General features: G+C 37.1%; 1 protein-coding gene and 1 pseudogene across 1 annotated transcript; both read left to right on the top strand.

Annotated features, from left to right (window-relative positions):
• The first annotated feature begins 23,737 nt into the window (after positions 1–23,737).
• On the top strand, positions 23,738–55,790 carry LOC137235825 (uncharacterized; annotated as a pseudogene).
• Positions 55,791–71,766: 15,976 nt separating this feature from the next.
• LOC137235830 (circadian clock-controlled protein daywake-like) lies at positions 71,767–78,322 on the top strand. Its single transcript, XM_067758650.1, has 4 exons — positions 71,767–71,974; positions 74,948–75,182; positions 77,758–78,006; positions 78,083–78,322. The coding sequence occupies exons 1-4, from the start codon at positions 71,872–71,874 to the stop codon at positions 78,282–78,284; spliced, it is 789 nt and encodes a 262-aa protein (XP_067614751.1). The 5' UTR covers positions 71,767–71,871; the 3' UTR covers positions 78,285–78,322.
• The last annotated feature ends 65,857 nt before the right edge of the window (positions 78,323–144,179 follow it).

Consider the following 144,179-nt stretch of genomic DNA (forward strand, 5'->3'; position numbering starts at 1 on the left):
TATTAACTTTGATTGGATAACGGTTGGTTGTACAGGTATAAAGGAATGGAGATAGATATAGACTTCCATATATCAAAATCATTAGTGTCGGAAAAATATTTTATTGACCCATGTCCGTCCGTCCGTCTGTCCGTTAACACGATAACTTGAGTAAATTTTGAGGTATCTTGATGAAATTTGGTACGTAGGTTCCGGAGCACTCCTCTCAGATCGCTATTTAAAATGACCGATAGCGGACTATAACCACGCCCACTTTTTCGATATCGAAAATTTCGAAAAACAGAAAAAGTGCGATAATTCATTACCAAAGACGGATAAAGCGATACAACTTGGTAGGTTGGTTGACTTTATGACGAAGAACAGAAAATTAGTAAAATTTTGGACAATGGCCGTGGCACCGCCCACTTTTAAAACAAGGTAATTTAAAGTTTTGCAAACTGTAATTTGGCAGCCGTTGAAGATATCATGTTGAAATTTGGTAGGAACGTTTCTCCTACTACTGTATGTGAGCTAAATAAAAATTAGCAAAATCGGATGAAGAACACGCCCACTTTAGAAACAAATTTAAAGTAAAGTTTTAACAATAAATTAAATATCTTTACAGTATATAAGTAGATTATGTCAAAATTCAACTCCAGTAATGATATGGTGCAACAAAATACAAAAATTAAAGAAAATTGCAAAATGGGCGTGGCTCCGCCCTTTTTCATTTAATTTGTCTAGAATACTTTTAATGCCATAAGTCGAACAAAAATTTACCAATCCTTGTGAAAATTGGTAAGGGCATAGCTTTTATGACGGTAACTGTTTTCTGTGAAAATGGGCGAAATCGGTTGAAGCCGCGCCCAGTTTTTATACACAGTCGACCGTCTGTCCTTCCGCTCGGCCGTTAACACGATAACTTGGGCAAAAATGGATATGTCTTTTTATATGAGTTAACCGGGGATTGCCCGTTTCGCTTTAAATGTATGAAAACATTTATTTCAAGCAATTTTTAATTTTATAATTTATTTAATAATTTGGGAAAAATTTGAAAACCGCCTTACAAACAGGCATAACTTCAACACATAACTACATACGAATTATGTGATGTGTGGAAGATAATATATGCGAAAAGAAGGCAATTGGGAAAAACTTTACAACAACTAAGGCATGACGTAGCTGAGTGCGTTTATAACCATTTCAACTATCGTAGGAGTGCGGGTTCGACTCCCACTCCCGGGAGAAAAGGCTTTGAAGAGATTTACAAGGTATAATTGAAACAGCTGTCGCCTTGTCCGTCCTGATATATCTTTATTGAACTTAGTTCACGTTCTTATCTGCACTCACTTTATCTTGGTATTAAAAATGGGCGAAGTCCGACTATGATCACGCCAAATTTCGAAAAATGAAAAAAATGCCAAAATTCTATACCAAATACGAAAAAAGGGATGAATCATGGTGATTGGATTGGGCTTTTGACGCGAAATCAAAAGCCCTTAGAATCTTGGCAGGAATACTGTTCGTGGTATGACATATATAAATAAATTAGCGGTACCCGACAGATGACGTTCTGGGTCACCCTGGTCCACATTTTGGTCGATATATCGAAAACGCCTTCACATATAAAACTAAGGGCCACTCCCTTTTAAAATACTCATCAGCACCTTTCATTTGATATCCATATCGTACAAACCCATTCTAGAGTCACCCCTGGTCCACCTTTATGGCGATATCTCGAGAAGGCGTTCACCTATAGAACTAAGGCCCACTGACCTTTAAAATACCCATTAACACCTTTCGGTTGATACACATATCGTACAAACCCATTCTAGAGTCACCCCTGGTCCACCTTTATGGCAATATCTCGAAAAGGCGTACACCTATAGAACTAAGGCCCACTGCAATTTAAAATACCCATTAACACCTTTCATTTGATACACATATCGTACAAACCCATTCTAGAGTCACCCCTGATCCACCTTTATGGCGATATCTCGAGAAGGCGTCCACCTATAGAACTAAGGCCCACTGACCTTTAAAATACCCATTAACACCTTTCATTTGATACACATATCGTACAAACCCATTCTAGAGTCACCCCTGGTCCACCTTTATGGCGATATATCGAAAAGGCGTCCACCTATAGCACTAAGGCCCATTCCCTTTTAAATAATCATTAACACCTTTCATTTGATATCCATATCGTACAAACACATTCTAGAGTCACCCCTGGTCTACCTTTGTGGCGATATCCCGAAATGGCGTCCACCTATAGAACTATGGCTACTCCATTTTAAAATGCTCTTTAATACCTTTCATTTCATACCCTTGTTATTCAAACACATTCCAGGGTTACCCTAGGTTCATTTTCCTACATGGTGATTTTCCCTTATTTTGTCTCCAAAGCTCCCAGCTTAGTATGTAATGTTCGGTTACACCCGAACTTAGCCTTCCTTACTTGTTACTGCTAGCTTTGGCAAGTTGTAAAGCGAATGTAAGCTGGACGACCTGTATGCCGACACACAATAACTTGCAGTGGGTTGCATGGCTTTCAACTTGCGTGTGTATTGTGCAGCGTGTGTATATGCGTGTTTCAAACCCTTCAAAAAATTATATTAGTAGTTTAAGATGAATCCTCGATGAGTCGCAAAGGAATATGCGACTATATTCAGTTGTGTTCTCTTTATATGGGTTAAAGTGATCCCTTTTTTTGAGCATGTCCTATGGGGAAACCAATTGTATCTGTTTATGCCTTAACGAGTCGGACTGTTTATCTTTACACATCTAGGGGTACAGTTAATTTTTCTACTCTCCTTATGCCCTTATTGGTACAGTTCGAGATGCACATTTTGTACCCCTACGGGTAGTATCGGATAGATCCTCTTTGTATCGCTACTGTACTGTCAGACTCGTTCACTTTGTTTGCCTTCGTGACTGTCGGATACGTCCTCTTTCTACCCGTGCGAGAATTCCTTCCCACTTTATAATTTTCTTTAAACTCTAAGGCTCACTTTCAGGACGGCAAGTTTTTTTTTTTATCTCAAATCTTTAATTTCAAAAATTTCTATGAGTTTAACCCTTCATGTCATGCTTGAATCAAAATTTTATTGTTTCTTAAAATCGGGTTAAAACATTCTCGAATTGACTAGTACCAACTGTATCTAACCAAAAGGGACTTGAGGAGATCAATTATAACCACTGTAGACAAAAGTGATCAATCGCAGACCACCCTTTTAGGATTTAGTTGCACATTTTTTTGCAGGGGTGTAGTTTACCGCATTGTAAACTCATCTATTTTGAGAATTGCAATTCTCATTGCCGCAAGTCATTAAAAACTCGTTGGTTGTAAAGTTTCGACAACCGTATACCATTGACTCATTACTCACACTTTTTGCTGAGGTGACAGTGATGTGTGGATATATGTCCTTGATGACGCATTCCTTTTGCAAGTCACACACACATGTGAAACCGAAATTATTTTGTTTAGAATTTTATGTTCCCAACTGAAAAAATTGACAAACAAGCGATGAAGGGGACACGTTTAAAGGTTTTGACACGGTTTGTGTTATATGGACTTGTGTGTGTCGCGGTACGAGTAAAGTCGATACTTTTAAGTGAATATTATTATAAGCATCCGTTTTATAAAACAGATAGCGGATTTTTGGTACAGTGTGCTCGTTCACCTCTGCTAAACTATCCCGCCTCTCTTTGCACTGGACATTCATTGCCTCAACTGCTTCGTTACTTATAGGTTCCCTGGTGTGTGCCTTTGTGAGTCTGTAAAAAGGTCTATGGACCAAAGACCCTTTGGTACCGCTGGTTTGAAGTTTAGCTCGAAAATACTTTAAGTCTTATTGCAGCAAGTGTTGCCTATTTTTTTATTACAATGTATTCCCATTAAGGAACTAATTGCGTCAGCAAAGGGGTGCTCCTTTTCGAAACCTTTACAATTTTGTTTTCTTTTTGTTCATTATTTCATTTTTCTGACTGACAGAATTGATTTGTACATAGAGCGAGTTCATTTAAGTTGACCTCCCTAATGTGCTGAATCAAAGCCAATTCCATACCCGTTTCGAATAGCACTACAAATTACGTATTTTATTGAGTTGTCCCTGCTGGATCCACCGTATTCGATAAAGGAAGTATGTGACACCTTATGCAAGGTGGGTCTTGTTCTCACATATGGTTGATCTTGGGCTACAGAGTATAGCCCCTGCAACATGAGAAACTTTGCCTTGAATGAAGGAAAGGGGTACCGACTGGAGAAGAAGGAAAATCATGTTAAAGGTAGGGGGACGTTTTGGGATGACGCCGGTGTGTGCAAGGCGTTGCAACCCCATTAAAGGCATTTCCCTAGCATGGATAAAATATAGTTCTGTTCTTCTTTCGAAATTTCCGAATCCTGCGCTTTCACCGTTCTGCAAAATGAACATCGAATTTGTAGAAGCCATGCTAAAAGCCTGATATTTCAATTAGTCTTAAATATCAATCAAAGCAGAATTTTTACTCGCCGGCTGAGGAAAACAAAAACGGAAAAAATTATGCAATTTTCATGTCGCCACCAATAAGCTAATAACTCTATCTACATAGCTTGTCAATAAGTCACGCAAAGAAGAGATAACAAGCGCAGGAAGCAAATACACCAAACACAATGAGGAGGCTATCAAACGCCCAGCTTGTAAGCTACAACGAAGCCCCTAAGCAACTATTACAATAAAAGCGAAGAGAGCAATTGAACGACTGGACGGCTGCTATTGGGTCGGCAAGTCGGTGTGGTCGGTGTTATGTTAACATGACTTTCGGATGCAAATTATGTGGTCAATATTGAAACTAATTGCACTGCATAGAGCTATAACGTCGCGTGATGGTTAAATAGCGTTGAAGCGACATCAGCAACAACATTTGTGGTGTGGTAATTTGCGCAACAGCTGTTAGTTATTGGTTGACTTGTCATCAACAGAGACTGTAGTTTTTGTAACAAAAGCAATACAAATTGCAGTAATTTGCGCTTGAATGACATTCCCTTTATCTGTATGTCTGTTGGCCGCATTTAATTGCAAAACGACGCAGCGAATAGCTGGAAGAACAGAGGAGGACGATGCTTATGAAACGGATTTATAGCGGAGAATGTGTCTTGGCGGTAAATTAGAGCTCATTGGTTTACCTTTGCATACAAATTCAGATATATGTATAGGTTTTGCCATAAGTGATAGGAAAATCAAATGGATATATAGCCCAAGCTATGTTCTGCCATCTCATCTTTTTCAAGTTATGTAGGTCAGACGAAAAGCTCAAATTATAGAGAATCTCATGCCTCGCCTAATTAACGAACACTTGGTTAGAGCCTCAAGGATAGGCGAAATCGAGAGTAAAGGCCAGATATGACTTCTGGCTGGTGCTCAGTCATAACAGAGGAATATAGTATAACAGCTATTCTGGGTGTGTCTTCGAAAAAGAGGAATATATTTGTAGTTGTATTTCGGAAGGAAAATGTCTAACGTACCATAATTCGTTATTCCTGCGTTATTCCGCTTTTGTGGACTGAGTGTGGTTTCTTTGAAGTTGCTGATTTGTCACCGTTTTTCTGGGCCGGTCAACATTTTTGGTACTTCATTTTCGACAGTGATTTCAAGGATTCTTTCTTAGAGCATGTGTTTGAAGAAAGTGCGCTCAGCATCGTTCTCGTCTGCATCGCCGTTAACGCAATTGAGGTCTTCAGTGTTTTTCATTCTCTGCAGGTGTTTTAATAGTATCGGTATCCAGAGAGAATTTGAGTAAAATAGTTTTTTGCCTCATTAAAGCTTCTGATGTTCTGGTTGTAGCATGAACATGTGTTATTAATTTCGTTGTCCATCTGCCTTTTTGCTCATTCTCTCATCGTCCTTGCCCCATCCCAACAGTTTCCTCCTTGTTCTCTATACGAACGATTTTCATGCGCTCTTGAACCGTCCGCTTTATTCTTTCCAGGACTTACAGGTCGTAGGGTATTGTTCCGGTAATAACTTGTACGGATGGCTCTTCGCAAGTATCTTCAACACAATCTCTCATTTGGCAATAACTCAGCGACCAAATCCATAAGCCTCCCATAGCGTAGAGTAAATTTTTAAGCCAACGGTAGAGATTTTGAAATGTGGAAAACCTGAGTTAAGTGTTGAGATTTCAGGAGTATCGAAACTCAGGGAACCCAAAGAAGAAGCTAATGTAGCCTCCTTTGTTTTATCGAAGTAACAACACTCAGGTAAAGGAGGATCCCAAAGTGGCAATCCTATTCAGATTAGTTGATAATATTCTGCAAAGTGCTGCAAGAACAGCGTGAGATGAGTAACATCAAAGGCATTTTTGATTTTAGTCCTTCCTCTTATTAAATGAATATGTTTCTAGTTGCGCCGAGGCTTCGCTGGGTTTTGATAAATTCTTCTACTTTGTTAAAGTCAAACTTACTTTCTTATTTTATTGGCACCTAATCGTCAGTCGGCCAGTTGCTGAGCTAACTGGTGCTAATTGGGACTGCAATTGTAGAGAATTTGAATCTTTTTTTAACTCATCCTTTTAGCGGATTGGCAGCTTTGGTCCCTTCCCTTCCATAGGCACCTCCCGTTAAGTATACCTTCCGGTTCGTATCATTTTACTTGATTCACATAAAATGGTCCAACAGCTGCTTTTTCATTCGCAGCACCATGTTGTTGTTTGTATAAATCTCATACAGTTTGTGATATAGTTGTCATCGGTACTTGCTAACCCGAAACGCAAAGGAGTCGCAAACCTTTCGAAAACTTTTATTTCGAATACATCGAGAACCGCCTCTCTCTCTTCTTGTAGAGATAAAGATGCTCACCAAAGGTTTTGGAGAGTGTTATCGATGTTGATGGTCTTTTTCCAGAAATAACATATAATATATTTGGTACGTTTGGCTTAGACGTACTATTACGGTTCTATGTGCTCGCGCCCTATTCTCTGAGAGACACTCGGGGTCGCCAGAACCTCTCCTGCTAATAATGTGCATCATATATGTATTCATGTGTGTAATAGGATTCGCCTCGAGTAGCTAAGGTTGATAATTGGGTTGGGGAACTCATAAAACTTTACACTACGCTGAGTTACTCCTTGAATCCATTCAAAAACCGTATCAAATGATGTTGTTTTTACCGTAGATAGCATATATGGAGGGTACAGTAAGTGCTTTGTGGAGTTTGAGCCAATGGAGGGGCAGTTCTATACCGGATTTCATGATTTCCTGGTTCCTTAAGAATCGAAGTCCCTTATTCCCTATCTTGAGATTATGTATCTCATACCAATGCGAGTTTCAGTGGATAACATGCCCGAGTATCAAGGAAAGAAATTTACAAACCACCTTTTGAGGAAATATACACTTTATGACTTCATAGGATGCAATATTTTTGAAAAGGAGCTCTGAGTTAATAGAGAATAACTTATTTGACATTTGAAGTTCCTTCTTCCATACTTATGGTCGACTCTGTTTCGAATAGCATGTGTTCACATAAAGAGGTGGCCAACTGTTTGACGATAAGTCAATTAATCAAGACACAATAGCCAAGAGTAGACGAGTGCTAGGTAATGCTACCCTATTGTTATAGATTTTGAAGAATCTTATCTTTTTTGCTGCAGACATAAATTAATGTAATTTACCTGTTTGGTTAGCGGTCTAATGGCACAGTGTATCGCATATTAATATTAAGTTAAAAAAAACCCAGCAGATAAGGAAGCTTAGAACCAACCCGCGGCAGTATGCCTGTAGTGAGACGCAACGGGTTGCCATGCTATGGCGACTGGAAGTTTCACATGGAAACAGTGGATGGATAGCCTAGAGTGTTCAATGTGGTCATATTGAATCGCTCTCGACATGATCGGGCTGGAATCTTGATGTTGCTTCTTACCGAAACATACCGAAGCTATGTATATCCGGCAAAGGACCACGAACCAGAGGGTTTCGGGGATTGTCATTATCGCAGAAACAATAACAGCTGTTTAAAAATATATAACTAAGAAGAACACTGAAGTAGATAAGACTCAAATTGAACAAATAAATAAATTTAAGACGCGACAATATCCGAAGATATTTAAGGCGGAGCTTGTCTTCCAATTTGCGTCGTGTTCCTTTTTAATTTTTCCCATAAATTGGCGTGAGGGAACCTACTTGTTTTTTGCCGACCCCGAACGGTATCTGCAAGGCAGATGAGTTTCACTTTGCACTTTTCATGGCAGAAATACACTCGGATTGCTTTCCAAACAATGCCGAGGGGCAACCCCGCTTAGAAGAATTTTCCTCTAATTGAAAAACCGTATTTCTAAAATTTTGATGTTGCCTTGCCCTGGGCGTGTACCCAGGATTTTCGGTGTGAATAGCGGAGCACGCTACCATCACACCACGCCGGCTTTCTGGTTACAATTGGCTTAGCTTTATATGTTTGACTCCTCTGTAAGTGCTTCAATATCTTGCAAAGACCACTTGCCATAACTATGATTATGCGCATTTTGTCCCCCCATCGGGTTAGGGGTTAGAATATACCCACGGTGGATATGCTTATCGTACGAGGAGACTAAAATACCAAAACAATTCAAGGGGATGTGTAGCGCAACCCTTTCAGGTTGCCAGCGCAATATATAAATTAACGTTTTATAGTACGTTTTATATTTTTTAAAAAGGTAGCGGACTTGCGTCCGCTTTCATATTTATTGGTTGTGATTCAACTTAAGAATAATTACAATGAATGTCTTAACTTAAAATTTCACCTATCATTGGCCATACATCACGTTGCATTTGCATGTGTGCCCTATTTCTTGTTATTGCCCAAAATCGAACTATTGCTGATTGTTGTTTACTGCGATTGTTGCTGACTGTTGTTTGTTACAATTAAACCGATGATGAAGCATTTAATGAAGTTGCGCGTGCAGGCCGTTGGTAAGGGTCAACTTGGTAAGCGTTTGCCTTAACTCTTTCCCCTTTAAGTGTGAGCGTCCTCGATCATTAGTAGAATGGCAAATTGTTAAAACTCACATATGTTGGAATAAGATTTTCTTGACTTGACTGGCTAACTTCTTGATTCGTAATGGATTGTACTGGCTTTGCTATTTCTTCTTCTACATATCGTATTTCCACGGATCGTTTCCTTAGGAAGAAAATAAGTATTATGATTATTAGGAATGCTGCCGTTGTGTAACTTCCGACAGAGAGTGTCGCTTTTTTAATAGAATTGATTTGATGCGTGTTTTTGATGTGCAGGTCTTTTAAAGCTTCTAGGGAGAGTAATTTAATGTGGTCTTTTTCTAATGGAGTTGGCTGTAGTATTGCGGGAATGGTTTCAATTGGTCTTGCTTCAACATTTTCGAATGTTTGGCCGTTTATTTTTATTGTTGCATTGTTAAATATTATCACATGCGTTCCATTGATTGGTTGAGATACTTTATCAGTTTGCACTTCGCCTTCGAACCGGTTTAGCAATATTATTCCGGGTTTGATTTCTTCTAAGGTAGGGACGTGATGGCCGTTTGTTGTCGAGCAAGTCGAATTTAAACTATTTATTATTCTAGCTACACATAAGTCTTTACTTAAATCTATAACATTTGTTTCTTTACAGATCGTTAGATCATTATAACTTTCACAATCATTTTTTATTGCGTACAGTGAATATTTTCCTTTTAGTATTTCATTATACTCAGTTTTTATTATAGTATTTTTTCCCCTTTTTACAGGTCGTATGATAATTCTTCTAAATATTTCTTTCAGTGTCAGCGGTATTTTAACCATGTATAAAATTTTCATTCCTTTACTTAGTACATTTATTTGTGATATTTCTAGTGCTTCTTCGGCACTTTTAAATGGTATTTTTTCCTTTTTCATCTTGTTGATTGACAATTCTATTTCTTCTTTGCTTAGTATTACAGAGTTCAATATATTTTCTTTTGCCCATTGGATGGCATATTTTATATTTATTAATTCTTCCTTAATTAACCTAATTCTATTTTGCAAATTTATTATGATTTCCGTTACAACATTTTCCTCTTTTCTAATAGTGTTTATCATTCTATTAACTATATTAGTTATGTTATTTATTCTTTTTTCAAATAGGTTATTAATTACTACTTGCTCATTATTATTTTCGTTTAGATTATTTAAATTATTGGTTATTATGTTTAAATCTTCGTGGTCGGGAGATCCAGCTATGTATTTCCATGCCGTTCCCAATACATCAATGGATCTTCTAGTTTTATAATTGATGTTAGAGGGTTTAAGTGTATTTAGGATTTCAAGGGTTTGAATGGTTTCATGTTTGAGGAGGGGATATAGGAAGTGATCGTTAGGGATTTGGTTATTTATCTCTTCATATGTCTCTGTCAAAAATTGTTCGTATTTTTCTAAGTCGATGAGGTGAATAAGTCTAAATGTTCCGTCTTGTATTTTCGCTTGTCCATTGTCTATTGTTACTAGTTGGGATTTGCTGTAGTCTAGAATTCGAACGTCTGAGGAAGAGGTAGTAGTAGTAGTGAGGAGAATAAGAAGTTTGTAGAGGTCCATTTTGCCTGGAAATTTAATTAGGTTTTTATTAGAGATTTGTGAATTGTTCGTCCTGATACTGTTTTAACTGTTGTCCTGTGATTTTCCAAGACTTCCTCCTTTTTATACTTTGGAGTTAGCTTGGAACCTAGTCTCTTATTAATTTTAACATAGATTATTTCTCCTATGGGGAAATCTTTATTTTCAGGTCTGTTTTTGTTGTGATACGAGAGATCCTGTTCTTGTTTTTTCTTGAGTAAGGCAATGTTTTCTTGCCTTTTCTGTTCTAATTGTTGTGGGTCATTGTAAAGTCTATTTTCGAAAAATATCTCTATGGGTTTGTTCTTTGTGGTTGAGTGAATCAACGAATTGTATTCCTGTACCGATTTAAATAGAAGTTCTTCGAATGTTATTGTAGGCTGATTTCTTTTGAGACATCTCATTATTTCTGAAAGTGTGCTGTGGAATCTTTCTACCTGACCGTTACTTGTGCTACTGTACGGTGGTGTGGTGTGGACGTTAATGGACATTTCATCCTTAAGTAAGGATGAGATTGGGGCAGAGTTAAGAGATTTTTCGTTATCAATTACTACGAGTCTTGGTATTCCAAATGCGATCATTAGTTCTCGAATCGGATCTTTAATATGCTCTATTGCTCTAGAAGGTATCATTTTAACCTGGGCGTATTTAGATAATTTATCATTTGCGGTAAGTATTAATTTTTTCTCAGTGGAATATATGTCAACGTGAACTATTTCACCTGAAGACTGAGGAATGGGGGTCGGCTGAATTTGCGGTGGATGCCTATCGTATTTTTGGACGCGACAAGTTGAACATTTTTTTACAAATTGTTCGATTTTCGCATACATTCTTGGAAAGTGGAATTTACGTAAAATTTGGGTTTTATTTTCGCGGCTGTTTCTGTGAGCTCGTTGATGTTCTTCGATTATAATTTGCTTCTGTTCTGTTTCTGATGTGACGTCCTGAAGTAGAGTTTGTGTGTAACGGATTTTAACATTACTAAAGTGGAGAGGAAATATTTCCTGAATTTTACCCATCAACCCTTCTATAGTGTACAGACCGTTGACGAGGGCTAGATCTAAATATCTTTTAAATATATCAATGATGTCCTGTGTAGAAAAGTTTGGCTTTGTAATTGTATGTCTGTGGAAAGTAGGGAATGGTAACTGGAACGAGTAGCTATCCTCGTTGCCAAACATTAGAAACAACTGATTCTTAAAAGCATTTATGGGGGCTTCAGTGGCAGGAATGAGAGGGTGTGAGGAGCTTTCGTTCTTATGTTCTGTAGTTGTGAGGGTGTTAATGTCAGTTTGTGGCGGTCTTGATAGTGCATCTGCAACAACGTTTGTTTTTCCGGGCTTGTACTTCATCTCATAGTTGTATTCTTCCAGGATACACTTCCATCTTTTAATTTTTCCATTGTGGTTTTTATTGCTCAATGCAAAAGTGAGTGGCTGGTGATCAGTGAAAATTACAACCTTTGCAGATCCATATAAGTAGTTACGTAAGGAAGTGAGGGCCCAAATTATTGCCAGCATTTCTTTTTCATTTGCGGTGTAATTCACCTCAGTTTTATTTAGTGATCGAGATATGAAAGTTATCGGTTTCCCCGATTGTTCAAGGACGGCACCTAAAGCGTAGTTTGAAGCGTCTGTGGTGAGGTGGAATTCTTCTTTGAAATTAGGGTACGATAGTATGACTTCTTGCGATGTTAATGCTGATTTTATTTTATTGAAAGCATCAATAGCGTCGTTATCGAACACAACCGGATTTTTGTTGGAAGAATTTTTGGACGCATGTCCATCTTTCCCTCTTAAAAGCGAGGTCAGAGGTTTTGCTAGCTTAGCGTAATCTCTGATGAAGCGTCGATAATAGCCCGAGAGGCCAAGAAAAGATCTTAGGTCTTTCAATGTTCGTGGACATGGGAATTCTTGAATGGCTTTTACTTTAGCGGGATTGGTCTTTATACCTGTGGGGGATATAATAAATCCTAAAAATTCCACCTCTTGACGAAAAAATTCGCACTTGTCGAGCTGGACTTTCATGTTCGCTTTTTCTAGCGTATGAAAAATTCTTTCGACGTTTTGAAGATGGCTTTGTTCGTCTTTGCCAAACACTATTATATCGTCTATGTAGACATAACATATTTTTCCTATGTGCTCATTCAATATATCGTCGAGTGCGTGCTGGAAAATAGAGGGTGCGTTCTTTAGTCCGAACGGAAGTCTTGTGAATTCGTACTTCCCGTTGTTAATCGAAAATGCTGTATTTTCAATGTCTGATTCTTTTAATGGAATCTGATGGAAGCCACTTTTAAGGTCGAGAACGGAAAAATATTTGTTGTTTCCCAGCTGTGAGATAACCTCATTGATTTCTGGGATTGGGTATCTGTCAGCTATTGTTTGAGTGTTAAGTTTTCTGTAATCTATTACTAGTCTATATTTTCTTTGTCCTGATGCATCAATTTTTTTTGGCACAACCCACACGGGTGAGTTATATGGTGAACGGGATGGTCTGATGATTCCATCTTTTAGTAGATTTCCTATTTCTTTTGTTACGAAGTCTCTCATAGCAAGGGGGTATGGGTAGTATCTTGTATAGACTGGGGTATCAGAGGAGGCCCTGATTTCTCCTACTACTGTAGTGGTGTATGTTAATTTTTCATCGGGCTCTGAAAAAAGATGTGGATAACGTCTAGTCAAATGGTGTATGTGTTGTTTTTGTGTAGCTGTCATATGGTCAGTTCTAATGGCAATTTTATTAACGGTTGGAGAAAGTTTTTGTTTAATTTTTATTCTTAGGCCATTACCTAATGTCAGGGTATCGTCGCGTATATTTATTGTTGAACAAAGGTCCTTAAGACTGTCATTTCCTATTATTCCGTCAAAGGATTTTAATGTGGGAAGTAAGAAGAATTTCAAAGGTGTGTCATTCTTGCCGAATATATAAAAGATGGTATGGTGGGTAATTGCAACCTGTCCGGCAATAGAGTTCGCGATGAAGGGTTCGTCGTTGGGTATTTTCTTTGGGACATGACAGGGTTGGATATAGTTTTTGCTCGATCCTGTATCGATCAACATTTTAAGAATTTTCCCGTTCTACGTTCTACATTCGACGTAGGGTAACGAAGAACTTTTCATTCTAAAAAATGGATATCAATATGGTCCTGCTTTTCAGGATATGAGCATCCCTCAGCGTATTCCTGAACTGATTGTCCATTTTCTTCTGCTGTTAATGCTGTCTCGTACTCCTGTGCAGTAGGAGTCCAGTTTGGTTGATAGTATTGGTCAGTGTTGTATTGTGGATCTTGTTGGTAGTTTTGTTGGTGGTCTTGCTGGTAATCTTGCTCACTTGCCTCTACGTGGAAATTCCTCTGCTGTTTTAGGGGTACTTGTTGTGAGGAGTTTGATTGTCTCTTCACACCATTATTGGCTTGTGGTCTATTCATATAGTTTACCACTCTTGAATGTAGGGATTTGTCGACGTCCATTGGTTCTGGGCGTGGAAGTTGAGGCTTGAAAGGGGTTTGTTGACCAAATGGTCTATTTGGTTGATTATTTTGGAAATTGTTAAAGGTAGGTTGAGGGCGATAGTGATACGCAAGATTCTGGGCTTGCATCTGAGGTCTTGGCATGTATGCCAACTGGGGGTAAAATTCATTGACTGGTTTTTTTGGTGGTAGAGGTGGTCGGAAGTCATGAGGCTTCCTATTTGCGCTATTGCTATTCATTGCGTAATGGGAACGAAAGCTTTGGTTCTCCAATTTTAGGCACAAGTGAAGAGCCTGGGGAAGATCTACTGGCTCTCTCATTCCAAGCAATCTTGGTAGATCACCTTTCAGTCCTCGTACGAAAGTGTCGAGGGCTTTATCACGGTATGTGCGGGTAAGTAAATGCATAGATTCTGCACCGACTTCCATGCATCCGAGCTTATTGAGGATAAGGGAGAGGTGGGAATAGACGCGTTGGTAGAATTCTTGAATAGTGAGGTTGCCCTGCACTAGAGAGGTCATTTGGTACTCGAGAGTACCTAAATCTCGCTTATCGGCGTAATGGAGAGTAAGGCATCTTGAAATAGCCTTCCAATCCAACGGTGTATTGTAAGATTCGATTGCAATATCGGCGTTGCCCACAACTTTGTGCCTTATAACATTAAGGATGCCGTAGTATTTTGGCGTTCCTTTTAGGGGCTCGTAGATCTGAAGGATACGATCTACGCTTTTTTTCCAAGAGTTAAACTCTCCTGGATTACCAGAAAATTCGCGGAGGCATCGAACAACGTCCGGTATTTTGTCGAGTTCCGTTATGTTGTTCAAGTGGTTTTCGTCTATGGTTACGTCAGATATGTTGGAAAAGCAAGCGTTTGGGTTAAGGGCTGCCTGTACTAAATTTCGTCCTTCCTGCTTAAGCATATTGGTGACAAGTCCTGTCACTATGGTTGTTAATTGATCCATATTAAATTGACCTGAAGGAGCGGTAGTTGGTTGAGAACGTGGGTTAGGCGCATTTGCATTTAACACAGGGGGTCGGATTATGCCATTAGGGTTTGACATTGTTTGAAAAATTTATATTATTTCAGTTTGCTATTATTAATACTATTAATATATTTTTTTTTCGTGTTATTATTCTCTGGAGGGTCCCTTTGGTGGTGAATCGCAGAGAATATTCGCTGTTATAAGCTGGAGGCTCCCCACGAACGTGGTGAATCGCAGCTTTGAATTATATTATTTTATGGCTGAACAAGCCAGATATTATTACAAATTGGTATATGAGATTGTAAACTAGTCTAAGCAATATTTAGTTTCCTAAAAAAAATTTGTGGTAAATCCTTATGATTCTTATTCTTTCTTTTGGATTTTGTTTTTTTTTTTTTTAAGATTTCTTATGTCTGTCCTAATTTCTTTTCTCTCAATAATTGATAATAAATATTTTATTATTATTTTTTTTTTTCTCTAAAATATTCTGATATAATTTCGATATAATTTATTTTGCCTCAATAATTGATAATTTTTTCACTTTAATATTTTGGTATAATTTCGATATATGTAATTTCTTTCCTTTATTTTTTTCAATCACTTCGATATAATTTCAATTTAAAAAAAAAAAAATTTTATATTACCTAAACTAATCTTACGGTAAGCGCCTCCTGGCGGTGGGATATTGCTCCTTTTTGCTGCCGCTACTCTGGTATCGCCAAATCGCACTTTGGAGACGTGCGTTCTTCCTACAGGAATCCAACGCTGGGTTCTTTGGGGCTGGCTTTTGCCTCGATATTCACGAAACTCGTTTTTTCGCGTTGGCACTTTTTGCCAAATACTATTCGACCGAATACTTATTTTATCGAACACAATAACACCGGCCCCTTCGTTGGGCGCCAATTAACGTTTTATAGTACGTTTTATATTTTTAAAAAGGTAGCGGACTTGTGTCCGCTTTCATATTTATTGGTTGTGATTCAAGTTAAGAATAATTACAATGAATGTCTTAACTTAAAATTTCACCTATCATTGGCCATACATCACGTTGCATTTGCATGTGTGCCCTATTTCTTGTTATTGCCCAACATCGAACTATTGCTGATTGTTGTTTACTGCGATCGTTGCTGACTGTTGTTTACTGTGCTTATTGCTGACTGTTGTTTGTTACAATTAAACCGATGATGAAGCATTTAATGAAGTTGCGCCTGCAGGCCGTTGGTAAGGGTCAACTTGGTAAGCGGTTGCCTTAACTTATAGCTTCTCCGAACCCAATTGTCAACCTCACCTTTCCGTGGCGAATCCTGTTTCGTTAACAGCCGAGGCTCTGGCGCCCCCGAACTCCTTGTGGATCTAGTGGGTGGGAGGGCAGGATGGCCTAGAAAGTCGTATGTGGTCATAGCAAATCGTTCCCGAGATGGTCGGGCTTGGTACCGGAACGTACCGGATCTGCATCCGGCAAATGACCATCAATATCGATGACACTCCCCGAGGCCTTCAGGGAGAGTCCTTATCGCTACAACAACAACAACAACATGCGGATTTTGTTGAAGGCTAAATTGAGACGCACGCTGATTCACCTGCGAGCACTGGAATATCAAGAGCAAGTTCGTTCTTTATACTCAGAGTGCTTTGCACACAGAGTATAATAACTTTGTTTGGGTAACGGTTGGTTGTACAGGTATAAAGGAATCGAGATGGATATAGACTTCCGTATATCAAAATCATCAGTAAAGAAAAAAAATTTGATTAAGCCATGTCCGTCCGCCCGTCCGTCTGACCTTTAACACGATAACTTGAGTAAATATTGAGATATCTTCACCAAATTTGGTACACGTACTTATCTGGACCCAGAATAGATTGGTGTTGAAAATGAGCAAAATCGGATGATAACCACGCCCACTTTTTATATATATAACATTTTGGAAAACACAAAACCTGCTTATTTAGTAAATAATACACCTAGAATGTTGAAATTTGACGTGTGGACTGATATTGAGACTCTTGATAAAAAATTTAAAACATTTTTTAAAATGGGCGTGGCACCGCCCACTTGTGATAAAATCAATTTTACAAATATTATTAATCATAAATCAAAAATCGTTAAACCTATCGTAACAAAATTCGGCAGAGAGGTTGCCTTTCTATAAGGAATGATTTGAAAAAAAAAAATTTACGAAATCGGTTAAGGACCACTTTTATATAAAAGATTTTTAAAAGGGTCGCCGACGAATTAAATAAGCTTTTTTTTTATTTATTTATTTATTTATTTAGAATGTATGGGTGTACATTAAGGTTGAGTGAAATTTTTTTTTTGGTATTTTCGTTTTGGAATACCTGTAAAAAGTTGCCGTTATTGCTCACAAATATACATGCAAAATTTTATTTGGCACATGATACATTTAGAGGTGCCCCCAACATTATAAACTTAGAGAAATTCAAAATTTCTTATCGAAAAACACTAAAGTATAATATTGACAAATTAACGCAAAATCATATTCTGTGTCTTCCCGTTTGCAACAATTTGACCTTGAATAGTGCGCGGATAGGTGAGGGAGGAGAGGTGATTTCTCTGCACTTGTCAATCATTGCTCGAACGCCATTAAGTGAGCGCGTCGCGCGTGTTATTGTTATTCTACTTGTGAGGAAGATTGATTTTAAACACTGTCGTTAAGGAAATAACACTCATGTAAGTAAAATTTTCAAATTGCTGTTTACAGATAAATACAACTCAGATCGTAATTAAATATTTTCGATGTGAGTTACACCCATTATTTCTCTTTGTTACAGTAAAATGTTGCAAGTCAAAACACGACAAACAACATGTTGTCCTGTGTTTGATTTGGCAGAGAAGTTACCAGTGTGTTACGTCCTATAAAGGAATAAATGCACGCGCTTGATTTTAGGTTATACTATATAATAAAAACTTCAATTTATTTGTATGAGGAATTTTACATCATAGCTATAGCAGTAGTAATTATATCACTATATGAAAAAGGAAAAAGAGTATATATATATATATATAATAATGACAGTAGGAAAAAGAGGGCTGCCAACTGTTGGTAAATACATAACAGTCTCCCACGCTTAATAGAGAACATGGTCATCTAAGCGTGCACTTGAACTCTATCGCCTACACTTAGATGACGCACTTTTGGATTATGTGTTGCTGATTTCAATTGTTTGACTGGTTGCATAGTATCCAATTTAATTCTTAATTCACGTCCTAAATACATTTGGGCTGGGGTTTGACTATTTGCCAAAGGCGTTGCCCTGAATCGAAACAGGATTTCTCGTAGTTTGATATTCAATGGTAATCTTTCATCATCCATCGCTGTTAGCTTCCTTTTCAGAATTTGGACGTATCTTTCAGCCAATCCGTTTGTTGCTGGGTGTCCAGGGGCTATAAACTTCTGAATAATTCCATTTTCGCAACAAAATTCTCTAAACATTGCACTTTGGAATATCGTTGCATTGTCTGATACAATGGCTTGTTGTAATCCGTGTGTCGCACAAATATCTTGTATTAAATCTATAGTCTTTTCAGAGCTTGGGGCATCCCTTATTATTCGAATTTCCGGCCATTTCGATTTCGCATCTACTGGTATTAAAAAATAGTGATTTCGAAATGGTCCTGCGTAATCAATGTGCACTCTTTGAAAATTTTCGGTTGGTTGTTCCCAATGGTGCGTTACAACTTTTGGGGGGCTTTTTTTTCACATCCGCACAACTAGGCACGATTTTACCAGTCGCTCTATATCCGCGGCGATGCCCTTCCAAAAACAGTACTTCCTAGCGAGCTGTTTCATTTTTACTATGCCCACGTGTATGTAATGTAGCTCTTTTAAAATTTCTGCACGTAATCTTGCTGGTATAACAGCACGGTCACCTTTAAATATGACACCATCTTGCAAAGAATAATTGGGATCACAATTCTTGCCATCCAGTAAGTCCTTCTTTAATTTTGCTAGTTCCACATCACGCTCTGTTTCGTTTGAAATAGTAGTGGCGTTGATTGAAAATGTCGATATTTGATTGATCGTCCCGTCCTGAATATTGCGTACTTCTTCATCCAAAAAATGTTTTAACGTCGATATTTCGTTGTTCGGTGCTCTCGATAAACAATCTGCGTTCACATTATCTTCAGCTTTACGATGTTGTATTTTTTAGTTGAATCCCTGCAAGAATGAAGCATAACGAAGTAGTCTTGCTGAGGTCATGGCTGGTGTTTTAGCACTCTGATGAAATATTCTTGTTAGAGGACGATTGTCTGTCAGTAATGTAAATTCTCTTCCGTATATATACATAAAAAACTTATCAACGGCAAAAATAATTGCTAACGCTTCTCTGTCAAGCTGGCTGTAATTTTGTTCTGCTTTTGTTAATGCTCTTGAAATAAATGCGACGGGGCGTTCCTCTCCTTCAACAATATGAGATAGTACTGCAGCTATGCCCGTTGGGCTTGCGTCGCACGCTAATGTTATCGGCAAAGCTTCGTTGAATGGTACTATAACCCTGTCTTTAAGAATTTCCTGTTTAAGCTTTTTAAATGATTCTTCGCATTGTGTTGTCCAATTAAAATTTTTATTTTTTTCTAAAAGCTTGCGTAAAGGGAATGTAATTGTCGAAATATCCGGTAGAAACTTTGAATAATATGTAATCATTCCAAGGAATCTTCTTAATTGCTCTACATTTTGAGGTTTTGGCATGTCTATAATCGCCTTTACTTTATCTGGACATTTTGCTATTTTGTTATGACTTACTATATATCCAAGGTATTTAATTTTTTCTTTAAAATATTCACATTTTCTTTTGTTGACGTGCAGTTGATATTTATTCAATCTTTCAAAGCATTTGATCAGATGGTCTTCACATTCTTTCAACGTTGCACCATGTATAATTATATCGTCAAAATAAGAGACTCTACCTTCGAGGCCTTGTAATATTTGATCTAAAATACGGTTAAACTCACTCGGAGCAGTTTTAATTCCAAAAGATATTCGATTCATTTGGTACGTACCTCGGTGCGTTGAAATAGTTTGCACTTCTTTGCTGTCATCATCAACTCGTACATACAGATATGCTTTGTATAAGTCTAATTTGCAAAAATATTTAGAATTCTTTAAACATTTAAAAATTGCATCGACTCTTTTGATTGGATAATGAGGGTTAACAGCTACTTTATAGTCGACGCATAGTCGTACATTACCATCAGGTTTTGGAATTACCACCAAAGGTGAACCCCAATTACTAGTATTAATTTTTGGAATTATGCCGTCTCGTTCTAAATTATCCAGTTCACGTGCTACTTTTTCGCGTATGGCAAAAGGCACTGGCCTTTCTTTTAAGAACACTGGCTTTGCACCCTGGCGTAGTTTTAAACTACAAACCAAATCTGGAATGCATCCAACAGGTTCTTCGAAAATTTCTGAAAATTGCTGTTCGATTTCTGATATAGAATTTATGTTGTTGTGGCTAGTGTCGTTTTTAGAACTGTCTTCGTCAATTTCATGTAGATTAATTTTCAAATGGCGTATCCATACACGTCCCAGTAATGCGGTACGTTACGAAGATACAATGTACAAATCTTCTTTTGATTTCCTATTTTTGTACTTTACGTCCACAGTAACGACTCCTATTGGCACAAAAACATCATCTGTATAAACGCGGAAGGCAACATTTGTTTTCCTTAGCGGTGTTTTGATATTTAATTTCATAAATTGATTTTCCGGCAGTAACGTGTAACCGGCACCTGAGTCGACTTCGAAGTTTTGTTTTCTTACATTAATTAACACATCTGTATAAAATTTTTTTGTGTCCATACGTGATATTTTTGCAGTGCTATGTTCATAAATGTCGTTAACTTGATTCACACCATAATATTCCTCTTCTGTTGTGAACGATTCAATAGCATTTGATGTGGTGGAGTTATTGGTTGCAATTTTCGATTTCTTTTGCTTTATTCTATCTTGAATGCAGACCTTTTTGACATGACCAGTTTTGTCACATGAATTACATTTTAACTTGCCTCTCTCTACATTGCATTCTTTTGATAAATGATTATTACGGCCGCATCTTAGACACAATCCTTCTATGCCTAATTCTCTGTAATTAACTTGTCGATGACTTTGAATTTCTATTTCTAGAGAAACTTCCATTACGATTTCTACTACGACGATAGTTATGATTACTAACTTGTTGACGGATTTGCTGAACATCGCTTGTTGAACCGGTTGCCTTGTTTGCGATCACGTTATTATTTATTTTAGCAGCTTCCAAAGTTGTTGCTTTTTCAACTATTTGCTTGAATGTTGCTTTCGGATTCTGTAGCAGCTGTTCTCGAATATGCCCATCGCGTATACCGCTGATTAGTTGGGCTCTTAGAAAAATATCTGAGATAGACTTCCCACATTCACATATAAATCCACACTCCATTGCTCTTTTCTGTAGGGCAATTAAAAATTCTGCCAACGACTGTTCGCTATTTTGGATTTCACAAAGAAATTTGTGTTCCTCTACTAAAATGTTCTTTTCGGGACAAAAGTGTTTTTCCAGTAATGCCACTATTTCATCATATTTCAGTAAATTTATATTTTTGGGTGAAGCCAACGTTGCTAAACGGGAATACGCCGCTGGTCCGATGTATTGTAATAATAGTTTTGCACACATCTATTTTCCCTCAACAACTTTTTTAATATGGAAATGATTATCCAGACGCTCTTTATATGTTTTAAATGATTCTATTTCTGGATCGAATGCTTCGAAACTTGACATGATGTTTACGTTGGTACTGCTCGTTTGATGATTTGCCGCAATTTGCTGTTGCTGCTGCTGCATCGTTGTCGTCATGGCGGTTATTGCCTGTAGCAATTTTGAATTTGAGCCTCCATTTTATTTTGAGGTTATGTTCGTGCACGTTTAGTAAAATTTTTGGACCGTCTATCTAAATAATTATTTTCCGATTTTACTACTCGTCGCCATTTCTATTGTTATGTCCTATAAAGGAATAAATGCACGCGCTTGATTTTAGGTTATACTATATAATAAAAACTTCAATTTATTTGTATGAGGAATTTTACATCATAGCTATAGCAGTAGTAGTTATATCACTATATGAAAAAGGGAAAAGAGTATATATATATATATAATAATGACAGTAGGAAAAAGAGGGCTGCCAACTGTTGGTAAATACATAACACAGTGTCTCTATTACCAACTTATAATGATGTTATGAAGTATTACTTATTTATTAGATACGAATTAAAACCTGACAAAACAACAAAAGAGCCGACAGTTCATGATATATCCGAAAGATTGGTTACGGAAGTATTAGATATCTGGCGAAAGGCGTCGCTTCCCACTGTCAGCTTTAAGAGAGTACTACAACTTATTCGATCTTACCATGACAAATATAGACGCTTACTAAAACTTTATCAGGGCCGTCAAACGAACAAGAAATATCAAGAAAAGATAGCTGAATTTGTTACTGAGTCCCAAAGGTTATTTGATATTTGCAGTTGCAAATGCAAACTTATTAACTCAAAATGTACTTGCTCAAAAGACAGCCGTGTTCCCAAGGAAGAAGTATCTTTCTTAATTGATCAAAGAACTACGAGAAAAATGATGATAGGCGGGGTAGATTTGGTTGCGACAGTAAAAAAAATGAAAAAAATAAAAAGACAAGAAAAAGAATTACTACCTAACAAAGAGATAATGGATCCTAACCAGCCGTCTTGTTCTCGTTCTTTGCCTGATGACTTAACGATCGAAAGTACCAGTTCAAGCAATAATAGCGTAGCTTCTAGCCATCATCAATCGCCAAAACAAATAGCTGCTCCGCCATCAAAGAAAAAGGGATTAAATTTACCATCATTAGCTCTCGCCTGTGATCGTATTGGAGTCTCTGACAGAACAGCTTCTATTATAGCTTCTTCTGTGTTAAAAGATGTAGGAATTATTACATCAAAGGATCCTAGTGCTGTCATTGATCGTTCAAAATTGCGCCGTGAAAGAACGAAAGTCAGATCAGAATTACAAGATGCAGATTGCAATAAAAGTATACGCGGTATTTATTTTGATGGCAGAAAAGACAAAACTTTGGTAAGCATTCATCATAAAAGCAAATTTTATAGAAAAAGAACTACAGAAGACCATTATGTGATTTTATCAGAACCAGGAAGTGATTATTTCGGGCATGTTACGTGTGAGTTGGGAACTGCTAAAGGTATTGAAAGTACCATAATAAATTATTTGAGAAAAAAATCGGTGAAATTGGATGAATTAGTTGTTGTTGGTTGCGGTGGTACAGTCGTGAATACAGGTTTCAAAGGAGGTGTTGTTCGGTTAATGGAAAAAGAGCTTAATAAACCATTACAATGGTTTGTCTGCCAGTTACATTCGAATGAGTTACCATTGCGACATCTTTTATTGCATTTGGATGGAAAAACTACAGGGCCTAAATGCTTTTCAGGTCCTATTGGATCTGAATTACAAAAATGTGAATTAATGCCAATTGGCCAATTTACCACCATTCCCTCCTTATTACCTGAAGTCACTAAAAATGAGTTGAGTACCGACCAAGAATATATTTACGATGTGATCACAGCTATCATCACTGGCATTTTTTCTCCCGATTTAGCTAATATTACACCTGGACCTCTTAACCATTCTAGATGGCTTACAACAGCAAATAGAATTTTAAGATTATATGCTACTAAAACAGACCCCGAAGAAAATTTACGTTCGTAATGAGAGTTTATGGTCGATATTTGAACGAGCATTTAAAGAAAATCATTGATAAGGTGATCCAAGGAAATGGATATTTCGGTCATCCAGAAAGTATTCTTATTGCTATGCTTGCAGACGACAGAGAAATTATACGTAAGCTGGCTTATCAGCGAATTTTGAAAGCAAGAGCAGATAATACCTAAGACCTTCGTGCATTTAAAGTGCCTGCTTTAAATTTCGATGCCAAAGGTTATACCGACTTAATTACGTGGCAAGGCTGTAAGACAACTGAGCCACCTCTTACTTCTAATTTATCTGACGAAACCTTGAAAGAGATTGTCAAAAGTGGTTTGACTACGTGCCAGAATATCAAAGATTTTCCATGCCATACCCAAGCCGTAGAGCGCGTTATCAAATTGGTGACAGAAGCTTCAAGTGCAGTTTGTGGAGAAAATAAACGAGATGGTTTTATAAGGGCAAGACTATTATCACGACAGCAAATGCCTAATTTTGAAACAAAAAAACAATTTAGTACTAAATAATCTACTTATTTCTGCGTTTTTTCATTCTTTATAAAATAATTTTTGTAATTTTTCTTAATAAAAAACATTAAAACAACTCATCAGGCTTTTATTTAACCCATCACAAAGTAGTTTGTTTTATAATAGACTGGAAAGTCATAAAAATACTTTCGTTAAAAAATAAATCAAAGTTTGTAAAAAAAATTTGTTTCTAATTTTCAATTGGGTTGGGGCACCTCAAAACATCAAGACAAGTAAAAAATCTTTTGAATACTGAATTCACTCATTGAACGACAACTTTGTATCGCTATTCCATTAAAAAAAAACGAAAAAAATTTTTTTTCATACAACAACACTCCACCCTAGTGTACATATAAGACTGAGTCTTTTAAAGTACAATACAAAAGTTGAAATTCAAAAAATTTTAAAACTTAGATCTAATACAATTCGCAAGTAACTTACAACATAAACGTAGTATTATAAATTCAAAACTGATTTAATATTAATATTATATTTGTAATTTTAAAGTTAGAATTTGAAAAATTTAGTAAAAGGAAAAAGAAAGGAATGTAATATGTATAGAGCAAGTCAGATCGCAATCACTTTCACACTGTAGAAATAAAATAATTGTGAATTTCCCTCTGTAGTTACATCTACCCATAACGGCTTTGACATCTTCTGGAATTGAATTCCAGAGCCTAGCAGCATTAAAGAAGAAAAGCCGTGAAGAGGACAGGAATTGATATTTAGAGATTATCAGTTTGATGCCTTCTGGATCTTGTTAGTATTAATTTAACGTAAAGGTATTCCGGAGTTTTATATTCTAAAAGCTTATACATGAACGAACAATTTCTAGCAGCAAGATAGTCGGAAATAGTATACACCAGAATTTTGGTCTTCCATGCAGTGATGTGATCATATCTCTTGAGTCCGTAGACGTAACGCGTAACATTGTTAAACGCAACATGAATTTTGTGCGACGAAGCAGAATCTAGCTTGCTATATACAAACTCAGAATAGGAGATGTGGGGTAGAATTAGTTGAAGTGCTAGTTTCTTTCTCGTCTCAAGAGGCGTAAATAAATCTGTCATTCGTAATCTACGTACAACAATATACACTTTGCTTACAACTTTGTTTATATGGTCTGAGCAAGTCATCGTAGAGTTTACAACAAATCCCCAATGTTTAACCTTTTCAGTAAATACTAAGTCAGCGTTACCAATATACAACTTTGGAATATCTTCTACATGCACTATACTGCTACTTATAGGCAACATATATGACTTAACAGCATTCAAACAAAGACAATTAACAGTAGCCCATTGTGAAATAGATGACGGATCACAATTAATTTTATAGCACAAATCTTTGCAAAAAAGAACTTTATATCAATGGTATTTCATTTCCAAAGTGTATTTATAACAGTAAATGGGAAAAACTTCAAATTTAAAAAAATGGCCGTGGCACCGCCCCTTTTATGACTAAGCAAATTTCTATGTTTCGGGAGCCATAACTCGAAGAAAAACTAACGGATCGTAATAAAAATTGGTACACAAATTTTCCCTATAGCAGGAAATATTTCTAGAAAAAATGGACGAGATCGGTTAAAGACCACGGCAACTTAGATACAAAACAAATTTAAAAGGGTCGTAGACTAGAATAATAAACTATAACTTAGCAAAAAATAGTTTTGAATCAATGACATTTCACTTATCAAGTTTTATTATAAGAGCAAATGGGGAGAAATTTTTTTTTTAAACGGGCGGGGCCACGTGTTTTGTAGAAAAGTAATTTATCTTAAATGAAATGTACAGTTGAAGCTCACGTTGAGTATATAATTTTCGGTTTGGCGTGCTGCTTTATTAGAATATAGTTTTAGGCGCAGGTTAAGTTAAGTCCACGTTATGCAGGCAATAAATTTTCAAAATTGTCCCACTGTCCGCCTTCCACCTGCAGCATCAATTGCTTTATTTGCATTTCATTTAATTGGGTTAATTTAACAGTAAACACGCTTAAAAAGCACAGTTCACCTGCTGGCAATTGGACGACTGCTGCTGCAGCAATGGCAAATAGGTGACAAAAGCGAATAATAACAACAAATTCCAATTTCCACCACCTCGTAAACACAGTCGCCCACGTTTTGTGGAAGTGTGTATATATGTGTGTGTTTAATGCTCTAATGGCTGCTTAAGTGTTAAATAGGCGATGTACCTGACTTTAACAAAAACAACTAATAATATGAATGCATTTGTCGACACCTTTTGTGAAATCCGTGCTATGCAATTTGTTGTTGGCACTGTGTTGATACTGACTTAATGAACGGTGTATTTGTGTTGGAAATTTGTGTGTAAGTGAGTATGTCTGCATTCAGTGAGCTTACGTATTACAAAATCTGCTAAGACAAACTGTTTACGCATAAGAGCGTGTGGGTGACAGATAAGAGGTATGATAAATGACCAGCTGGATTTAAATTAATAAGTTAAATGAAATTATGCTTAAGAGCCGCAAGTTCAATTAGTTCTCATCAACAAAAATACTAACAGCGATCTAGGAACTTACGTCGAAATGGATTAAGCTGTCAATTGTAGTAAATCTACAAGACTGTGTCTGACGCAACTTTAGGAAACTAACATATTGCGCTAAAATAAAACACCTGAGGAAAATGTTTTCTTACAAAATTTTTCTTTAATTGAGAAACATTTAAATTGAAGAGTATGACTTTTTTATTTTTGTATAGAACTTTTCATTAATTTAAATGATTTTTTTAAATTATTTTAATCGAGAATACACGATTGAATATTCCCCCAATATTTACATGTACGGATTAGCTCAGTGAAAAAGCGAACTCGATTGTACAATTAAGTAAAATCAAATATAATAACAAAATAAAAAATAAAATAGAGTAGAAAAAAAAATATAATAAAAAATTATAAAATAAAATGAAATTACATAAAATAAAAAAAAATTTACTGAAATAAAACGAAATAAAAAATTTAATAAATTAAAAAAAATATATAATAAAAAATTATAAAATAAAATGAAATAAAACTTAATAAAAAAAATTTATAAAAATAAAAAAATATAATAAAAAATTATTAAATAAAATGTAGTAACCTAAAATAAAAAAATGAACTGAAGTAAAACTTAATAAAAATATTTATAAAATAGAAAAAACTATAATAAAAAAAATTATTAAATAAAATTAAATTACATAAAATAAAAAAATAAACTAAAATAACACTGCATAAAAACAAATTTAATAAAATTAAAAAAATATATATAATAAAAAAATCTATATATATATAAATGGATGTCCGTTTGCGTGAGGCTTATATAATCAAACACTATCCGGTCGATTTTGTTCAAACTTGTTCAACTTTGTTGCGATCGACGTACAGGGTCTCGAGATATAGGCCAAAACGTGGACCCGGGTACCCCTAGAATGTGTTTATAGAATATGGATATAAAATGAAAGCTCTTGATTAGTGCTTTAGTAGAGGGTAATTTTCATACCCCAGGGTGACTAGGGTCTCGAGATATAGGCCAAAACGTGGGCCCGTGAACGCCTAGACAGTGTTTTTAGATTATGGGTATCAAATTGAAGCTGTTGATTTGATTTAGTACAGAGTAAGTTTTATGCCGCTGGGTGACTAGGGTCTCGAGATATAGGCCAAAAAGTGGACCCGGATACACCTAGAATGTATTTGTATTGTGGGTATTAAATGAAAGCTGTTGCTGAGAGCTTGAAAGTAATTTTCATTGTGATATTCGATTTAGTCGCATCAACCTAGCAAAACTGATAAATATGCATGCGAAGCCGAAATTAAGACTTGAATTAATAATGCCCACATACCTATTTACATACGTCCTATTCGATTTGTCTGAAATTTGGTATATAAATTCGCCTATATTAGTATTTACGATGCTTTTTTTCGGGAAGTACACCAGGGACGAAATGGGACTGGACCAAAATATATACCACCCTCTGGGACTGGCAATAAGAGATGAAGAAGAATGAGAAAAACTTGAGAGAAGAGAAAAGAGAGAAAGAGAAGGAGACTGAGAAAGAGGCAGAATGAGACGAAGATGGAGATAGACCAAATTTAGGGCAGAACAACGTCTGCCGGGTCTGCTAGTTATAAAATAAAATGAAATAAAACTTAATAAAAAAAATTTTATAAAATAAAAAAAATATAATAAAATTAAATTATAAAATGTAGTAACATAAAATAAAAAAATAAACTAAAATAAATTTAATGAAAAAAAATCAAATAAAAACAAAAAAAAAAAAACATAAAATTAAATTCAATAAATGAAAATAAAATAAGATAAGATAAAGCTAAGAAAAAAACAAGTAAGGAAATCTAGGTGTGGGTGAAACCGAACACTACATACCCAACTGTACACTTGAAATGCTGTTGTTGTTTGTTTTGTGTGCTTAATAGTGTTACAAGGCTGCGCAATAATACATATACATATGGTTCTATTCTGAACTAACTTTTCTTCGGGTTATGGCTCCCTAAAAATATAAAATTGGTTAGTCATACAAGGGGCGTTGCCACGCTCATTTTTTAAAATTTGAAGTTTTTCTTATTTATTGTTATAAATCCACTTAAGAAATAATATACCATTGATATAAAGCTCTTTTTGCAAAGATATAGCTTATTTTATTTGTCCACGACCATTTTCAAAATCTTTTCGTTTATTTTATTCAAAGCATTCCATATAGTAAAGGCAACCTCTCGGCCGAATTTTGTTACGATAGGTTCAACGGTTTTGGTTTTAAGGTTTTTGATTTATGATTAATAATATTTGCAAAATTGATGGTATCACAAGTAGGCGATGCCACGCCAATTTTAAAAAAATTTTCAAATTTTTATCAAGAGTGTCAGTATCAGTCCACGCGTAAAATTTCAACATTCTAGGTGTATTATTTACTAAACAATCAGGTTTGTTGTGTTCTCCAAAATGTTATATATATAAAAAGTGGGTGCTGTTATCATCCGATTTCGCTCATTTTCAATACCAATCTGTTCTGGGCCCAGATAAGCTCGTACCATATTTGGTGAAGATATCTCAATATTTACTCAAGTTATCGTGTTAACGGGCAGACGGACGGACAGGAATGGCTCAATCAAATTTTTTTCGATATCGATGATTTTGATATATAGAAGTCTATATCTATCTCGATTCCTTTATACCTGTACAACCAACCTTTATTCAATCAAAGTTATAATACCCTGTGTACAAGCACAGCTGGGTAAAATTAAATTGAAATAAATAAACCAAACAATAAAATAAAATATAATAAATAAAGTAAACTTAAATAGCTGTATTTATTTAGCGAGTCATGCTCATATTTCTTTATAAAATTGTTTTTGTTTGCAAACGGCAATGGTTAATAGGACATATTTCTGAATTCCCCTTTTCATCAGCCAGCTTCTCTGGTGCTGAGAATTGAACTCGAAATCTCCAACAGTCATAGTTTATACTATTGTAAAGGCAGGTGCCTTTGTCCACTCAGCTATATGACTGCCCCGCTTATCGCTTCGGAATTGGTCACTACATATTGCCTTTTTGTTGCTATTCATACATAAACCATTAGGTACATACTAATACTATATGTTCTTATTCCTTACTGTGTGGAATTTTTATAGATGCGATCTTAGTAACATTGGACTTTTAGCAGTGCTTTATTATATTGATATAAAATGAAAAGCGGAAGGACTACCAATAAAAGCCCTACAAAGTCCAGTGTTACTAGGCTCTTGAGAACGCGCCTGTAAGCATTTCACACAATTAGGATTAAAAACATATAGATTTAGTATGAAGAAATAAAATATAATAAATAAAATAAAATACATTGAAATAAAGGAAAATAAAAAAAATTTTATTAAACATAATAAAATGATATAAAAAAAAAACTAAAAAAAATAAAATAAGATGAAATAAAATGAAGTGAAACTATTGTTTATTATCGAAAAGTTTTCGAATGGTCATAAACAATTTATCGATTTCTTGTCAAAAGTTACTTACCGAAAAGTTATCGATATGTTATCATAATGATATCATTTCGGAAACTTATAGATTTGTTTTCGAAAATTTATCGATTTCTTATTGGAGTTACCATTTTTGTGTTGGCATGTTACCGATTTTTTAAAAATTACTTTGCGCTTTTTTGTGAAACACATATTTTCGATAGCAAACTGATATCAAATCGAAAACAATTCCCGATGATAAAACTTGTATTTGGTGCCCACACTTTTTTTTTCTTTTTTTAAGTTCCATTTAATGAGTAAGAATTTTTATTTTTATAATGAACATTTTATTAATTTGAGGGAAACTTTTCTTAAATTTTTTCAAACATTGGTTTATTAAAATTTTCTACATTTTTAATATTTTTTCTTTGTTTTTAGTGCACTCAATATTATAATAATATTCTAAACTACTATCGCTTTGTTATTATTAAAGAATTTGAAGCTCTTGTATTTGACCATAGTCATAACAAGACGTATGGAAATTGTATTTTAATCACTCATGTCTCTCCGAGGACAGCTTGAGCTTGAAGCAGTTAAGAAAGTGCTGAGTCAGCATAAATATGTTTGCGGTGGCATAAAAAACACCTCCTGATTCTAAGAGCTTTCAAAAGCTTATTTGGCCTCTTTTTCTACTTTTTCAACAAAAAATCGTCCAGTTGAACTCAACCAGTTGAACTCAATTAAGCGAGCCTCAACATGATTGTGTGTCCTTTGTCTAGTAGCTTCCTGGCTAGCTACCAAATACGCAATACATATCGGTCATTGAACTTAGTTATGTACAGTTCGGCGCCATTGTGCTAGGTATTTGCTAACCCAAAAAGCCATATAAGTACGTGAATAATAAATTTGGTTATTTGAAGCCTTTGAATAATAATAAATCAATAATTTACCTAAACACTTAGTGTTTGTTGTACGTACAAATGTGTGTATGTATCAGTGATATGAATATAGGGGTATTTGCATAGATATCGCCTATGGAGAGCTTAGTAATTATGGTAATATCTAATATCAAAAAATAATAAACGAACATCCAACTAAATGTATATTCGTATAAAAGCCAACAATCACAAGAGAATATTGCGAACCGTGGGTACACAGGAGACTGGTTGTTAATGATGTGTGATTCCGCATATTTAAAGAATCGATTCTACCCGCCAGGTACGCGACTAAAATACCCAACCAGCGCAATTCATAGCTTCTCTAAGGCAATTGCCAACGTCACCTACTCGTGGCAAATTCTGTGTTTTTAGTAGCCGAGGTTTGCCAAATAACTGCCGTGGGGCAACTCCAGTTAGAAAAACTTTCTTCTAATTGAAAAAACTTGTTTGTAAAGTTTGATTTTGCTTTGCCCAGGATATTCGGTGTGGTAGGCGGAGTACGCTACCACCCCACCATTGCGGCTGCTTTCTTATGATATTAAATAACTCACTCGATTATTGATTGTGTCTTTCGGAAGTAACTGGGGAACAATAAGAAAACGCCATCCATTAGCGTCAATTGTTGTGGATAATCTAGCCATATATTTGTCTCAGTGTAGATATAGAGAAGCATTTATCGATTATCTAATACTGTTTTGTGCTAAAAGATGTTTTTCTGGAATTCATTTTACACTGTGATAATTTAAAAAGATCTAGACAGTAATGCGTAAAATTACTAGGCTACGACACTTCGTCATACCCATGTCATTGCTTTAGTAACGGTTATCTAGTATATTAAACGGTAATGCAAAGATGAAATATTCCTGCTGTACAGATCCTTCATTTTTACGCCAATCATCATCTATCAGAAAAATTTCGCCGTCTTAAAAAACGTTGCTGTCAGATCAGCGTTAGCTTTAGTTTGGCTCAGGCGCAGACTTCTATTGGTCAAGGGAATTCCACGTTCCGGTCCTCAAATTGTAATTTTTACTAAGATGTGTTTCTTTCTGGTTCCTTTAATTCACCAGCATCGAGAGCGTGGACGAAAATTCGGAGACCATAATCTGGCTGCAAAATTGTTAAAGTATTGCTATAATTATAACTGGGTTATCAAAGTACGCATCGAACCTTCTTTTCCTGGGCGCATTGAATAAAAACGAACGAAAAAAAATTCCCGAGAGATTTTCGTGGCCTACACAGTGAAACAACAATAAAACGAATATTAGTCTGGCTTTTAGTAAAATAGTCCCATAATTATACTCAGCTGAGCGTAACGGCGCAAACTAAATATATATAGAATTCTATATATAAACTTTTATATATCCAAAAGATCTGGGCGAAAAAAGAAATTTATTTAGATATGTCCGTCCGTCCGTCTGCCCGTAAACACGATAACTTGAGTACATTTGTAGGTATCTTAATGTAATTTTGTATGTAAGTTTCTGGGCACTCATCTCAGACCGCTATTTAAAATGAACGAAATCTGACTATAACCACGCCCACTTTTTCGATATCGAAAATTTGGAAAAACCGAAAAAGTGCGATAATTCATTACCAAAGACGGATAAAGCGATGAAACTTGGTAGGTGGGTTAACCTTATGACGCAGAATAGAAAATTTCTAAAATTTTGGACAATGAGCGTGGCATCGCCCACTTTTAAAAGAAGGTAATTTAAAAGTTTTACAACCTGTAATTTAGCAGCTGAGTATGTAGAGTTCGGTTATACTCGAACTTAGCCTTCTTTACTTGTTTTTATTTTCTTTGATTTGACCAAAATATACTATTGTTTTTTGTAACCTTGCTTTTTTTAATTTTATTCTCCAAAGAACTTCCCGAACTTATCAGAATAGCATCTTTTGAAGAAAAATCGGATACCTATACCTCGACGTAGACGATTATTCTCGGATGAATACTTTTCTTTGTCAACCTTTAGTGAACCGACCTCCGCTTAAAAGGTGTCACAGTCAAGCTCATTTTTGCCGCTTCCATCCGGTTATCAACTTAATGACTCACGAATACTTTAATGCATCTGTTGTTCACGCGCAAACGTATTTATTAATAAACTGCATCAGATGAGCACCTCACACCACTGCCTTTTCAGGAAATGATCACGATGACGGCTTGATTCTATTTAACGATCTCCGTCTGTCTGTTTGAACGCAAAATAGTCCTTCGCTTTTTGATATATCTTGTTTAAATTTGTAGAGCTGGTATATTTTGGTGTTGCAATAGACGTTTGATGGAATCGACCGGATCGGACCACAGTAGCATTCATATGAAACTGATACAACCATTAGTGCAACCGGTTGTGATGATACGGTTCCTCGTTTCTAAGCATCATCAGTGCTGTAAGATCGTTGAAATTTAAGAAAAACATATATATGTACAGTAAAGTAGGAAAGTATTAGATAAAAAAAGATGCTTATGTTGAAATAACCTCAGAATTATATTTTTCCAGTTTGAAAATGGTCAAGCGAAAGGAAATATCCATCGAAATACAAGCCAAAATCATTATTTTGCAAAAAACAGCGAAAAACTATCGAGAAATGGCTAAACATTGGAAAATATCTCTGTGTTCTGTTCATGCGGCCATTAGAAGATATCGGGAAACTGGACAAAATACTAACAGAAAACGGTATGGTGGACGAAGAAAGATAAATCAAAGAATCGGCAACAAAATATACGCAATAAGGATAATCGACCGATATCTGCATAAATTCGTGCTGAAATCAATGAAAACTTGGATTCACTACACTCAGAGAAAAACGCCGTTCTAAAATCCAGCACCACCGGACTTAATTCAAGCTCTTCATGTTCTTACTTTTTTGTTCTTGAAAAACGAACGACCTGTTCTCAAAACAATAACCTTGTTCTTGAACTGACACCATTTTCTTGAAAAGAGAACGGCTGGTCTTAAATTATGAACTAATGTTCTATTAATGAGAACGAATGTTCTTAAATTAAGTACAATGTGCTTAAATTAAGTTCAAGAAAAATGAAACGGTACAATTCGTATGCACTACAATGTTAAATACAACATTTGGCACGAGCTATCAAGCAGTTGTAGTGGCCCAGCGGTTATGATGTCATGGTTGCGATCGTGTGGCGCGAGTTTGATCACCGTCAAACTCTGAATTTTTTTAAAACAATTTTTTTATGTTCTATTTTTTACTCTTAATTTTCGTTCAGTTCAATTCACATATGCAGATGTAATTCTCAAACTTGTTATGAAATGTGTTAAGTATATATGCAGATTACGTCTTCAAATAAGAATAACTTCTCAATAGGAGAAATGAATGAAAAAATTCATATTATGCATTTTTTCTTAAATTTTTGAATTTTAATAAAAATTTGTTTGTTATAAATATTTTTCATTTATGACAAAAAAATTATTATTAATAAAAAATAAATAGGTATCTATTCAAAAAAAAAAAATACTTTCCTCTCCCACCAAAGATCAATTGAATTGAGACCGAAAATGTTAAATCAACCCCAAATCGTTCTCGAGGCGTGAGAGCGAAAAATCTTACATCAAGCCCACGTAGTGCTTAAAATGAGCACAGAAGGTTCACACATCAATACCAAACTGGTCATAAAATACGAACGGTGTGCTTGGAAAAACTGTTCTTAAAACAAACCCATCGGTCACGAGTTAAGAAAAAACGTACTTAACAGACTTTTGTCAACGAATGTTCTTAATTTTGAATTTGTTTCGTTCGTTTTAGAACGATTTTTTCTTTGAGTGTAATATTGCTCACGTCAGTCCAAGGCCGGTTTAAAGAAAAAGATATAATTGGACACATTGCTGTCAGAAAGCCCCTTCTACGGCCAGTAAATAAACAGAAAAGACTGAAGTTCGCTCAAGAACATATTGACTGGACGATGGTCAGACGAATCAAAATTTGAACTTTTCGGTAGCCATAGGCGTCAATATCTCAATATCTGCGTTCGCCGTACTTCCGCTCATACCATATCTCTATATACTGAACTAATGTGAAGGTCCAGCGTCCCTTCCTCGCTTCTTTACACCATTTTTGTTACCTAACTTTTGTTCGTAACCTTGCGTTTCTTTTGGCATATTCAGATCGTCGCCCAATTCCAATGTTTAACAGGCGGGTCATTTCACTCGACAGCAGATCAATTGCTGCTCTCATATTAGGATTTCTGCAGCTTTATCTTAAATAATACACAAATATAAAATAGGGGTTGGACTTCCATTAACATTGTTTGATATACCTTGGCATGTTTGTCCCTTCATTTTCCCAGTTTTACTTGTTTTCTTATCTTTTATGAAGTTATTGAAGTTATTGTAGGCTTGGTAAGTTTAAAAAGGTTTTTCAACCTTCCAGGTGAACAGGACGAGCACCGTTTTTTTCGGTTTGCCCCAGCTGTTTGTGTGTATTGTTGCTGCTGCAGCAGTACTTCACTCCATCCAAATTGTGCGATCACTCACAAATTGTCGCCAATATCTTTTGACGGGAGACCGAAGTAATTTCAACAGGGTTGGATATGGGTGCATGAGGTGTTGCTTCCACATCTCAATTGAAAAACTGGTTGTTGTCATATATGGTCACGTTGCAAGCGGGCTATGTATGCGGTATGTCGGGGTTGATTCTGGATAAGTAAGAGTTCCAGCTATTACAGTATCGAGTTCGAAGTTGTGCCAGAATGACGCGCATTTCGATGGATGAGCAGATGGACTCCTGCAGCTGAAAGTTCAACTACAGTAGTTCCTCGAGGAACATTTTCATGTTCAAATAAATTGGCCTACTAATAGGGAGAAGTCTTTATATCACTTGTGAAATAGTTTATAGTTTACTGATTTGACTAAAATTTGTTCATATTATAACAATGAAAATCATTCAAATTTCCGCACTCATTTTATTTTGAGAATGTCCAAACCTTCCTTTGGGGATTTTGTTCAAATCTTAGAACGGCCGATTTTGGAGGCAGACAAAAGCAATGTTAACATCAGCACTGCGAGAGAAGTATTCTTAGCTCAATCCTCAGTCTTAGACTTGTCTTGTTTTCCTGGACGAATTGAAGAAAACGATAAAATGTGTGGAAATACCTTGGAATATTAAAAGGAGATGAACTCCTACAAGCCTTATTACTTAAATGATTTTGAGTTGATTGAGCGGATTTTGATCAAATATATTAGGTGAGCCCACTGTTAAAACTTAAGCGAACTGGAATAAGATAAAGAGCATTTTTTTGTTCATTAAAAGGGCGCTGCCTTAGTTACTGAAGAACACTATGGAAACATTCAGTCTATGTGAGGTCTTATTGACCGGCCAGTTGAAGCTAGTTGCTCACGGTATGAATGCAATGCCTTTCCGACTTTTGCCTGACTAAACATTTTATTTGACAGTGCTACTTTAGTTAATATTTCCACATAGTGAGAAGGTTTTGATTTCCGTTCTTACTCTTATGCGCAGACAAGGCTTTAGCTTCTTCGGATGTGATAATTTTCTCAACAACTACGAAGTGTGAAAGATAAGCTTATATGCATTGATGAAGTGCATAAGTGATAATTGGGATAAGAAATGAAGTTACAAAACGGGAAGACGGTGATGAGCTTATTAAAATGAGGGTAGGAGATGACCTAACAAAGTGCGCTGTCTAGCTAGTTTTTATACTCTGATTCGCACTTTTCGTGCTTTTTTAAACACAATTTCTCAGATCACGGGTGCTAGCACTTCTTGTAAATAAATGCAATCTCTCAACTACTCACTATACTCTCTACACTCTACATATCCAACAATAAAGCGAAAATTCAGCTGAGCGCAAGAGAAGCAAACCTACTTAAGGCGGTGACACAATGACATTTTTCATATAGATGCGTTTAACACAAGCTTATGCATTCTAATAACATCGCCACAATCAACCAAGATGTTGCGTTTGTAAATATGAAGGAACTTCAGACTTAGCAATTGAAGTTTATTACGCCTTGCCCATTTGCATACAAAATTTCGCGAAGCACTGTTGTAAACATTCTCCCTATACAACAAAAATACCTGCTAACATATTTTGTGTCGTATTTGATAGTTATATTGCAGTTTTAATTGTGAAAAATGTTAGAAAATTTACCAACCAGTGGGAAAAATAATTTCACTTGCAGTGTGCCAACACCCTTGGCCAAAGCAAATGTCAAATTCTTCTTCTTATGATTTGCTTGGAACAAAATTGGGGATTTGGCTACTTTTCAATATCAGATGGCGCTAGTGTCGCTCATTCTACCATTCTCCATAAAAATACATGCAATCTTCTCATAATGCATAAGCATGTGCTAAACTCATCTATATGAAAATCCGCTTATGTGTCGAAGCTTCTAGTATTGCATGAGATACTTCATCATTTATCAGTGCAAGTTTACTAGGAAGCAATCAAGTTGTGTACGCTGAAAAGCGCAAGTTACTTTATTGTTCGGCTCTTTAAAAAAAAGTTTATATGAAAATGTCTGTAAATATGTAGTTTAACTAGATATGATATTTTAACGGATAATCGTAGATTGATACTAGAAGTTAAGTACACGTCGTTAATAAATGCAATAATCGCAATTAAACCGGTATTTTCAGCAAAAAGAAAAAAAAAAAAACAAATCACACCACTTCATATAAGCAATAAATTATTTTTTTTTTTGTCTTGTATGACTGTTGCTACTTGCAAGTAATATGTAATTTTAATAATAAATTATTGTTTTTTTTTTTTAATTTAACGGCGGCCACCGTGGTGTGATGGTAGCGTGCTCCGCCTACCACACCGAATGCCATGGGTTAACACCATGGCCAAAGAAACATCAAAATTTTAGAAATAAGGTTTTTCAATTAGAAGAAAATTTTACTAAGAGAGGTCGCCCCTCGGCAGTGTTTTTCAAGCACTCCGAGTGTACTTCTGTCATGAAAAGCTCTCAGTGAAAACTCATCTGCCTCGCAGATGCCATTCGGAGTCGGCATAAAACAAGTAAGTCCCGTCTCGCCAATTTGTAGGAAAAAATTTAAAATCTCTTCGGAGGTAATCGCGTCTTACATTTATTTTTTTTTGATTATAAATATATAGTAAGCCTATAATTTAAAGATTAATTTGGAATACAAATTTATGTATGTACGTGTATAAATACTAGACATAGAGCATAGTACCCCAAACATAATCTGCATAATGCCACGCTATTTTTATACTCAGTTGAGCAGAGCTCACAGAGTATATTAAGTTTGATTGGATAACGGTTGGTTGTACATATATAAAGGAATCGAGGTAGATATAGACTTCCATATATCAAAATAATCAGGATCGAAAAAAAATTTGATTGAGCCATGTCCGTCCGTCCGTCCGTCCGTCCGTCCGTTAACACGATAACTTGAGTAAATTTTGAGGTATCTTGATGAAATTTGGTATGTAGGTTCCTGAGCACTCATCTCAGATCGCTATTTAAAATGAACGATATCGAACTATAACCACGCCCACTTTTTCGATATCGAAAATTTCGAAAAACCGAAAAAGTGCGATAATTCATTACAAAAGACCGATAAAGCGACGAAACTTGGTAGATGAGTTGAACTTATGACGCAAAATAGAAAATTAGTAAAATCTTGGACAATGGGCGTGGCACCGCCCACTTTTAAAATAAGGTAATTTAAAAGTTTTGCAAGCCGTAATTTGGCAGTCGTTGAAGATATCATGATGAAATTTGGCAGGAACGTTACTCTTATTACTATATGTACGCTTAATAAAAATTAGCAAAATCGGAGAAGGACCACGCCCACTTTTAAAAAATTTTTTTTTTAAAGTAAAATTTTAACAAAAAATTTAATATCTTTACAGTATATAAGTAAATTATGTCAAGATTAAACTCCAGTAATGATATGGTGCAACAAAATACAAAAATAAAAGAAAATTTAAAAATGGGCGTGGCTCCGCCCTTTTTCATTTAATTTGTCTAGGATACTTTTAACGCCATAAGTCGAACAAAAATTAACCAATCCTTTTGAAATTTGGTAGGGGCATAGATTTTATGGCGTTAACTGTTTTCTGTGAAAATCGGCGAAATCGGTTGATATTACGCCCAGTTTTTATACACAGTCGTCCGTCTGTCCTTCCGCATGGCCGTTAACACGATAACTTGAGCAAAAATCGATATATCTTTACTAAGCTCAGTTCACGTACTTATCTGAACTCACTTTATCTTGGCATGAAAAATGAACGAAATCCGACTATGACCACGCCCACTTTTTCGATATCGAAAATTACGAAAAATGAAAAAAATGCCATAATTCTATACCAAATACGAAAAAAGGGATGAAATATGGTAAGGTAATTGGATTGCTTTATTGACGCGAAATATAACTTTAGAAAAAACTTTATAAAATGGTTGTGACACCTACCATATTAAGTAGAAGAAAATGAAAAAGTTCTGCAGGGCGAAATTAAAAACCCTTAAAATCTTGGCAGGTATTACATATATAAATAAATTAGCGGTATCCAACAGGTGATGTTCTGGGTCACCCTGGTCCACATTTTGGTCGATATCTGGAAAACGCCTTCACATATACAACTACCACCACTCCCTTTTAAAACTCTCATTAATACCTTTAATTTGATACCCTTATCGTACAAACTCATTCTAGAGTCACCCCTGGTCCACCTTTATGGCGATATTTCGAAAAGGCGAACACCTATAGAACAAAGGCCCACTCTCTTTTAAAAATACTCATTAACACCTTTCATTTGATACCCATATCGTACAAACAAAGTCTAGAGTCACCCCTGGTCCAGAAAGGCCCACTCCCACTTAAAATACTCATTAGCTCCTTTCGTTTGATACCCATATTGCACAAACGAATTCTAGAGTCACCCCTGGCCCACCTTTATGGCGATATCTCGAAGCGGCGTCCACCTATGGAACTAAGGATTACTCCCTTTTAAAATACTCATTAACACCTTTCATTTGATACCCATATCGTACAAACGCATTCTAGAGTCACACCTGGTCCATCTTTATGGCGATATCTCGAAAAGGCGTCCACCTATAGAACTAAGGCCCACTCCCTCTTAAAATACTCATTAACTCCTTCCGTTTGATACCCATATTGCACAAACGAATTCTAGATTCACCCCTGGTCCACCTTTATGGCGATATCTCGAAAAGGGGTCCACCTATAGAACTAAGCCCCACGCCCTTTTAAAATAATCATTAACACCTTTCATTTGATACCCATATCATACAAACAAATTCTAAAGTCACCCCTGGTCCAACTTTATGGCGATATCTCGAAAAGGCGAACACCTATAAAACGAAGGCCCACTCCCTTTTAAAAATACTCATTAACACCTTTCATTTGATACCCATATCGTACAAACAAAGTCTAGAGTCACCCCTGGTCCACCTTTATTGCGATACCTCGAAAATGCGTCCACCTATAGAACTAAGGCCCACTCCCTCTTAAAATACTCATTAACTCCTTTCGTTTGATACCCATATTGCACAAACGAATTCTAGAGCCACCCCTGGTCCACCTTTATAGCGATATCTCGAAAAGGGGTCCACCTATAGAACTAAGCCCCACGCCCTTTTAAAATAATCATTAACACCTTTCATTTGATACCCATATCGCACAAACAAAGTCTAAGTTGCGATACCTCGAAAAGGCGTCCACCTATAGAGCTAAGGCCCACTCCCTTTTAAAATGCCCATTAACACCTTTCGTTTGATACCCATATTGTACAAACGCATTCTAGAGTCACCCCTGGTCCACCTTTATGGCGATATCTCTGAAAAGGCGACCACCTATACAACTATCACCACTCCCTTTTAAAACCCTCATTAATACCTTTAATTTGATACCCATATCGTACAAACAAATTCTAGGGTCACCCGTGGTCCACCTCTATGGCGATATTTCGAAACGGCGTCCACCTATGGAACTAAGGATTACTCCCTTTTAAAATACACATTAACACCTTTCATTTGATACCCATATCGTTCAAACGAATTCTAGAGTCAACCCTGATCCACCTTTATGGCGATATCCCTAAATGGCGTCCACCTATAGAACTATCGCCCACTCCCTCTTAAAATACTCTTTAATACCTTCCATTTGATACACATGTCATACAAACACATTCCAGGGTTTCCCTCGGTTCATTTTCCTACATGGTTATTTCCCTTATGTTGTCACCATAGCTCTCAATTGAGTATGTAATGTTCGGTTACAAACCGAACTTAACCTTCCTTACTTGTTTTTATAATACATTTTTATAATACAATATATCTTATTGTTTTTTAGTTTTATTTTTTTTTTGTTTTTTTGTTCATTTTGTTTTAGTTTTTAATTGTGTATGTATTTTTTTCATATCATTAGTTTAATATTTTTTAAATAAAAGTTATTTTGCAGTTTTAGTCACTAATAAACATTTCATATTATCGCTTACCTAAATTATTTATGTTTATAAAATAAATTTTTATTTTAATAAAAAGTTTTTTGAATTAAAATTTTTTAATATAATTTTGGTTTTTTTAATTTTTTCTAGTTTTTACTTAGGTATTTTTATATTTGCTTGAAATATAAATTGGAGGTTTAACTAATTTAGGACTTAAAGAATAAAAATTCTCTTTTGCAAAATTTTTAATATACGAAATTCTTGTTTTCCAATTTTTTTTTGTTTTTTTTTTATACCTTTCATGAAAATGAAATGGTATATTAATTTCGTCACGAAACCGAAAATTGTAAGTCCTTAAACGAAAATAGATAGACCCACCATTAAGTATACCGAAATAATCAGGTTGAAGAGCTGAGTTGATTTAGCCATGTCCGTCTGTCCGTCTGTCCGTCTGTCTGTTTGTATGCAAACTAGTCCCTCAATTTTTGAGATATCTTGATAAAATTTGGTGAGCGGGTGTATTTGGGTGTCCGATTAGACATTTGTCGGAACCGACCGGATCGGACCACTATAGCATATATCCTCCATACAACAGATTTTTCAGACAAAGAGGATTTTTGTAATATCTTACCCAATTTAACAGATTGAAGCTTCAAACTTCACCATATACTTTCGTATATTGCACATATTGTTGCCTGAAAAAATTGATGAGATCGGTCGTATATATAGTATATATCCCCCACAACCAATTGTTCAGATAAGGAACTTTTCGTAATTACTGCCCCATTTTAAGAGCTAGAGGCTTCAAATTTCAACGAATGCTTAGGTATATAGCATATATTGTTGTCTGAAAAAATCATAAAGATCGGTGGTATATATAGGATATATATGGTGGTATATATAGTATATATATATAGTATATATATATATATATATTTTCGCAAATTTTAGCCCCATTTTAACAGCTAGAAGCTTCAAATTTCACCGAATACTTACGTATATAGCATATATTGTTGTCTGAAAAAATCATAGAGATCGGTTGTATATATAGTATATATCTCATACAACCGATTGTTCAGATAAGAAACTTTTCGCAATTTCTACCCCATTTTAACAGCTATAAGCTTCAAATTTCACCGATTGCTTACGTATATAGCATATATTGTTGTCTGAAAAAATCATAGAGATCGGTTATATATATAGTATATATCTCATACAACCGATTGTTCAGATAAGAAACTTTTCGCAATTTCTACCCCATTTTAACAGCTATAAGCTTCAAATTTTACCGATTGCTTACGTATATAGCATATATTGTTGTCTGAAAAAATCATAGAGATCGGTTGTATATATAGTATATATCTCACACAACCGATTGTTCAGATAAGAAACTTTTCGCAATTTCTACCCCATTTTAACAGCTAGAAGCTTCAAATTTCACCAAATGCTTAAGTATATAGCATATATTGTTGTCTGAAAAAATCATAGAGATCGGTTGTATATATAGTATATATCTCATACAACAGATTGTTCAGATAAGAAACTTTGCGCAATTTCTGCCCCGTTTTAACAGCTAGAAGCTTCAAATTTCACAAAATGCTTACGTATATAGCATATATTGTTGTCTGAAAAAATCAAAGAGATCGGTGGTATATATATTATATACTTCATATAAACTCGCATTTTGGCCCCTTTTTTACGGCTAGAAGCTTCAAAATTCATCAAATTTCATCAAATAGTTACGTTTACGTCATATATTTTTGAAATACGTGATTCGTAGTCATAGTTTTTACATGCAGACCACAAAAAACGCGAAGCTTTGCATCCTCACACAGATTATCTACCTATTTTTTATTTTATATTTATCTTAAAAATCGTTAAGGTGTGCAGATCTGTTCACTATATATTTCTTATCTTATACATCCGATTATTCGGAGATTACGAACGGGATAAGATTATTGTTCAGCCCCATTCATGAAAGGTATGAAGTCTTCGGCACAGCCGAAGACAGTCCCGTTCTTACTTGTTTTTATTTATTAATATCTCTAATTCTTGTTTTTATTTTCAATATTTTTTATACTCAGTTGAGCAGAGCTCACAGAGTATATTAAGTTTGATTGGATAACGGTTGGTTGTACATATATAAAGGAATCGAGATAGATATAGACTTCCATATATCAAAATAATCAGGATCGAAAAAAAATTTGATTGAGCCATGTCCGTCCGTCCGTCCGTCCGTCCGTTAACACGATAACTTGAGTAAATCTTGAGGTATCTTGATGAAATTTGGTATGTAGGTTCCTGAGCACTCATCTCAGATCGCTATTTAAAATGAACGATATCGGACTATAACCACGCCTACTTTTTCGATATCGAAAATTTCGAAAAACCGAAAAAGTGCGATAATTCATTACAAAAGACCGATAAAGCGACGAAACTTGGTAGATGAGTTGAAATTATGACGCAAAATAGAAAATTAGTAAAATCTTGGACAATGGGCGTGGCACCGCCCACTTTTAAAATAAGGTAATTTAAAAGTTTTGCAAGCCGTAATTTGGCAGTCGTTGAAGATATCATGATGAAATTTGGCAGGAACGTTACCCTTATTACTATATGTACGTTTAATAAAAATTAGCAAAATCGGAGAAGGACCACGCCCACTTTTAAAAAAAAAATTTTTTTAAAGTAAAATTTTAACAAAAAATTTAATATCTTTACAGTATATAAGTAAATTATGTCAAGATTGAACTCCAGTAATGATATGGTGCAACAAAATACAAAAATAAAAGAAAATTTAAAAATGGGCGTGGCTCCGCCTTTTTTCATTTAATTTGTCTAGGATACTTTTAACGCCATAAGTCAAACAAAAATTAACCACTCCTTTTGAAATTTGGTAAGGGCATAGATTTTATGGCGCTAACTGTTTTCTGTGAAAATGGGCGAAATCGGTTGATGCCACGCCCAGTTTTTATACACAGTCGTCCGTCTGTCCTTCCGCATGGCCGTTAACACGATAACTTGAGCAAAAATCGATATATCTTTACTAAACTCAGTTCACGTACTTATCTGAACTCACTTTATCTTGGTATGAAAAATGAACGAAATCCGACTATGACCACGCCCACTTTTTCCATATCGAAAATTACGAAAAATGAAAAAATGCCATAATTCTATACCAAATACGAAAAAAGGGATGAAATATGGTAAGGTAATTGGATTGTTTTATTGAAAGAAAATGAAAAAGTTATGCAGGGCGAAATAAAAAACCTTTAAAATCTTGGCAGGTATTACATATATAAATAAATTAGCGGTATCCAACAGATGATGTTCTGGGTCACCCTGGTCCACACTTTGGTCGATATCTGGAAAACGCCTTCACATATACAACTACCACCACTCCCTTTTAAAACTCTCATTAATACCTTTAAATTGATACCCATATCGTACAAACTCATTCTAGAGTCACCCCTGGTCCACCTTTATGGCGATATCTCGAAAAGGCGTCCACCTATAGAACTAAGGCCCACTCCCTCTTAAAATACTCATTAACTCCTTTCGTTTGATACCCATATTGTACAAACAAATTCTAGGGTCACCCCTGGTCCACCTCTATGGCGATATCTCGAAATGGCGTCCACCTATACAACAACCACCACTCCCTTTTAAAACTCTCATTAACACCTTTCGTTTGATGCCCATATTGTACAAACAAATTCTAGGGTCACCCCTGGCCCACCTTTATGGCGATATCTCGAAACGGCGTCCACCTATAGAACTAAGGCCCACTCCCTTTTAAAATACTCATTAACACCTTTCGTTTGATGCCCATATTGTGCAAACAAATTCTAGGGTCACCCCTGGTCCACCTTTATGGCGATATCTCGAAACGGCGTCCACCTATGGAACTAAGGATTACTCCCTTTTAAAATGCTCATTAACACCTTTCATTTCATACCAATATCGTACAAACATATTTTAAAGTCACCCCTAGTCCACCTTTATGGCAATATCTCGAAAAGGCGTCCACCTATAGAACTAAGGCCCACTCCCTCTTTAAATACTCATTAACTCCTTTCGTTTGATACCCATATTGTACAAACAAATTCTAGGGTCACCCCTGGTCCACCTCTATGGCGATATCTCGAAATGGCGTCCACCTATACAACAACCACCACTCCCTTTCAAAACCCTCATTAATACCTTTAATTTGATACCCATATCGGACAAACACATTCTAGAGTCACCACTGGTCCACCTTTATGGCGATATTTCGAAACGGCGTCCACCTATAGAACTAAGGCCCACTCCCTTTTAAAATACTCACTAACACCTTTCGTTTGATACCCATATTGTACAAACAAATTCTAGGGTCACCCCTGGTCCACCTTTATGGCGATATCTCGAAAATACGACCACCTATACAACAACCACCACTCCCTTTTAAAACTCTCATTAACACCTTTCGTTTGATGCCTATATTGTACAAACAAATTCTAGGGTCACCCCTGGCCCACCTTTATGGCGATATCTCGAAACGGCGTCCACCTATGGAACTAAGGATTACTGTCTTTTAAAATACTCATTAACACCTTTCATTTGATACCCATATCGTACAAACGCATTCTAGAGTCACCCCTGGTCCATCTTTACGGCGATATCTCGAAAAGGCGTCCATCTATAGTACTTAGGTCCACGCCCTTTTAAAATACTCATTAATACCTTTCATTTGATACCCATATCGTACAAACACATTCTAGAGTCACCACTGGTCCACCTTTATGGCGATATTTCGAAACGGCGTCCACCTATAGAACTAAGGCCCACTCCCTTTTAAAATACTCACTAACACCTTTCGTTTGATACCCATATTGTACAAACAAATTCTAGGGTCACCCCTGGTCCACCTTTATGGCGATATCTCGAAAATACGACCACCTATACAACAACCGCCACTCCCTTTTAAAACTCTCATTAACACCTTTCGTTTGATGCCTATATTGTACAAACAAATTCTAGGGTCACCCCTGATCCACCTTTATGGCTATATCCCTAAATGGCGTCCACCTATAGAACTATGGCCCACTCCCTCATAAAATACTCTTTAATGCCTTTCATTTGATACACATGTCATACAAACACATTCCAGGGTTTCCCTCGGTTCATTTTCCTACATGGTTATTTTCCCTTATGTTGTCACCATAGCTCTCAACTGAGTATGTAATGTTCGGTTACACCCGAACTTAACCTTCCTTACTTGTTGTTTATTTTTTTATTAAAATAGTTTTGTTTAACAAAATTACCGGCATTATTGTTGTGCGAATATTTGTACAGTAATCGTTTCATACAGTAATGGATGCTTTAGAAAATTATAAGTAGTAAGAAATGTACGGTCACGATGAAGAGGCGGATGATGCTTAAGGTTTTTTTGGTATACAGAAGGCTCAAAATGCTGCTGACATATTCCCAAGTTAAATTTAATTTTTATTAAAAAAGTAATGTTGAATTTGTCTGTATATAAAGTGCTTTTTGTTTCGGTAGTAAAACTTAGCACTTGAAATTATTCGCGTACTTCTCCTACACCGTTTTAAAATCAAACCGATTTACATCACTTGCACTGCGCCGCTTTTATGCTCTCACTTGCCGCGTTCGCCTTTTTCTCGCAGGGAGTAGACTTTTCGTGAATATCCCACTCGACTAGTTGCCTATTTACATTTATGCGCTGTTTGTTTCTATGCACATGTGTGTGTATCCTCTACCTATCTCTTAGCTGCAGTTTACATTTGTACGTATCTGTTTGCTGGCTCATCTGCTTACATTCTGTTGTGGTTGTGCAGCGATTATTTTCCAGCTGCATAGTGACGTGTCGAGCAGCTAATATTCGCTTGGTTGTGGGGAGCTAATAAGATGCAGCTCTTATTAATTGGCTGGTTATCTTTAGTTTTTACAATGCAAGAGCAATGAAAAGAATCTTTTGATGCGTTTTTCTGCTTGTGGATGATAACTGACTGAAAAATCAGTGTTGATAGTTCTTCCCATTCCCACACTCTTCCAAACCCCCCAAAGAAAATTTAATCTCCATATGGACTGCTGGTCAAATTCAACTTATTTTAAGAAAGTCATTTTTTTTGGAAAATTTTAGGTTATTATTTTTAAAATTTTATGTTTAAACGTCATTTTGGGCATATACTATAAATTAACTTATTACTGGGGTCATATTTGAACCGTGGAACTTCAATGATATGTCAGTTAACTAACTATGAAAAGCTTATGAAGTTTAATATTGAGCTCACTAAAAATATGTGAAAGCTAAATAAAATAAACAGCATTCCCAAGCTTTGAATGGGACGGATACCATGACACAGTGGAATGTCTTCCTCTATCATTTAAAACACAGTTTTCTACTTTCAGCATCCAAAAAATTTCTATTGCCTCCAACAACACTCTACCTTAGGGATTGCATCAGCTTACGTGACATAAAATATCGTTTCACAATATGTACGCTAAAAAAGCTGAACCTAGCTGATTGTCCAATCAATTATGATGAACATTTGACAAAATATGATTTTCCAGTATTGGAAAGTTTAGCACTCAGCTGACAACCAAATATTCAATGGCGCAAATTATTTGGTAAATTAAAAGCGCTAAAAACCTCTACACTTGAAGGAATAGATAAAGTCAACGCGAGTTCGGGGAGCGCATATCGAGCTGGACATGACCTTCAAGAGTATCTGGCTACACTCGCGCAAGTACAGAATATAAAAGAAATTAATTTTGGTGGAATACCCAATGAATTTGATATAAGTATCTTGAAGAATATGAAGAACAGAAAGCTGAGTTTTCCATTCGCATAGATGTTGCTACTATCATCTACATTAGGGCGTGTCGATTTAAAAATCGCTCATTGCTCTGTGAAAATCGTATTCTAGGGATCAAAGTAAGAAACTTTGCCGAAGGAACCATACCTCTAAAACGAATTCTGATGTCCCCCCTTTGGGTCGAACTTTTGGGTAGGGGCAATTTCAACTCTACCTGCTGTGTCTTGTGGTGGCTTAAAAAAAACAACAGAAGCAATTTTACGATCTGCAATTGTGTCACAGTGATACCTTCATTTTTTAAAACATTTGAATAAAAAATCCACACAACTATGTTTACGACATGCAAATGCATCACAGTGATGCCTTGGTTTTAAAAGGTGGTTGTAAAAACGCTAATTTCTAATATTTTTTTTTAATTTCTTTTCTATTACTAAGTTAAATTCTTTTTTCCATTTACATATGTTCTGACTAAATAAATTTCTAAAGAGAAAAATAAACTCCAAAAAGAAAAAACATAGGCATTTCAAAGTGGAATTTTTCAAAATTTGCCCCAACGACCCAAAGGGGGGGACATCAGAATTCATTTTAGAGGTATGGTTCCTTCGGCAAAGTTTCTTATTTTGATCCCTAGAATATGATTTTCACAGAGCAATGGGCGATTTTTTTGCCTTCCCAGAAATCGACCCGGCCTAATCTACATAGATCATTTAATCTACACAATTTATACGTAGTACGCTTGGAGCATTCAGATCTCGTCACAAATACAGATATACTACAACTCATAATGAGCTGTTCAGCTTTATCGAAGATAACGTTGGATTATTGTCATGGTATAACAAAGGAATTCATATTCGAAGCTGCTGAGTTCTTACGAGAACGCGACAAAAAGCAACATCTAAAAGCACGGCTCAACCTAGAAATGTGTGGTTGTGCTGGTATCAACGAAGACATACACGAGGTATTTCGAAGACAGCCGAATAATATATTTATTGGAAGTTATAATGATGTTTAAAAATCCCAATTTTCTAAGGATCCCTTGTATGTAAAAGCTGATTCTGCCATGAGCTTAATTTTACTCTTCAAATGGAAACATCCGACGTCTAGTTATCGAAATGAGTAAGTATAAAGACGCACTGAAACAAACGTTTTTAAAAACGATCTGAATTGAGGATATAGGTGAAAACACGGAGGAGACCGAACCCGGAACCGAATCCGGAACTGACCTCGAAACCGAACCAAAAGCGGACCAGAACCGAATCCGCAGCCGAACCGGAAGCGAAAAAGAATCGAACCCGAAACCGGACCGGAGCCGAACCTGGACCCGAACCGCAACCAACACCGAACGGTGATCGAATCCGGAACCGAACCCGAAACAGGATGGAAGCCCGTAAGCGAAGCCAGAATCGGAACTGGACCGATTTGTTAAGGGCATGCTTATTGATGAGTTACTGACACGTTATCGATTTGTTATTGGAGTGTTATAAATAATTTATCGATAATAAAATCTTTCAATGATTTACTGGTTTTTAACAAAAATGTGATTGTTAACAAAAATGTGTCGATTTATTGAAAAACTAACCATATATATATATTACAAAAACTTGTCGACAAATTAGAGAAACGTTATCGGTTAGTTATCAAGACGGTATAGCTTTGTAAACAAGAGGTTGTCAGTTTGTTACAGAAGTTTTAGCAATTTCTTATCCGTGTTTTATTGATTTGTTATTTAAAACGTGTCGATTTGTTATCGAAGAGTTATAAATATGGTATCGTAAAGTTATAGATTTCTTATCAAAAGGTAATCGCTTTAATAATGGAAAGTTATCGATATTTTATCAGAGTGTTAGCAATTTCTGATAGGTGTTTTATTTATTTGTTTTTGAAAGTGTGTCGATTTGTCATCGAAGAGTTATCGATCTGGAATCGAAAAGTTATAGATTTCTTATAAAAAGGTAATTGATTTAATAATAAACAGTTATCGATATTTTATCAGAGTGTTAGCAGTTGCTTATCGACGTGTTAGCGACGACTCATTGGTTTGTTATGAAACAGATATCGATAAAGCTTCACTATAAATTCGATCACGTATCTGTCACCCAGATACAAAAGGCCAAGAAGAAATCAATAAGAAAACTAGAAGGAACTTTTTAGACAAAGACGCTTTTTATGAGGCGGACTATCAATCAACATAGCCATGAGGAAAATCTTAGTTGAAACAAGAAGAGCTCGATATTCGGGGAATTCCTCCGCTATGTCAATAAAGCAGTGTTGTACAATATGCAAATAAAGCTTTGATGGGTTCCACCAAATGGGTCCTTTATATGAACGAAAAAACTTGCGGTTCAGGGACCAGATAAGAGAGATGAGACGAACCAAAAGTTTTTAATGCCAATCACCCCATCCGTGCACCAGAGAGGCTACACGCTCTCAAACTGCTCTCGGGAGGTTAGAAGAGCAAGAATTTTTTTCAAATAGAAGTTTTAATGGCTAAGTATTATTTATCGAAGTAATCACACCTCCATAAATAAAATCAATCTTTGAATACTTATGGCCTTAGCTTACTTTTTCCTTCCCTTTCAGTCTCATCATCGCTTATCCACCACCGAAATCTATCGAAAACTCATTCACGGACCTGCCGCTCAGCGATTCGCCTATGTTTGCGAGGATTTCGAAAATGTCGCCATCGAAGAGAGTGTTACGTGTGGGAGTGCCTGCGCTCGCGATGTAAAGACTCTAGCTATTAGAGGCGGCAAACAAATTATAGTAACACTATGGACACATTCGGCCTACACTGAAAGAAATGGTGCTAGTAAAATCAACAAATCGGTTCTGTTGTTCCTGACTTAACGGAGATTCGGTGAAATTGATCGAATTATGGTTAATTCGACTGAGTTCTTTGTCAAGCGAACAAATTAGTTTGGTCATTTCATCAGAAGAGAAATTGTCTCTCTTGAGTTAACAAAATTTTGAAAATTGACAGATTCCTAATCAATTTAACTGATTTTTCTGTTAACACAACTGATCTTACCGGTCATTTCAACGACGATCAACTGTCAATACATGAGCAAATTTCCAAGAGAATTTTACGCTCTTTGCGCTCTTTACTTTTTACTTATGACGATGGTGCCACTTGTTAAAAAAAACACCAAAATAAGAAAACCATCAAATCGAAAAAAACACACAAAATGGGAAAACAATAAAAAACTAGTTTTTCAGTTATCAATACAAAACAAAGAAACCCTTTTTTGAATTTACTGTGCAAAAAATTATGAGATACCGGGACACCTATTTATCGGGTACAATTTTGCAACTTCTCGTCCAAGCGAAATGCAAAATTGCGCCCTCTTGTTTCAAAGCTTTGCTTGAACGAACAGGATTTTTCCAAAGTTTTTTTTTTTTTATTTAATTTTATTTTTTATCAGTCTACAAATTAAATAATCATACAGACCAAATATACAGACACTTAATTTAAAGAAATAATGTACGATATATGTAAATAAGATATGCAATATTTCAAAATAAACAGTATTTAATTAAACGCTTGACAATTTCAAATTAAAAACCCGAAAGTAAGCAGAAGTTAAACATAGTAAATGAACTCTTGTAAGCATCTCAAAAAGACCTCAAGCAGAGCACTCATGATGGAGCTGTTTTCCCAGAAGGGGTACACGGGAATTCACGAATTTGACGACGACGAGTTTTGTTCAAGTTTTTATGAATTTTCACTAACGCGAACGAATTTAATAAGATAATAAAAAAACATCCCCTTTTAATGTTGATGTTTCCGAAAAAATAAAAGTTTGAGTTGTTTTGGAATCCTTTCAACTTAAAGTGTTACGAAAATTAAACTTGCCGAATTACATGTAAAGCTACTCCACTGGTGAATTACCTTCCTGCGATTTCATTATTTACTTTTCTATAACTTATAAGTTCTCTTTTCAGAATGTTACGTCAACCATTTGTACTACATGTTTTGTTCGAAACAATCAAGTGTGGCAACTACATGCGAGAGAAGAAATTGAGAATGAGCTGAGCTGCAACTGAAAGAATTGAGAATCAGTTTTGTGACTACTATTTTCATTTCTATATTCATATGTATGTATATGTAGCAAGCATGCGTATTTATGTATTCACATATTTACGTATTTATATGGCGGCCGCCGTGGTGTGATGGTAGCATGCTCCGCCTACCACACCGAAGACCCTGGGTTCACACCCCGGAAAAGCAACATCAAAATTTTAGAAACAAGCTTTTTCAATTAGAAGAAAAATTTTCTAAGCGGGGTCGCCCCTCGGCAGTGTTCGGCAAGCACTCCGAGTGTATTTCTGTCATGAAATGCTCTCCGTGAAAACTCTTATGCCTTGCATATGCCGTTCGGAGTCGGCATAAAACAAATAGGTCGCGTCCCGCCAATTTTTAAGAAAGATTAAAAAGGAGCAGGAGCACGAATCTTATCACGCCTTACATTTATTTATTTATATGGCAACATAGGTACTTTCATACAAAGCTGTCGCAACAACTTTTTTTGTTCATTTGACTACTAAAACGGTCAGTTACGAATCAACGATTTGTGCGCAGTTGATTCAACACCTTGTTGCGTTGGATAAAAATTGACAAAAATTTCGGTTGAATTGACCCGTATTTCGGTTGATTTTAGAAGTCTTTTTCTTTCAGTGTATGTAAGGTCTTTACATACAGGCCAGTGCAACTTAGCTTTACCTCTAGGTTCATGGTTTTTGGATCTATAACTAGACACGATTTCGTTTGAAGAAGAACTGTGTTCCAGATGTGGGGTAGTTAGGTTTTAGTCTTTTTTATTTGCTAAGATTAGAGGGAATTGCCATGGTCGCCTAGCTCTTGTGGCGGTTTTCGTACTCTAGTCATGTTTTGGGGTTTATGGGTTTCGGTCCTTGAAACACATTTGGTTTTTATTAATGAATCTTAGCTCATATTCTTCGAATCTATATTTTAGTTAAAAACCTTATGTAGCCGAAATCGAAACTTGGTTTTACGTTCAGTTTGGTTTCTTTTTTGTTTTCCAACCTTTGGGGTTGATTTTTGGTATACTATTTTTTGTTTTTATTATTTCTGTGTTGTGATCTGTAGGTTTGCCGTATCTTAAATTGGTTCTTTCGAGTTGGCAGTTTGGCAGGTTTTCAGCTCAAAAAAAAAAAATCTCTTTGAAAAAGTTCGTCTGTTCAACCCATTTTTTAGATAAAACTGAACTCGACCTCGCAGAGTTTCGAACTCAAACGCAACTTTTTTGTTGTAGTTAGTGTGTGTTAATATGGAGAATGTTTGAGCATCGATATCCGGCATGATATATGTATTTACTGCTCAAAAACTAGCTAAAAGTGATAACTCCCAACATCGGCGGCCCAGGCGAAGACACTCGTCAAGTAATATCAAACGTAACCAGCTCGATAATATTATACGCAGCACCAGTATGGCACGGATATAAAATGGTCCACCAAAAAAATATAAAGCAGCCTACTGTATTACTGCTATACGAATAGCATGTGCTTATGGGGCGGTGTCCGACGATGCGATCCATGTTTTATCCAGGAAAATTCCAGTAGATCTACCCTCAGATGAAATGGCCGATCTGTATAGTAATGGAATCAGCCGACTATCTGAAGGTGCTAAGAAAAGCGCAAGATCACGAACAACAGTTAGGTGTCAAGAACGGTGGGAAGAATTGAGAAAATGGCGCTGGACCTTAATGCTAGTTCGGAATATACCGCAATGGTACGATAGAAAACACGGTGAACTAAATTACCCCCTCACACGGATACTGAGTGGGGATGGCCGCTTCAAAAAATATCTACATAAGCGTGGAATAGAGGGGGATCCTTTCTGTCCACACTGTCCCTCCGAATTGGAAAGCGCAGAATATGTAATATGAACATAAAAAACCAAGGACCTGTTCTTAAACCAACAACCTTGTACTTAAGCGGACACCATTTTCTCGAAAAGACAGCGGCTGGTCTTAAAATTTGAAAAAAATGTTCTATTAATGAGAACGATGTTCTTAAGTTAATTTCAAGAAACGGTACAATTCGTATGCACTACAATGTTAAATATAACATTGGGCACAAGCAATTGTAGTGGCCCAGCGGCTATGGTGTTGCGGTGGCACTCATTCAATTCCATTCACATATGCACAGGTAATTCTCAAGCTTGTTATGAAATGTTTTAAGTATATATTCATATTGCATCTTAGCCGATAACTTAACTTACCCATTATTAGTTTTACACGTCTAAGTGGCTTCATTTTTTTCTTTGTGTTTTATAACCTTCGGTGTTTGGCCTTTAGTCTATTGTTTCTTGTCAATGGTATATATATTATTATAAACCTTTGATTTTCAAAATTTTCTTAAGTTGATTATGCTATTTAATGCCGAGTCTCGGTTTTGTCAACCTTAAAACCCCTTTCAGTTATTTAACCAATCAATCAAACAATTTTCTCTACAGGCAAATATCTCGCAGAACTCATAAGCGTCGAGGAACTTCAACTCAAATGTTGTGAACATTTAAAACAATTTCATCTCGCCGACCTACTGAGTGTGCTACCACTAACGTCGCTCGATATACGCGGTACTTCAAATGCATTCGCATGCACACATCTCACCAATGAAATGTGGCTACATTGCGAAACGCTTAAGTCGCTCAAAATGGACTGGCATAATGAGCAAACAATAACAACATTACAAATCCTACAGACATTAGAAGATATTGAAGTGCGAAAGTCTCAACTCTCGTTTACATGCGCAACTTGCCAACGATTCGATGTGGCTGCGATTGAGAACGCGAGTCATATTTCGCAATTAGAACGCTGCATATGCTTGGAGCAAGCGCGTTTACAGAAACAATTTTTTCGCACTCTCATTGCACACACGCATATCACATGTTTAACAATTGAAGCGCAATTGCTGAGTAGAAATCTCAATTTCTTGCAACTCTTGCATCGCGTCATACATCTCAGTGTGATTGCTAAAAAAACAGAGTTGAACCTTTTTGCACAGCTCACCACTTTGAAATATTTGTTTTTATCGCATTTTCTTACTGTTTTGATGGCGTTATTCACATTGTAGGCAGATGTGTAAGATTAAACGAGATTCGACTGAAGGAATGTGTGGGTTTCTCCGATGTCGTCGCTTATAATCTCTTTGAAGTTCTGCAGCGCAGGCGTACACCAGATCAGCTGCCATTGAGTTTATACATGCTTAATACGAGCAATAACTCTAGTGATACGCTCAGTGAGGTGAGTAGAAAATAATTTATGCTTTGAGTTGAAATTTTTTTAATCTAAATTCATATTGCAGGAGAGTTCCAAAAATCTGGAAGATGAGGTAAACATTTTCTTTGATTTAATTCCTGTTTATTCATGTGACATTAATTAAGAATTTTTTCTCTTATCATCAAAATAATAGGTCAACCGCTTCGAGGATATTCAGGATTATATAAGAGTATTTTTTTTTTACGAAAATTAAAATTAACAGCGAACTCCTAAATAGAAACAATTTTAGAGTCATTATTGAAGAGGGCATAGATTTTTGGTTGGAAACAGGTCGGAGAGCAGACAATCATTAGATAAGAAATTCGAAAATGTACTGCCTTTTTAAAGTCTCATAGAAGTATTTAAATGGAGACCATCTGCCAAAATGATACGGGACATTTTAAACTGTTGTGAAGCTAACAGTAGCCAATGCTTCCTCAGTTGGGTGGCCGAAGAAAATGCAAAGAGCTTCAAAAATAAAACTAAGCAAGCTGCATCGCCTAGTTTTTATTGGCATAACAGGTGCGATGAGAACGTCTTGCCTTAGTGGGGAGGTATTACTTATTCTAATAGAGAAGACTTCCAAAAAAGTATCTCTTAGCTAAACACCGGAAACATATTAAGGCATATGAAAGTAATAATAAAAATCAAAGGACATCCTGAATTTGTACTACGTTATGCAATGGCACGCACGAAGAGAATCTCACGGAATTTTGAGGTGTTCATTGTGAACAGAACTCTTTCGGAAACAGGAAATTCATATGGTTACCCTGAATCGGACGTCTGGGTCATGGATGGGTTAAAATTGGATGGCGGAAAACGGAAGCTGGCTTCTATGAGCCGCACTTCAAGATATCGATACCAATGGGGTGCTAACTCACTATCTTTCAGGTAGAAATCCATACAATAAAAGCTTGCGGTAGATAATATTTTCGAAAAGGAGTATCGTTATTATGTCGGGCAGCCTTAAATCCCTTGCAGTCTTACTCAATATCCCTAAGCTAGTGGATGAATGCATTGGAATCTTGAATCATCTGGAAGTCAAACACAAGGTCCTGAGCATCAGGGCCAACCAGGGTGCCATATCAGTTTTCCATGGTCCAGAGCCTTTCTGTGGACTAACAAAAACATACACTAGGGAAGCCATAAGTGACTGGGTAATAACGCAATTCGAAGAAATAGAATGCCAGGGCCAAATACTCATACTCCCAGCTATAAGAATATCAGCCAAACTCATAAATCTAAGTAGCATGAACTCTCACTGGTTAGTAGAATAGGCCACTGCAGTCTAAGATATCACCGAATAAAGTTGAAAGGCAGCCGCCGTGGTGAGATGGTAGCGTGCTCTGTCTACAACACTGAAGATTCTGGGTTCAATTTCCGGGTGAAGCAACATGAAATGTTTAGAAAAAAGTTTTTTCAATAAGAAAAAAAGATTTTCTAAGCAGCGTCGCCCCTCGACAGTGATTTGATATACTTCTGCCATAAAAAGCTTCTCAGCAAAAACTCATCCACCTTGCAAATGTCGTTTTTAATCGACGTTAAACATAAAGGCCTCGTCCCACCAATTCGTAGGAAAAATGTAAAGGAGCATGACGCAAATTGGAAGGAAAGTTCGGCCTAAAATCTCTTCGGTGGTTATTGCGCCTTCCTTTTATTTATATAATGGAAAAAGCTGTGATCTGGAGTATAAAACGCTGGTTCACATTTTTTTTGCGAGTATTCCTCGTCCCTTCCTTCTAAAAAGGTGTATCTCTTCCTTCTTCTCGTCACGATAACGCTCCAATATCCCATGCCCGTACGCAGCGGGCCCTATAGGCAGCTCTTTTTTCCCGAGGCAGCGCGACATTCCTTTTTGTACTAGCTGCTTTCGCGTCCCCGCTGTAAACCTATGATCTCAGCAGCGGCCGCACAATAAGTTAGAAATATGCTCCCACTACTTGGCCACATCGTAAGGTCGAAGATTACACTAAGCAAATTAAAATTTAATAGAGGCGCACGCTCGCATTTCATAACTCAATGGCTTGACCACTTTATAACATTGGCATGAAATATAATAAATCGTTAGATATGTATTGACGAACAAGCAATAGGAGTAAAAATAGTAGAAGTTAACCAATGCAAATGTGTGAGCTACGAAGAAATAAAATAATTAAAAAAAAATTTTTAAGTTAAACGGTTTTATTGAAAACAATACTTATATAAAATAATAAAAATACGAAAAGCAAGAAAATAATTAGGTAGGTCCTAGGTACTAGTCATCACACTCTTTATCAATCTAGGGCGTTGATAAGAAAATTAAATAAAAGCGTTGGGTGCGTGAAATTTCTAAAAATGTGAGGCGTAGCATAACCTGATTAAGGTTCAGTTGGTTTTACTTATGACTATCAATAGAAATATGACGCGTCCAACGCTTTTATTTATTTATAAAACCGTTTAACTTAAAACATTTTTTTTAATTATTTTATTTTCAAGTTTTTAGTCTTTATTTAATTGCCTGTTATTTCTCATTCTATTTAGTTCATTTAGTGACTCATTATTACAAGGACTCTTTCCTGACAATTTGTAACAACCTAAGTCCTCAATACATAATCCTTCCAAAGACTTTACTCAACTCTGCGCCACGTATGCTTGTCCCTCCTCCAACTCCAAAATATTTTGATGTCACTTCTATTGGACGGTATGCAATATTTGTTCCAAATATGAGCCAAATCGGGCATCATAGGTCGCTTTCTATTCATGTATGTATTATGTGTTCCAAATATGGACCAAATCAAATCGGACCACAAATACGATTTTTGTGAATATCTCGATCCTTGCGCCAACTAGCGGCGATTTTTTTTGATAGGTCGCTTTCTATTCTTGTATGTATTATGTGTTCGAAGCATGAGCCCAGTCGGACCACAAATACGACTTTTGTGAATATCTCGATCCTTGCGCCACCTAGCGCGATTTTTTTCTTATTATTGCATTGTCATCGGGTTCTGAACTATATTCCAAGTTTCAAGCTTGTAGCTTATCGGGAAGTTACTTAAATTTCAATTACAAGATTCGTTCACAACGGCCGTGCATGCGGCTGTGCAGCCTGTCAACTCAAGCTAAATAAAACCGTTTAAAAAAGGTGAAAAGTGTGGTAGTATCTACATATGTGGTACGTGCTCATTTGAATGTTTCGAAACTTTATGTAAAAATATGTACGTACTACGATTTTGTGTCATATCTCCAGTAATTTTTCTTCTTTTTCTATTCTACCCATTGTTATAACAAAGCATTTCTATTGGTATGTCCTTTGACGATACCCATGCTGAAAATAAATATACAAAGCAATCAGTTAGGAAAATATGTGTGGCAAACACACAAAATACATACAATAATAGATTGAATGAGTGAGAGCACAATGCCACATATACATACGTAAATACCCATACACCTTTACACGGTCGAATGCACAGACATTTGTCTGATTGGATTGTGTTATCCTTTGTGCTTCTATTATGCAGCCAAACAAATATACGGGCATACAAATATAAAGGTGACACACTAGTATTTGGCCATAAATAATAAGCAGTGAACGCAGCATAAATACCATCGTAATAGACTCACACAATGCCAAATTGCTTACAAATGCTAACATTGTTAAGTCCTTGAAAAGGTCCTTAAATGCTCAGTTGGTTTTATGTCGAAATACGTTAAGGTAAACAAAACGGTAACTCAATGAGAAGTTATTAGCATTGATATCCTGCTCAAAAGGGTTGCGTATAGAATAAGATATGCTGATACAAAATAAAAGAAGAAACGTTTGGATAATGGGATCAGATTGATTAATAAAAATAAATGTAAGGCGAGATAACCTTCGAAGAGATTTTAGACCGAGCTTCTCTCCCAATTTGCGTCGTGCTCCTTTTTAATTTTTCCTTCAAATTGGCGTGACGGGACCTACTTGTTTTATGCCAACTCCGAACGGCATCTGCGAGGCAGATGGGATTTCACTGAGAGCTTTTCATAGCAGAAATACACTCGGAATTCTTGCCAAACTTTGCCGAGGGGCAACCACGCTTAGAAAAATGTTCTTCTAATTGAAAAACCTTATTTCTAAAATTTTGATTTTGCTTTGCCCGGGGTTTGAACCCAGGGCATTCGGTGTGGTAGGCGGAGCATGCTACCATCACACCACGGTGGCCAGATTGATTAACGATTTTATGAAATATTTGCTACTCAAGAATTTAATTTTGTCTTTTACATTGATTTATTTTTATTTAACGACAAATGAAGAACTTAGTTACAAACGATATTGAGATATAAGCACAAATCAAATTGATTTATTGAGTGTTTTTCGACGCGAGTGCTAAGAAATTGGTAAAGACAAAAACTAAAAATATAGAAATAATACACTAAAAAGATAAGACTGCCGCCTTTTTATTTAAGTTCTGAAATTAATTACCCAAAATTAAGTTACATGTTAAAGCTGAAGATTGAAATCTTAAAATTAGGATAAAGAATAACGGCAAATCAGGAGAAAACAAATTAATACAGAAGACCAATGACTTAAAATTAATTAAAATAGAAATGTAAATAATAATTATTTATTACTTATCATTACAAAACCAAAAATAAATTCTATAGACTATAGGCGTACGACTAAAAATCGATGAAAATAGACCAGTTGCTGAATACAAATAAATAAATATTGAGGGTATGGTACATAGATTAAATGCCAAGGACAGGCAACTACGACTGACTAAGAAGTTACTTCAGACTCCAAATTGATGAATAAATGCACAAGACTAAAGACTGAAAAGTTAACATTTACGACTGTACGAGCGTAAAGTTTAAAGACTAAAGCAAAGGCTAAACACTAAAGATTAAGACTTAAGCCAAAAAATTATTAACCTAATACTAAATACTAAACACTAAGGACTGAAGACTTAAAAATGGAGACTACAGAATAAATAATAAAGACAAACTGAGGACCAAAGGTCAAAGACTAAAGGCTAAAGAGTAAAGAATAAAAACTAAAGACTGAAGACTAACAAGTAAGGAAGGCTAAGTTCGGGTGTAACCGAACATTACATACTCAGTTGAGAGCTATGGAGACAAAATAAGGAAAATCACCATGTAGGAAAATGAACCTAGGGTAACCCTGGAATGTGGTTGTATGACATGTGTATCAAATGTAAGGTATTAAAGAGTATTTTAAGAGAGAGTAGGCCATAGTTCTATGGATGGACGCCATTTAGGGATATCGCCATAAAGGTGGACCAGGGCTGACTCTAGAATGTGTTTGTACGATATGGGTATCAAATGAAAGGTGATAATGAGTATTTTAAAAGGGAATGGGCTTTAGTTCTATAGGTGAACGCCTTTTCGAGAAATCGCCATAAAGGTGGACCAGGGGTGACTCTAGAAAATGTTTGTACGATATGGGTATCAAATGAAAGCTGTTAATGAATATTTTGAAAAGCAGTGATCCTTAGTTCCATAGGTGGACGCTGTTTCGAGATATCGCCATAAAGGTGGACCAGGGGTGTCTCTAGTTGTACGATATGGGAATCAAATGAAAGGTGTTACTTTTAAGAGGGAGTGGGCATTAGGTCTATAGGTGCACGCCTTTTCGAAATGTCGCCATAAAGGTGGACCAATGGTGACTCTAGAATGTTTGTACGATATGGGTATCAAACGAAAGGTGCTACTGAGCATTTTAAGAGGAAGTGGGCATGAGGTCTATAGGTGGACGCCTTTTCGAGGTATCGTCATTAGGGTGGGCCAGGGGTGACTCTAGAATGTGTTTGTACGATATGGGTAAAGGTGTTACTGATCATTTTAAGATGGAGTGGGCATTAGGTCTATAGGTGGACGCCTTTTCGAGATATCGCCATTAGGGTGAGCCAGGGGTGACTCTAGAATGTGTTTGTATGATATGGGTATCAAATGAAAGATGGTAATGAGTATTTTAAAAGGGAGTAATCCTTAGTTCTATAGGTGGACGCCTTTTCGAGATATCGCCATAAAGGTGGACCAATGGTGACTCTAGAATGTTTGTACGATATGGGTATCAAACGAAAGGTGCTACTGAGCATTTTAAGAGGAAGTGGGCATGAGGTCTATAGGTGGACGCCTTTTCGAGGTATCGTCATTAGGGTGGGCCAGGGGTGACTCTAGAATGTGTTTGTACGATATGGGTAAAGGTGTTACTGATCATTTTAAGATGGAGTGGGCATTAGGTCTATAGGTGGACGCCTTTTCGAGATATCGCCATTAGGGTGAGCCAGGGGTGACTCTAGAATGTTTGTACGATATGGGTATCAAACGAAAGGTGTTACTGAGCATTTTAAGAGGGAGTGGGCATTAGGTCTATAGGTGGACGCCTTTTCGAGATATCGCCATTAGGGTGGGAAAGGGGTGACTCTAGAATGTTTTTGTACGATATGGGTATCAAATGAAAGGTGGTAATGAGTATTTTAAAAGGGAGTAATCCTTAGTTCTATAGGTGGACGCCTTTTCGAGATATCGCCATAAACGTGGACCAAGGGTGACTCTAGAATGTTTGTACGATATGGATATCAAACGAAAGGTGTTACTGAGCATTTTAAGAGGGAGTGGGCATTAGGTCTATAGGTGGACGCCTTTTCGAGATATCGCCATTAGGGTGGGCCAGGGGTGACTCTAGAATGTTTGTACGATATGGGTATCAAACGAAAGGTGTTACTGAGCATTTTAAGAGGGAGTGGGCATTAGGTCTATAGGTGGACGCCTTTTCGAGATATCGCCATTAGGGTGGGCCAGGGTGACTCTAGAATGTGTTTGTACGATATGGGTTTCAAATGAAAGGTGGTAATGAGTATTTTAAAAGGGAGTAATCCTTAGTTCTATAGGTGGACGCCTTTTCGAGATATCGCCATAAAGGTGGACCAAGGGTGACTCTACAATGTTTGTACGATATGGATATCAAACGAAAGGTGTTACTGAGCATTTTAAGAGGGAGTGGGCATTAGGTCTATATGTGGACGCCTTTTCGAGATATCGCCATTAGGGTGGGCCAGGGGTGACTCTAGAATATTTGTACGATATGGGTATCAAACGAAAGGTGTTACTGAGCATTTTAAGAGGGAGTGGGCATTAGGTCTATAGGAGGACGCCTTTTCGAGATATCGCCATTAGGGTGGGCCAGGGGTGACTCTAGAATGTTTGTACGATATGGGTATCAAACGAAAGATGTTACTGAGCATTTTAAGAGGGAGGGGACATTAGGTATATAGGTGGTCGCCTTTTCGAGATATCGCCATTAGGGTGGGCCAGGGGTGACTCTAGAATGTTTGTACGATATGGGTATCAAACGAAAGGTGTTACTGAGCATTTTAAGAGGGAGTGGGCATTAGGTCTATAGGTGGACGCCTTTTCGAGATATCGCCATTAGGGTGGGCCAGGGGTGACTCTAGAATATTTGTACGATATGGGTATCAAACGAAAGGTGTTACTGAGCATTTTAAGAGGGAGTGGGCATTAGGTCTATAGGTGGACGCCTTTTCGAGATATCGCCATTAGGGTGGGCCAGGGGTGACTCTAGAATGTGTTTGTACGATATGGGTATCAAATGAAAGGTGGTAATGAGTATTTTAAAAGGGAGTAATCCTTAGTTCTATAGGTGGACGCCTTTTCGAGATGTCGCCATAAAGGTCGACCAAGGGTGAATCTAGAATGTTTGTACGTTATGGGTATCAAATGAAAGGTGGTAATGAGTATTTTAAAAGGGAGTAATCCTTAGTTCTATAGGTGGACGCCTTTTCGAGATGTCGCCATAAAGGCGGACCAAGGGTGACTCTAGAATGTTTGTACGATATGGATATCAAATGAATGGTGTTACTGAGCATTTTAAGAGGGAGTGGGCATTAAGTCTATAGGTGGACGCCTTTTCGTGATATCGCCATTAGGGTGGGCCAGGGGTGACTCTAGAAAGTATTTGTACGATATGGGTATCAAACGAAAGGTGTTACTGAGAATTTTAAGAGGGAGTGGGCATTAGGTCTATAGGTGGACGCCTTTTCGAGATATCGCCATTAGGGCGGGCCAGGGGTGACCTTAGAAGGTTTGTACGATATGGGTATCAAACGAAAGGTGTTACTAAGCATTTTAAAAGGGAGTGGGCATTAGGTCTATAGGTGGACGCCTTTTCGAGATATCGCAATTAGGGTGGGCCAAGGGTGACTCTAGAATGTGTTTGTACGATATGGGTATCAAATGAAAGGTGGTAATGAGTATTTTAAAAGGAAGTAATCCTTAGTTCTATAGGTAGACGCCTTTTCGAGATATCGCCATAAAGGTGGACCAAGGGTGACTCTAGAATGTTTGTACGATATGGGTATCAAACGAAAGGTGTTACTGAGCATTTTAAGAGGGAGTGGGCATTAGGTCTATAGGTGGACGCCTTTTCGAGATATCGCCATTAGGGTGGGCCAGGGTGACTCTAGAATGTGTTTGTACGATATGGGTATCAAATGAAAGGTGGTAGTGAGTATTTTAAAAGGGAGTAATCCTTAGTTCTATAGGTGGACGCCTTTTCGAGATATCGTCATTAGGGTGGGCCAGGGGTGACTCTAGAATGTGTTTGTACGATATGGGTATCAAACGAAAGGTGTTACTGAGCATTTTAAGAGGGAGTGGGCATTAGGTCTATAGGTGGACGCCTTTTCGAGATATCGCCATTAGGGCGGGCCAGGGGTGACCTTAGAAGGTTTGTACGATATGGGTATCAAACGAAAGGTGTTACTAAGCATTTTAAAAGGGAGTGGGCATTAGGTCTATAGGTGGACGCCTTTTCGAGATATCGCAATTAGGGTGGGCCAAGGGTGACTCTAGAATGTGTTTGTACGATATGGGTATCAAATGAAAGGTGGTAATGAGTATTTTAAAAGGAAGTAATCCTTAGTTCTATAGGTAGACGCCTTTTCGAGATATCGCCATAAAGGTGGACCAAGGGTGACTCTAGAATGTTTGTACGATATGGGTATCAAACGAAAGGTGTTACTGAGCATTTTAAGAGGGAGTGGGCATTAGGTCTATAGGTGGACGCCTTTTCGAGATATCGCCATTAGGGTGGGCCAGGGTGACTCTAGAATGTGTTTGTACGATATGGGTATCAAATGAAAGGTGGTAGTGAGTATTTTAAAAGGGAGTAATCCTTAGTTCTATAGGTGGACGCCTTTTAGAGATATCGCCATAAAGGTGGACCAAGGGTGACTCTAGAATGTTTGTACGATATGGGTATCAAACGAAAGGTGTTACTGAGCGTTTTAAGAGGGAGTGGGCATTAGGTCTATAGGTGGACGCCTTTTCGAGATATCGCCATTAGGGTGGGCCAGGGGTGACTCTAGAATGTTTGTACGATATGGGTATCAAACGAAAGGTGTTACTGAGCATTTTAAGAGGGAGTGGACATTAGGTCTATAGGTGGACGCCTTTTAGAGATATCGCCATTAGGGTGGGCCAGGGGTGACTCTAGAATGTTTGTACGATATGGGTATCAAACGAAAGGTGTTACTGAGCATTTTAAGAGGGAGTGGGCATTAGGTCTATAGGTGGACGCCTTTTCGAGATATCGCCATTAGGGTGGGCCAGGGGTGACTCTAGAATGTTTGTACGGTATGGGTATCAAATGAAAGGTGTTAATGAGTATTTTAAAAGGGCGTGGAGCTTAGTTCCATAGGTGGACGCTTTTTCGAGATATCGCCATAAAGGTGGACCAGGGGTGACTATATAGTGTGTTTGTACGATATGGGTATCAAATTAAAGGTATTAATGAGAGTTTTAAAAGGGAGTGGTGGTAGTTGTATATGTGAAGGCGTTTTCCAGATATCGACCAAAATGTGGACCAGGGTGACCCAGAATATCATCTGTTGGATACCGCTAATTTATTTATATATGTAATACCTGCCAAGATTTTAAGTGTTTTTTATTTCGCCCTGTAGAAGTTTTTCATTTTCTTCTACTTAATATGGTAGGTGTCACAACCATTTTATAAAGTTTTTTCTAAAGTTATATTTCGCGTCAATAAAACAATCCAATTACCTTACCATGTTTCATCCCTTTTTTCGTATTTGGTATAGGATTATGGCATTTCTTTAATTTTTCGTAATTTTCGATATCGAAAAAGTGGGTGTGGTCATAGTAGGATTTCGTTCATTTTTCATACCAAGACAAAGTGAGTTCAAGTAAGCACGTGAACTAAGTTCATTAAAGATATGTCGATTTTTGCTCAAGTTATCGTGTTAACGGCCATGCGGAAGGACAGACGGTGGACTGTGTATAAAAACTGGGCGTGGCTTCCACCGATTTCGCCCATTTTCACAGAGAACAGTTACCGTCATAGAGTCTATGCCCCTACCAAATTTGAGAAGGATTGGTAAATTTTTGTTCGACTTATGGCATTAAAAGTATTCTAGAAAAATTAAATGAAAATGGGCGGAGCCACGCCCATTTTAAAATTTTCTTTTATTTTTGTATTTTGTTGCATCATATCATTACTGGAGTTGAATTTTGACTTAATTTACTTATATACAGTAAAGATATTAAATTTTTTGTTAAAATTTGAATTTAAAAAAAATTTTTTTTAAAAAGTGGGCGTGTTCTTTATTCAATTTTGCTAATTTTTATTTAGCACATATATAGTAATAGTAGTAACGAACCTGCCTAATTTCATCATGATATCTTCAACGACTGCCAAATTACAGCTAGCAAAACTTTTAAATTACCTTCTTGTAAAAGTGGGCGGTGCCACGCCCATTGTCCAAAATTTTACTAATTCTCTATTCTGCGTCATAACGTCAACTCATCTACCAAGTTTCGTCGCTTTATCTGTCTTTTGTAATGAATTATCGCACTTTCTCGGTTTTTCGAAATTTTCGATATCGAAAAAGTGGGCGTGGTTATAGTCCGATATCGTTCATTTTAAATAGCGATCTGAGATGAGTGCTCAGGAACCTACATACCAAATTTCATCAAGATACCTCAAAATTTACTCAAGTTATCGTGTTAACGGACGGACGGACGGACGGACATGGCTCAATCAAATTTTTTTTCGATCCTGATTATTTTTTCTATATCTATCTCGATTCCTTTATATATGTACAACCAACCGTTATCCAATCAAACTTAATATACTCTGTGAGCTCTGCTCAACTGAGTATAAAAAAATAATTTGAAATACAAAACGATAATGCAAAAATGAAAAATTTCAATTATAAAATTAAACTAAAACATCAAAAGTTCAAAATTAAAAAATAAGTATCAAAGTTTTAAAACCTAAAACTAAAAACTAAATAAAATTAAATAAAATTTAATAAAGTTTTAAAAAATATCAAAAGTTCAAAAATAAAAATTAAAAATTAATCACAAGAAAAAAAAATTAAAAAATTAAAACTAAAAAAAGGGTAGTCAATAGTTCAAAATTAAAAATTGGAAAATAAAAATTAAAATTCTAAGAAATAAAAAAACGTTAAATATTGAAAATGATAAAAAAAAAACTAAGCCCAAGCATATTTGTGGGAACTCGCTGGGAAGCAGTTGTACAAAAATCTTACAAAAATGTTTTTAAGATTCAGATTCCAGGTAAACAATTTTGTAAATAGTTTTGTGACATTTCCTGGAGAATTGCTAGTTAGAATCATAAAAAAAATTGGAAATCTGGCTGAAATGTTCCAAGCACTCTGAACGCATTATAATCAATAACTGGAAAACTTAAGATTGGATAATGTGAATAAAGGATCGCAAAGGCAGAATGTGTCCATAGTGTTTCAAGAATTTGTATGATGACCAAACGGAAACAACCCAAATAGGTGCGATAGAATAACTCCGTCCTCTTGGCAAATACCAGAGTTTTCTAGGACCTAGCCTAATTTCTTCCTCGAGATCTGGCACCTCTGTCGCCTCTAGTAGATGGCGCCTTGACCTCGCCAGCGCAGGAAATTAACACAGAACACACTGACGAGGCTGAAGTTAAAAGCATGTGACGCTAGAAGGCAGTGTCCAGTTAAAATGCCCACCGTGAGCCTAAGGTCTTCACTCATTAGAGATATGAGCTAGTGCTTTTTTCCAATCCCTTGATGGAGCAAATGCAACTCCTGTCTCTTTTTGATTTCTGTATTGAGACGTCCACTGTCGATTCATCGAGTGCTGTTGGAAAACTTAAATAAAAAGTTTCCAAAAACTACCTGATGAAGTATGCTAGCAAACTATAAATCTTTGTGATGGTTTTATACTTAATAAACACGCACCAACATACATTACTTAGATACACACATACCAAACCACGAAAGCAAATACGCACATATACATTTACAAGGTATTTATAACCACAATCACATATAGCCCTCGGCGTCGTCACTAGAATGTTAAGCATTTCACGGCTCATTAAAACTTTCACGGAATATTTTAATGATTGGTGTCAACTTAGTTGGAGATATATACATCCACACATTTACGTAGGAATATTTTAATACCACGTTAGACTTACATGCACAGATTTCACACATGCATAGCTTCAAAAAAACCTATACATACGTATACCTAATTCAAAGCCAGTGAAAAAATATATTTCTGAGTGTCGCACAACAAATTCTTAGAAGGTCTAGGCATATGCCGCCATCATTCGTCTTGTGATACAAAGCAGCTGTGGGCACAAACTTTTAAATATATGCATAATAAAATATTTTATATTAATATATATTGTATATATGTGTACGTATGAATTAAACAAGCTACTTTGCATAAAGCTCATTTACTGGTATTTATATAAAATGTTGGTAATTAAAATTGTGTAAATAACTATGCAGTGTAAATAATTTATAAGATTTATGACATTTGATATGTTTGAACAGTGATAAGACATCTTTAAATTAATATATGTATATGCCCACTTATTCAAATATGTATGCCTTTACTTCAATGATATTTGCTTTTGGGAGGGTTTTATGTGAAAACTGGGAAATTTTCAAATGTTATTAGTAAGAATGGCGTATGTATTTTTAAATACAGTTAAAAATGTGCTATTTGTGTTTTTTACAAAAACATAACTACATACTGATGGAAAAAAAGGACGGCCAAAATAAAAACCGAATGCCTTCAGAAAGAGATTTAAGACTAAAATTGAGAGTCTTAAATTAGAAAACTAAATTAAAAATAGCAATATGAGACTGTTTCGCTATTGAATGACAAATAAATAGTATTGATATAATCGTGATGGCGGTAGCGTTGCTTATAATGCTTCAAGTTCCATTTCAAGAGCTTAAAAATATTTCCCACTATTTGGATTAACAAAATATACATATATATATTTAAAATGCAGAAAAAAATAAAAAATTAAAACTAAAAATATTAAAATATATAGATGAAAATACAAAAGTTAAAATTAAGAAATAAAATAAATAAATGTAAGGCGCGATAATCTCCGAAGAGATTTTAGGCCGAGCCAAGGCCTAAAAGGCCAGTTTAAAAAATAAAAAACAAAAATTAAAAATTTAAAATGGAAATTTTAAATTTGAAAAAAAAAAGCAGAATTAAACTATAAAAGCGAAAAACTATAAACTTGAAACAAAAAAAAAACCTAAAAATAGAAAGTATTAAAAAAAAATTAAAAACTGCAAGCTTAAAGATTTAAATTAATAACCAAAAACTAGGAGCTAAAAACAAAATATAAAAATCTAAAAATCGAAAGTCAACAATCAGATATCACAAACATAAAATAATTAACAAAATTAAATATTAAATACTAAAAAAAATGTATATATAAAAAATTTAAACCTAAAAATCTAAGCTTAAATTTATATAAAAATAAAACTAAAAATAATTAATTTAAACATTAAAATTAATATAAATATTAAAATTTAAATTAAATGTAATATCAAAATTAAAATTAAACTAAAACAAAATTGGAAATAAAATTATATTTAAAATAGAAATAACAATAAAAATAAAATAATAATAATAAAATTAAAATCAAGATTCAAATTTAAATTAAAAATGTAATTAAAATTTAAACTAAAAAATAAAATTAAAATTAAAACAAAAACTTAAATTAAAATGAAAGTAAAACAAAAAGTTAAATTAAAATTAAAAAAACTTAAACTAAAATACAAATAAAATAAAAACTTAAATTAAAACGAAACTAAAATTGAAATTATAATTAAAATTAAGACTAAAATCTAAAATAAAATAAAAATTTAATTTGACATTAAAGTAAAAGTTAAAACTAAAATTTTAGATTAAATTAAAATTAAGAATAAATATAAAATTCAAATTTAAATTAAATTTCAAATTAAAATTGAAATTAATAGTAAAATCAAAATTAAAATTAAATTTTAACTAAGTTAAATTAAATTAGAATCAAAATTTAAATTTAAAAATAATTGTTTAAATTAAAAATTCCAATAAAATTTAAATTATTATTCAACTTATAAATAAAATCAAAATTAAAAATTAAGTTAATATTTAAATTAAAAATAAAAAAATAGTTTATTTAAATTAACAATAAAATTTAAATTATAATTCAACTTATAAATAAAATCAAAATGAAAAATTAAATTAAAATTTACATTAAAATTAAAAAAAAAATTATTTTTATTTAAATTAGCAACAAAATTGGTATTATAATTCAAATTAAAAATAAAATTAAAGTTAAATTTAGTTTTAAAATCAAAATTAAAATTATAATTCAAATCAGAATTAACATTAAAATTTAAATTTTAATTAGAAATAAAAATAAAAATTACTCTAAAATTTAAATTTAATTAAAAAATAGTTGTTATCATTCTAACTAAAGTCGACCGCCTTTTAGTTACTGTGTATTACTCCACTACTTATTGCATTCCATTACCAGCTTCACTTTACTTTCATTGCTACGAGGTTAGTAGGTGAAACATTTCATGTAAAAAAACTGGTTTTGCGCAAGCAACATTGATGAGTCAACCAGAAAAGTACTTACAAGTCATATATTACTCACTTGCGAATGAAGGTACAAATTAAATACTCGTATTTGTAAAGCTAATTAAAACGAAAATAAAATACAATTGAAGTTACTGAGCAAGCCGCCAAATTAAAATTGTAAAAATATAACAAAATCTCAAGTTAAGATGCCTGTGGCCGGAAACGAGCTTTGATTGAAAGCAGTGATTTAATTGCATACCCATATCGTACAAACACATTATAGAGTCACCCCTGGTCCACCTTTATGGCGATATCCCGAAAACGCGTCCACCTGTAGAACTAAGGCACACTCCCTTTTAAAATAATATTTAATACCTTTCATTTGATACCATTGCCATAAAAACACATCCCAGGGTTACCCTAGGTTAATTTTTCTACATGTTGATTTTCCCTTATTTGACAAAGGATGAAGGAAAATCGTTCGAAAAAACGTCACCCTTGGTCTATAATTTGGTCGATGTATCCCAAACGTATGTCATATGGAATTAAAAACCACTTATAGACCACATACAAAACCCTACGAAACCAACGCAGCTAAGCTTTGAGCTGAGTATGTAATGTTCGGTTACACCCGAACTTAGCCTTCCTTACTTGTTTTTTATAAAGCTTGGTACAACAGAAGATAAATGTTTTCATACAACAATTTATTAACTCCATATTTATTACTATTGCAATAGAAACAAATTAAATAAAAACAATCAATTTCTGAGAGAAAAAATTATCACAAATCGAATTTGTGAGTGCACCTCATAGTCCCGACAATTTTCAGAAATCTGGACAACACAATACCGCGTGGATATGATGTCGGATTTGGTCGTGTCGGGATTATGAATTGTCGCGATCTACTCGTTTTGGGATTATGAATTGTGCGCGATCTAGTTGTGTCGGGACTATGTGTTTCGTGATTTTGTATTTCGGGATTTTGTAATTCGGGATTATGTTATACACTCCAAACTTATTTGCTAAGTTCAATATTGTTTTTGCCTCTAATTTGATTGGAATGCAATTTCAGCGTTTCGTTTGTATAAGTTTTTTTATTAAAATATATTTATTATTATTTTATGCACTTGCAAAGTATTTACTTATGAGAATTCAAAGTTCACTTAACTAATTTATAAATGCAGGTTTTGCCATAAATACTTTGCCAGTTGATTTTGTAGCGCTCGTGTGCTAACAAGTACAGTTAAGCGGTGTTTTAGTGATTTAGTTTGTATTAAATCGAAAGTGAAGAAATGAGCTCAAATTTCTTTGTTCGCCATTCATTTCAATGCTCGCTTTTTATAGCGTTTATTGTTCTTTTTTCATTGCAATGGTGTGCGTTTGCCACAGATTTTCGTAAGTAACGATTTCTGTTTATCGGGATGTTTTTTAAACTAGTTTTGTGAAACTTTTCCATAAGTTATCATTCAATTGGCACAAAATTTGATTGATTTGGTTAGAACTCGTATTATACCAAAAAAGGACGCTTGGATTAAGATGGTGCGTCAAAGTGTTAATAAAATGTTTCTTCTGCACCCAAGCTATTTTGTTGTGGCATCCACATACGTAAAGAAATCGATTGAGCTTCCGAGCTTATTCACAAAACATTAGGTATAATGTGAGTATGTGTAAATGATAGCAAATATTGCAATGAACGGTTAAACAGAAACATCAGATATCCAGCCATCAGCGAAGAAATCTGTAAACATCTCCGAGAGTAAGTGTTCGAAATTCCCACATATGCCCCTTGACCTAGCCTTACCTAATGATGGGTACATCGAGAAAGCGAGTGTCCTCCAAAAACGTTAGGATTACTCACTGTATATCTACCTAGGTTATAAAATAGCTACCATTTAACTATTTCAATGACTTCAAGAGGGAAAGACGAGCCATAACTGATTTTTCCTGGATTACGCCGGCACATTGAAGCCTGGTACCTTAATGGAAGCACCAATTTCCAGAACGTACGAGATCTATATCCGGCAGAGGACCATCAACATCGATAACACTCAAAACCTTCGCTAAAATAACAAAACAACATCAACCGATATTTAAGAAGCTAAAAGGGGTTTCTCAGTGGGATATGTTTATTTTTGAATTTTTTCGGCCTTTCACAGTGATACATTTTTATTTTCAAAAGATTTCTTATTGTCACTGAGACTTTTTAGTGTGATTTGTAGGCTTCATTTTTTTCAAAACTGTTACTTTGCAATCTTATTAGGTTTCGGTAATAGTAAATCTACATTTGCGGGTTATTCACGGATTATTTCCAGGACCATTTCAAAATCATTGCTGTATTGTTCGCGAATAATTTTGGAATAACGGCGGTACTTTTTTGCAGTGATGTCTGGATGATTCTAGGACTATTTCGAGATCATTAGGGATGGTGTTAGAGAAAATTTTGAGACTGTTTGGACGACTACTGCGTGATATATTGGTAGGCGACTATTTTAGAAAAATTTCGGAATCATTTACTTTGGAATCATTTAGTAGGGTTTGGAAAAATGTATTTATGAATGAGAAAAGAGAATGGATTGTTATTGGTTTAACGTCGACCTGTTATCGGCTTGTTATCAATAAAAACTGTTTTCAAAGAATTACAATTTTATTATAGAATTATCGAGGAGTTATCGCTTTACTGATGAGTAGTACTTCAATACAATAGTTTTGGATGATTGCGCGAACGCAAAATCTACGGAAACATGTAGACTGCCTGCCGGATGATTGCTTCAGATCTTCCAGAAGGGCAGGCGAGGCGATACACGTGTACACCAAGGGTTCCAAGCCAATAGAAGGTGTAGGGTCTGCTGTATACTGTGCTGATCTGAAAATATACAGATGCTACAAGCTGACAGATCACGATAGCGAAGTAGTAGCTGTCAACAAAGTAGTAGAAACATTGGAAGAAAATAGCTTAAGCGGCAGCCACGAAAACTTTTATATTGTTAACCAAGCAGCTATTAAGGCAATAATCTCGCATGGCACGACAGGTGAAGAAAATCGACATTGGGCGAAACTTACATCTTTCTGGTGTACAAGGACATATGGGAATAGATGCAAATGAAAAAGCTGATGAGCAAACTGGAAAGGGAGCATCACCGAAGCTTGCACCGTAGACGACCCAATAAGATTGGTCGAGGTTAAGTGAAGAAGAGAGTTGCAAGCAGGAAAAGCGAGGACCCAATCTCGGGTCCCCCCAGCGGGTTAGGGGGTCAGAATATACCCGCGGTAGGTATGCCTAGAGGTGACTAAAATACCAGATTCAAGGGGCTGTGTAGCGCAATCCTTCAGGTTTCCAGCGCATTATATAGCTTCTCCAAACCCAATTGTCAACCTCACCTATCAGCGGCGAATCCTGTTTCACTAACAGACGAGGCTCTGGCGACCCCAAGCTCCTCATGGAACTTGGGGGGGGGGGGGGTGTTGGGAGGGATGGCCTGAAGGTTTAATATGGCCGCATTAATCGTTACCGAGGTGGTCGCGCTAGCGCCTTAATGGTGCTGTGTTACCGGAGCGTACCGGATCTGTATCCGGCAAAGGACCATCACTTCAATAACACTCCCCAAAGCCTTCGGGGAGCAACTTTATCGCTACAACAACAACAAAAACAACCCAATCTCGGGGCTGGATAATGCCGAAAATTATGTGGAGATTTTACAGCCTTAGACTTGCATATTTACCCTTATAATTAAAATGATATTACAGTAGGCACATGACGGGTATTCTGACTACACTGCCTTCTGTGGTCACACAATTTCAAATTAGGCCTACTTAGTTATAGCAGATATAGGACGTGTGGTATTCAGGAACAAAACCTCCAGCACGTTTGGATCGAGTGAACTGAGATCGCCAGGCTAAGAATCTAGCTATTTGGAGTGATACAGCTATCAGATCTAAAGGCATCCAGCGACACTGGCCCTAGAAAACTTGTTGTATTTTACAAGAGGTCGAAATTTGTATAACATAAGTCCTAGGTTTTGATATTGTTTTTCAGTTTGGTTGTTGAACAAACTTCTAGTAGGGCTGTGGACTCACTCAGTTTATGTGAAGTCCTCACGGTCGATCATTTACGTGTAACTTTATTTTTTAATAAAGCAATCACATATATCAACACTAATATTTATCTACAAGAAGGAAACCCGAGAACAGAAGCATTCAGAAAAATGTCGCACGCCGCTCCCCTGGATAACTATAAGATAACTAAAAAAGCAATCAAGCATACATAAAGCTTCGTCGTTTGAATGATTTGGCTTTTGTTGTTGATTTCTTAATACTTTTTCTTTTTGAAACTTTTGACAATATCGTTAATTTGTCTTTGCGACAACACAGCCAATCCCGTAACAAAATGTCACTTTGGCGATGAAAAATGTATGATTGAGCAGGCTACCAAATTGTTGAAGAAAGCCGCCACAGGAATACCTGAAAAAAATATACCCAGTCTGGAACCGTGGAAAGTGGCAAAAATTGAAACGCTGGGCGATAAGAGCAAAGCCCTTAATGTTGATTTGGTCATGTCTAATGTGGAATTTTACAACTATACGAAGGCAAGCGTAAGCGGAATCAAGTAAGTTTCTGAAACAAAAAATTGGAATATTTATGAGAAATTTATGCAAGTTGTTTGAGATTAATTAAATTATTAATGTAATTATATCATTTATCACCTTTTGATCTATTTCCATAACCTTAAACATATTATTTATATCATAATTTTATAATTTCTTTTCTTATGCTTTTTCTGTCTTTAATTTAAACTTTGTTCCCTTTTGATATCAACTTGTTTATATTTCTTTTACAATTTTTTTTAACAAATTCTTCTTATTAAAATTTATTTGCATAAACTACAATGTGGATTAAAATCGTATAGTTTATGTGTACCTAATTTTGTATAAAAGGAATAGCAATGTAGGCAATACTTAGAGACACGAGGCATGCGCCGTTACACAAGTATGTTTGGTAGAGATTTGGAGTTCAAAACTCAACTTTCAAAAAGCTAGCTGAATAAGAAGTGAATTCAGAAACATGCCCCAGTAACCATCGCCGTGTGCGAATTTTGTAATTTTCTGAAATTTGTTTGTTTGTTTTTATACCTTTCATGAACATGAAATAGTATATTAACTTTGGTCCGATGTTTGTAACGTTGAGAAATATATAAGATAGACTCACCGTTAAGTATACCGATTGATCAGGGCGACGAACTGAGTTGATATAGCCATGTCCGTCTGTCCGTCCATCTGTCTGTTTGAACGCAAACTAGTCCCTCAAATTTTGAGACATCTCAATGAAATTGGCACAAGGACGTATTTTTGTATTATATTAGACATTTGTCGGATCCGGTAGGATCGGACCACTATAACATACATCCCCCACACAACCGATCGTTCAGATAAAGACGATTTTGGTCATTCCTGCCGCAATTTGGAAAGTATAAACGTGAAACTCGGTGATATATATTTGAATATATCATAGAAGATTTTTTGAAAAAATTAATTTGTTCGGAGCTATATATAGTATATATCCCATACAACCGATCGTTCAGATAGAAGAATCGTTGGCAATTTCTCCCTTAATTTCTAATATAAAAACGTTAAACTTAGTGATATATATTCTAATATTTCATAGAAGATTTCCTGTAAAAATCATTTCGATCGGAGCTATATATAACATATATATCCCATACAACCGATCGTTCAGATAAGGGGGTTTTTACCATTTTTTTTATATTTATCTTAAAATCGTTTAGGTATGTACATCTGTTCTCTATATATTTCTTATCTTATACAGCGCATTATTTGAAGATTACGAACGGAATAAGATTATTGTTCAGCCCCATTCATGATAGGTATGAAGTCCTCGGCACAGCCGAAGGCAGTCAAGTCCTTACTTGTTTTTGCTTATATTTATTTGTTTAAAAACTCTGTTAAGGTCTTTTTTTTAATCTTTTTTTAAAATTCATATCCTTATTTTTTTTAATTTTGAAAAAATTTTATTTTTAACTTAAATACACTGAAGAAATATAATTTTATTAAAAAAAAAAAAAATTTGTATATTGTAAATTGGGTTTTCATGATTTTTAACTTTTTACTTTTTCTAAATTAATATTGATATATAAAACTCCGCCGAATTTTGTGTATAAAATATTTAAAAAAAAATAATTTATTTATTATTTTATTGTTATGTAAATTCTGTTTTATATTTCATCTAAATTTTTTCGTCTTAATTCCTTTTAATGTAAAATTTTATTTGGTTTTTTTTTTGTCTTATTTAAACTTATATTTCATGATATGCAGTTTTTCACTATGTGCCATATATTTTTTTATAAAAAATTAAAAAAATTTTCATGCTTTTTAACTTTGCTTTGTCTTTGTTAAATTAATATTGATATAGAAAACACCGCCGAGTTCTTTGAATAAAATATTAAAAAAAATTTATTAAAAATTTGTTGTTTTACTGATATTTAAATTCTGTTTTATATTTCACCTAAGTTTTTTCGTCTTAATTTCTTTTAATGTAAAATTTGATTTGGTTTTTTTTTTTTGTTTAATTTAAACTTATTTTTCATGATCGCATTTTTTCACCATGTACCATTTATTATTTTATAAAAATTAAAAAAAAAAATGTATATAAAAATAAAATTTGTATATTGTAAATTGGGTTTTCATACTTTTTAGCTATGACTGTTCTCATTTTTTTTTTTTTGTAATTCTTTGCTGTTCTTATTATTTACATTTTTTAAATCAGTTTTAAATTAATATTGATATATACACCGCCGACGAATTCTTTGAATAAAATATTTAAAAAAGGCAATAGAAAATTGCTTGTTTTATTGTTATTTAAATTTTTTTTATAATTAAACTACATCTTTTTAGTCTTAATTGCGTTTAATTTGATGTTTCATTTCTTATTGTTTTATTTAAACAAATTTTTCATGATATGCATTTTTTTCATTATTGCCATATATTTTTTTATAAAAAATTAAAAAAAAAAAATATGGTTTTGCTTTGACTGCATTTTCTGTGCATCACTTTTTGTTTAAGTTTTTCTTGCACTCCTATACTTAATATAAACAATTGAGAAAGTTAAATTTTTTGTTCAAATTATTAATGTTTTTTTTTTTTATTGTTTCAATATTGTTTCAATAGAGGCTTCACAAAAGATCTCAACAAACCAATGAAAATTGTAACCCGCAATATTAATCCACGCATGACAATTAAGGCGCATTACAAAATTAACGGTAATATACTTGTGCTACCAGTAATAGGCGAGGGTGAAATGACAATGGTATTGGATAATGTGAAATCACGTTTTACAACCACAATTAAAGCGCAGGAGCGTAATGGCAAGCATTATATGTCAGTGGATAATATTAAAATTGAAAGCTCTATGGATAGGTGAGTTAATGGCAATTGAAATTGAAATCTGTCTGTTTGCCTCTCTCTTTCTCTCTAACTCTCTCTTTCTTTCCAGAGTTACAACTGAAATGACAAATCTTTTCAATGGCGACAAAACTCTTTCAGAGAGCATTCTAGAAGTAATGAATGAAAATTGGCGCGTGCTCAGTGATGAAATTACGCCGAGAATAAACGCAGCCTTGGCGCATAGCCTCGAAGAGTTATTGACGAATTTCTTTATTGACATACCTTATGAGGATTATTTTTTGACCGAATAAATTGAAGAGATTTTAATATAAACTATGCACGGAAAAAACTGTTTTTTTTTTAACTATTAGCCAGTATTTTCTAGGTTTGATACTAAGACAAATACCCCCCTGCGGTTAAGCCTTACATGTGAGGGAATTTACTTTTATTGAAGTTGACAATAAAGTCTACTTAACTTGTCAGCTGAAATTTACAAAAAGGCGTTATTTTCGGAATAGTGTGTGAATTTTGTGTTAAGTTAAAAATGGAAGCAAAGCGTTTTTTTTTTTAAGACCTTAGGCTACTAGCCAATAGAATAGCGAACAATTTTACTAAAAAGTTAGGCGAAGGCTTTAAAATTGGGCAGAATTTCAAAAGAAAATGGTGACCTGGTAGCCCATGTCTAGAGAGTGGCTACATTATGGATAGGACACTCTCTACACTCTGGGACGAAGAGAGCTAAGAAGCACGCAGAAAAGATATTCAAGTATGATTGGACGTTCTTAAAGCTGCATCAGAGCTTTTGAATGCAAGACGGAACAGATTTTCGCTACATATACCACAAATTAGGAAGAGCCCGTGACAAGAAAAAGAACTCATCAATACACCAACGAATTTAAAGCCACCTTCAATAGCACGAAAATGTCCAATCCAATTTGTCTGCACTTGGTTTTAACGCAAGACTTAAATGGAATAAGGTTTTGCAAAGAATAAGAACAAAAATATAAGATAAATTTGAAAAGAATGGGATAGAGGGTAAAAGAAAGAAATATGGCTTGCTTTTTAAATAAACGGTAACCAAGTTTCGGGCAGGACTAAGTCTGCCGGGTATACTAGTTCTTTAAACGGTTTTATTTAGCTTGACTTGACAGGCCGGCCGGCCGGCCATTGGGAACGAGTTTTGTAATTAAAATTTAAGTAACTTCCCGATAAGCCACAAGCATGGTATATAGTTCAGAACCCGATGACAATGGAATAATAAGATAAAAAAATAGGAGGCGCATGGTACGAATTATTAAAAAAAATTCGTATTTGTGTGTCCGATTTGCCTCATATTTGGAGCACATGTTACATACAGAAATATAAATCGTTTTATGAAAAAAATCCCGCTAGGTGCGGATCGGAATATTAAAAATACTCGTATTTGTCCTCCGATTTTGCTCATATTTGGAACAAATATTACATACAGGCCGGTAGAAGTGAAATCAAAATACTTTGGAGTTCGAGGAGAGACAAGAATACGTGCGCAGAGTCGAGTAAAGTCTTTGGAAGGATTATGTATTGAGGAATTAGAATGTAACAAATTGTCAGGAAGGAGTCCTTGTAACAGTGAGCCTCTAAATGAACTAAGTAGAATGAGAAATAATAGACAATTAAATAAAGACTAAAACTTGAAAAAAAAAGTAAAAAAAAATTAAGTTAAAGGATTTTATTGAAACCAATACTTACATAAAGTAATAATAATACTGTAACGAATTTACTGAAATTCCTCTTATTTGCAACCGTCTACTAACGTTTTAATCACTAAACTGTTGAATAAATAACTCCACTATTCCATAATGCAAAATGGCCTTTATTCAAGTACTTCACAAATAACACTATTACTTCTCGACAAATAGCGTACTTAAATCAAACTGAATTGTCATGCCTCAACTGTTGCTGCTTTTGTACTGTTTGATTTCGTCGTTGACATATTTCTAGGCGCTTCTATTTCTAGAATTTACTAGTTACTTAGCAGCTATACATTTCTCAGCTATAACTACAGATGCACGATTTTATAGCTTCTCTCATAGCCCATGCGCGTGTATATGTGAGTGATACTTGCACAAATGATTGCATACCTTTGGGAGTATCCCAGATATATGCATGTGTTTGTGCGTTACTCTCCGCTGCTTATATGGACATATGTACAGACATAATGATTGATTTATTGACGTGCATACAAGTCACTGCTAATTGTTGGCTTAGAGATGATAGTATCCCTTATTGTTGCTAATATTCGTCACAATATTAAAATACAGAAAATAGAAAATACTAATCAGCAACCTCCTCATCAATCTAGGGCGTTGATCGGACAATTAAATAAAAGCGTTGTGCACGTGAAATTTCTAAAAATGTGAGGCGTAGCATAACTTGATGAAGCTTCAGTTGGTTTTACTTATGACTATCAATAGAAACTTGACGCATCTAACGCTTTTATTTATTTGTCTGATCAACGCCCTACATTGATGAGGAGTGTTATGACTGTACTATTCATAGGGCCTACCTGATTTTCTAACTTTTAGTATTATTATTACTTAATGTAAGTATTGTTTGCAATAAAACCGTTTAACTAAAATTTTTTTTTTTATTATTTTATTTATAAAAAAATGCGAAAATTATTTGCAAAACTATGTGAAAACTGGAAAAAGTGCTTGTTCTAATACTTTTTTCCGTGACTCGATGTCTAATGGAATACTATGATGTTTGAATTTTATTATCTTTGTGCACCGCTATTGCTATCCTCAGTACCGAAAAAAATAGTTTAAAATTTGCTTTCAACTTTCACGTTGTTTCGTAAATTTATCAACATTTTCTCAATTTGACAGTCATAAAATTATTCGCCTTTGTGCAATCATTTTTGTTTAGAACTTCAGCAATGACATCCTTCTTCTTCAATAAGGGTACGATGAAAACTTCGTAACATTTTTACTATCAAGCAATTATTAAAAATATTTGCTTTCTATGTGACTGTTTTATATAAATACCCTGCTAAGTCAAATAATCCACCAAGGCTCTCCTGCATGCATGCGTACAAAAGTATATATAAGTCTACATACATACGTACGTACTCATTTAAAAGCGCTGCCGCCCTAAAAACTTAATATTGTCCCGCATTTTGTATGCATTTCTATGATGATCAAACTTATGGGTGTTGGTTGGGTTGTAAAAATGTTTTCAGCGTGGGCGTGTTAGGTTGAGTAAGGATTCTTGACGATTATTTATTACTGCTGGCATATCATCATTGCTTCCCTCTCAGGTCCGCTCACAATATCCGCGCACACAAACAAACATTCACATGCATATGTACCCTGCAAAAAACAGTGCGACTAATCCGTAAAGAGAGCGGTCTCCTATTAATCTCTTTTGTCTACATTGCGGCATACTTGATCCCCTCTTGTCCCTTTTGGGTACAGTTAGAATTAGTCAGGTTGAAATCTATGTAGCCCATTCTAAGAAACATAAAAAAACGGCAACGAAGTGAGTTAAATAACAAGTAAGGAAGGCTAAGTTCGGGTGTAACCGAACATTACATACTCAGCTGCCAAATTACAGCTTGCAAAACTTTTAAATTACCTTCTTTTAAAAGTGGGCGGTGCCACACCCATTCTCCAAAATTTTACTTTTTTTCTATTCTGTATCATAAGGTCAACCCGTCTACCAAGTTTCATCGCTTTATCCGTCTTTGGTAATGAATTATCGTTCTTTTTCGGTTCTTCAAAATTTTCGATACCGAAAAAGTGGTCGTGGTCCGATTTCGTTAATTTTAAATACCAATCTGAGATAAGTTCCCAGGAATTTACGTACCAAATTTCTTTAAGATACCTCAAAAGTTACTAAAGTTATCGTGTTTACCGACAGACGGATGGACGGACATTGCTAAATGAATTTATTTTTTCGCCCAGGTCATTTTGTTATACAGAAGTCTATATCTATATCGGTTAGTTTATGTCGTTGTGGGGTACCGTTATGCGAACAAAATTAATATACTCTGTGAGCTCTGCTCAGCTGATTATAAAAAATATTATAGGTGATTGATTCGAATTATATAAGAAAAATGCGTGGCCTTATATCGAACCTAAATGACTTGGACCATATGTTCCATTATCTTCGAGCCTTATCTCTTGGAATCAGTTGGCGACTTAATACTTTTTTTTATAGATGTATCTAACAATTTTTTGCAAATTTTAATACCATGCGAAAACTGACACATTTTGTTGAGGAAAGAGATTAGTCTCCATTCGTTTCCATATGGGCACAAAGGGGATTGGTGCTATCGTTTCCGTTCGGGTATAAATGGGTACAGTTAGTCTCTTCTCAGGACATGCTCAAACAAACGGGAATAGTTCAATGCATACAAAGGAACTGGCAAGAGTCGCACTCATTCTAGTCGGACTCACTCTAGATTAATCGCATTTTTTGCAGGGTATTGCTGCATGCATTTATTCGCATACTCGCTCTTCCTTTATACGTTGTCGTAGTCGTGTCACTATTCAGTTGCAATTCATTCAAAGCTGACCATCATCAATCATGTGGGGGGATATGTTCACATACACACACACACACACACACACATTCGTATGTGTTCAGTCATACATATGCAGGAATTTATTAAGATTAACATAATTCTTTTTCTTGTGTGAGACATGTAAAGAGGTTACAAATATTTTTTTTTATATTTTTCTAAATCGGGAGTGCATTTTTCAAAGAAACACTTATACGAGCAGATATGTGTATATTTCAAGTATGGCAAGATTTTTATTTATTAGAAACTTTGAAAAAACTGCTATTTTAAATTTTGCGGAAAATTAAACATATATATTGAAGGAGAAAGGGTAAAAGCTTCCCTCTTTATGATTTTTTCAAAAAATGTAGGAATCAAATGCTAGAAGCTGATAAAAAAAACTGATTGAGACCAATCTGCGTTTCCTTGGACAGTCGATAAAATAGTTCAGCAAACGTGTCTTACGAGTGTAAATTTATTGGAACGATATTCCATCATATGTTGTCAAATTTGTTTGAGGGGCGTTGCTCCATCTTTGTCGATAGAGGCACTTTTTCTCGACACTGAGGGTGCATTCAGCAACCTTCAACCGGAGGCTATCTGCAGAGCACTAACACGACGTGGAAACCATGCCTCTATTTTTGCATGAAGCGATTCTGTCCTCAGGAGTATGATCGTGAACGCAACTTTTACAGCTGGCGCAATTATTCAAATGGCTGCCTGAGCCACACCTCAGGGCGGCATGTTATGGCTACTTTGGATACTGGTAATTAATAAAATTTTAGAAATCTTCATGGAAGAAGGAACGAGAATAGTCGTATACGCCGGCAACTTGACGTTTCTGATATTATGTAATTTCCTCATGGATATGACACTTTTAGCCATTTCCCGATGGAGCCAACAAAAACGAATCTGGTCCTCTTCACAAGAAAAACAAATTCCCTTTCTTAGCTTACAGAGGCTAACGGGTACAACGATGAATCTCTTCTCTGAAGCCAAATATCTTGGCATGATACTCGTCTCCAAGTTAAGCTGGAAACAAAACCTTGAGATGAGATCAAAGAAAGATCTGGCAGTAAACTACACCTGCAAGAGGGCTTTCTGGAGGTACTGGGGACTGTCACCGACGTGATATGTACAACACAGCCATTCAACCGATTCTAACGTATAAAGATCGTTGTCTGGTGGAAGGTGCTAGACAGCAAGAGCAATAAACATAGGGTTAAGCTAGCGTGCCTGGGCATGTCAGGCGCAGTAAGCAGCGCACCTCAGGAAGAGCTAAGAATGTACAAGTGTTTGGTACTGGTCGCGGAAGGAGATCTAACAAGGGATGGTTAAACGAAATCGCAACTGACCTTGCTTCCTACACGGAACACATCATGATCGTTTTTGACATCCAGGAGCATAACATAAGATATTCTGCAAAGGAAGAATGAGAGACATTATAATGACAGCTCAAAAATGGACACAAATATCTCAAAAATGGACGGGAAAGTGGTGATTTCCAGCCGGAGGCTTATGCCATATAGAGATCAGACAGACTGCTCCAGCTTAGTACGGTCTCATACATCAATCTGACGACCAATGTCGACTAACCTGGCGGAGGTATCGAGCTCTAAAGGTATCGAGCCTACGACCACTGAGTTATCTACAGAAGAAAATCCAGGAATATGAAATTAGGACAACGAATCTAACCGGGATGACTGGGAGGTCTCAAGGTTCTCAGCTTCCTTCTCAAGCTAAACAAATCTGCAGTGAGAATACTTACAATAAATCACAAGTCATTTTGCTATTGAAATAATGCTGTGCGGTGGCGCATTCCAACGGCTGCCTCTGCAGAAACTGTCAGGATGAGACTGAAGAGGAATTGATTCATCACTTCCTCTGCCCAATTTGAGGTCTTACCGATGTTGATGATATTTTTTCGGATATTTAGTTACCGTTCATTAAAAAGACGTCACAAACAGTAAATAAGTATATATGTCCGAGCATACTTGGCACTCGCTTCTCTTCCAAATACACTCGGAGTGTTTGCCAAGCTACTACCGATCTAATAAGTGAGTTACAGATTTTCCTTATTCCTATAAAGTTTCCACTTTTTATTATACCACCAAATAATAACACATAATGTATACTTTTAGGCGCTTTGTTTTTTTTTCATTAGTCAAGTTTCAGAAATTATTTCAATTGAAAAATTGGCAAGAAATCTCTTGGCTAACTAAGAATATTCCTCTGACTTTATGATTCAAAAGTAATTACTCAAGTAAGTATTCCAGGGCTCTTGGTTTAAGAAAGTGGCTACTTCAATAAAACTTCCCTTTTTATAGGAAGTTTACTTGTCAATTATTGCAGCTCATCAGCAAAACGCTGCATACTTTTAGGCACACATTTTTTAAGGTCTTATTGTCTATGTATAAAAATCTCAATCAACAGAATTGTGTTATACCATTAACAAAGTCTATGCTTATTTGAGACCACTATTTCCTAGGAAGTATGCTTGTTCACCTCAAAATCTTTCCAAAATTCACTAAATGACGAATATTAGTAACATTAAGCGGTACTATCATCTCTAAGCCGATACTAAGCAGTGACTCGTATGCACATCAACAAATCAATAAAGGAGAAGAGACGCACAAACACATGCATATATCTTATCGGAGATGCTCACAAAAGAAGGCAATAATTTGTGCAGGTATCACTCACATATGCACGCGCATATGATAAACTATAAACGTAGTTATAGCTGGAAATTTTATAGCTGATAACTAACTAATAAATTCTAGAATAAAAAAGCTTAGAAATATGCAACGAGGAAACCAGATAGTATAAAATGCAGCAAAAGTAGAGGCACGACAATCAGTTTGATTTCTGGCGAGCAATAGAAGTGTTATTTTGAAAGTAGTCTAATAAAGGGCATTTTGCATTATTGAATAGTGGAGTTATTTATTCAACAGTTTAGTGATTCGAACGTTAGCAGAAGGTTGCAAATAAGAGGAATTGCACCAAATTCGTTACAATATGTAACCTTTTCAAGATTCTACAAAATATATCTACCATTCCAAGTATCTGCCTTAAATTTATTGTTGTTGTCTGTTAGGTGCTTGCATTCTGATTTGTTATGACAGTAATGCCCATTGTGAATGCTAAATTGTCGATTTCTTGATTTTTAGTTTACTTTTGCTTATGCTTTTGAATTGATTTTCTACAACGAAAAATTTCCCGTATAACAACGGCAAATAAACGAAAACTTTTTGAACGCATGTAATTTTGTTAAAGCTTACATATACATACATATATTCATTTACTTTCACATGCACATATAAAAGTTAATATAACTCTTTGAATGTGTATGAATATTTCATAGTTCAATTCCACTTTTTATACTCAGTTGAGCAGAGCTCACAGAGGATATTAAGTTTGATTGCATAACGGTTGGTTGTACAGGTATAAAGGAATCGAGATAGATATAGACTTCCATATATCAAAATCATCAGGATCGAAAAAAAATTTGATAGAGCCATGTCCGTCCGTCCGTTAACACGATAACTTGAGTAAATTTTGAGGTATCTTGATGAAATTTGGCATGTACGTTCCTGAGCACTCGTCTCAGATCGCGATTTAAAATTAAAGATATCGGACTATAACCACGCCCACTTTTTCGATATCGAAAATTTCGAAAAACCGAAAAAGTGCAATAATTCAATATCAAAGACAGATAAAGCGATGAAATTTGGTAGGTGAGTTGAACTTATGATGCAGAATTGAAAATTAGTAAAATCTTGGACAATGGGCGTGGCACCGCCCACTTTTAAAAGAAGGTAATTTAAAATTTTGCAAGCTGTAATTTGGCAGTCGTTGAAGATATCATAATGAAATTTGGCAGGAACGTTACCCCTATTACTATACGTACGCTTAATAAAAATTAACAAAATCGGAGAAGGACCACGCCCACTTTTAAAAAAAGTTTTTTTAAAGTAAAATTTTAACAAAAAATGTAATATCTTTACAGTATATAAGTAAATTCAGATCAATCTTCGTTGTGAGCGGACGTGTTTTCGCATTGTCGTGGGGTGCGCGATTTGTTAATACGTTTTCTCTACTATAACTCTTAAAAAAATATATATATATATAGATATAATATGTTCTTCCCTGCTTGCAGTGACAAAGTTGATCGTGCGGATGTGGCTAAAGTCGCGTGTGCTGATTGTGGTACCTTTTTCATGCCTCATGTGCAAGTATTACTGCTGATGATTTGGACTATATGAAGTCCAATAACATTAAACATCGCTGTGGTGCATGCACTATTTCGCGGCGCAAGTCCATACAACAACAGCCATTACCAGTTTTTGTGCCTACTGTTGCCATGGATGGGTTTGCTACATCAGGATCGAAGTCTGCCGCACAAAAATCCACCAAATCATCATCAGCGACGCTTGCTAAACAAAAACAGCACGTGGTCAACAGCCAAAAACAACAAACACAAAAGATCATAGGTAATAATAGCGCCAACTTACATAAATCCACAAACAACAACAGCAATATCCTCAATGTAAACCATACGGGTCTACTCCACCGCCCTCAACAAGAGCAATTGCAATCAAGTCAAACCAACACAGGTACGAAAGAAATAACATTGCAATTGCTTTATGAAGAACTCGTGGGCTTAAAGAAACAAAACTCTGATTTCCTCAGCATAGTGAAGCAGCTCAAAGAGGAAAACGCAAATTGTGTGATAGAGTGAGCAAGCTGGAAGGTTTATTGAACTGGAGAGAACAGCAACTGCTCAGCAGTGCTTTGGACATTGTTGGCGTGCCGCAACTAACAAGTGACAATGCAAGTGAAGTCACAAAAAATCTTTTAGGCTCTGCTTTTGGCATAACTGTCACCTCTGACGACATAAGCAGATGCTATGTAAAAAAAATAAGGCAGGGAACTGAATCTTCTCATTTGAGAAATGTGGTGCGAGTGCACTTTGCTTCAGTTGAAATGAAGAGTAAAATAATGTCGAGCAAACGTAAGATGAAGAGAAAATTAACTACAGAAGTTCTTGGTGATACAAACAAAAGCAATATATTTATTAACGACAGTCTCACCAGCTACGATCGAGCTCTGTTCACAGTGGCAAAAAAAATAAAAAAAGAGAAAAGCTATAAATATCTGTGGGTTAAGAATGGCAGTATTTTGATGAAAAAGGCTGATACTAACGTGGTTTTCGATTTAAAACTTTTGACGATTTTTAATAAATTAAATGGTCTCTTTCGATTTTTTAAATAATAACTGCCACTCCGTAATCAGCCTAATCAAAGATTTAAATTTATTATGTAATACTAGTTACTCTTTTGTTGTTGTCCAACAAAACATACTCAGTCTTCGGCAAAATTTTGATTTGTTGCTCTGTAATTTGGTATTATTTAAAATCAAACCGGATTTAATTTTTGTTTCCGAAATATGGATATACTGTCACGAAATACGTGACTTTACTATACCTGGCTATACTTTCTTTGCAAATACATATGACCGATATTCAGCGGGTGGTGTTGGAGTTTTTGTAAGAAGTAATTACGAATGTGAATACTTAGAATATGATATTACGAGTGCTGACAGGCAGCAGTTTTTACTTTGTGCTTTTTACCGGCGCTGAAATATTAAAGGCAGTTAATTCTTTTGATAACTCCAGATCTTGTTGCTCTGATGGAATTTCCAATCAGGTTTTGAAAAATGTCGCTTTAAATTTAGTGGATATTTTAGTTTATTTGTTTAACAAAAGCATCTTTTCTGAAATTTTTCCTACTGACTTGAAATGTGCTGTAGTCATTCCCTTATTTAAAAAGGGTGACAAAAAGGATATAAACAATTACCGACCAATTTCTTTTCTCTCTTCCATCTCGAAAACTTTTGGAGAGCATGTTAAACGTAGAATTCTTGAATTTCTTAACAACAAAAATTTTTTCGGCCCGATGCAATTTGGTTTTCGATGTGGACGTTACACCGAAGATGCCCTCTTGAACTTTTGTTCCTTTATATATAGCGAGTTAGACAAAAAAAAGAACTGTGCTGGCCTATTCGTAGATATCACGAAAGCATTTGATATGGTAGATCACCAAATCTTGTTAAATAAATTACATTGCGTGGGTTTTCGTGGCTTTATGTATAACTGGTAGAAATCTTACTTATCAGGAAGAGCGCAAAAAGTTAAGGTTGGCAGTTCTTTCAGTGATTCTGTTACTATTAACCTGGGAGTACCCCAAGGTTCTGTTTTAGGTCCGATGGAAGATATGCAACGTTAACCGTTTTCACCACAGCATGGACTTATTCAGGGAAATGAAAATTCTTCCGGTAAAACACATGTACTTTATAAAACGTTAAAAATATTTTTTGTTCGTTGTGGGTATTTACACAGCCTGGTCCCTGATAATTATAACTTAAGGCAAAACTTACTGGGACTTGTTGTTGTTCCCACTTCTCGTACTACTCATTTTAATAACTTCTTTACTATCGTTTCTTGTAAAGTCTTCAATAAGATACCTGCGACTATGCGTGTCATTAGGAATTTTCGAGAATTTTTAAAAAATGCTAAATCATTTTTATTAGAGCTGTCACACGACGAGATCAAAACTTTGCTGAAACCTGTCACTTAGTGAACTAAAACCAAAATTGTTATTTTTAATGCTTTATTATTTTCATTATTTAACTCATTGAACTTATGGAAAACACATGTACTATTATAAAACGTTAAAAATATTTTTTATTCGCTGTGGGTATTTACACAGCCTCGTCTCTGATAATTATAACTTAAGGCAAAACTCATTGGGACTTGTTGTTGTTCCCACTTCTCGTACTACTCATTTTATAAACTTCTTTACTATCGTTTCTTGTAAAGTCTTCAATAAGATACCTGCGACTATACGTGTCATTAGGAATTTGCGAGAATTGTTAAAAAATGTTAAATCATTTTTATTAGAGCTGTCACACGACGAAATCAAAACTTTGCTGAACCCTGTCACTTAGTGAACTGAAACCAAAATTGCTATTTTTAATGCTTTATTATTTTCATTATTTAACTCATTGAACTTATGGATTATCTTTACCTTCACCCCACACATATCGTACATGTTCATTAATCTTAATTTGTGACGGCATTCAACACTAAAATTTCATCCTGTTTAACTGAATGCCTTAACTTTCTTTCATTTATTAATAATTTTTTAAGTTAAGTTCCTATTGTATACATATATGTAAAAAACTTATTGAAAGAATGAATAAATCTAATAATAATTAAAATTATCTCAACATTCAACTCCAGTAATGATATGGTGCAACAAAATACAAAAATAAAAGAAAAGTTCAAAATGGGCGTGGCTCCCCCCTTTTTCATTTGATTTGTCTACGATACTTTTAATGCCATAAGTCGAACAAAAATTTACCAATCCTTTAGAAATTTGTTAGGGGCATAGCTTTTATGACGTTAACTCTTTTCTGTGAAAATGGGCGAAATCGGTTGAAGCCACGCCCATTTTTTATACACGGTCGTCCGTCTGTTCTTCCGCATGGCCGTTAACACGATAAATACAGCAAAAATCGACATATCTTTACGGAACTTAGTTCACGTACTTATCTGAACGCACGTTATCTTGGTATAAAAAATGAACGAAATCTCACTATGACCACGTCCACTTTTTCGATATCGAAAATTACAAAAAATGAAAAAAATGCCATAATTCTATACCGAATACGAAAAAAGGGATGAAACATGGTAATTGGATTGGTTTATTGACGCGAAATATAACTTTAGAAAAAACTTTGTAAAATGGTTGTGACACCTACCATATTAAGTAGAAGAAAATGAAAAAGTTCTGCAGGGCGAAATAAAAAACCTTTGAAATCTTTGTAGGTATTACATATATAAATAAATTAGCGGTATCCAACAGATGATGTTCTGGGTCACCCTGGTCCACATTTTGGTCGATATCTGGAAAACGCCTTCACATATACAACTACCACCACTCCCTTTTAAAACTCTCATTAATACCTTTAATTTGATACCAATATCGTACAAACACATTCTAGAGTCACCCCTGGTCCACCTTTATGGCGATATCTCGAAAAGGCGTCCAGCTATAGAACTAAGCTCCACTCCCTTTTAAAAATACTCATTAACACCTTTCATTTGATACCCATATCGTACAAACAAGGTCTAGAGTCACCCCTGGTCCACCTTTATTGCGATACCTCGAAAATGCGTCCACCTATAGAACTAAGGCCCACTCCCTTTTGAAATACTCATTAACACTTTCGTTTGATACCCATATTATACAAACGTATTCTAGAGTCACCCCTGGTCCACCTTTATGGCGATATCTCGAAAAGCGACCACCTATACAACTATCACCTTTCCCTTTTAAAACCCTCATTAATACCTTTAATTTGATACCCATATCGTACAAACACATTCTAGATTCACCCCTGGTCCACCTTTATGGCGATATTTCGAAACGGCGTCCACCTACAGAACTAAGGCCCACTCCCTTTTAAAAAACTCATTAACACCTTTCGTTTGATACCCATATTGTACAAACGCATTCTAGAGTCACTCCTGGTCCACCTTTATGGCGATATCTCGAAACGGCGTCCACCTAGGGAACTAAGGATCACTCCCTTTTAAAATACTTATTAGCACCTTTTTTTTTTATACCCATATTGTACAAACAAATTCTACGGTCACCCCTGGTCCACCTTTATGGAGATATCTCGAAACGGCGTCCACCTATGGAACTAAGGATTACTCCCTTTTAAAATACTCATTAACACCTTTCGTTTGATACCCATATCGTACAAACAAATTCTAGAGTCACCCCTGATCCACCTTTATGGCGATATCCCTAAATGGCGCCCACCTATAGAACTATGGCCCACTCCCTCATAAAATACTCTTTAATACCTTCTATTTGATACACATGTCATACAAACACATTCCAGGGTTTCCCTCGGTTCATTTTCCTACATGGTGATTTTCCCTTATGTTGTGACCATAGCTCTCAACTGAGTATGTAATGTTTGGTTACACTCGAACTTAACCTTCCTTACTTGTTTAAATATCTCTTTCTGCGCTTAAACGTGTAGGTGTATGCGTTTATATGTATGTATGTAAGTGCTTCAAGTTTTGCTGTCAAAATTTTTCATTATTGATTTGAAAATATCACAAAGTTATCTTACTTTTCCCGTTTTATATCTTTGGAAATGTGAGAGTGTATGCATCAATTCCTAAGTGTGTGTGGGTGTATTTTATACACACTTACTCGCATTTGAGTTTGTAGTTTTGAGCTTTTAGAAAAAGTTCTTAATATTTCATGCTCCATTAGTAATTGCACACAACTCTGGGTAGATCTAAAGTTATAGCATTATGCTCCATCTTTTGATTGTGATGCAGAGGCGCTGTAATTCAGTTTGATTTGAGTTGTCAAGCAGTTACGACTAAGACGATATCTAGCGAGCAATAGTAGTATTATTTTGAAAGTCAGTTTCAGTTAAGCTATCAGTTTGGTTATTAAGCTATTGGTTGCACAGTTTGAGTGTTATTGTGAAGTATTTTGATAAAGGCCATTTTTTCCATTATTCAATATTGGAGTTATTTATTCAACAGTTTAGCGAAACGAACCTAGCAAAAGGGCAAATAAGAGGATTTGCAGCAAATTCATTACAATTGGTGTCAGAAGAGGAATTGTTGAATAAATTCCGGAGGACAACAAGGACATGGCAAAGTTCAGTGAAATGAAGATCCAGCAACTGAAAAAGGAGTTGGAGAACCGTGGATTAAATACAACCGGCAATAAGATCGAACTTCAAGCACGGCTACGAGAGGTAATGGAGTCGCAAGGAATTGATGTGGACGAGTTTGTCTTTTATCCTGATGGGGATGAGACAACAACAAAAATTGAAGAGAAAAACGAAACATCGCAGACAGTTACGAGCACAGATTTGAACATGATTTTGGATGCAATATCTGCACAAACATCGACAGTAACATCAATGTCGTCGCAAATGTCAGAAATGTCGACACAGATTACATCCAACATGGAAACACAGCTCGAAGAACAGAGACATATATGGCATCCCAACTGGAATCACAGGAGGCACGCATTTCAGAAATGTCGTCACAAATGTCACCTCAACTGGAATCGCAAGAAACACGCATAACATCTAAGATTGAAGCACGGGAGACGCGTATTTCCGAAATGTCGGCACAAATTTCAGCACAGATATCATCTCAGATCTCCAAACAACTAGAAGAGCAGGAAGTCCGTATATCATCGAATATCGTATATGGAAGAAAAACTAACCCAGTTTCATGAAGGCTTCAGGGGTTGACAGGATAAAATAGAGGCAGAGATGGATGCTTTGAAAGATAGGATCCAGGAATTACAATTAAATCGCCCAGCTGTTTCAGCGAGTAATCCAAATGTAAAAACACCATCCTTTGACGGTTCTGTTCCTTTCCAGGTCTTTAAGCTACAGTTTGAGAAGACCGCGGCAGTGAACAACTGGAATGCGGAAGATAAAGTTGCTGCACTCTTCGTAGCATTGAAAGGACCAGCTGCCGAAATCTTACAAACTATTCCAGAGTACGAACGGAACAGTTATGACACATTGATGGCTGCTGTAGAACGACGTTTTGGAAGCGAGCATAGAAAACAGATATTCCAAATTCAGTTGTAAAACCGCTACCAAAAAGCAAATGAGACACTGCAGGAGTTTGCTTCAGATATTGAAAGATTGGCTCATCTTGCAAATGCGGACGCGCCCGTGGAATACACTGAAAGGGTAAAAATCCAGAGTTTCATAAATGGCATACGGGACATGGAAACGAAGCGAGCTACATACGCAAACCCAAAGCTGACATTTGCTGAAACGGTATCACATGCATTGACTCAGGAAACGGCCTCACTATTTAGTAAGCCAGCATACAAAGCTCATCGGGTGGAAGTGGAAAGACCAGATTGGGTAGACACAATTTTAGAAGCACTGAAGGGATCACAACAGAAAAATTCCGGAGTTATTAAGTGTTTCAAGTGCGGCAACCCAGATCATATTGCACGACATTGCATCAGCGGTCCCAATAGCTCCAACAATGTGGGTGGTCGTAAACGCAGAGCAGAAGGTGATGAGCAAATCTCCAAGACCACTCAATCGTTAAACTAAATCGAGTCAGCTGCAAGGGGCGACAGCTGGCTCCCGCAATTGAATGCCCCATAATCTCTATCTCGCAGATTGGAAGAAGATCGAGCAATCTTACTGTTGGAGGACATGTGGACGTAAAGGAATGTTTACTGACTGTAGATACGGGTGCATCTCATTTCATCATTCGAGCGGATTTAGTCAACAAAAAGATAAGAACATTACTTGGAGCAAGATTACGTACAGCCACGTGAGAGGACACCCAGGTAATTGGAGAAGTAGAATGTGAAGTCGCAATTGGGAACGTCACGGTAGTACACAATTTTATAGTGGCAGAAATTGTTGATGAAATCATAATTGGAGTGGACTTCTTAATCGACCAGGGCATCAAGATCGACATGCAAAACAAGACGATGCGATATAAAAACATAAATGTACCACTTAATTTCGGCTACGAGAGAGGCTACAGCAGTAAACGAGTGCTGGTGGAAGAGAGTCAGCAAATACCACCAAAATCCGAAGCAGTCATCTGGGCAAAGGTTGATGGAGATTATGGGACAAACAAATTGTAGGTTGTCGAAGCAGCAAACAAATCAGCACCAAACACACTTGTAGGAAAAACCCTGGCTATGACAAAACAAGATGGACGTATTCCGGTAAGAGTACTCAATGAGTTCAAGTCACCACTCAAACTGACTAAAGGAGCTATTTTGGGAAGATGCCAAGAGGCTGAAGTAGTTATTAACTGTGAACAGCTCCAGGAACACGTTCTAGCTAGTAATACTGATCTTTCAAATGACATCACGGCATGGACGCAGGGGCTAGAGGAAGCATATCAGAGTAAGGCAAAACAACTGCTCCTAAAGTACGCGAACATATTTGACCAGAATGATTCTAAACCAGGCCGCACCAACGTTGTGAAACATCAAATTGACACTGGAGATGCGAGGCCGATCCGCCAAGCTCCACGTAGTGTTCCACTGGCGAAGCGGGAAGTTGTGAGTCAAATCATTCAAGAAATGAGCGACAGCGGCGTCATCGAACCATCAGCTAGTCCATGGAGCTCACCGGTAGTACTTGTAAAAAAGAAGGATGGCAAAATGAGGTTTTGCGTGGACTACCGGAAGTTGAATGACGATACGAAAAAGGATAGCTACCCATTGCCAAGAATTGACGACACTCTAGACTCGCTATCTGGTACGAAATGGTTTTCCACCCTGGACTTGAAAAGCGGCTACTGGCAAGTGGAGGTGAAGGAGGAAGATAAAGAGAAAACAGCCTTCAGTGTCGGTGATGGTCTTTGACAATTTACAGTGATGCCTTTTGGACTTTGTAATGCACCAGCTACTTTTGAGATACTCATGGACCAGGTACTGAAAGGACTACATTGGAAAACATGCTTGGTGTACCTGGACGACATCATCGTATTGGGCAAGAATTTTGATGAACATCTTAGGAACTTGGAGGAAGTTTTCCAAAGAATAGCTGATGCTGGTCTGAAGTTAAGTCCCAAAAAGTGTGCGCTGTTTAAAAAGGAAGTAAATTATTTGGGTTACAAGGTAACGACAGAGGGCATCTGCACTGCGAACGAAAAGATAGAGGCTGTAAAGGATTGGCCAAGACCACAGAACCTACATGAATTAAGAAGTTTCCTTGGGCTGTGCACATATTACCGCCGATTTGTAACAAATTTTTCCAGCGTAGCCCATAGCCTCCATGAGCTTACAAGAAAAAATAAAGCTTTTGAATGGAAGAAGGAGCAAGAAGTGGCTTTCCAAACATTGAAGGAGCGTTTGTGCACTGCCCCAATGTTAGCATATCCGATTCCAGGAGCAACATTTATTCTATATACAGATGCGAGTGGATATGCTATAGGAGTTATTTTATCACAACTGGTCGATGGACAGGAGAAGGTAGTTGCATATTACAGCCGTTCGATTGGAAAACCAGAGAGGAACTACTGTGTTACGCGGAGAGAGCTGTTGGCATCGGTAGAGTGCATTAAACATTTTCACAAATACCTCTACGGCCAGCGATTCCGTGTCAGGACAGATCACGCAGCGTTGAAATGGCTTCTGCAGTTCCGGATCGAGCGACTACCGATGCCGATGCAATGTCACGAAGGCCATGTAGTTTGGAATGCAAGCACTGTTCAAAGGCCGAGGCTAAAGAAGACATTATAGATGTCCGGCTAATGACTTTAACGTGTACGGATGAATGGGACAAGGAACAACTAAGAAAGTGTCAGCTAGAAGATAAAGATCTGTCACATGTTATGCAAGGGCTCGAACGAAACGAAAGACCAAGCAGAGAGGAGATGTGAGCAGAGAGTCCCATTGCGAAGTCATATTGGGCACAGTGGAACAGTTTAGAATTGATATCCGGTTGCTTGCATCGAGTATGGGAGAGTGAGGATGGTCAGTGCAAGAAGAAACTGATAGTTGTTCCCAGAAAGAGGATTCCTGACGTGTTCAGCGAGCTGCACAATGGTCCAAGTGGAGGTCATCTTGGAATCACGAAGACACTCGAGAAAATTAAGCAGAGATTCTATTGGGTTGGTTGCCGTCAGTCGGTCACCGAGTGGATTGCCAATTGCGAGGTATGCAACAGAGCGAAAGGGCCCAAAACCCGAAGTCATGGCCAGATGAAGCAGTATATTTCAGGTGCACCATTTGAAAGGATCGCCATGAATGTCGCAGGTCCATTTCCTACTAGCAACCGCGGAAACAAATACGTACTGGTGGTTATGGATTATTTCAGTAAATGGTCAGAGGTATACCCAATCCCAAACCAAGAAGCAGAAACAGTAGCAGAAGTGGTTAAAAACGAATGGGTTGCAAGGTATGGTGTACCAATGGAGGTACATTCTGACCAAGGCAGGAATTTTGAATCAGCTGTGTTCCAAGAAATGTGCAATAAGTTGGGCATTCGAAAAACACGGACAACTGCATTGCATCCTCAGTCCGATGGTATGGTGGAACGTTTCAATAGAACATTGGAGGAGCATTTAAGGAAAGTAGTAGACAAGTACCATAAGGACTGGGATACACACATATCATTATTCTTGATGGCCTACCGATCGGCAGTACATGACACAACGGGCCAAACTCCCGCAAAGATAATTTTTGGCAATGACCTTCGACTGCCAGCTGATTTGAAGTATGGGATAGATGCCGATGCGGAGAGGAATGTCAAGAAATCCACTGGTGTCTTGGAAGAAGAGCTGAGAGAGATACACGATCTGGTAAGGCAACGAGCAAAGATTATGAGTGACAAGATGAAAGCGAGGTACGATAAAGGAATTAATTCGGAAGGGTTTCAGGAAGGAGATTTGGTGCTGCTATACAACCCACAACGAAAAAAAGTTTTGTCCCCGAAATTGCAGTGTAACTGGGAAGGCCCACACAAAGTTGTAAAACGGATCAACGATGTAGTATACCGCATACAAACCACTACCAAACCACGAACCAAAATGGAAGTGATTCATTTGGAGAGATTAGCAGCGTTTAGATCGAGAGATTTTTCTGATCGGGACGATCAGACTTAGGTGGAGGGCAGTGTCACGGATATTAGCATCACTAAGCTATACTATCACTAAGGCGATTCTAAGGCATGCTAAGCGATATTTACGTCAATAATCAAATCATGTACACACATATATAAGGCAGCCGAGAGATATCACACACAGATGCATTTACTTATATGCCTATGTGTGCGCGGGAGACTGTAAACTACAAACATTCACATCAATAATTCAATCATTATGTATCTACATAATCGAATAAATAATTGCGTCTACACATATGTACCATGTACGAATACGAGCAGCGGAGAGTCAATGCGCAAACACATGCATATATCTGAGATACTCCTATAAGTATGCAATGAGAAAAACTATAAAAATTGTGCAATTGTAGTTACAGCTGAGAAGTTTGAGAGCTGCTGGACTAGTAGATTCTCGAAGCGACTAGAAGGTGCGAATGTTAAAATCAAAGAGTATAAAAGGCGACAGATGTAGAGGCGCTGTAATTCAGTTTGATTTGAGTTGTCAAGCAGTTACGACTAAGACGATATCTAGCGAGCAATAGCAGTATTATTTTGAAAGTCAGTTTCATTTAAGCTATCAGTTTGGTTATTAAGCTATTCGTTGCTCAATTTGAGTGTTATTGTGAAGTATTTTAATAAAGGCAATTTTTTTCCATTATTCAATATTGGAGTTATTTATTCAACAGCTTAGCGAAACGAACCTAGCAAAAGGGCAAATAAGAGGATTTGCAGCAAATTCGTTACAATATGATACCTTTGTTATTTGTTAAGCGATCTGTGTTTTTTGCTAAAAAAGTAGTGGCATGCTAGTGATATCACATCATGCAGCCAAATTGGCATTGTGAAAAAAGTAAGTATATGCTCCCGGTGAGTAAACATTTCTCTATATTAGTATGTTTAAATGCAGAATGCAGCTTAATGAGGTAAAACATCAAAAAGAGAAATATTTAGAAAAAAAAGGGGGGGGGGGGGGGGGCGGTTGTGGTAAAATTCGAAAATTTGTGTACCGCATTTTCTTTAAAAGAATATGCGTGGTGAATTTTCAAAATGACCTGGTTTACATATGATGTAATATCATGTGACTTTTGTTCCAAGTCATAGGTAAAAAGTAATGTAAAAATTTAAGCGTTTTCGTTTATTTGTGGCGAAAAACATATTTTTTATGATCATAGATATGCTATATCACATAAAATCCTAACACATCGTATTATATAATATCACATAAGCATACAAATTACACCTAAACAAGTACTTTATACTTGCTATGAGGCAATTATACCATAAATATCAAGAAAAAAATATACAGTGGGCATGGTCGTCGGATATTAAACTTTTGACTTAAGTTCCAGTGCAAAAATTAACGCTAAACTAAGCATTAAAACAATTTCAAACAAGAGATTTGATATTATATAACACGATAAGGTACCATGTGATCTTTACTTGATCGTGTTGAATGTTTTTTAAATAAATAGTAGAGCTTACGATTTCTTCTCGAAAAAAAGCGGGGTTCTCGAGACCCGAGAAATCGAGAACTCGAATTCTCGCGAAATTCTCGTGTCTCGAAGTACTCGTAAATCTCGCGAGCTTCTCGACATAAACTTAATCGCTGTATGGAGAATATTTATGCACTTGTTTTTTTTTACTTGTTACATTTTTGTTGTTTGTTTTACTTTCCAATGACACTTAACTCAAAACATTTTTATTATGTATATCATTTTGTTCACAATATTTTATTTTTTTTTTTAACGAGACATCGAAAACACGGCTTCTCGCGAGATTCTCGATATACTCGTAATAATCGCGAGATTATCGAATTTCGAAATACTCGTAATGCTCCCGAGCTTCTCGACTTTCACTTTAGTCGCTGCGTTGGTAGTATTGATACATTTCGGTATTTTTTACCTGTGGTTTTGTGGACATCCCCGCTTGTGCTCCAGAAGAAATCGTAAGGTCTATAAAAAACAGCCAGTGAATCGATTAAATTGAATGTTGCGAGAATTCTCTTCTTGAAAAAGTTCGAGAAATCGTAAGCTCTGATAAATAGCCGCCTGTATTTAATTCCGTCCGCCTGCACTTAGCTGCACAAACGAAATATCACTTCATACAAACAGTTTTTAATAAATCTTGTTATCAAATTGTTGAAATGTAGTCATGTGATGTGCTGATTTGCCACCAAATACTTGCAAATGAAAAACTTGAAAATGTTATAGCAAATATATATATTTAACTTGCTATAAGCACTTTTAATGGTGTCGCGGAATAATATATGAATATGATGTCATATATAAATTTTTTGTGATGCTTTGATTTGAAATATTAGACGATGGCATAAATCACGAGGGGTTGTTTTTTAATAGATATAAGTAGCTAGGCAGACTTATTTTGTTTTGTTGATTTTCTGACAGGGTGGATAAATGATGTATATTGGAACGATTTTCCGTCATCCCTTGTCAAATTTGGTTTTGCGGCAAACCGGTTTCGGCGTTGTGCCATCATCAGTGTCGATTTTTGTTCTGATCTGTCGTTTGTCCTGTATTTATAGTTCGTAGGTACATGTGCAGGTACTATCAAAATTGATGCTTGTGTGTATTGAGACAACAAAGTAATCACAAAGGTACAACAGACAAACACACAACAACAAATAAACACAAAACAATTAACGCACCAAAACAACAAACCCACAAAGAAGGGCAATCGACTAAAATTACGGATTTTTATCTGCCCCAGTAAGCCACACAAATCGATCAGTAAAAACCAACTGAACGAACACACAGCACATACACATAACTAAATATATACAATAATCAATTTCGACAATATCTGTTCATGTACCTACGAACTATAAATACAGGACAAACGACAGATCAGAACGAAAATCGACACTGATGATGGCACAACGCCGAAACCGTTTTATCTCAAAACCAAATTTGACAAGGGATGACGGAAAATCGTTCCAATATATATTAGCTAAGCAGTCTTATGGTGTGATGTAAAAAATGATCATATTATGTGTGCACCTCAAGTTTATTCGCAGCTTTGATTTGTTGACCTGATATGATGTCATGAAGCAAAAGGCGAAATTTTAATAGGATATTTATAGCGGGTAGAAGAGATCAGAGCGGTATTGTTACGTGTCTTATCATATGATGTAAAAAATGATACGATATGGTATGATGTATGGAGATCAAACAAGTTTATTTGAAGATTTGATTTGATCATATAATATGTTGGTATTAAGTATGGGGTGACATTCAAATCGGAATATTGATAGAAGCTAAAAGAGATCAAAGTGCTATCCTAAAAGTCATAAAAGTACTTTTTTATGATAACGTGTTAGATAATACGCAAACATCATATTTTATGGCTTGTGATGTTTCAGCTGATTTCAGCTTCGTTCACGTTTTGTTGTAGTTAATATCGTCATCACAACTATGATATGTCGTCATCAAAAAATATCTTGATCAAGCTCTTTCTACTTTCTCTTATGCTGCTCTACATTTTTCCTTTCATCTTCGTTTATTTTCACTTCTCACTTTACTTGCCGCTCCTCTTTCGTTCTCATTTGACCTTTCTTTTCTCTATGTCTTTCTTTTCTAATTTTTTATTCTCCTTACTCTCCTGCCTCGATTTGGTTTATATTCACGCTCTGATAATTTTCCTGGTACACAAATTCAACGACATAGGTTCGTACTGCGATGAAAGTTATTTATATATCAACAATATATGGAATGATGTTTCATTTGATGTGATAATGTGATATTATATATTATTTTACAATGGCATCAAATCAACAACCCAGCTCTTTGCTTTCTAACTTACAAAGCGCTTTACTAAGCTATACAATATTATACGATAAACCCGACGAAGGTCAGATTAAATAACTGCGCATACGAATACATCTCCTTCCCTCTACCCGATTCAAAAGAAAACAACCCTTTTTTGTTTAAAAGTTTTTGTTAAGTTAAGCAACAATTTTTCGTCTTTAACTCTTCCCCTCTTTCTCTATTATGACAATATTTATCGAAATGAAGACGTTTCCTTGTTCACTAATCAAAAACTTTTCAACATGCGCCATCATTGTTGCTTGTACGCAAAAATCTTTGCCCTTGTCGTCGCATGTTTGGAAACATGTCGCTAGGATATCATAACATACATTTTTGCCCTACACACATGCCAACGCTGTTCGAAAGTTATCAATCCCAATTACACACTTCTCATTATTCGATAATGTAAAAAGTTATAAAGTTTTTCACTTAAAAAAATATATATTTTAAGTGCCAATAAAAGTGGAAACAAATTTTTTGGCTTACGTGGTAAGAAATGTGTTGAAACGGATACATAAAATACACATACCTACAGCTGCTTGGCTTAATACATACGAATCTGCTCAAGGAAATTTAATACACCTAAGCATACATTTTTTGTTTTTTAAGAATTTATGAAATTTCTTTGACCAAAAGTTTAATTTGACTTGACGACTTTGTGCTTTGTGTTATTGGGATTTTATATTTTTTGTAGAAACTCGCCTAATTGCACAAAGTTTTAGCAAATCTAAAAGCTTTTGCTGGAAAATCGAATAGCTGTTTTTGGGGTTTTCTCTTTACAAATCTCCCTTTCTCTTTTGACTATCTTCACTTACTCTCTTCTTCCTTTAGTGGTATTGCTCGCCCTGTAACTCTCTTTCTCCTTCCAGGACCAATACCGAGACCAACACCAAAACCAAGATCAACATTAAGATCAAGACCAATACCAAGACCAATATCAAGGATATGACCATGATCAAGACCAAAAGCAACACCAACACCAAGACCTTGGTCTTGGACCCAGGACCAAGGCCCAGACCAAGACCAAAGCTCCCAGTGGGTCAGGGGGTTAGAATATGCTCGCGGTGGGTATGCCTGTCGTAAAAGGGGTCTAAAATACCAGATTCAAGGGGTTGTGTAGCGCAACCTTTTCGAGTTTCCAGCACATTATATAGCTTCTCCAAACCCAATTGTCAACCTCACCTATCCGTGGCGAATCATTACAGCCGAGGCTCTGGCGACCCCGAACTCCTCATGGATCTAGGAAGTGGCGGGATGGCGTAGAAAGTCGCATGTGGTCATAGCAAATCGTTCCCGAGATGGTCGGGCTTGGTACCGGAACGTAACGGATCTGCATACGGCAAAGGACCATCAACTCGATAACACCCCCAAGGCTTTTGGGGAGTGTCCTTATCGCTACAACAACAACAACAACCAAGATCAAAACTAAAACCAACAACATGGCCAAGACCAAAACCAAAACCAACACCAAGGCCAAGACCAAAACCAAGACCAAAACCAAGGCCAAGACCAAAACCAAACCCAAAACCAAGACCGAGACCAATACCAAAACCAAGATCAAGACCAATACAAATACCAGAACCATTACCAAGACCAAGACCAATACAAAGACGTTAAAGACCAGAATCATTACCAAGACCAAGACCAAAATCACAACCAAGAACAAGACTTGAACCAATGCCAATATCGAACCCAAGAACAAGACCGAGAACAGAACCGAAACTAAGACCATGAAAAATACCAATACCAAGACCAAGACCAAGACTTAAACCAACGCCAATACCGAAACAAGAGCAAGACTGATTCCAGAACCAAAACTAAGTGCAAGCTTAAGGCCAGTTTCAACCTTACCCCAACCTAGGTTAGGTTACGAGCACGTGAGTGGGAATTTCCCACATTTCCGCTCGGAGGCATTTTTGTCCATTGTGAGTGCCCACAGTGAGTGCCGGATGGCAGCACACTCTTCCAACCGGATTGCTTCATAGTAGTCCTCGACGAATCATTTGCTTTCTCTACTTAGGTTCATCAGTGAAACAACTACTTTCCCAACCTCAGAAAGGCTGGCGAAAAACGTTGCGTTCAGAAATCAGAGTCGTTTTATTTGCAGTCCTGCACATCGGCAGAGAAATTAATTAATCAGCTCCTTTTCCTCCTAACATTGACACCTCCTGCAGAGGAAGCTTGTTGGTATGCGCCAACGTAAGAGCATCGGTGCAGATTTGTTTAAGCTTTGGAAGGAAGGTAGTTGCTTCCAAACGTGGTCTTAAAGACCTTGAGACCTTGCAACCATCCCGGTTAGTTCACAGCAAGACTGTTGCCCTAATGTCATATTCCTCAATTTTTCTCAGGAAAAAGTTCGTTTTGTAAAATTTTTAAGTTATTTCCTTGCTCACTGCGGCTCAATATCCCACCGTTGCCCATCAATTATGTTCCAGTCACAGACGAATGCGTCTCTTGCTGCACATAATTTAATTGCACCAGCATTGTTTACCATAGCAAAGACGTCCATGGTATGAGCTCCAACAACCCATTTGATGTGCCACCACAAGAGCAAGAGTAATTTCCTGACTTTCTAATTGCAATTCCAATCATCCCTGTAGGAAATACTGTTGCTTCAAGCTTAGGTATTCTGCTAATAACTGTTTTACCATGGCTTAATTTTTTTGTTCAAAAACTGTTCACAATTCCGGCTGCGATTAAGGCAATTATCTCACACAGTACTTCATCAAGAAGTGTTCTGGAATGCAAAGAAGCATTGGATAAACTTCGCTCAGGCCGTACCATACATCTTTACTGGGTTCCCGGCCATAAAGGGATAGAAGGTGACGAAAAGGCCGATGAGTGGGCAAAGGAGGGAGCAACACTCGCTGAGTCGACGATAGACGTCCCAATCCGTTTGGGAGAAATCAAAAGGAGACAGGAGTTGCATATGATCAATCAAGCAGGAATGGCATGGACAAAAGCGCAGGGCTGCAAAGTTTCTAGGATCATGTGCAAAACCTATGATACTAGACTCACAAAGTGGCTCATATCTCTGAAGAGAGAAGACTTAAGGCTCACGATGGGCATACTGACTGGACACAGCCTTCTGGCGTCAGATGTTTATAAGTTAAAAATAAAAAATGTAAGGCGCGATAACCTCCGAAGAGGTCTAAGGCCGAGCTTCTCTTGTTTATAAGTTAGGCCTCGTCAATAACATCAAGAGTAGGAAGTGTGAGCTGCAGGAAGAAACGGTTGGGCACGTTCTGTGTTCATGTCCTGCGCTCGCCAGGTTAAGGCTCCAGCTATTAGGGGCGGCAGAGTTGCCAGATCTTGAGGCAGTAATTAAGCTGAGTCCTAGAAAACTGCTATTATTTGCCAGGAGGACGGAGTTATTCTAAACCAATTGTCCTGGCACCTGATTGGGGTTTTCCGTTTGGTCGTCAAACAAATTCTGGTAACACTATGGACACGTTCAGTCTATATGAGGTCTTTATTGACAGGCCAATTCAACCTAACCCAACCTACCTACATTCTAGCATTAAATCAACCAGTTTGCAGCTAGCTAGAAAAGATCATTACGCGCCAGCGCCATTGAAAGATGAGGAAAGTTTAATAGATTAAGCGTAAAACCGCCAGGTTTCATTTTCTACAGGGCTACTTCACTTACATTTTAGTATTTGATCAAATTCAAACGTCCTTCAGTTTCCTGCTCTGACATTGACTTGCAAAAACTTTGTACGCGCCAAACGGATAACCACATTTTGGTTTGTCAGTTAGTGGCACAATAAATATGGATTGTTGTAACAATTCAGATGTCTTCGAAAACAATAGGAGCCTAGCGGAAATATGTCCACTTACACGAAATCTGATACAAGTTTGAATGTAATGAATCAGAGCGAACGAGATTCCAGCATGCAACTGTGACAATGATTGACGTAATAAGGGGTGTGAAAGGATATCCACAAATGTAAATATATTTTGCTTTGGCCAAATGTTGAGGAAGATAAATATAGTAGCATATGATGTGAGCAGGTGATGTATATAGCAATGGCCTTTATAACCGCGTTGGAAGTTTTAGGAAATCTAAAGCTTTTGCTGGAAAATCGAATAGCTGTTTTTGTGGTTTTCTCTTTACTAATCCCCCTTTCTCTTTTGACTGTCTTCTCTTACTCTTTTCTTTCCTTAATGCTATTGCTCGCTCTCTAACTCTCTTTCTCCTTCCAGGACCTATACCGAGACTAACAACAACAACAAGGCAAAGACCAAGACCAACATTAAGTGCTGGGTCTTACAGTGAATGAGAAGAAAACGAAGTACTTGACGTACTTGGTCTACCTGGGAGCCAGCATGAAAACCAGCTTAGAAATGAAAAGAAGCACATTTTTAGGCAGCAAGTGCTACTTGGAACTGAGTGGATAACTAAATTGTAAAGTCATATCTCGATAAAAAAATCGCCCTATATGAACATCACATGATATCTGCCCAGATGTTTGCATTGGAAGCATGGCTGGTGCCGAGAAGAAATAAGCTGGATCGTGCAGTATTCAAAAGTATATTTCCTAAGGAATTTATGGCCATGTTCGTAATAATAAATAAATAAATAACCGTTGAACTCGAAGAAGGTTCAGAACTTGGTTTTAAGAGATTCTTTGGATGAACAAATTAGGATGGGACTGTATGCAATTCAAAATTGCAAGCTTACATCTTATAAATTATGAAAAAACTACGAAAACCTTTTTCTTGGAAAAATCGGTTGTATGGGAGATGTAAGCTATAGCGGTCCGACCCGATGATAATAAACCCGCTCACCAAATTTCAGAAAGATATTCAAAAAATTGAGGGACTAATTTTCGTTAAAATTGACAGATGGAAAAAGGCAGGGAGGTATAAGAATTGCACTGCAAACTTGGCAAGGGATCACTGAAAGTAATTTCAATATACTAAATCAATTATCCGGCTTTTCGAAAAATCAACAAAACAAAGTTAATCACTTAATGATGACCTGTATGAGCTCTCCCGAGGTATGTATAAAGTGCGCTTAAAGACACAAAGACTTCGTTATGGCACCGGATGAACAATTTTAGAAAGTTTCCCCAACATGAGCCAAAATAAGAGATAAGGAGGATATCTCCACAATGCGAGTCGAGACAGCTGAAGGAAGACTTGATCCATCTTTGCATAGCCTTTTTCCTTAAATTTCCCTTCTTCTATAAGAGCACTCCACGGAAAATCGTAGATTTTCGCCGCTTTACGAATTGCACATATATTCTAAACATATCGCAACTCAAACCCAAAAGAGAGGTCATTTTGACCTTTTTCCTCTGACGCTTTTGTGTATTTAACAGTAGACGACGTGAATTCATATTATTTTCATTATGGTAGGCGCAAAGGTAGCCAAATGGCAGACGGGGCAATACACGCATATATCGATGGTTCCAAAGTAATGGAAAATGTCTGCGGCGTACTCTGCTGACTAATAGAAATACTGGAAGAAAGCAGCTTAAATCGCAGCTGCAAACCTTTGTATTAAAAACCAAGCAGGAAAATTGAGACACAATCTAAAATAATTCAGCATATAAAGGTATAGTACCTGGGCGACCGAGCTTTGCTCGGCAATCTTCGCGTATGCTGCATAACTTACTATGTTCTACATGTCATCATTAATCAAACTCTACTTTTTGGTAACCCTATTCAAAAATGTCCCTATTGTAATGCGGAGTGAAATACCTTTCGTTTGATACCCATATCTGCATACCTCATGCAATTTTTTTTAATTTCGAATAGGTGGCAACCCTAAATGGCAACCATTCTCAAAAAAAACCCTATTGTAATGCGGAGTGAAATACTTTTCGTTTGATACCCATATAGGCATATCTCATGCAATTTTTTTTAAATTTCGAATAGGTGGCAACCCTAAATGGCAACCCTTCTTAAAAATTACCCTACTGTAATGCGGAGTGAAATACTTTTCGTTTGATACCCATATAGGCATATCTCATGCATTTTTTTTTAATTTCGAATAGGTGGAAACCGTAAATGGCAACCCCACTCAAAAATGTCCCTATTGTAATGCGGAGTGAAATATCTTTTGTTTGACACCCATATCGGCATATCTCATGCAATTTTTTTTTAATTTCGCATAGGTGACAACCCTAAATGGCAATCTTACTCAAAAATGTCCCCATTGTAATGCGGAGTGAAATCCCTTTCGTTTGATACCCATATCGGCATATCTCATGCAATTTTTTTAAATTTCGAATAGGTGAAAACCCTAAATGGCAACCCTTCTTAAAAATTACCCTATTGTAATGCGGGTGGAAAAACCTTTCGTTTGATACCCATATAGGCATAACTCATGCAATTTTTTTTAATTTCGAATAGGTGGCAACCCTAAATGGCAACCCTTCTTAAAACCCTATTGTAATGCGGAGTGAAATACCTTTCGTTTGAAACCCATATCGGCATACGTCATGCATTTTTTTTAATTTCGAATAGGTGGAAACCGTAAATGGCAACCCGACTCAAAAATGTCCCTATTGTAATGCGGAGTGAAATATCTTTCGTTTGACACCCATATCGGCATATCTCATGCAATTTTTTTTTAATTTCGAATAGGTGACAACCCTAAATGGCAATCTTACTCAAAAATGTCCCTATTGTAATGCGGAGTGAAATCCCTTTCGTTTGATACCCATATCGGCATACCTAATGAAATTTTTTTTTTAATTTCGAATAGGTGGTAACCTTGTGACACATTATGAGTGACAACACCTAGGTAGAAAGCCTTAGAAGGTGATACATTATATCTGTGGCCAAATTTCATTTAAATCGGTTGAGCCGTTCCCGAGATCGTTCGGCTATACAAACAAACAAGAATTGCTCGTTTAAAGTTATAAGATTAGAGTGAAAGCAATCCCTGGAATGCATCAGGAAAGGGCGACGCATATACCTTTATTGGGTACCATGAGGGAAAAGATGAGAATGGAAAGCGTATGAGCTAGCTAAAACGGATGCATCCCTCGAAATAAGATTGGGCGAGATCAGTAGAAGGTGAGAGTGGCACATTATCGACCAAGCAGAAAAGGTGTGGACCAAAGGGCGGGGCTGCAAATTGTCGAAGGAGATGTACAGGTTATTCAAGCTTAGATTAACAAAGTTACTCTTATCATTAAAAAAAGAGGACTATAGACCAATGGCAGGTATTCGGACTGTACACTGCCTTCCGGCGTCACATGATTTAAAATTTGACCTGGTTAGTAGCAGCCAATATAGGAAGTGCGTGTTTGAGGAGAAAACGATTCAGCACGTTTTGTGCTTCGCGTCCAGTCTTGGTTCTTGCTGGGGTTTTTCAGTTTGGTCTTTAACAAAATTTCTGGTAACACTGTGGACTCATTCGTTCTATGTGACATCCTCACGGACCGGTCAATTCAACCTTACCTAACCTTCCTGTAAATACCATGGAATGCTTCATCGGTATAAATATAATGTTCATCATACGCCACGCCATACCATAACTGCACATGTCACCTACACAATTTACAAATACCAATTTAAATTTTAAACAAATAAAATATATTTTGTGCAATTATGGCTCTCGCTTTAAATGAGGTCAATTGTTTACTGTTATACTTCAATAATTTAGGGCTTTTATTACCAGCTTTTGTTATTAATGCAGGACTGCAGTCTTGCGTCACAAAACAACATCAGTTCATATCAAAAAATTGGCGAAAACATGAAGCATCACAATATTGCACTCCCACACACACAAATACAATAAAGGGCCTTTGCAACTGTCAACACGGGCACACACAGCGACAACCAATTAAAAATATCCTATAGAGGTCATTGTCGACCTTTTTAGCTTGTGGTGGTAGCACAACAGACGCTTTGAATTCACATTATTTTCATCATTATTTTTCAGTTATTATTCGTAGTATATAGCAGTGCTTTGTTTGTGTATTCGCACATCATTGTTTACCACAGCAACATTGGCAAGAAGTCAACCATTCATTCATGTGCAGGATGTGTTTGCGCCATTAAAAAGGAGGATGAACGCCATAAGCATAAAAATATATGAGCAATATAATACGATAAAAACTACGCGTGAAATTTTTTTTTTATGTTTCAAAAAATTTACATGAAAAAGATTCAAAGTTTGTTGTTGATAAGCTTTTTGTATCGAAAAAATGATTTTTTTTGTTAACAAAATTTTTATATTTTTTGTTTTTTTCTTACTTAATTATGTTTACATTTTTGTTCACAATATTTACGTTTGATTTTTATTTGTCCATTGATCTTGCGCTCATTTGGTTAACGTATTTTTACCGTTGTTAACGCTCCCTACCGTCACTATTTTCAAAAGAGCAATGCGCCGCCCACTTTCCCTTCAACAGTTATTTTATTTAATACTAGTGTATGCGGCAGACTTTGTCCTGGTTTTCCTATGTTCAAAAAGTGAGCCTCGCTTCCTGTCTTCTCTCTGTATACCACCTCTTCTACTTTTTCCCACAATTTTCATTTTTTTGTCCATACAGAAATTCATTTGTCCCCCTCTCACTCACACCCACTCACACTGCATTATCCACTGCCACTCTCACCCCCACTACCACACTCACTTTTAATCCAACTCCGATTCACACACCCACTTACTTACTGACATAATTGGCGCTTAACCGTCTAAACGGTTATGGCCGTCCAACAAGGCGCGCCAGTCGCTCCTTTGCTCCGCCAACCGGCGCCAATTGGTCACACCAAGGGAGCTTAAATCGTTTTCCACCTGGTCCTACCAACGGAGTGGGGGCCGCCCTCTACCTCTGCTTCCATAGGCGGGTTCCGATAGAAACACTTTCTTGGCCGGAGCATTATCTTTCTATCGCATAACATGGACTAGCCAGCGCAGCCGCTGCATTTTAGTTCGCTGGACTATGTTGATGTCTGCGTATAGCTCGTACAGCTCATCATTAAATCTTCTTTGGTACTCGCCATCGCCAACGCGAAGAAGTCCATAAATCTTTCGAAGAACTTTTCTCTCGAACACTCCTAAAGCCGCTTCATCTGTTGTCATGATCCATGCTTCTGCCCCATAAAGCAGGACGGGTACGATAAGTGACTTGTAGAGTATGATTTTCGTTCGCCGAGAGAGGACTTTACTTTTCAATTGCCTACCTAGTCCAAGGTAGCATATATTGGCAAGATTTGATTCTTCGCTGGATTTCAGTGCTGATGTTGTTGGTAGTGTTGATGCTGGTTCTCAAATGAATGAGCGAAGTCTTTTTCTATTTTAAAATTATGGCTGCCAACAGTAGCGTGGTTGCCAAGGTGCATATGCGCTGGCTCTTTTCTCGATGACAGCAGGTACTTCGTTTTGTCCTCATTCACCATCAAACCCATATTTACCGCTTCTTTTTCCAGTTTGGAGTAAGCAGAACTAACGGCGCGGGTGTTTAGGTCGATTATATCAATGTCATCAGCATAGGCCAGTAATTGCACGCTTTTATAGTATATTGTTCCAGCGCGGTTAAGTTCTGCAGCTAGTATAATTTTCTCCAGCATCAAATTAAAGAAATCACACAATAGGGGCCACCCTGTCTGCAACCATGTTTAGTTTGGAACGGCTCGGAGAGGTCCTTCCCAATTCTAACTGAGCTGATGGTGTTGCTCAACGTCATTTTGCGCAGCCGTATAAGTTTTGCGGGGAAAACAAATTCAGACATAGCGCCATATAGGCAGCTCCTTTTCGTGCTGTCGAAGGCTGCTTTTAAGTCGACGAAGAGGTGATATGTGTCGATTCTCTTTTCACGGGCTTTTTCCCAGATTTGGAGCATTGTGAAAATCTGGTCGATGGTAGATTTACCAGGTCTGAAGCCGCACTGATAAGGTCCAATCAGCCGGTTCACGGTGGGATTCAATCTTTCACACAATACACTTGAAAGGACCTTATATGCGATATTAAGAAGGCTGTTTCCACGATAGTTGGTGAATTTTGCAGTATCCCCCTTCTTGTGGACTAGGAAAAGAACTACACCCACACCCACTCCCAATAGCACTCCCACTTTCACTCCTTGTGCCTTCACTCTTCTCACTTCATTATTAATTCCTCTCTCATTGCCCCCACCTTTCTCACCTAAATTTGTATACCAATTGGAAGAATATCATCTTGATGCGGAGCACTGCTGCTAGCTCATAAGCATTGAAGAAACTAGATACTTCAAATTTAATGACACGGTATATACACAATTGAAAGGAATGCCAATGGGATCCCCGGCATCCCCAGTCATAGCGGATATCATAATGGAAGAATTGCTCAACAAAACGATGGAAAAGCTAAGCCGTAAACCAAGAATATTAACCAAATATGTAGATGATTTATTTGCGATCATACGGGAGGATGAAGTACAAAATACGCTAAACATATTAAATTCGTTTGACAGAAATATTAAATTCACGATAGAACTTTAAGAAGAAAACTCACTGCCGTACCTTGACTCTATTATAATCCGCAGAGGAAATCAGCTAAAACTAAAGTGGTATAGAAAAGCAACAGCATCCAGACGAATCATCAACTTTCATTCGAAACATCCCAAAACGATGATAATAAATACAGCAATGGGCTGTATACGACGTATGTTGCAGATAACAGACGAAGTTTACCACAATGAGATCAAAAAAGAAGCAAAATTACTGTTAAAAGACAACGAATTTCCGGAAAACATGATAAAAACACTATTAAAAAGAGCCAAATTTACAAAATATCAACAAGACCGTGAAACCCCTAAAAAAAATTTTTTTCAAATCCGTCACTTATGTACCTCATTTGTCAGAACGACTAGCGAAGTCAGATTGTTATGATAAAGAAAAAGTAAGAATAGCCCATAAGCCAACCAACACTCTGAAAACCATGTTCAACAAAACTAAGTCAAAAATACCTCAATTAGAAAAAAGTAATGTAATTTATAAAATTCCATGTAACGGCAATAACCAAGAACCTTGCAAAAGTATGTATATTGGCACAACGAAATCAAAGTTAAAAACCAGACTAGCACAACACAAATGCGACGTTAAACAGTGCCATCATTCAAATACACAAAAAACTGCACTTATGGCACACTGTGCAAGTAGCGGCCACTCCCCCAACTTCGAAAAAGTAACAATATTACAACAAGAACAACACTACAACAAACGATTTACACTAGAAATGTTACATATAATTAACACTCCACCAGACATTCGGCTAAACTACAAAACGGATACCGATGGCGTTGCTCACTTGTTTCGTCATTTACTAACGATCAAATAGACAGTGTTAAGCTCCGCGTCAAGTTATAAAGACGTGAAAAGAAATGTATGTACATATATACAAATATTGTTTATGTTTTAACTGTTTTTGGTAATAAGAAAATTGTTTATATCACATTTATACACAGATCCTTGAGAACGGTTATCGCGGAATAACCGAAATATATTGGAATAAATAAGTTAAAAAACCTGTGGTTTTATTCAACGTAGTTTTATTGACCTCGAGCCAGCTAAAGTTCAACATATTTACATATAAAAATGTCGCTAAAAACATTCAGTTTAAAATAAAATAAAATAAAATAAAATAAAAAAAATTAAATAGTATTAAATAAAGTAAATTAAAATAAAACAAATTTAAATAAAAACGATTTTAAATCAACGGTTATCGCTTAGATATCAAAAAAATATTTACTTATTAACGCAAATTTTCCCTGTGTTATCAAATATTATAGATTTTCTATCGGGTTGTTACCAGGTTTCCTATCGGAGTGCCGTCCAAAAATTTATCGATTTGTTATCAGAGAGTTATCGATTACTTCCGCAATAGTTATAAATAGGTTATAAAAAAATATATTTATTTGTTTTTGGAAACTTATAGATTTGTTAGTGGATTGCTACCAATTCCCCATATCCCAAAGATCCCTTCCTAACGATTTTGTATCTTCTCTTATATAGAAAGAACTCAGTTTAATTGGGATTTACAACGAGTTCCTAGAATTCAGATCATCCACGCAACGTCACCATGTATCCCTGAAAATGTTTGAAAAGGATTAAGAGAAAATTTCGCCTAAAAATAGTCTGCAAGCCTTTGAAAAAAGAGTTCTGTAGGTCGGATAATTTAAAGGTATCATTCAAAAAATCATAGTTCCCGCCCAGCATCGCTTCTAAATCAACTTTCACCTTCAACGATTACGCTTTTCGTCTCCAATAATCACTTAACTCGCTTCAGCTCTTTTAATTATATTTATATACTAGCAGACCCGTCAGACGTTGTTCTGCCCTAAATTTGGTCTATCTCCATACATTTTAATAAGCTTTTTCCGTCTAGATCTGTCTAGCGAATATCACAATGAAAATTACTTTAAAGCTCTCAGCAACAACTTTCATTTGATATCCATATTACACACACATTCTAGGGGTATCCGGGTCCAGGTTTTGCCCATATATTGAGAACCTAGTCACCTAGCGGTATAAAAATTACTCTGTACTAAATTACTCATCAATAGCTTCAATTTGATACCCATAATGTAAAAACACATCTTAGTGTTACCCTGATGCACGTTTTCGGCCCATATCTCGAGACCCTTCACAAATAGGTAAGAAAACTACCCTGTACTAAAGCACTAATCAACAGCTTTCATTTCTTATCAATATCGTATAAACACTTTCTAGGGGTACCCGGGTCCACGTTTTGGCCTCAATCTCGAGACCCTAGTCACCAATAGGTATGAAAACTACCCTGTACTAAAGCACTCAACAGCAGTTTCATTCGTTATCCATATTCTATAAACACATTCTAGGGGTACCCGCGTCCACATTTTCGCTTATATCTCGAGACCCTAGTTACCCGCGGGTACGAAAAATACCACTTATCTAAGTACTCATTCGATACCCATATTGTACAAACATATCCCAGGATTACCCACGTCCACGTTTTGGTCTCAAGACCCTATCCAGAACGGGATAAAAATTAGCCTTTGCTTTTCTCCTGGTTCTAAGCTACCCCTCCACCAATTTTCAGCCAAATAATATAATATAATCAACTTCCGATTCAAAGGATTGAGCGTGTACAAAAGGTTTTCCTTAAATTTTCCCTACGGTTTCTGAATTTTGAAAACCCGGTTCCGGCCTACACAGCTCGTCTTCAACTGATAAACTTGCAATCTCTGGAAAGCCGTAGATCTATCTTGTCCTTAACGTTTACGTTTAACATGAGTCAAGGCATCGTTGATTGCCCATATCTCTTGCATAAAATATGTTTCAATGTCCCTAGACGTAATCTTCGTGTATCTTATCCATTTTATCTACCCAAAGTAAAAACGACATTTGCTGGAAATGTACCTTTGGTTCGCTCTTTGAGAGAATTTAATACTTTGTCAGAAACTACTGTCATTAATTTTTCAATGACAAAACAGGCTTTCTTAAATCTTCTGTACACTATTCTGTAATGTAAATTTATCTAATTTGTTATGTAGTCTGTAAGAAACTTTGTATTTCAAAGATTACTATATTAAATAAATAAATAATAATATCGAAAAAAAAAAAAATATATGTTCATCCGTTACTTCCTCTTCAATCACTCTTTATATATTAAAAAAAGCGCATCAAAATCCGTTGCGTATTTTTAAAGGTTTAAGCATTCAAAGGGACATAGGGACAGAAAAAGGGACTTTGTTTTATACTATGTAGTGATGTACATCCACACATACCTATAAAACTAACGCAGCGAATGCTATATATGTACGTATGTATGTGTCGCATCAAGCCTCACTCAAAAGCAATAAGCGCGGACAGTTCACAGCGAACAAACACACATACGCATTTTATGATAAAAATGTTACTTTTGTTTAAACAATTTGTCTGATATAAGAAAGGAATTAAGTATTTTTTTTGATGCAGAACGAAGCTAAGTATTTCAAAGTTTTACTGAAAAGTAGAATTTTTCAAATCCATCCTTCCGTTTATGAGTTATAGCTGTGTAAACAAAAATTTTATGATTTTTTACTACATTTTGGCAATTTTCCACGCCCCTATAATATATATCATCAAATTATATTAACTGTACCACCTCACGTAGCTAAGCTTTCAAATGCAAAAACCCGTTTTAAAATCGGAGCATTCTGTGTGAAGTTATGTGCATACATGGCATTTAGCGACTTTATTTTATAAGATTTATAGACAGATATATAGATGCATGGGAAATTTCTGAAAAGATTGAAATTAACAAGACTATATAAATTGATACCTCAAAGCACGCGACAATCTCCCAAGTGAAAACCCTATCTCGCTGCAATATTCATCAATCAAATTTCTATTTTACTTTCATTCCAAAAGAATGTCAAACGTTTTTCTCGTTTAAGCACAAATGTAACCTTATTTAATAACAATATAACGCTCTCACAATCAATTAACTTTAATTCCCCAGCTCCAGATTTCATTCACTGATATTTCTAAAGTGCAAATTGCAACACAATTTGTCATTTATTTAAATTTCTTTTGTATGAATTACGACAGTAATTAAATGGCTGCTACGCAATTAAGGTAGTGAATGTTGAGCATGGGCGAGGAAGGTGCAAGAAAATGAGAAAAGTGTGATAGGAATAATGTGCAAATAATAAAAGTTTATTCCACGGACAGTTGAAAGTAAATGAAGATTTCAGTGTAGGTGTGACAGAAGAGTGGCGATAATGAGTATGAACGGCGAACTAACTTAATTTGATCGCGGGTTCGAATCGAGCTCAAGGCCTAACAATAATTTTTTATCATTATTATTGTTATGATAAATTTTTTCTTAATTGAAAAAATTTTTAAATTAGAATAGAAGAAAGAAAAAATTTTAGACAACTGCCAAAGCTCGTTGTATAGATCCATTTCGGGAACTGCTAAATTCCTTCATCGGCAACGTTTAGGCGCCGCTGCTATAACCATTCAGCCATCACAGCGATTTTTTGTTTGTCTTCATTAATCCTACTTCTATTCTGTTTCGTGCCAATTGATATTCACAACACTGCGACATCAATTGGCACGAAACAGAATAGAAGTAGGATTAATGAAGCCAAACAAAAAACCGCTGTGATGGCTGAATGGTTATAGCAGCGGCGCCTAAACGTTGCCGATGAAGGAATTTAGCAGTTCCCGAAATGGATCTATACAACGAGCTTTGGCAGTTGTCTAAAATTTTTTCTTTCTTCTATTCTAATTTAAAAATTTTTTCAATTAAGAAAAAATTTATCATAACAATAATAATGATAAAAAATTATTGTTAGGCCTTGAGCTCGATTCGAACCCGCGATCTTAAAATCAGTAGGCCGATATAACAACAAAAATTGCTAACTTAATTTGTTTCAAAATTCGATTAACATATGGTGGTATGTTGATTCAAGGACTCTATAGATTTATGTCCTATACTTGCCACTGAATATATTATAGTTTATTATAATTCTGATTATTATTAACACAAGAGACTCATTCAATCTATGGGAGGTCCTCATGGATTGGCCAATTCAACCTCGTTATTATAATTATTATTAATAATATACTTTGCTCTATATGTAGTCCTTATAAATATTCAACTTTATTTATACTTTATATTTATTTTTGCTTTCTGTTGAATTATTTTAAAATAAATTTCAAAAACATATCGATCTCTAAAAAGGTCTCTATAGGAATGCGGAGTGAAATACCTTTTGTTTTATACCCATATTGACATATCTTTTTGAATATTTTTTTTTAATTTCATATACGTGGCAACCTTTTGAAAATATCCTGATCGGTAGCACTTAGGTAGATAGTCTAAGAATGTGATGCGCTGCCGATGTACCAAATCTACATTTCAGTCGTTTTACCTTTCATTTCATACCCATATTGGCATATCTCATGTATTTTTTTAAATTTCAAATAGGTGGCAACCTTCTGAAAACAGCTTCAGTGGCAACACCTAGGTCAAAAGTCTTGGAATATGATACACTATCTATGAGCCAGATTTCGTGCAAATCGGTTAAGCCATTCCGAGGTCGTTCTGGATATACAAACAATTTTTACTCGTTTAACGTAACACGATTTTTATTACAAACATTATTTAAATCTGATGTGCTAAATCCCTGAGCTTATTTTGTATGCAAAGGCTTTTAATGTGTTTAAGGGCCTCTTCCGATTTTAACTCCACATTACGAAGGAACTAAGGGTCACGCCAGCTAGATGGGAGAGTATCTGCCTAGAACGAGCGACGCATTCGCGGAGAAAGAGAGCGGGCGTTTCATCCTCCAGCTCAAAAAAGCGACAAATTTGTATATCGGAAAGATTTAACTTACTAAGGTGATATCATGGGGTTAGTTTTTACTAAAGTGTGACTTTGTGGGTCCACAGAAAGCTCTGAACCATAGAATGCAGTTATGGCACCCTAATTGAGTAGGTTCATTACCTACATTCTCCGATGCCCGCGTAGTTGCAATGCGGGATTTCCCATTAATTTTCACCCTGTAACATTTTACCCGTTTGATTACCGAAAAGTTATCGTTTAGTTATGAAAACGCTATCGCAAAATTATAGATTTTTTATCAAAAGTAATAGATAAATATTGACAAGGAATCAAATCTCCAAGCTCAGATGTATTGCTGGGCTCCCCAATATAATCCTCTCTCACTATAACCAATGGACCGTTGTTGTCTCCGCTTTCCTGGATCGACGCACTGCTGGCAGCCGTCGTTTCTGGCTTCCAGTCTTATAAACCTCTTAGCTTAAACTCAGTCCAATCAGAACGGTATTTCATGCAATAAGGACCGAGGTTTGTTCCTATGGAATGCACATCACCTAGGCACCTGCACTAAATCAAAATTTACCCATTTTAAAATTTCATTCGCGAAAACAGAATCTATCGAAAATTTATAATTACACAATAAATACTAAAATTGCACGTGGCGTCAATAAAAATTTTGTTTTCACTATCTCCACGCTGTTGAAAACAGCCACTGAAAGAGCGATCTCATATTAATTCTTTCACCTTTCACTTGTCACACCACACTCGAGCCATGACACATAGTGTTGTACCGACCGATACGAGTTACTACGAGTACATACTGGAGTATTTTTCTCAAGTACCGATTATTTTTCGTAGTCGATTACCGCGCACAAGTATCTTCTTAGCCATCTGGTACGTGAGCACAATGTCGAGGTTTTGATTACTCAATACACTCGTGAGGTCAAGAATCCAGCTACTAGGGGTGATAGAGTTGCCGGATCACGAGGCAGCAATAAAGCAAAGTCCAAGAAAACTTCTAGTGTATGAGGAGAAGAGTTATTCTATTACATAGGTCTTAGTTCCAACGATACTTAGTTTGGGTGTCGATTACTTTTCTCGATACTTTTATATGAGTACAAGTATTTGGTACAAAGTGGTATCGGAACAACACTAACCATACATACACTTGGCACTTGGGGACGCTGCATTTTTCACACGCTTCCTTAAAATTTATTGTGCCCAAGCACGAAATTTTCCATTTTGAATGCATTAGTGAGAAGTTTAGAAAAATAGAAATAATGCCATGCAACAATAATAATAACAATTTGTTACCAAAAATAAAAAGCGCAAGGAGATTAGGTAGGCAATGCGTTTGAAAGTTTGAAGTAACTGGGTGCGGTTAACAGCATTGCCAGAGGAAATTGCAATAAATTTAATTAATAACTACTTAAAATTCAGACACCGAAGGACTACTTGCATTGTTTTAAAAATTTCAATTATTTTTCGGATCAAAAATTGTATCTTATTTATTTGGGAAATTCTGCTAAAGTTCGAATTGCTGAACTGCCGAATAAATAACTTCAATATTCTGTAATGCAAAAAGGTCTTTATTTAGACTACTTTCGGAGTAGTACTTCACAATTACAATTATACTTCATTAATAGTGTGCTTAAATCAAAACCTATTACTGATTCCTCAGCTTGCATTGCTTTTATACCCTCGGTTCCCTCCTTTGCCTATTTCACCTAAGGTCTAGATGTTCACGAACATGCCTTCTAGAACAATTGTATCTCATGCTTGGTTATTTAGCTATATAATACATCTATCTGTAGTTTATGTTTTTCTTCTAGCTATATGCGTGTGCGTGAGTAACAACTTCTGTTCTTAGCTGCCTACTACATATATGTATGTGAAAATTCTCTTCTCTGTCAGCTTTGATGTTTACATGTACAAATGTTTAGCTTCTTGCTTTATTGTTGTTGTGCATTTACCTAGTAACAGCGTAGTGATGAACCGAAATGCTAATATTCGCCACAATAAAAATTTATTTTTTTAGCACTTATTAAAAAGATATATAATGCCGCTACGCAGTCCCTTGAACATTTTTAAACAGCTAAGAAAATCTGCAAAACTTTACGTACAACAACACTGGCAGTGTGTAAACTAGCAGCTTAAAACCTCAGCTATTTTGAAAGATATGGAAATGTTAATATGGATGTTTTTTAGTAATATTTTTAGAAATTTTCTGAAAAGTAAAAAATACCTAAATTTTGAAGAAAAAACTTCACGTATGGCAACGCTGGCAGTAAGTGTACGAGTTAGATGCATGTTTATGTTGAGAATTGTGAAGGAGTGTGAAAAGTGTGAAATAAAAGCAAACGCGAAGAGCTGGGAGTGAAGTGGTAGTAAAAATTTATAAGGCGGGAAAAGCTGCGGTTAAAATATTTGCACATTTTTAAAATGCACGTTAGGATTGCACTTAAAGTTTAACTCGAACTGAGGCTAGAACAGAACAACCGTATAAATGTGATTTCAACTTTGAGCGGGTTTTCAGCCATTATATATCATAAAACTAAACACTAAATTGATCTTGAAACATGAAACCTTCTTTTAGCTAACCGAATTAAAATATGAAAGGCCCCTGGTGTGTTAGCCAGAAAATTGTTTTAGAAAGGTTTATTATCCTCTTTGTGAAGACAAAGGCTCCTTCAGAAGTAGAACCCTTAGGCAAAACGGTGAGAGTGAAAGGAGCTAGCACTTGAAAGCTGATAGAAACGATGCCCTAAAACGTAAAGGGGAGATTTCAAGAGCGGGGACCATTACCGCAGGAATGATATTGATGACCTGGTAACAAATATGCAGATAGTGTTAAAGTTAGGGAGGGATCACTTCTGCCCATCCCAAGGTAAGAAGAAAACGAATGCGATACCCCAACCATTGATGGTAGAATAAACGTTCTAGCTTGCCTCCATATCGTGACTAAAGTGTGCTCTTCCCAATCCACCAGAAAGGCGATCAAGCAAGGCTCGCTAACTACTGCGTGATCAGCTTGCCTAATATAAAGTTTTATCAAGCATAGTTACTGAGCGAAAAAATGAAACCCCACGTCATTCCCATCATTGCGGCTACAGGCTTGCCAAATCCTGGAGAAGACTTACGATTTGTCTATTTCAAAGCAAAGACAAGTTGTTGATTGTTTGTTTGAACTTAAGCTCCCTGCAAAGGTAACTAGGCTTTTTCAATAGCCACCATTTCCGTAGGATTCGGGAGGGACCTTTGGGCGCTATGCGAAAATTTTTGAAAATGGGTGTGGTACCAGTCATATTTACTAGACAGATAGTGAAATGTTTTGCTAGCCGTAAAGCAAAAGCGGTTAGTATCGCATCGAAATGTGGCAGAATCATGGTTCTTGGTAGAAATTATATATCTAAAGGTCTGACCAACATTTTTAGCCGACTACGCCCAATTTTTAAAAAAAAGCTGCTTAAAGTTTTAACCTTTACAAAACTTGCAATATATTTATGGGGAAAGATAATTTTTTTAGAATGAGACATCTTTTTATGACAGTCACTTTTTTATTGCTTCTCTGCAAAAAATACGATTAGGCTAGGATGAAATCGGGATCTGTCGCAAAGGAGTATGAGATTTTAGCCAGTTCCGATCTTTTTATGTGAGGTGGAGGGATACATTTTGTTTGAGAATGTTCCATGGAGTGACTAATTGTACCTATCTATGCCAGAGCGGGTAGTGTCGGGCTTCTTTATAGGAGATATATTTTTCTACGTAAGGGTAGAAACGGGTTGTATTCGACACGTCCTTTTTGTAAGCTTACTAGTAATGCGGAGATATCCTCCTTGTTCACTTATGGGTACAGTTGGACAAGTCATCCGAACTGTATTCAAAATGGACTAGAGGGGAGCAATTATGCCCCAATGTAGACAAAAGATATCAGTCGCGGATTACTCTTTTTAGAGACTAATCACACGATTTTTTGCAGAGCTCTTACGGAAGACGATACTTGCGTGTGTATGAGTGGTTTCAGCTTATTTTTATGACACATATCTTTGAATGTGTATATTGTTCGGTTTCACTCGATGTTAGATCTCCTTACTTTTTACGCTTAGAGTGAAAGGTTTTTGGTCGTTGGTCAGGCTTCGTAATATGGGCTATGGACTTCCTGACTTCGGACAGTCTAGCCTTCTTACCAGGTTCGAGTTTATCCCGAACAGGACAGACTATTGTATGCCGATAACTGCTCCCTATATGACCTTCACCCAGTCATTCCCCCGAGAGAGGAGTGAGGAAGAGGTATCATAGGGGCAGGAGACCGGTTAACTTATTCACGGATGGGTCCAAGTTGGGCTTTATGACTTCGGATACTCTAGTCATCTTACCAGGTTCGACTTTATCCCGGACAGGATGGACTATTGTATGCCGATAACTGCTCCCTATACAACCTTCACCCCAGTCATTCCCCCGAGAGTGGAGGTGGAAGAGGAATAATCGGGACAGGGGACCGGTTAACTTATTCACGGATGAGTCGAAGTTAGTCGGAAAGGTTGGTGGGGGTCTTTTGTCAAGAGCTAAATGTCAGCCGCAAGTTTAAGTTGACTGATCACTGCATTGTATCCCAAGCGGAAGCTGCTGCGATCGAGGATGCAGTGGATGAAATGCTATCAATTGCTGCTACGGTTAGGGAACTTAACATCTACTCTGATAGTCAAGCGGCTTTTAAGGCCTTGACTTCAACTACAGTGATATCGAAGATGGTGTGGCAATGCCTGACCTTGCTTGCGATTGCATCGAACTGCTTTATAATTAAGATTATATGGGTCCCGGGCCATAGTGATATCCTGCGCAACTGTCAGGCGCATCTCTTAGCCCGCATCGGTACAATTGAACCGGATGAAGATGGTTGTAGGGATTTCGGGATTCCGCTGGCCACCTTTAGTTTGCTTCTTCCTAGCTAGGCCTCGAGTCAGCTGAGCAAACGTAGGGCGGACACCACCTCTTGCAGGGTAGCAAGATCTTTCTAGCCGGAAGTGGATGGCAGGAGGTTTGCTGAAATATTTGGGTTCATTAAGGCTCACCTGTCAACGGTCATTGGGGTTTTGACAGGGCACTGTCCCATGGGTATCCATGCGGTCCGTCTCAATATACTGGAAACTCCATCCTGCTGTAGTTGTATGGAGGATGATGAGGTGGAATCATCAAATCACTTTATGCTTCATTGCCCATCTTTTGCCAGATGCAGGCGAAAGTTCTTCGATCGCGACTCACTTGAATCTCCCGAGGATTTATCCAGGGTTGAGATCGGTATCATTTGGAATTTCATCGTTGCTACCCAGCCATTTCTAAGTAGCTATGTGACGTAGATCACCGTTATTTTATTGTACGTGCTATCACAACGGACTTTCATGTTGTCCAACTGAGCTTCCCCTAGCAGGGCAGCTACCACCGAACCTAACCTACCTGTTTATGAAACCTTCGACACATAACTGGTTTGCAAAAAAGTAGCCGCAAATAGTCGACCAGCGGCTGTCCCAACATGCTGAACTTTATTAGACCTTGTCATTGTTTAAGTCAGTTCTGAGCAATAGTTGTCTAAAAAATTCTTAAAGATGTTATGCAAAGTAAAGAAATCGCACTTGTTCTTCTAAAGGTGTATCCCCAAATCGCTCCCAAGATCAACTTATCTCGAAGTACCACCCTAATGTGCATGCCACAAAAATTCACGTAACCATCGCGCCGGGGAGGGCAACCACATAAGTGTGAGCAGAAAAGGATGTTGTCTTGAGATGTGCGCTTTTAACCCATACATGTATACAAATAAATAAATAAATAAATTACTCGTTTCTCTCAACAGAGCAAAACAATAATATGGCTGACTAAAAATTCAGTGCAGGAAAACGAAGCTGAGGGTTTTTTTGCTAATGTGTCTTTTGAACCACTTTCGCTTGCTGTTGACTGTTGCATGTACTTCGCTTTTGTTGTTTTTCTCTTCCCCCCCGCATTAAACCACTAAATACTTGAGTGCACGGCAGCGCTATTTTCTAGCACGATTGCCGATTTACAATGTGCGCGAAAGCTCTTTCTCACGCCAGTCCCCTGTTCCTAATCGTCTTCCACTTACATCAAGCCCAACGAACGTGTGGTACGTGTCTTTTGTATTTAAAGAGCTGTTGATTATCCATCGCTCCTGGAAAAAATTCAGTTCAATGTTCCCTGCAGAAACTTGCGGCACTTTGAGACCTTTAAAATTAGTTTTGCAAGGACCAACTATGCGGTAAACGCGCCTTTTGCGAGGGCTTGTGCGGATCTCAATTTGTTTTTCAGTTCTTCAGGTGTTGACTGCACTTCTTCGTATGTAACCCTAATTAGTCATTTAAGATCTTTCTACTCTTAATATTATGCTAGTCTGTAAAAATATGTAAATTTAAAGACTCAAATAAATAAATAAAAAAAAAAAAAAAAAATACAGTAAGGATAAAAGAAAGAAAGATCAGAAAAAAAACAATGCATGTAAATAAAACAGTATGCATGCATTACAACAACAAAAACCATAGCGTATTGCAAATATGGTTGACTGCACATTCTTCGTGGTCATGAGTGAACGAAATCTTGGTGAAGCGTGTCAGATGGAAAAAATTGCTGTATGTGAACGCTGTTTGGTGAACGATCGCAAGCAGCGAAACTGTGGGTGCTTCATTCTTGCCAAAATTGTTGGTTAATGCAAATTTGTTGGACTTGGTTAACGGTTAATTACTACGTAGTGGGCCCGGTGTATTGGTAGTCAACCCCAAATTTTGTGGGTGATGGATTAATGATTGGTTCGTGCCAAAGTTTGCAGTTATCGGTAAGCTGATGGTGGATTTATAAGCGCCAAAATATATCGGTAGATAAGTTTATTATACGGAGTACTTCCAGACGAAGTCTCTGTTGAGGGATATAAATTCGAAACTGTAAAGTCTTTCGTCTATTTTGGAACCATCATTAATAGCAAAAACTATGTCAGCTTAGGAATCAAACGAATAAAAAGCTTGCCAACAAGTGCTTCTATGAACTTAGTAGGCAGTTGAAAAGTAAAGTCCGCTCTCGTGTAAATCACGCTCTAGCAGTCGCTAATTATATCTGTCCTAATGTATGACTCGGAATTATGGATGATGTCGAGAGAAGATGAGAGGGCTCTTGTAGTGTTCGTGAGAAAAGTAGCCCGGAATATTTACGGTCCTGTCTTTGATGCCGCGGCAAGTGGCGAAGGAGGTTTACTGCTGAGCTGTATGAGCCTAATACAGATGTGACGATTGTGCAGCTCATAAAAACCCAAAGGCTTCGCTGGCTGGGCCATGTTATGCGAATTAACGAAAGACGCTAAGAAAATATTTTAGTTGATACTGCAGTTTGGAAGCAGAGGAAGGGGAGACCCCCACTAAGTTGGGGGAGGTAGGTGGAGGAAGAAAATTGTTCTTCTAATTTAAGAAACTTATTTCTAAAATTTATATGTTGCTTTGCCCGGGACATGAGCCCAGGATCTTTGGTGTGGTAGGCGGAGCACGCTCACCATGTTGACCTCTCTTGGTACTCCAAATTAGCGCACGAAACAGGGATAACTGGCGTGACTTGCTATGGAACGTTCAAAATCGCATAGACAGTTATGCCGCCAATTAATGATGATAGTACGAGTTTGTCATGTAAGTCCCTCTTCCGAAATTCCAACATATATTGAGTGTGTGGATGAACGATGTTGATAATAAGTAAATAAATAAATGCAAGGCGCGATAACCTCCGAAGAGATTTTAGCCCGAGCTTCTCATCTAATTTGCGTCGTGCTCCTTTTTTTCATTTTTCCTACAAATTGGCGGGACGGGACCTACTTGTTTTATGCCGACTCCGAACGGCATCTGCGACGAGTTTTCGTTGAGAGCTTTTCACGGCAGAAATATACTCGGAGTGCTTGCCAAACACTGCCTATAAAATGTTCAAGTCCCATGAAAAGTATTTGAAAACTGAAGTAACCAACAGTTTAAATGGCCCTGCTCGGGCGCCTTTTACTGTATAATGGACAACCTGTTAATATTATGATGGAGAGCTGTAACTAGGGAATTGAGCAGATGAGGAGAATAGAGGGTAAATACATAAGCCGTTGGTGAATGGTGAAGACACTCAATGCTCATGACGCATGACGTGGCCTTAGGCTAAGGCCGCAGAAGATCTAGTGATATGCACGAGTAAGTAAAAACCACACAACTTTGATTTACTACCAAGGCTAAAAGGCCAGAAATTAACGCTATCCGGTAGTAACAAATATCTGGAACTAACTTTCTACGTCTGCAAGGCCTTGTTTGGCTATATGAGGCAGTGGACCAGTGTGACCACTGCTGACGTATGGCGCCATAGTTTAGTGGAAGGGCCTTTGTAAGAACTTCAGTCTCGTCGGCCTACAGAAATTTCAGTGCACGTTGTGCGCTGGTGCCACTGGAGTCTGCTGCCCTCAGGCATGCATATGAAAAAAACCGCACTAAGTCTCAGGGAATACAGTTGCTCGAAGGATTCACATACACAGAGGGTATAGCGTTTACTTCCGATGGGAAATTTTAATTCCGAAATAGATTGACTCCCGACAAATTCAGTTTGAAAGCGGTGTTAACACTATCATTGCGAGTAAGAATGACGGGGAGTGGGGCATAGTTCCAGCTAACAACCGCATACTAATCTACACGGATGGTTCTAAAATGAACGCAGGTATGGAATCTATTCGCATTCCCCAGATATTTCTACGTCATTCAGACTGTCCTCACTGCGTTGTTTACTTAAAGCCGAAGTCCGCGCAATTCGAGGCCCGAAACACTAGATCAAAGTTAGTAGGGGTGTGCAAAGGAACTTAAAGCTCCATGAACCGACACTCTGGAAATATCCATTAATTGAGTTGAAGATAATGAGATGGCTAATGAACTGACACATAGTTTCTCAGCGGAAGGAGGAGAGGAAATAACCAGAGTTGAACAAAGCATACCCGAAGAGCGAAAATCGGTCTTTTTACGTGAAGAAATCTCAGCAAAAGTTTAAGGGGGACACGGGCTGCGCGATATCAAGAGCTACATGTACAGACTACAATTAACGTAAGGCAGGGGGTGTACAGGGTTATTCTAAAGCCGACACCCATAAACTTATACATAGCAATCTGCACCGGTCATTGGCCCTTAGACGTGTATGTGGAAAAGATGAATATTCCGCATGAAGACCATTGCAGAAGTTCTAAAAATGTAACTGCTAGAAGGCGTTTAATAACTTGAAGAAGTCCCTTTAGGTTTTCCGCAACACAATTGAATCCTGTTACAAATATGAATGTCTCATACAAATATCTAGAATGCGAGACTGTCGTGATCCCAAGTTCTTCATGGAACTAGGGGGTGGGGGCGGTATGGCATAGAAAGTCTAATGTAGTCATATAAATCATTCCCGTGTTGGTCGCGCTAGTTTCTTAATGCTGCTTGTTACCGGAACGTACCGGATCTATATCCGGCAAACGACCACCAACATCGATAACACTCCCCAAAATCTAGCGTATCGTAGGTTTAGATGATTTTTATGGCATCAAAACGGCTTTTCATTAGCTACTTGGGTTGCGACATTATATATGTATCTGTATATATCTAACTAGCCAGGTCAGTTTTTTCGTTCGGAGTGTACTTTTGAGAAGAAGTTTGTGCGCTCTCCATTCGAAGGCCAAAATTTAGAACCAAGGTTTTTCAATTAGAAAAAAAATTTTTCAAGGCAGGGCGCCACTACCCCCTCCCCCCCGGTAGCCATTTTGCATCAAAAATATATAAGTGAAAACTCATCTGACTCACGTATGCCGTTCTTGTTCTGCATAAAGCATGTGGTTCCCGTCCCGCCAATTTATAGGAAAATTTAAAAAAGAGCAAGGCGTAAATCGGAAGAGAAGTTCTAAGTATATCGCGCCTTCGTTGAGTGTTTTTTTTTTAACTAAATTTCGAGCTTAATTTTTCCTAGATGGCACTTTTCATGTATATTTATACTTCATATATACAGACGCTTTCACCAAAGTTTATTTGTTTATTTGCCCTGTAAATGATGCTAGTAATTTGTTGCGTCACTATATGTTTTTCCTTCCAACCTTTGCACTACAATTGGTATTTCTATGTAGCAATGTTGTTGTACTATAAAATAAGTTAATGTTAATTAGCTGCTAATTTGTTTCCTTCCTGTGGGGTATCAAGATCGAGTAAGCCAAAGAACTTGCAGTCCATTTACACACAGACCGCTGGCAAAATAAACTTGTCAATGTATGTGTGAGTACTGTAAGCGAATTGAAAGAAAATCGAATGGAAAATCTTAAGCAGAGATTATGTACGTGGTCACTATAAGAGCAAAATTTAATTTCATCAACTTCTCTGTCTTTTATAGCTAACAAAAGAAACCAGTAGAGGGAAAAATTATATTGATCAAAAATATAGCCTATAACTCAACAATCTCCCGAGATACCGCAAAAAATTATATTTAACAACTTTAAGCCAGTATTATGTGACGAACCGTCACGTGTGATTAGTTCTCACGTCCTGCACGAGGTGCACCTTTTGTACTGATAATGGCGGATCTAGAGAGGACAACTCGATAAAACCGGCACCCCTGAGTCATTGTGCCGAACTCAGGGGAGGGAGGACTCTGTTAAGTGTCAAGATTGGTACACAACGGTGACGAATTCGATTGCTAGGGCTTTTGATTAATGACTTTGATTTTTGAGTTGAAGACTTAGGGCTGGTAGGTGCGGTATTCTTCCACCTTAGTAGGTCGGGGTGAGACCCTACCGAAATGGCTGGTAGGCCAATGCTGCGCCAGCCCACGTCCCATTAAAACCGTGGGCGGCCTCACGGTACGTTCCGGCTCCGTCGCCGTTAAGTTGTTGGTGTAGATGCGGTTGAAAATTTCCCGCTTTGCGTCCGGTCTGGTTCTGAAGCATTACCCATAAGTTAATCCGTAAACCCTCGCGTGGCCTCCCTGCGTAGCATAAATAACCACGAGACTGTTGAAGGGCGACTACACAATCGGCTCCGTATAGCAGCCTTAAGGTCCCCCTCTTTTTAGAATGGACTAGACTAGACTAACACGAATCCGCCAAGTGTGATGTGCGGAAAAAGAGCGGTGTTGATGGAAATCCGTCAAATCAATCTTCAGCACTCTAATACGGCTTCCGCATATTTTTTGCTCTGCCTTGAAAAAGGTGGAGTGGATAGTCCTTGTCCAGGAGCCGTGGCTGTAGAGTAACGGCAGAAAAATTTCTGGATTCAGGACTTGAAAATTCAGCACCTTGTTGCATAGGGAGGCAAGTAGGCCTAGATCCTGTGTGCTTGTTAAAAAGAGAATAAAGCTTTATTCTCGCTAATTTCAGCAATGCTGACGTAACCACGGTCTGCCTCGAGGGAGGCAGTAATGAAATGTGGTTGGCCTCAGTGTACATGCCCCATGGGGACGTAGCGGGACCACCACCTGCGATACTGGGCAGGCAGTAATGAAATGTGGGTGGTCTCAGCGTACATGCCTCACGGGGACGTAGTGGGACCACCACCTGCGATACTGGGCGAAATCACCGCTGAAGCAAGGCGGAGAGGTGTTGGCGTGATCACAGGTGCCGATGCCGATGCCGATGCCCATCATAGCATCTGGGGAAGCTCGGATACCAACACTAGAGGTGAGTCTTTATTTACTTTTATTGTAGGTGAGGGGCTTTGTATATATAATAGGGGAAATGACCGGGCTTTTATTACTGCGGTAAAGGGTGAGCTCCTGGACCTCACACTGGTTAGTACAGAACTGGACAGTCAGATATCTGGCTGGAGGGCTCTCAACGAGCACTCCTTCTCTGATCACCGATATATTCAGTTCTCGGTAAACTGTCTTTTAGGAACCCTAAAAGTACTAACTGGGACTTGTATTATAGGAAGATGGGAGAGCTGCTGCCTGTGGCGCCTAGCACAGTTCGGACCTGTCTGAATCTGAGTTAGAGATTCTAGTGGAAAAATTCACCTCGGCAAGCAATAGCGCCTTTCAACTGTCCTGTCCATTGAAAACTTTCAGGGGGAAGAGCAAGCCGCTCTGGTGGTCGGATTCTCTTGACGACATAAGAGCGTCCAGTCGGCGGCTCTTCAGTCGGAGGAGTAAACTACCCTCGTACTGGGAGCCCTATAAGGTGAGTCTGGGGATTTATAAATACGAAATAAGGTTAGCCAAGCGAGATTCATGGTGAAGCTTCTGCGAAAACGTAGAAGGCTGCAATGAATCTGCGAGGCTTAGAAAAATACTCTCTAGGAATCCCGCTCCTCTGGGGTATCTGAGTGATGATGGTGGGGACTGGTTCATGAGTACAGAGGAGTCCTTAAAGCTTTTCTGGGCAATCATTTTCCCGATGTCCCAGTTGCGCAGGGATCTTCGCCTGCATGGTCGGGGGTCATTGGCCATGCAGAAGTGCCTGTCATTCCAATGCGAGAAAGTCAAATAACCTGGGCTATAGGGTCGTTCAAGCGGTATAAGTATCCGGGCCCAGATGGTATCATTCCTGCGCAACTTCAAAAGTCTTTAGGGATTTCATCCTGCTGGTTGCCCATCATTTACACTAACTGCCTCAGGCTTAACTACATCCCGAAGTCTCGGCACATGGTTAGGGTTGTCTTCATTCCGAAGGCCGACGGAATCTCTCATGTATCACCTAAGAATTTCAGGCCAATCAGTCTCTCGCCGTTTCTTCTTAAGACGTTCGAGCGGTTGATTGACTTGCACCTACGGGAAAAGATACCTCGGGGGTTACTGTCGCCTTCACAGCATGCGTACTGCAAGGGCAGATCGACGGAAATAGCTCTCCATACGATTGTAAAGCAAATAGAGGGGTCTCTCAAAGAGTTCGCTCTGGGTGCCTTTCTAGACATCAAGGGCCTTTTAACAATGTCTTACCGGGGGAATCGAAAGAACTCTGGTGGGTTTAGGAGTTGAAGCGAGTTTGGCTGAATTTGTTACGAAACTTCTATGTGGCAGATCTGTCGCAGCGGAGTAGGGCGGGGTCATAATTAAGAGGAAGGTGTGCAGGGTCACACCACAGGTGGTGTCCTATCTCCTCTGCTCTGGGTTGTGGTAGTCAACAAGCTTCTTGTGGAGGTGGAAGCCAATGGTTGTCGGGTGGTTGCCTATGCAGATGACCTCGCTATCCTAGTCAGAGGCAAATTTCTGGGCACCCTGCGCGATGTTCTGCAGGGCTACCTAGGTACTGTGGCCGGGTGGGCTGAATAATATGGATGGGCGGTCAACCCGGGAAAAACGCAATTGATTCTTTTTACAGGGAGATATAAGATGCCCGATTTCAGAACACCCTCGATTGGAGGGGTACCGTTGGTACTTTATGATAGGATTAAACATTTGGGTATTTTTTTGTACAAGAAACTGTCCTGGAGATCCATGGAAGACCGCGGTTGCCTTGTACTGCTGCAGAGGGGATATCGAAAAAAACGAACTATTGTATGCATATAACTGCTCCCTAGGGTGAAGGTTTTACACCCCAGTCATTCCACCGAGAGAGGAGTGGGAAAGAGGAATTATCTGGGGCATGGGACCGGCTAAATTGTTGTTGTATTCCAAGCGGAAGTTGCTGCGATTAAGGATGGGATGGATGAAATGCTATCCAGTGCTATCACGGTTAGGTAATTTAATATCTACTCTCATATCAAAGCGGCTATCAAGGCATTGAGCTTAACTACAGTGCGATCGAGGGTGGCCTGGGAGTGCCTGACATCGCTTTCGATTGCATCGAATTATTTTACAATTAAGATTATCTGGGTCCCGGGCCATAGTGATATCCCGGGTAACTGTCAAGCGGATCTCTTAGCCCGCATCGGTATAACTGAACCGGATGTAGATGGCTGTAGGGATTTCGGGATTCCGCTGGCCACCTGTGGATTGCTCCTCCATAGCTGGGCCTCGAGTCAGCTCAGCAAAGGTTGGGCGAACACCACGTCTTGCATGGTAGCAAGATATTTCTGACCGAAAATAGATGGCAGAAGGTCTGCTGAAATAATTGGGTTCACTAAAGCTCACCTATCAATGGTCATTGGGGTATTGACAGGGAACTGTCCCATGGGTATCCATGCGGTTCGTCTCAATATACTGGAAACTCCATCCTGCGGCAGATGTATGTAGGATGATGAGGTGGAATCACCAAATCACTTTTTGCTTGATTGCCCAGATTTTGCCAGAACTAGGCGAAAGACTTCGGTCGCGACTCACTTGGATCTCCCGAGGATTTATCCAAAGTTCAAATCGGTATCATTCGGAGCTTTATCGTTGCTAGCCAACGATTCTCCAAGTAGCTAGATCTAATTCACCGTTATTTTTGGTGTATGTGGTATCACTACGGACCTTCTTGTTGTCCAAGTGAGCTATCCTTACCAGGGCAGCTACCACCTGACCTAACCTAAGAAATTATTATCGGAAGGCTTGCCCTCACTAGAGTAGCGATCTTGTCAATAAGTGAGGGATAAGTCAAACTCCAAATGTGGCTGAACTGTTCTCGGGCTTGCATATATGAAGTTTTTCCATATAAAAGGACGACGGGATGCCGATGAGCAGGAACTTCCGGCACCCCTCATCCAGGGTGTTGTGCGGACAATATTTCAATGAAGTCGTCACAGTAGGTTTAGAGGGCGTGCGTGGGTTTTACCCACACTTTCACTCGGATACATATTTGTCCATTGTGAATGGCCTCAGTAAGTGCAGGGTGGCGGCACATTCGCTTAACGCCATTACCTCCTAGTGGTACTCAACGAACCACTTGCTTTCCCTGATGAACCCAAGAATATGCGAAAAGTTCACCTTCCCAACCTCTGCCAGGCTGTCGAAGTACCGTGAGCCTGGAAATCTGATCCTTCTTCTTTGAAACCCGGGACATCGACAGAGAAAGTGGTACATCGACTCCCCTTCCCCTCATCCTGACAGCTTCCACAGAGGGAGCTTGTTGGTATTCGCCAACGTCGGATAACACAATGATACCCGTAAGTACCCTCATAGCGTGTTTGTTCAGTTTGAGAAGGAAGTTGGTGCGTCTCCTATCCAAGCATGGCCATAAGGACCTTGACTTCGATTCTTCCCAGGAGATAACTCGGCGATGGTCGGACGGAGCTGTCCACTTCACTTTCGTCCAAATCGGAAGATTTCCTAGCCATCTCATCTGCGAGTTTATTCCCTTCAATACCGCTGTGCCTAGGGACCCAGCAAAGGGAGACATTGATATGACTTACACTTCCGCACGATATCCGTTTTTATCATATCGGCTTGGCTGTCAGCAAAGATTGTTACGTCGGTATTGGAGACAATACTATCTTCAAGCAGCTTTGCTGCTCTCTCTATGGCATAGAATATACTGCATGTGTCAGGAGGACGGATTGGCTCTAAATATGTTGAGTACATCTCAGCTCCAGTTCTCTTTTCCAATTTCGAGTCGTCGGTGTAGATTGTAATGCCTCTTCTATTGTCTAGGCCTTCGTCCATTTCCGCCCGTGAGGGAGATCGTACATTTTCGTCACAGTAAGTCGCGAACGGGTTTTTGAGCATAATTAATAATTGACTGTCGCGAAGGTGGTCGTATGACCTGTATGAATTATTCAATAAAAAGAAGGAAGGTGTAGCGCAAGCGCGATATTTATAACTTATCCATCAAAACTACCTTCGGTGAGTTTCCTTAACGCTGGTTCGGACTCGAGAAGCGAGTGTTTTGAGGAGTCAACAAACTGAAAGATAGAACCGCAGGTGAATCCGAACGGATAAACAGAATGAACAAGATACGCAGCAGCGACTGAGAGACCGCTCTGCATTGAGAACTGTTGAATGCTTAGAAGTAGTGGTCGAAACAACAGACTTTGAGAGTGAATACATGGAACGGGCCCTTGATGCAATAAAAGTAAGCCAAAGGCAGTTCAAGAGTTTAGTTTGGAAAAAACCCTAGCTACTGTAATCGGCATGATGAGCAAGAATATTCGCGTGGCAGAATGAAGAGCCAATTATCGGGTAATGGTGACAATCTTGCTTTCAAGGGCCAGAAATAAACAAGTACTAGAGCCGCGAGGCAGGCTGGCCGTATTGACAAGACAAGTGGATCTAAACTGTGGGACGAAGCAACCCCAAAGCGGGGAAGGAACAACTTCGGTAGCAACAACCACGAAAGCTGCAAGTCAGAAAGAGGCGGTGAAAGTGTGCCAACAACAAAACAACGGAAAATGTACCATACCGATAAATATAAATCGATAACGTGATATTTGACTGGCATACCCATCAAATGAAGCTAAAACCACTGATAGGTACTTGTTAACAGTTTAATTTAATTTTGTACCATTTTAAATTAAAATTCTAGCAATACATATTTTTTCCACACATCCTTTCGCCACAGTAAAACCTGACAGAAAACGACCTCACTTAAACCCACATAAAATCATTTTAACTCATTTTGCACAACTTTTGCGTTGTGGCCACTTTAGTGGTGGCAAATGTGGTTGATGCATTAAGTACGTGTCGAAAGCCGCTACAGCTCCAACTTACTTAGCACTTATTACTATGAAAAAAGTAACAAAAAAAATATATAAATAATAAACATGTTTCAAATGTAACACGATTAAATATAAAAAGCTGAATGCCGACAAATATTTTATATATGAAAAAAAAGTATAGGACAGACACGCATAGTGCTTATGACGTGTGAAAAAAATTGTATAAATTCATGTTTCTGCTAAAAACAAAACACAACAAACATTCAATTTTCAACACTAGAGCAGTGGTGCACACGAGAAGTTCGTAGAGCTTCGGAAAACTGTTAAGCGTTGATCTAAGTGTAGTGTGAGCACAGCGAAGAGATTCAGCAAAACAAGCCATCGGTCAGTTGTAGCTTGTACTTCAAGCGGTAAACATCTCTAGTTGCGTTTGTATTCGAAGCTCTGCCGGCGTTTTGCACCACTGGACTGGAGTTATTTAAGCGGGATGGTTTTCTGCGGTTTTCATGTTTATTTCGCTATTACTTTTGTGAAGTGCAGTGCTTAGAAAATCAAAATTTTTTTTTTCAAAGAATCGTTTAGCCCTCACGTGACTTTTGGGTTAAATTTGACACATATGAGTACCAGAGGTGTTTCCACTGTATGTCAGTGTTAAGTGGTTTTTATGGTACTCATTACCGGAACGTATCGGATCTGCATCCGGCAAAGGACCATCAACATCGATAACACTCCCCACGGCCTTCGGCCAGTGTCCTTATCGCTACAACAACAACAAAGGTTCTTGTCTATATAAGTACATATAAAAACCTATTATAGGTCAAGCAGATGTACCAAAGCTGGGCAGAACAACATCCGCCGAGTCTGCTTGTCTGAAATATTATTGAAAATGCACCTCTTCCATTTCATTTTTCTCTTCCAGAAAGTCACAAACACAAGTCAATGCGTGCAGCTTTTTATGAAAGCGACAATCGAGCATTCCATGAAAAACTGTACATTTTTGTCTATTCTCAATATTCTCTCATCCCTAGTTTTCTGTGCCAAAATATTTTAAATATATATCACATTTCAAGGTACCAAGGAAGCAGATCTCAAAGTTAGTATCAGCATGAGAAAAAAATATTTGCAAAAAAAAAAAAGTTTAGAGAAAGAAAATTGTCCAGAAAAAAAGGCGTGAGTGCCAAGTAATCATGGAATTCGATTCGTCTAAAAAGAAAATAACTTCAACTCAAACCTAAATAAACAAAAGTGTATGCATCTCTTCGAGCACTTGCTTGCACAAAAATTGTGCATATGCTCAGAGACTTAAATTTATATATAGGCGACATCTTTTCCTTGAATCACTGTGTGATTTTGCTCATATCAACTCTACCACGTACTTTACTTCCACATTACCCTACAGTGTAATGACTTTACTTACGCTCTTATTCTTTACCACTCCATAGGTTAGGTTAGGTTAAAGTGGCTGCCCCTCAGCAATGTGAGGGACACACTTAGGCCGGCTGGCCCATTGTGAGACCATTATATGGGCTATATAGCCCTCCCTCCTTCAGATGTGTAAGAATTTGAACCAATTTGTCCTTCTGATGTATCGTAGAATAACTTCGATTTCCGCACAGCCAAGTTCTGCTAAGCAGTCAATGAAATACGTATTTAGACATTCCGTACGTATACTGGCAAGAGCAAGGCTTCTACAGAGGAAGTGCTCGACGCTTTCTATCTCCTCTTCATCTCTGCAGATCCGACAGAAATCGCTGGTTGGAACTTCCATGCGTTCGCCGTGTATTTCCATCAGACAGTGGCCCGTTAGTATCCTGATCATTGAACCCAAGGAGAGACGGTTGAGGTTAATCAGGAACCTAATTCGATTCTCATTTTATGCGAGGCCAGGTTTGTTTGGACACCTCGGATGTGGGCTCCAGCGTACATTTGGAATTTGACTTCTTGGTGAAAAATGATGTTAGCCAGTATTTAAACGCAACAAGAGGGGGAGCAATGTGCTTCAGCTGGCTTAGCCATGAAATGCTCCAAAAATTTTTAAGGCACTTCATTGAATAACGAAGTGTGATGAGTACATACGCGTATGGTTCTATACATGTGAATTGTATGTTGCATATAAAAGCATCATTATTGTAACACTCATTGTGGAACAAATTAATGTTGGCGCACTTTGGAAAAAAAACTAGATAAAGTTCTGTAAAAAAATAGCAAACAAATTTTTGCGCGCTTTTTTTGGCACATATGCGAAATTACGCAACACATACATACATTCTGGGAATTTTTTCATTGAAATTTTTTACGTGAGTCTCATGTGTGAGTAAAAAAAATGTGTAACTTCCATCAACATGACTGGCATTTGTGTATATTTTTTTGTCACTGCATTGTTGTCACAAATTGACTGCGCTTGTTAGGAACATACATGCTTGCCACAAATGAACAGCAGCCTGTCACACGTGCTTAGGCCTCGCATACATGCATACATATTGTAACGAATTTGCTGCAAATCCTCTTATTTGCAATCCTCTGCTAAGTTCGAATCACTAAACTGTTGAATAAATAACTCCAATATTGAAAAATGGAAAAATGGCCTTTATCAAAGTACTTCACAATAACACTTATACTTTGCTACTCGCTGGCTTAATAACCAAACTGATTGATAACTCAAATGAAACTCTACTATTGGCCGCCAGATCGCGTGCTTAATCAAACTGATTGATAGCTCAACTCAAACTGAATTACTTCTTACTCGCCTGCCCCGCTTTTATAGTTTACGCTGCATACTTCTAGGCTCTTCGATTTCCAGAACTTACTAGTTACTTTCGGCTACAAAATCGCCAGCCACAACTACGTGCACAAATTATTGCTCTCTCTGTGACAACTCAGATAAGATATATGCATGTGTTTGTGCATTGCCGCTCCGCTGCTCGTATACGTACATGGTACATATATGTAGACGCAGTTATTGTTTCGTTTATGTAGATACATAATGATTGAATTATTGATGTACATTCACGTCACTGGTTAGCATCGGCTTAGAGACGATAGCATCGCTCAGTGCTGCTAACATTCGTTACAATATGAATGGGTTATATACAAATACAGATGTCTACCGCAAGCCAAGGCATCTACTCCCCACCAAATTGGAATTGTATGAAGTGACTTATGGATTTCTGTGTGAATTGGTATGTGCGGAGTAGCTGCACTCTTGATAAAAAGAGTCCACATATGCGCGGGTGCAAAAAATTTACTGCCCCTGGCCTGGATATAACCTTATTGAAAACGCGAAAAAACAGGGTTTCTAGAGTGATCTGCATTAGGAAGCGTGCTTCCTAATTGAGCATATTGGAATACTGTTTACATGACACTCCGCGAAAAAAACACCTAATTCGAAAAAATCGATTTTTACGATTTATTACAAATGAAGTTCGTTATAGAAATTTATTCTTATATTACTTTTTGAGTTATTAGCAATTAGTGAAATAAGACATTTTGTGGTACCACGAAAATGCACCTTTCCTCTTTGAACCATTTTGAAGATGTATATTGGGACGATTTTCCGTCATCCCTTTTCAAATTTGGTTTTGAGAGAAACCGGTTTCGGCATTGTGCTATGATCAGTGTCGATTTTCGTTCTGATCTGTTGTTGTCGTTTTTCCTGTATGTATAGTTCGTAGGTATATTAACAGGTATTGTCAAAATTGATGCTTGTTGCTTGTGAATCCGATGGTAGGTTTTACTGATCGATTTGTGTGGCTGACTGAGGCAGGTAAAATTCCATAATTTTCGTCGTTTGACCTTCCTTGTGGGTTTGTTGTTTTGGTGCGTTAACTTTTGGTGCCTTTTAAGATCCCATTTCGACCAGGTTTCTAACAATGTCCGACACACCAGTGTTTGCAGCCATCTTAAGTCCGTTTGAAGTACTGAGATGTGATCCTTTAGTATTAGCTTGCATGTGACGAGGGCCCTAAGTGAGCCTGCTTACTCAGAATGAATACGCCTGGTCGCAGCCTGCCCAGCCAGTTCACCTGCAATGCAGCTTTTAACGATATCTCTGTGCTCGGGGACCGATGTGAGGTGTACATGGTTTGGCTACAGTTTAGTGTTAGTTCAGTATTGAACGAGTAAGAGCGTAGAGATTTGATAGCAGTGTGGCTGTCGCTGAAAAAAAAAGACTTCGTTGCCGATATTGTTTGTCCTTATCCTAAGTGTGGCTTCCACGAGGGCTGATACTACTGCCTGGAAGGTACTTCAGTGACCGTTTAGCCTGAGGGAGAGTTAAATTCAAGGCCCCATGAAGGTGGTACAAGATTTTTTAAGTGAAACTTTGATGTTTCAACCTTTTTAGGGACTTTTACCGGTTTCGTTTATTAGGGAAGCATGAATTCTTGCTTATTAAAAAATCCTTTGTGCAAAGCGAATTTTTATCATTTATTTCCACTGATTGAAATGCTTATCGAATGCGGTTCTTTCGCCTTCTCCCTCATCTACTTCCACTACTTTCCACCATCGAGCAGAGATACAAACAAGAGGTGGGGGAGGAGCAATGTATCACATTCAACTTTGTGAGAACTCAAGCCTCGTTAACTGTGCACTTATGAAAGTAAGTATGTAACAACGCTTTGATTCATATGAAGGTCATGGTTCAAAAAAAATATATTTAAGATAAGTCCGACGTTACTTAAGTTTCTTTGATTACTGCATTCACACATATGCACTTTAACTACATGCAATTATTATGTGTCTATGTATGCATAGAGGGGATATAATTATAAGATATTTTTTGGTTGGCATTGCAAAATCGTTGCTCTATTTGCCCCTTTGTCTGTTATAAAAGATCTTTGTGGTGTATGAATAAATAAATTGCACAGGTTTGTGATTGGATACCAACCCAGCAGAGAAAATTTTGGACTGAAACTGTTTTTATGCCCAGCGTGTACTTAGGCACAAGGGTAATATGACAGCAGTACGTAAAGGCCAGGTATGTATCAAAACTATCAGCATCGAAAAATATTTTGATTAAGCCATACCAAGGAAAAAGGCAAGGATAATTCCACTACTACAGCCTGGGAAACCAGCTAACGAAGGTGAATCATGTCGGCCGATATCGCAACTCTCGCCAGTAGCGAAGAACTGTCATGCTCCCTTATTTCACTTCGAATATATTCGCTTAGCAACACATCTGCATGGTTTCCTCAAAATACGTAGCACTAACACCGTTCTAAAAGCCATAAGCTTCCAGATACCTTACGAACAGAAACCTCATCGTAGCACGGTGCTCGTAGCACTTGACCTGTCAAAAGCTTTAGCATAGAAGTTGAGCCCCTTCTTCCTTGTCTTAAAATATAGACCTCAAATTATCTGAATCGTCCGCGAGCGTCAGTTCAATTTGTGAATGAAACCTTAAAACACCTTGGGGAATTAAACAGTGGGTTTTTGTTGTTGTTGCAGCGATAAGGACACTCTCCGAAGGCCTTGGGGAGCGCTGTCGATGTTGGTGGTCCTTTGCTTTCGGTACGATCCGGTAAGAAGCACAATAAAGGTACTAGCCCTACCATCTCCGGATGGTTTGTTATGACCACATTCAACCTTCTAGGCCATTCCGCACTCCCACCCCCTAGATCCGTCAGGAGTATGGGGTCGCCTGAGCCTCGACTGTTAATTAAATAGGATTCGCCACGGGTAGTTGAGGTGGACAGTGGGTGTAACAGGGTGGTGTTCTATCCCAGCTTCTGTCTAATTTCTACACGTCAACACTGCAGTCCCCTTTATAAGGAGTTACTATCATTTCCCACTGCGACGACTGTAGCTATCTCCACAGTATTTCTGGTTTATTCATCCCAAGAAACCTCGTATTATCACCGACCAAATCTACGGCCACTCTCTTTACGACGTGTAAGAAACAGATGACGCTTCGCATCACCAGTGCTGTCGCCTGGTCTTAAAATAGATTAGTATTGCAAATGGGCCAAAGAGAACGATAACCACGCCCACTTTTTCGAGAACGAAATTTTTGAAAAATAGAAAAATGCGATGATTCATTATCAAAGACCGATTAATTGATAAAACCTGAAATGTAAGCTGACTTTTTGACAGGTAATACAAATTTTGTAAAATTTTGGAAAATAGGCGGGCACTGCCCACATTTAGAAGAAGGAAGAGAGAGGTCTAAAGCAGTAAATCAAAAGCTTTTGACGATGTCATATTAAATCTTGGCATGGAGGTTTTCCGGTGTATTTCTGTATTAAAATGAATTTCTTCGGAAAACCCCGTTCATATAAATCCTCCAAAGAAAGAATTTCAGCCCCATAAGGGATATACCACGACGGGAACTGCTCCCTACGTTTAACCTATTTTGTCTGGTGTATTTCACTGGTTGAAATGGGGCTAGTGACCCACCGCCAGAGCAACCAACTAAGCACAGGTGAGATATGAAATTGCATAGATTTTGCAGGAAACCAGTTTCGTCGCCAGGAAGAGATGATAAGCTCTTACAATTGAAGCTTCATTTCTCTGATAAGTGTTACTTAAATTTAAAATTATAAAACCATGTAAACTAATATTTAACAAAAAATTGTGTTAGTACCAATTACTCGTGTGGTTCGATATCAAATCGATAACTTTTTTATAATAAATCGATAATTTTTCGATAACGAAACCACAACTTTTCGATAAAAAATAGTTGGCATGCCGATAACAAATCGGAAACTCTTTGATAGCAAATCAATACCTTTTTTAAAATTTATCGATAATATTTCAATTAAGAACCGTTAACTTTCCTATAAATCTATAATAAATAAAATAAAAAATGTAAGGCGTGATAACCTCCGAAATGAGCGTCGTGCTCCTTTAAAAATTTCCTACAAATTTATAATAATCTATAAATATTTGATAGTAAATCGATAGCTTTTCGATAACTTTCCGACAAAAAGTCGATAATCTTTTGATAGAAAAAATATAATTCGTCTAGAATAAAGCAGTAACTCATTCATAACCTTTGCTACCGATAAATAATGTACAAAACTACTATAGCAAATCGATCACTTGTCTACACCTCGTCGATAGCACGCCTATTAAAACCTGATAACCCATCGATAGCAAACCTTTAAATATAAAAATTTGGTATAATAACGTCCAGGTTCGGTTTCGGTTCCGAAACATATACTTGTTTCGGTATAGGGGGTTCCGGATACAGTTCCAATCCAGTTCTTGTTTCGTCTCAAGTTCCAGGCTTGGTTTCGGGTCCCGGATTCGGGTCCGGTACGGTTCAATTTCAGGCTTTTTTTCAGTTCCAGTTCAGTTTTTGATTTCTGTTCCGGTTTTTTTCCGGTCACAGTCGCAATCACGGTTTCGGTTTTCCTTCCGTTTGCGCACCTTACCTTTCCTTTCCTTTTCTTGCCTTTCCTTTCCTTTCCTTCCCTTTCATTTCATTTCCTTTCCTTTCGTTTCTTTTCTTTCCTTTCCTTTCCTTTCATTTCATTTCCTTTCCCTTCCCTTCCTTTCTTTCCTTTTCTTTCCTTTCCCTTCCTTTCCTTTCGTTTCCTTTCCTTTCCTTTTCTTTCCTTTCCTATCCTTTTCTTTCCATTCCTTTCCTTTTCTTTTCTTTTCTTTTCTTTTCTTTCCGTTCTTTTCCTTTCCTTTCCTTTTCTTTCTTTCCTTTCCTTTCCTTTCCTGTCTTTTCTTTTCCTTTCCTTTCCTTCTCCTTCCTTTCCTTTCCTTTCCATTATTTTCCTTTCGTTTCCCTTCGTTACGATTCCGTTCCTTTCCTTTTCTCTCCTTTGCTTTCCTTTCCTTTCCTCTCCTTTCCTTTTCCTTTTCCTTACTTTTCTTTTCTTTTCTTTCCTTTCCGTTCCTTTCCTTTCTTTTACTCTCCTTACCTTTGCATTTCATTCTTTCCCCTTCCTTTTCTTGCCATGATTTGCTGTTTGGTTTCGCTCATATCAATTCTTTCACGTACATTGTTCCCACATTGCGCAAAAATGTAGTGACTGCACCTATGCTTACATTCTGTATTACTGTACATAGCATATCAATACCACTTACTACGCCTCAATTTACATTCTGCATATATCCCCTTTATACCGCTTACTTACAAAAAATAAGATTACGCTTATACTTTACACTTTACGATTACCTTTAGGATTCATCCATACCATTAGGAAAGCTGCTTACACATCAATAACTTATTCAGTCCAAAAGATATATGAACCAGTAGATTTTTGTTGTTGTATTAACGATAAAGACACTTCCCGAAGGTTTTGGAGAGTGTTATCGATATTGATGGTCCTTTTCCGGATACAGATCCAGTACATTCCGGTAACAAAGCACCATAAAGGTACTAGCCTGAACATCTCGGGAACCCCCTAACATCATGAGGAACTTAGGGTCGCCAGAGCTCCCCTTCTAAACATGTGCATGACACTTTCATATTTGTAACAGGATTTCCCTCGCATAAGTGAGGTTGAAAATTGGGTTGCGGAAGCCTTAAGGCTACAAAGCTTTGTATTGCGCTTGCCAACCCCTTGAAACCCTATATCAACCAGTCATCACTTAAAATTTACCAGCAAGCGGCTAGTTCTACTAATGCATGATTCAAACTCTTCTTAAATGCAATATTATTATGTTACTATGCGTAAGCAACTTAATATCCCAATTATATGCGTGAGCAGATAATTTTAATTAAATTCTCATTGAACATAAATATGCGTGCGCGTGTGTGTGTGTGTACAACGATAAGCGAATGAACGAGTGGGTGATTCAAATTGGCAATGGCAATCAGTGTTTTATACTGTGGTAAGTACATTTAATGTGGTGGTTACAACATATTTGCATATGTGTAGATAATTGTGCATGTGTGTATGTGTAAGTGGTGTGAAGAGGTGTCATGGCGTGAAAAGTAAAAGCACAGTTACAGCAACAAAAGCAATCAAAGCCACCAACAAAAATAATGCAAAATAATAATAACAAAAATAACACCATCAACAAATTAATGCACAAATTCCCGTTTCATATAACCACCAATCTGCACAAATATGCACATAAAATGCAGCAATTGATGAAAGTGGCAAGTGCACATTAATTGCGTATTTGCCTGGTGGCTTAATAGTAGAGTTAAGATATTGCCGCTGTTTTATGCGTATATGTATGGCAAGGTGTGTGTATAGCTGTGTGAATGAATGTAATTTATATATAAATAGACAAGTTGAAAGTTTTGCGGCCAAACTATAGTCCTCGTCAGCAACCGATTGAAGAGTATGCACGTAATAGTTTTGTTGGAAGTATAGCGCGAGAGTTAGCAAAAATGAGTAAATTTACAATTTTTTTTACTGATATTTGAAGTGTTTACAAAACAATTGAGAATATTCAAGTTGGAGTATTTATCCGTTTTGTTGGTTGCAACAACTAACTAATAAATAAAATAAAATAAAGTAAAATAAATTAAAATAAAATAAAATAAAATAAAATAAAATAAAACAAAATAAAATGAAATGAAATGAAATAAAATAAAATAAAATAAAATAAAATAAAATGAAATGAAATAAAATAAAATAAAACAAAATAAAATCAAATGAAATAAAATAAAATAAAAATAAAATAAAATAAAATAAAACAAAATAAAATAAAATAAAATGAAATGAAATAAAATAAAATAAAACAAAATAAAATAAAATCAAATGAAATAAAATAAAATAAAATAAAACAAAATAAAATAAAATAAATTAATATAATATAAAATAAAGTAAAATCAAACATAATAAAAAAATTTAATTAAATCAAACAGAATTAAATTAAATAAAGCTAAATAAAATAATATAAAATAATTGGAAATAAAATAAAATTTAATAAAATTAAATTACATAAAATAAAATACAATAAAATAAAACAAAATAATATAAAATGAAGTAAAACAAAATCAAATGAAAAATAATATTTAATAAAATAAAAGAGAATAAAGAAAATTAGCGTAAAATAAAATAAGAGAAAACGGGCAGGCCCCGTGCACATCTTGCGAAACCAATATAAAATTACCTTATCAAATATCATCAGAATTGAGCTGTTCTATCAATCCATTAAAACTTGCAACTTGTGCGGACATCTGGTGTAAGGTAGCAACTGCCGGAAATGCAGTGCAAATATTCACAATAGTGCCATAGTACAAATAGATTTCTTTGTGCTAAACAAAAGCACTACGACCAAAATTGCCCAAAGCTCGCTAATAGCCCGAATCTCCATCTTTACCACCAAAGATTTATTTATAGATTTGGATTCCAAATAAAAGGGAAAAAGGGACACGTACATAAAAACAGCAATTAGAAATAATATATATGATAAAAGAAAATTAAATTATGTAA

The sequence above is a fragment of the Eurosta solidaginis genome, unplaced genomic scaffold (genome assembly GCF_040869045.1).
Source record: "Eurosta solidaginis isolate ZX-2024a unplaced genomic scaffold, ASM4086904v1 ctg00001023.1, whole genome shotgun sequence".
NCBI classification, from domain to species: domain Eukaryota; kingdom Metazoa; phylum Arthropoda; class Insecta; order Diptera; family Tephritidae; genus Eurosta; species Eurosta solidaginis.

Bases quoted from the DNA above. Each gene is read 5' to 3' on its own strand.
- LOC137235830 (XM_067758650.1), top strand. From the start codon at position 71,872: ATGAGCTCAAATTTCTTTGTTCGCCATTCATTTCAATGCTCGCTTTTT. The intron at 75,183-77,757 runs GTAAGTTTCTGA...TTGTTTCAATAG, and splicing joins GCAAGCGTAAGCGGAATCAA to AGGCTTCACAAAAGATCTCA. The intron at 78,007-78,082 runs GTGAGTTAATGG...CTTTCTTTCCAG, and splicing joins ATTGAAAGCTCTATGGATAG to AGTTACAACTGAAATGACAA.